The sequence below is a fragment of the Strongylocentrotus purpuratus genome, unplaced genomic scaffold, assembly GCF_000002235.5.
Source record: "Strongylocentrotus purpuratus isolate Spur 01 unplaced genomic scaffold, Spur_5.0 spur5_scaffold_15, whole genome shotgun sequence".
Classification (NCBI taxonomy): Eukaryota; Metazoa; Echinodermata; class Echinoidea; order Camarodonta; family Strongylocentrotidae; genus Strongylocentrotus; species Strongylocentrotus purpuratus.
In genome coordinates this window covers 6,463,485-6,594,236 of record NW_022145600.1, presented here as the reverse complement: position 1 = coordinate 6,594,236, position 130,752 = coordinate 6,463,485, and the positions used below count along the sequence as shown (strand labels likewise).

At 37.1% G+C, this 130,752-nt stretch overlaps 4 protein-coding genes and 7 non-coding genes across 11 annotated transcripts; 6 read left to right on the top strand and 5 right to left on the bottom strand.

The window, feature by feature from the left end:
- Nucleotides 1-9,938: 9,938 nt before the first annotated feature.
- On the bottom strand, nucleotides 9,939-46,420 carry LOC100888951. The gene is made up of 8 exons (XM_030985452.1): nucleotides 46,270-46,420; nucleotides 38,289-39,179; nucleotides 25,110-25,234; nucleotides 18,163-20,959; nucleotides 17,248-17,353; nucleotides 13,555-13,711; nucleotides 12,634-12,709; nucleotides 9,939-11,173 (listed from the first exon to the last, which is right to left on the bottom strand). Exons 2-8 carry the CDS (start codon nucleotides 38,712-38,714, stop codon nucleotides 11,009-11,011), a joined length of 3,852 nt encoding a protein of 1,283 aa, XP_030841312.1. The 5' UTR covers nucleotides 38,715-39,179; nucleotides 46,270-46,420; the 3' UTR covers nucleotides 9,939-11,008.
- A 1,683-nt stretch (nucleotides 46,421-48,103) lies between these two features.
- LOC100889284 (prominin-1-A) lies at nucleotides 48,104-74,514 on the bottom strand. Its single transcript, XM_030985451.1, has 24 exons — nucleotides 73,211-74,514; nucleotides 71,889-71,947; nucleotides 70,932-71,140; nucleotides 69,564-69,684; nucleotides 68,461-68,527; nucleotides 67,766-67,855; nucleotides 62,755-62,984; nucleotides 61,593-61,676; nucleotides 59,809-59,872; nucleotides 59,178-59,254; nucleotides 58,392-58,471; nucleotides 57,265-57,417; nucleotides 56,802-56,925; nucleotides 56,297-56,394; nucleotides 56,073-56,163; nucleotides 55,278-55,424; nucleotides 54,789-54,875; nucleotides 54,107-54,190; nucleotides 52,380-52,433; nucleotides 51,828-51,908; nucleotides 50,295-50,363; nucleotides 49,680-49,769; nucleotides 48,998-49,155; nucleotides 48,104-48,606 (listed from the first exon to the last, which is right to left on the bottom strand). Exons 1-24 carry the CDS (start codon nucleotides 73,560-73,562, stop codon nucleotides 48,480-48,482), a joined length of 2,796 nt encoding a protein of 931 aa, XP_030841311.1. The 5' UTR covers nucleotides 73,563-74,514; the 3' UTR covers nucleotides 48,104-48,479.
- TRNAK-CUU lies at nucleotides 53,584-53,656 on the top strand. The gene has a single exon. It is a non-coding gene; the product is annotated as a tRNA-Lys (tRNA).
- TRNAK-CUU lies at nucleotides 60,863-60,935 on the top strand. Its single transcript has one exon. It is a non-coding gene; the product is annotated as a tRNA-Lys (tRNA).
- TRNAH-GUG lies at nucleotides 64,233-64,304 on the top strand. The gene has a single exon. It is a non-coding gene; the product is annotated as a tRNA-His (tRNA).
- On the top strand, nucleotides 65,720-65,791 carry TRNAH-GUG. Its single transcript has one exon. It is a non-coding gene; the product is annotated as a tRNA-His (tRNA).
- TRNAH-GUG lies at nucleotides 66,343-66,414 on the top strand. Its single transcript has one exon. It is a non-coding gene; the product is annotated as a tRNA-His (tRNA).
- On the bottom strand, nucleotides 70,084-70,155 carry TRNAH-GUG. Its single transcript has one exon. It is a non-coding gene; the product is annotated as a tRNA-His (tRNA).
- A 2,030-nt stretch (nucleotides 74,515-76,544) lies between the features above and the next one.
- Nucleotides 76,545-106,150, top strand: LOC752867 (Fanconi anemia group I protein). Its single transcript, XM_030985450.1, has 33 exons — nucleotides 76,545-76,606; nucleotides 77,276-77,373; nucleotides 77,843-78,052; nucleotides 78,579-78,664; nucleotides 79,668-79,793; nucleotides 80,706-80,747; nucleotides 81,819-82,031; nucleotides 83,922-84,051; nucleotides 84,537-84,629; nucleotides 85,216-85,294; nucleotides 85,668-85,725; nucleotides 86,475-86,578; nucleotides 86,981-87,148; nucleotides 87,580-87,781; nucleotides 88,430-88,556; nucleotides 89,447-89,575; nucleotides 89,715-89,885; nucleotides 90,609-90,815; nucleotides 92,044-92,174; nucleotides 93,636-93,797; nucleotides 94,209-94,388; nucleotides 95,386-95,443; nucleotides 96,718-96,915; nucleotides 98,590-98,709; nucleotides 99,029-99,080; nucleotides 99,487-99,614; nucleotides 101,196-101,264; nucleotides 101,779-101,878; nucleotides 102,584-102,768; nucleotides 103,629-103,745; nucleotides 104,264-104,476; nucleotides 105,281-105,385; nucleotides 105,956-106,150. Exons 2-33 carry the CDS (start codon nucleotides 77,293-77,295, stop codon nucleotides 106,115-106,117), a joined length of 4,206 nt encoding a protein of 1,401 aa, XP_030841310.1. The 5' UTR covers nucleotides 76,545-76,606; nucleotides 77,276-77,292; the 3' UTR covers nucleotides 106,118-106,150.
- On the bottom strand, nucleotides 82,531-82,602 carry TRNAH-GUG. The gene has a single exon. It is a non-coding gene; the product is annotated as a tRNA-His (tRNA).
- Nucleotides 106,151-111,032: 4,882 nt separating the features above from the next.
- LOC100888995 (serine/arginine repetitive matrix protein 2) lies at nucleotides 111,033-130,013 on the bottom strand. The gene is made up of 9 exons (XM_030985449.1): nucleotides 128,399-130,013; nucleotides 118,917-119,128; nucleotides 118,201-118,344; nucleotides 116,960-117,137; nucleotides 115,400-116,420; nucleotides 114,845-115,050; nucleotides 113,097-113,356; nucleotides 112,443-112,526; nucleotides 111,033-111,656 (listed from the first exon to the last, which is right to left on the bottom strand). Exons 1-9 carry the CDS (start codon nucleotides 128,476-128,478, stop codon nucleotides 111,565-111,567), a joined length of 2,277 nt encoding a protein of 758 aa, XP_030841309.1. The 5' UTR covers nucleotides 128,479-130,013; the 3' UTR covers nucleotides 111,033-111,564.
- Between the last annotated feature and the right edge of the window lie 739 nt (nucleotides 130,014-130,752).

Below are 130,752 nucleotides of genomic sequence, written 5' to 3'. Positions count from 1 at the left end.
TTAATACTGATGAGGCTAAACAAGGGTAAACAAGACATATTATTATTATTATTATTATTATTATCATTATTATGATAGTCAATTGTCATTCAAGCATTGTTTATATCATCGATTCCTCTCGAATTGGCGTACATCTTCTAGTTGATCTGTTGTGAATCATTGGGTTATGAAATATAATTCATTATCGAAATGTTATCAACTCAATATCTATAAATAAATCGATATAAATAAAGTTAAAGAATTCTCAACCAACATGAAGGGGCTGCCCCCTTGCTTTTTTTGGGTAAATGCCTTCCATTAAATTACAAATCGTAGATTAATCTTTTTGTGGTACTAGTTTCTTTTGAATAATCCAGACCATTTTTTTCTTAATCCTAAAGTTTATGAACTGTTTGCAACCTTGAAAGTCTCGTTATTGTCTGTGGTTTGGGATATATTTATCAGACACCCTCTTGAATCCCTTGATACGTAAACAAAATACCGTCACCCTCTTCTAGACATGGACGTAGCGAGACCATTTAAGATGGAAGGGGGAGGATGGAAAAAAATCGCGAAAAGTCAGCCGAAAATGTAATAATTAGCAAACTCTCTACATGTATATGGGTTATTCATAAATGAATGAATGACAGAATCAAATGAACGAATGAATAAGCAAATCAAACAGTTTAAATACAAATGACAGTAAATTTGAATCAATCAATCAATAATAAGCTTGAACAGAATTTTTAAAGGAAAATTCTGGATGCCCCTTCCCCTACCTCCCTTTCCTCCCTATCTCTTTTTTCCACGAACACAACCTCTAGCGATTAAAAACAAAAACAATTATCAATGCTTCACAATGCAAATAATAATTGACTCGTAGGTAATCGTGGGATATTTATTAATTACTTTGTGTCCCAATATAAAACTAGACAACAGGGGAGGGGTGAGGGCTGTTTCATCAAGCCTTAAAATTGATTTAAATCGAAATAAATTTTAGTTGATGAAACACCCCATGCAGGAAAAGGATGTTGTCACAAATTATATATTTTGTTTATACATTAGAGTTCCTGTAGTTAGGATGTAGATCAGACATTACTTATTCACGACAATTACGTATTTATGGAAACCTTGAAATACCTAGTATTAATTAAATGACTGGAAGGCTCCTAAATTTATATTGAAGGTCAACATGATTTTTTTTGTAGGTCATTATATTAAACGAAATTTTGCTTTTGTCATGCGCTCACACAGATCACTGCAACAACCACATAAATACACCAGGCACTCTCTCTCTCTCTCTCTTTTTTATTTTATTGCTTTATAACCTAATAATACGACCCGAACCCCCTCCCCCCAAAAAAACAAAAAATATATATAATGACGATTAGATAAATAAATAAATTATTAATTGATAAATAGATGATAACATTGGAATTTTAACAAAACTATCGACTTTAACGAGAATTCCTTTTAAAACCATAATACACGATGTTCTAAACATGTAGTTCGTAATCAGAAAAGCATTATTTATGTCACCTCGAATACCAGAGCCACTCATGCAAGTATAATATAAATTTAGATTCTTTTATTATGTACAAAAAAGAGCAATGCAGAGAAAGAACAAACGGTATAACCTGCGTTCCCTTAATAACAAGCGGCGCAAGAGGGAGTACTTGAATTTCTTGAAGAAAATGTCTTGCTCGTTTTTCCAATCATCTGACCGCCGCGAATGTCTTTCCGACTTATCGCGTAACCCCCCCCCCCCCCTCCCACTGCCCCTCCCATATACCATCACCACCACGCCCTCAGAAAATCGGGGTTAGCCTATTTCCCCATAAATATACTTCATATTTCTTCCCGCTTTCTCTCTCTCTCTCTCTCCCACTTCGGCATTTCGTTTTCTTCGCCCGTTTTTCTCATTATTTTTATCTGCTCAAATAAGAAAACAAAAGAATCTAAAAATCATCTATAACTATAATAACAGCACATCTAAATTCAATGATAGCGTCATTATTTCATTAAATTAATTTAAGTATGGTTTAGATCACATTACACTCATTATCTTCTTTTCCAACTTCTCAATTAAACAATTATATTTGTATCTTAATTCAATGTGAACAAATTTCAGCATCCTACTCTTTACATAAAAATACAAGCATCTCTGATAAAAATGAATCATAATCGAATAAACACATCCACACCATTAGGTATTGTTCAACTAGTTTGTCTTAGTTTATTCACTTTTTAATCGGGTTGGAGAGAACACATTGTATTATATAGTATTCATTTAACACGCCTATTAGACAAAGTAATAGATAACATGTATTTTCTTTCATTTTACAAATTGTTTTGTCATTACACCTTTACATTGCCTAACTTAATTTGGAAACATTCGTTTACGCAATGTGTTAACTACGGCATATGAACACTAATTAAGCCTTGTTTGAATTTCAAGTTTAAACTAATGGCATACTTTATTTAAATTGATTGTCGAATAGCGGTTGATGAAGAAAAAAAAATTCGAGTTTGAAGTACTTTTAGTACTACACGTTTACTTGTTATCAGCTTTTCTTATAAAAAGATTCTATGACGTCATGAATGAACAGTGTACCGCTGAACATCTAAGTTCATGTAAATTGTCATACATGTGCTAACTAGGGCACTTGCAGTTAAAAAACAATCTTGATTTTTGTTTTCAATAGTTTTTAATCCCTACACGTGAGACAACGAATGACAAAAGTAACGGCAATTAGTGTTAACTGACTATTCGTGCACATCATCATTCATGCAATAATTCTGATTTGAAGCTAGCGCAACACTGCAAAAGTCAATATAAAAACAATCTATGCACCACTGCATACACAATTAAGCTGGGGCTCGGAAGGGCGTCACAACTCTTATATCAATGCCCATTGCACACGAGGCGTCGAATCGATTGCGTCAGTAGCTGCGCTAATCAAGCCTAGGAAGGCGATTGACGCATGCGCCAGACATTTTTAACGCATTGTGTTCACCGTCTATTTAGCAAATATACATTGAACGCCGTTGTAACACTCGCACGGCGCGTCAAAGACCGAACCGGTCATTGACGCATCCATGCGTCAGGCAACATGACGCACTGTGTACAACGGGCTTAAAGAATAAGGGTTAACGCCCTTCTGGCCCTCGCAAACGAGTTTCAACATTTTGCGTCTAGTGACATTGTTACTGTGTTAGTAATCGAGCCGCTAATTACGTGAAAACAATTTTTGTAACATTTTGAAACTAATTTTTGTCGAACAAGCATTTTAATATCATGAAGGTTATGACTAGTAAACTGTGAAAGACGAATACAAGAAATGCATTTTTTAATCTAAATGACCTCACCCAACATTCCGTTTCCTTAGTAAAACATTAATTATATTGAAAAATGACTCGATACATTCGTTAGCACCATTTCAATTCCCCCGTTAAGCCGATTGAATGTATTAAAAACATGCAATGTATGCATGCATAAAACACCCAACAATCTCACCACATACATGAGTATGATATGTAAAGTTAACAAGGAACCAACAATTACCCAATTATCAAAGTTTTATTTCATTTCGCGTATTTTAATCTCGAGAAGATTGTATTCTCTCTGATGTTTACGGGAAGCATGATATCTTATTGAAAACAACGTGTATTTCATACCAATGGATACAAAGTTGGTGGGCAACTTGTAAGGGGATATAATCTGTATATTTATTATGGTTCAAATGTGTAACAAGGAACCCCCTCCCCCCCCCCCCCCCACACCAATTGTTGAATATTGACAGTCATCAATAACGACAATTGTTCTGAAAAAGATTGTCATATTCACAACGTGTTATTCAGAAAGTATATCCCAAAGCAAACAAAGGTCGTTTCAATACCTGGGCCTTATTCTTCATCTAAAATGTTCCCTAGACCAGAGGGAGATTTGTCGACCAATACTCTCCAACCCTAGACGATAAAGACTTCACGATCCAACCGGCATTAATTCTACACAACAATGCCTTTCTAGATGGCTATAACCAGGCAATACATTACATATTCCCATAACGCCAGTATGAATTTGACCTTCTAATAACCAAAATATTTCCATATCAAATTACCAGTTCACAATACATGCAACAGAAATATATGCATTAAACAAAAATGGTTACGCATCCCTGGGTATGGATTAGCCGACAGATATTCCGCACAAACAATACAATCCAATGTCAGCGATTCAATCAATGACAGCTTACCATATTACCCATGTTAATCCAGTAATGGCTTAATGGTTGCCCCTTTGATAAAAGCGTCAGTATCATTTCAGGGATAAAAATTAAACATATGCCCACTGAGTGTACGCCGGTTTCCGATACTAGAGTTACGCGGCGGCTTCCGAGTCATAGTTATGAAGCTTTCGACTGGGTTAACCATTCCTGAATGATGTGTGACCAAAACATTCAGAAGAGGGAATAATTATTAGGATAATATTAACTATGAAATTCCTTGTGTTTGGTCTAATTTATTTATGTTTGTTGTTGTGGTTTTTTCATTGTTGTACAATAAGTGGTAGGAATACGCATTATTACATATTTATGGCAGCTCTGATTATCAATTAATTCATCTTACAATCCTTGCTTATTTATTTTATCAATACACTTCCTCAGTTTTGCACAGGCAGTTAATTATAATTATCTATATATTTAATATCACTACTATGTAGCTTATTAGATTGCAAGAGGCAAGGAGAAATTCTTATTGCAATTATAATTCATTCAAATTCATTAACTTGGTTTATCCCAAAAGTGCAAAGTACAGTTTTGGTATTGGCATCGTTCATACTTCAAACATGCTTCTTTTTAAAATGTCTTTATCAGCTGGTATATACCGACGATAATAATAAATGTCGGTGAGAAAGACTGTTTCATGACCCCTCAACTTCTTTTGTAACATTATAACACTTAGAAAATTAAAGTCTTACAAATCACTGAGATACAATTGATAAATATGTGAAATCTATCTAAAATTACTATCAACATTATAGCTAAACTATCTTTCAACAATCCTTTTTTGAATCACGACAATAATAACAGCAGTCTAGTCTACAAAGTCATATATAGCTTCTTTTCTTTTCTTTTGGAGAAATAGGCGCTAATCAAATATTAAGTGTTATACATGTACCTAAATAACTAGGAAGTTAGCACAGGTATAGTTCATGGAAATACAAATGGGTCAGATCATGACATTATAGGATAAGACACGAAACCTACCAAATAAAATTGATTAAATATGTGTCATTTTACAATGTAACTTGTATATAGGTAATATCTATAAACAACAAGTATTCAGGAAGAATTACACCTAATCAATTAAATGGATCATTTAGTATCTGGCAGTTCAATTTTTTTTTGAATGATCAATTTTCTTTTCTTTTCATTTTTTTTTCTCAATGGAATTAGTTTGCAGTATTTGGGCCTCGTTTTCAAATGTCTCTCTTAAAGGAAATTCATGTATCGTTGCCTCGACTTCACAGGAGACAACAAAACATGTGAAAAAGGTAAAAATGAGGTTGACCTTTGACCTTATATGTTATAAGTTGACCCAGATTATGAGAAGGGTCAATATTAACTGAACTTTTGACCGTACATGTCACATGGTGACCCACAATATGAGAAGGGTCTATATTAACTTAACCTTTGACCTTACATGTCACATGGTGACCCACAATATGAGAAGGGTCGATATTAACTTAACCTTTGACCTTACATGTCACATGGTGACCCACATTATGAGAAGGGTCAATATTAACTTAACCTTTGACTCGTTCACACAGATTAACTAATCTCGCATGCAATGAACAAACCTTTGGTAGGAACAAAACATAAACTGACTACAACTACAGTCTAACACAATATATGTTTGGATACTACTAACTAATATGAACACATCCTATCTACATTTCAGTACCATTGTGGCTTGTTAACATCAATATTGGAACGCTAATACACAAGTGTAGTGAACACCTACTGTAAGAATGATTAGTACATGCAGAACCTACACACAAAAATGAAAATGGTGAAAAATGAAACAACCAAAAAACATTTACATAATGGCATATAAACCCCTCAACTATCTTGAATGACATGTTTTTTCGTAATCATATACTCTGGACTATATACAGAGAAAATAAAACATAAGGTAGAACAAAAAAGAAAAAATGATATGTTATTATTGCATATTTCCGTTGAACACAAATATCAAATACAACAATGCAAAAAACAAATGAACTTATCTTCCACAAACAAAATCAACCAAAAACATATGAGTTGCACATTAACCAAACATATTGTCTAAAGAAAGATACATTTTCTCATAAAATTAAGAACATAACAAAAAAACTATAAAATTATTAACTTAAAACAATTTAGAAGAGATAACCATGAACACTATGCATACTGCGTAGTATAACAAAATATAACATTGCTAGGAAAAAGAACAGTCCTACATGTACTTGTATTTCACTTTTCATCGAACATTCGCAATCAACATAGCAACTACCTTTTTGCAGTTTACACACAAAATGTTTGGTAATATCAATATCTCACAAAATGGCAAATACATATATAATTATGGTTCTGATAGGACACTGTTTCTAGCACCAATTGGAGGGTAGGATAGTAAAGTTATTCATAAATAGTTGAAGGGTAGGAGGGAGATGGGATACAAAGAAGAGGGGTAAACACAATTTTAATTTTTGAAACTATTATTATGAAGCAAAAAAGGAGGTTGCTTTTCATTGGCATATATGTAAATCTGCAGGACCTTTTTTTTTTGGTAATCATCCTCCCCTCCCGTTTCAAAATACAGCATATTCAATTTTTGCAGATTTTTATCTTCACTTAATTAAATTTTCAACAGATTACTTAGTTTAGACTGATATAATCTAAGTACGAGGAAAGGGATATTGGAAAATAAAAGGGGGCTGGATGGCAAATAAATATGTCATTCCAAATTAAAGGGGAGGGGGATAACTACACTAATCCACATTGAATTTCCATACCAGTCAGCCCCCCCCCCCCTTTCTGGGTAAATGCAGACATGAAATCTACTATACCACAGAAGGTAACTTTTTTAACATATTTCCTTTACATTTAAGCATCAACAATTTTCAATATGTCAAGTTGTGAACTCAGAATCTCTCTCAGCCCCTTCAGATAATGAAATGGTCAAATGCTTCTATGATAACACTAGTCAAATCATGTATATAATCAATCAACATTGGAAAACAGTCATCAACTGAAAGAAAAAAAAGAGCTTAACATTTAACAAACTCTTGTCAGTAACTCAATAAAAGCTTATACATGTTACATTTCTCTTCGCGAGAGGTAAACAGAGAACATAAATAGCAAAATCTATCAATACACATGGATAAACCTCTTTTATAATTATACTAGACTTATAGACATTAAAATCATTAATATCATAGTTTTTCTCTTTTTTTTGTATTCCATTTTTTTTTCCAGCGATACCAACAGTATCACACTTCGTCATGCACGTTCACCTCATCAGATCTTTTGAATTTTGATACACGTTTTAGTTTCATTTTTTTTCCTTGTTTCCTTTACTTTGGCAAGAAGTTGATTCTTAACACGAAAAATCACTCACATGTTACAAATTGCAGTGAATTGTTAACATATCTACTATTTGGACTCAGGAATAAAAACAAATAATAATTCCTTCGAGTCCCTATGAAGCTGTCGTGGCTTTTACGATTAATATACAACATTTGTAACATTAAATACTTGTGATATGGCCATCAAAGCATAACATATGACCTATCATTTGCAAACTGCAAAGAATTGACACAAATCTCACCTTCCTATTAAATACATAAAACATTAATTTTCATTGTTTTCTTTTTTATAATTGATACCCACATCAGAACGAATCATCTGTGTGGAGCCAGAGGTGTATTAACTCTTTGTTACAAGTTAATGCCCTTATCACTCCAGACAAAATCTATTTCTCATCTTTCAATCTCATACACGGAATGTACATGTAGTCTACTTCTTTTACAGAGCATAAAATAGTAACTAAAATGTTTCATCACTCGTCACCACTATCAAATATTTTTTATATTGAATCGCACCTTTCCTAACATTCACAACTTTACTTACTAGGTTTCTCTTCATGAACCATTCTTGGGATCACACGGCAAGCCATAGGTCGTGACCTTCGTTCCACCATTTCTTTTGCATACTTATCAAATTGGCTACGTATGTTTCATGGGTCTGTACTCATTTCTCGCCCCTTCCATTAACATTTTTATTGGTATCAAATTTTGTTACATCACTCGATCTCAAATTGCTACAGGTATTCTTTTGTAGGGCAATAGATTTCCCATTCTCTGACAGATCTTCATCCACAATCGACGCTCCTTAACATCCTACCCCCTCCCCCTCCCCCCTCTCATTCTGCAATTGGCTACATGTATTTTAAGTTGTTTAGCAATCTTTCTCTCTCTCTCCCCTTCCAACAAAAATCACATCTATTCTTTGTACCATCCTTCAGAATGTTGCCTAATTATGAAATGTCAAACGGGCAGAATTGCTAACCTTGCATGGAAATTACATTTCTATCCGTGTCGCAACTATTTCATGTGTTCTTTAAACATTATCATATTTCAAAGACCTTCTCAAGAAATTCCATGACCTGTTTTTGTTATCAATTCCCAATTCCAAAAATACAAATAACATATCTCTTTTTTTAACCTCACATATTCCTACAATTGGTGTTAAACTATCAAGTATTTAGAACTAAATAACAATTTTTTTACAATGTACCATTTCTGAATCTATGTCACTTGCCTTGACAAGCGAGGGCAGTACATCAAATTATGTCAAATCAGAAAGACTGAAATATTTTCTACCGTTACATTCAAAGAGAAATTGCTCTTTTTTTCTGGTATAAAACGCTTTTTTTCTATAAAATTCCAATAATATACAAGAGTGTGAAATTATTGAATCTCACTATTCGTTTCATGTTTTCTTAAAATAAGAAAACAAAAATTATTTGAGCATCTACAGACAACATATTTTTCCGGGTTATCAACTCCAAAACTTAACATTTTTATGAGTACCGTATGTTGAACTCTTCTATAAGTTAAAACTACTACTTACTAGTACATGTAGCTGATACCTTTGTTCACAGAAATTGCATCAGAAAACTGCCAAATTATTTGGGTTACATGTCCCATAAACATTTCAAAGTGGAAAAAGGTCTACCAAAGCCTTCCATTGCAGGTTCTATACGTCAACTAAAAAAGGGAATCAATTCAAGATATGAGGAAGTATTCTTTAATTGATTTTCTCTGTGAGTGGTTAAGAATAATACTCCAGTGATCTGTAAAGTTTACTTGTGGAAAACAATTGTGTGGCTCTCAACGGATAATACGTACGTACCTCATCTTTGGTAAACACTATGAATCAATGGCATGTGAACGTACATGCAGCACAACTCCATATAAATGACATTCACATGAAAGAGAATCATGTGTACTTCTTTTATTTTTCCATCTTTGGTTAATATTTGACATATTCTGCACATTTTTTTCCCTTCATGAGTGCAAGAACAACATCCCTATCTACATTAATCCAATTTCTTGCAGAATATGAAAAGTTTCAATAAAGATATACAGGAACTTAATTATCCTTATAAAATTTATTATATTATAATTTTTTTCCAGATTCCACTAATTCCTTTTCCAATAAAGGAGGAAATATATGAGAAAAGATTTTCCCACTTCTCAATATTGTGCTACAATCATGCCTACAATTTGCAGCGAATTGCATTTAACCCGTTGACTACTGGATTATTTAATTCCCATAGGCTTTACACATGGACCACCAGGTTCCAGTAAGCAATGGGTTAACTTTTCTCCTCACAATTTATTCTTGCCGAAAAAACAAAATACTACCTATACTTCTGTCCATCTTCCAAAATTGCAGTGTTTAATACAGATCATCTCCGTAATCTCAAACTTTTGACACAATTTTGTATTCTAAAATTACAAAATCCTAAGGTTTGAAGGAAAACAAGTACCATAATGACCTTTTAACACCTAACATTTCTCTTATTGTATGAAGTCTTCCTCATCCCATATTGATTTTTAAAAAGACCATGACCATCGTTGTCCCTTGACATATATATATATATATATATATATATATATATATATGCATTAAAGTTTTTCATTTTCATAGTTGCTATAAAAGTGCAATAAATGACCAAGTGCAAAGCTATACGCACACCATAATCATTTCTTTCTTATTCACATTACTTTTACTGTACAGATAAAATACACACTGTATCTGATACAGTAATATTTTTTTAACAGCTTTCAACATTTCTTAGAAAAATATCTTTGTGTCACGACTATCCCCCATAGGTATGAGAAGAAAAAATGGGTTTATCATTGTTTTTCTCTCCCTTTTGTTCCTTCTTCAGCACTATTTTTTGAAGAATGTGCTGATGAGAGAAACAACGGAAAGATTGTATCTTTCCACAAGTTTCCCTTTCCTTCATTAACAATATTTAATAGGTAACAAAATAGTCTCTGGATTCTTCTCTAAATATGAGATTTTCAAAACAAATTGTCAAGGCTGTCTCATTTTGAAGTTACATAATTCTATATTAATCTTTGATGTGATTTTGTATGTTGCTGTTCACCTGAAGATTCGTTGTCCCCATAAGAAGAAAGAAAAACCAAGTTACATCTTTCGCTGACCGCTGCAAGATAAAACTAGATAAACGTACATCCATATAATCGCTGTGAACTCTCAAGCGTAGAGATTTCATATGTTTGTTTTCTTGAAATGTATATTTTGAACGTTTATAATCATAAAGATTTTTTTTTCTCGATACCTATACAGATAAAGTAATTGACATCATATAAATAAAACATATTACAATATATATATATAAATAGGCTATTATTTCTGTACTACCAGTCACGGTAGCGTAGTCTTCGTCATCTGTTTTTGGAGGAGATATTGATAGGTAACGAACGCATATGCTCTCCTCCATCCCCCTCTCCGAGTGATCTACCGGCATCGTGTCCACCGGTGGTGCCCTGGTATCCAGGCAACCGCATCAGGTCCGGGATGACGGGGAATGCCGCCCGCTGATGCTGGTCCTGTAATGGAAGAGACGATTACAGAGGATGGATGAAATAGAGAGATAGGAGGGATCATGAACTTGTCAAGGAAGATATGCATAGTCATAAGCCTTAAAGGGACTTGGTAACATTGTTCAGATGAGAGATAGTGGTGCTAAGGTAGTGACTTCAATGCTAGATGTACAATTAAAGATAATCTGAAAATTTGAGTGAAAACGGACCATTATTTTTTTCATGGTACAAATTGGGAAAAACTGATCTGATCGATTCCTTAATTCTCCCAACTGTATCATTACAATTTAATTACATTTGAGACGAATGGAAATCTCACAAAGCAATAACATGGCTCTACATTCCATTCCAGACATTTAAGTGGTGACAGATTTTTTATACCCTGTTTTATGTCTTTTTTTCATGGAAAAACGGTTGGGAAAATTCAAAAATGGTTGGGAGAATTTACTGTTAATCACTGTTAGAGGGTGTCCTACATCGACGCCTTCAAAGAAAATCATAGATATCTTTGTGGTTTGAGAATTTTTTCAGGATTTTTTGCATGTCAGAGGGATAGGACAGTAGAAGGAATATAGTAAGTAACATTTTATAAAAAAATTAACCAATTTTTTTCATCAACCTTCAACAATGTTACCAAGTCACTTTAATCATACTGCTGAACTGACTCTACACCAACTCAAATCAATCACTGTTTTGTAATTATTTGATCAGTTTGTTGTTGGTCTGGTGTAGGTCTTGTTGAACTGAGGGTAGGTATTAGTGGTAGTTACTTTACCCGACTGCTAAGAAAGCATAAATGCTTGTTAGTAAGCAACCAGAGGACTGACAGCTTTAGGTCCTCTCTGAGGGACCTGGTAATGAGGATTAATGCCTTACTAAAGGGCACTAGCGCATTGCTTTAGTTTTGAACCCGGGTCGCTAGATTACAAGACCATTGTTCTACCAACCGAGCTATCGCGCCTCCTCTGTAGAGGTTAATTATAGGTATTAAATGATCATGATATGTTTGTTTCTAAAAGAATATTTTGTGAGGGTATGCATCCAACTTAATATAAGCACTCTTCCACAAATACCTATAAAACCACAAGAGCTTGTATTCAGATAAAATAAAACTACCAGAAAGTTTAAAGGTTAGAACATTTGGAATTTAACATTTTCTCATTTGTTCTGAAATGAAAATTTATCTCTACTTGGCACCTCCCAATGCTCCTTTCCTCACAGTAAAGTCTGTAGGAATCATTGTACAAGAGCCATGCCATCTTTACACAGAGTTTGGCCAACTTGGTTTTACTGGGTCACAACATGGCATATATTCTTTTGTTTTGTGCTTGCAGTAGTCGCCATATTATGTCCAACTCAAACCGGGTTGGCCAAACTCTGTGTATAAGATGGCTTTGGATTGTACATGTAATGTTCTGCCCTTGTGTCAAACAACGCTGTAGGTTACAGTGGAAGTGGCTTCTTACCCATGATGTTTCTTCCGTCTCATCCGTACTCCCACTCCTGGAGCAAGCTCTGCTACTGTTCTCAGACGACATGTTGCTGTGAATACAGAGAAGCAAAGATGAGCTTGGAATATTACTATCGTTGGTTGCATGACATTCTTGAAAGGATAAGTTAGAGGATAAGGTAGATGTGTTGTGGTCTAGTGGATAAGTTGTCGGACTGTGGATCACAGAGTCAGCGGTATACGTGTGATGTGAATACCAAAGAACTTGAAGGGTTGTGTTTAGGAAATAGGGTCACACTGCATGTGCCTTTTCAAGGTACACACTGATTAGTTTCAAACTTGGAATTTGAGCAATTCTGGTGATGCAACATATGCTCTTCCATCTGCTCTGGGCTTTATCCGTCCACGACATCTAGGGTTAGGTGTGGCACGTGGGATTGAAGGTGAAGTTTCAACTTGGACAGTGCCAGAATTTACAGCAAAGAATTGTCAGAGGAGGAAGGTGTGTCACAGAATTCCTACTATTAAAGATGAAAGTGGAGGGATACCTCCAGCAAGTCAAACAAACTGAGGACAGACTGCTAATATGTGAAACCTGTGTCCACATTAGAGAAAGCATCCACACAATGTTTAAGTTTAGTAATAAATAATGTTCACAAACTAAAGGAACTGTCAGAACTGGGAATAAAACCCCCTAAAATATAAAAATGTGTTTATGTATCTATTCACTTCCCAAAAAATGGACATGGTGACAAGTGCTGAATTTTGTATTTACTTATATTTTATTTTTAATTATTCTTATTCTTATTAAAATTATAAATTTTATTATTATTATTATTATCATCATTTTTTAATATTTTTTTAATTATTATTATTATTATTATTGGGGGGGGGGGGGGGGGGGGTCTCACACTGTAGTGCATTTAATTGTCCATACCTGGTGTATCCGTGCATGAACTTGCAGAAGGTGCCCCTCTCGCATCTCCCTTCTAGCCACTGGCCGCAGGTCACGTGACTGGTGTCGTGGGAGTACCCGCACATGCTGTTGGTGCAGCAGCCTTCCAAGAACTCCTTGCAGACACTGTTGGCCCCACCTAGTCAAGAAAACAACAAGAATATAGTCATAATTTAACAATTTTACATAAGATGTAAAGTTAGAATTTGATATTCTTGAGCTAAAGATAAACTTGAGTTCTGGTAAAAAAAAGAAGATGAATTCTCAGAGAATCAAATGAAACTTACACTGAATGTTCAAGATTACAAATAAATGTCATTTGCCAAACAATTTTGATAGAAAATTTATTTTGGCTGAGTAATGAGCATAGAAAGATAAGGAAATCAAGGTTAGTAGACCCGACACCATTTGTGTAGTCCCATACACATCTTTCTGTGCATGTACGTGCTTGTTACTTTACCAAGACTAGGCCAAATTGATTATGATTTTGATGACTCCAGAACCTTGCAGTACACACCAATACTTACATGCTACTTTTTCTGATCCATTCCACACCTTTTCTTTCACAATGCAATTGCATGACCAGAACTGGTCTTAAACTTTAACAGGATAAGTTCTTTAAAAAAATAGTGTTTGAAAACACCTACATTAGCATTTTCTTGCCTATGTGATGAGCTTCACTTATTAAAAAGAATGGACAATGCACATGAACTCATTCAGGATTTGTTTTCCTAAAGGGATGAATCAGAATGGATATGTGTTTCCTCCTCAAACTGTAAAACAACAGCAGTTTCTTTTCACTGCTACGTGTATATATTTAAACATATTTGTGGCTTAGTTACACACAGTAAATAAGATCGATTGATCGATCTGTATTGAAAAACAAGTCAGAAAAAATGTTTAAAGAATTGAAATTTCTCCCAGGAAGCATTACATTTATACATGTATATTGTTCTCTCAAAACAAAGTGTTCTACATGAACTATAATTGGGTATCAAACATTATAACCCCCACCCCCTGAAAAGGCATGCATTTTGATGTACTGAACTATTGGAATAATGATTTGCATTTGTGTTGCTATCGACTCATTTTTCCTACTGTAGATCCAATATTCAAAAATTGAGGGATGATTTTAAAAGAAACCTTTTATAGGTAATGCACATTTAGTAATTTGGAGCATTCTATATATATATGTATCAAACTAAATCATGAAAACACAGGTTGAATGAAGTTAAGCCTCTTTGAAATAAAGGCAGTAATCTTGATGTATATTTTGTCAAGCATATAGTTTATCCTCTTCCACTGCCCCTGCCCCTTTGTCTCTCCTTTGAGTAAGTTTGCATTGTGTCGTATAAAATATGGATACTTGGAAGTCTCCAGTCTAGACTCAAGGATACCGTACTGTCTTTGAGATAGGGTTGAATAAATGAGGGAGTGGGAATCATTGTGCCATGCACAATGATTGTGCAGAGCATGGTTTTCAATATAATGCTATATTAGTACATGTTGAAGGCACTATGAAAACATGTTAATGAATATTCAAGTGTGTGTTCAAAACATGAAAATCAATCATTTGCGTTCAAACATACATTGTACCATTAACCTTCTTCCTCATTAGCACCTAAGATGCTATCCATGAGAAGAAGCCATATAAAAATTTAATCTCCTTTTTGATAACAAGGAAATGAGGCTCACATTCTTTCCACCTCAAGATCTAGTGTACCAATCACCTGAATAAATCTTTGGTGTACAGACAGAATGTACAAAACCAACCTCAAACTTTACCAACATTCGATAGACTAGTGGTGAAGAGATATAAAAGAGAGTACAGAAAATCATAAAAACCCTGCGCGGGCACATCTTTATGCGAGCGCATACGGGAACATTAGCTATCTACTCACAAATCCCTCTTCTTTTATACAATAGGTATTTAAACTTGCAACATCTCTTCATAAAAGTAATATTTGGAGCTCATTTCTTGAATATAAAAGTGATGTGGAACCCTTAACATACACTTTAATGTTACAATGATATTCCCTGTGCCAACAAAAAAGAGATAAGAGATAGATCCTTGAACAAATCGTCTATAGCTGCATTACAATGTCGTACAAGGAAGTATCACCTTAGAATGGCCCTCAACATTGGTATGTGAGCCATGAAAGAATGAGAACTCATTTCTGATCTAGGATCATGGTGCCCCTCCCATTCTTGGAACCCGTACAGCACATTGTACCTACATGAACATGTACAGGCAAGTGTATGTCAAATGCCGAGAGTGAGAGTGAGAAGGGCATTAACTCATACCCGTTCACTTTGTCATGATCATTCTATATTTTGTGGTTTGGCTTGATTATTTTTTTATTCAGAGCTCTTAATTTTTTTTCAGATGCATACCGGTAAGAAGAAAGGGCAACAAAATCTATGCACACACAGACACTGCATAAATGTTGGTTTCATGACTATATTGTGACAATGCCAGGAATTTAAAAAAATGAAATTAGGTTTTAAAATCCTTAAATTGGCAACACATCGAGAAATTCACGATAATTGATTTCAATCAAAATTTTGCAATTATTTTTAAAGTTATCATCAATATTAAAGCAATTGAAATACTCGGGAGATTAGAAATGGGTATCCACCCCCCCCCCCCTCCATTACCTAGAAATGGTAAAATGATCAAGATTTATTATTTTTCAAAGACAGAACTTGGGTGTATACTTCTATGATTATATCTTCTATGGAGCCAGAGACCCAATAGACTCTTGACTAGTCAATGCAACATTAGACTTTAGAGACTGTTGCTTCATATATAGTGTTTTAATTATACACAATCCTTATTGAGAGATGGAGATAGTTGTGACGACAAGCGCATACACACATACTGTATCACGAGCACAGTCATGGGTTACATCATGGAGCTACTATAGAGATTGCACAGGGTAGGGAACTATTCGGAACTCTACGAAATGATCAAAGGCGACTTCCGGTGACGCAACTATGTCTCTCTCTCAACGAGCTATGATTATACGTCAAGACCAGAGGGCCTCTTGGCTATCCAATGTCAGTCAGTATACATGTAGTTACATGTACCTCAATAGACCTTCTGATTTACAAGCCCTCTTTATGGAATGCCAACAATGAAAGATGCCAAGTGCAATCAGTGATAAAGATTGCCCTCTGGCTCCATGATATAAGCATGTCATGATCATCATCCTTGCATATGAAGGTACAAGCTTTTTTCTTCGTTAGGGCAGGGGGAGTAAAACAAATTGTGTATCAATGATTTTATAAAACTTGAAATAATATATTTAAAAGATTCAATGAAAATATTGTAAATTAGTAAACACCAAAGAAATGATGATTATTAAATTGGCCTTTTTAATCGTCATTTCTTTGATGTTTATGTACATGTAATAAATGGGGGGGGGGGGGGGGGGGGTCACACTTACTAAGAACACTTTTTGAAGATGATTGTTGGAGTATGTTGTCTTGGTTACCTTGAATTCCCAAACACTTTTTATGAATATTTCATCATAGCTCCAAAATATTTTCAATTGAAATGACTTAATCCATAAAATCATCTTTCCTTATAAATGCTTTACAAGATATGATTCCAGGTTAAGAAAGTGTTAATGAATCCTTGAGAGTTAACTATCTCCAGATGAGAGTACTTACTTCTTCTCTTGAATCTGCCTTGAGATCTTTGGGGAGGATGTGATTCCAACGGCTGGTCTACCAGGAGTCCCTCATGAAGAAAGGTATCGTCTTCATCTTGGTACAGCTGAAGAAATCGGGCAAAGAAAGGGATTACTTAAAGTATAAAATCTTAAAGGCTGGCAAAGCAATGAACATAACTGCTGCTTTATAATGGATGAGAATTTTACTACATCCCAGGAAAATATTTGAATCATTACTTTCATTGGACCATAAAATAGAGACAAATGAAGTTTTACAGGGGAAAAGCATAGCAAACGTCGCTGAACTTGGATGTATGCATTCATGCCATATTTAGGATGGGCTGTTATGGAGAGCAGTGTGATGCAACATACATTTTAAAATATTTTCTTGAATAAAATTAAAGATGGGTACTGCAAAGAAGATACTTTTGTGTGCATGAAACAATGGCAAATTTTACCCGATTTGTAAAAAACCTTCATGCCACAAAATGCAAAAATCAAAAGTTTACATAGAAATGAATGAAACAAAAAGCCAAGAGAACAATTCGCAAAGACTAAGGTTTCTGGTGTTACAGTTTATGAAAGTAACACCTAACCCCTCTTATCCAGTTAGTACATTTCACATAAGATATTGAGTATAAATAGCCTTAGGAAGGGTCTTTAGCTATAAAATAACAAAAAGGGCCGGATCATTTGTTAGTAGTACGTATCCTGCAACCTATCATTGTGTTGTAATCATCAATTTGGTACTACAGTCAAACCTGCCTATAGCGAATGCCCAAGTGAAACACAAAATGTAGACAGGTGGTCACTAAAGCAGGTTTGACTGTACTTGTCAAGTTGGTCCTATCAGATCAGAGATCTGCATCCTTTCATTATGATATGTGATGAAAATTAATAGCATGTAGCTTACCAATGGTGCATCGTGGTCAAGTTGCATTCCAAGCGGTCTGCCTCCATAGAATCCCCAGTTGTCTGCTATGAACCCTCCTCCTCCTCCTCCTCCTCCCCCATGGCCACCCCCTGGGTCTCGGATATCAGCTCCAGCTCCTCCAGGATAGGTACACCTCCAAAGGCCTCCAGGATCTCCAGGTTGGGCAGGGTACCCTGAAGCAAGGCCAGTCTTTGAGACTGATCCTGAAAATCCACCAGAATAGAGTCCACCTGGATGTATCTGCGATGCCTGGCTGGTGCTTCTGGCAGTGCTGTCCTCTGGTGGCTTGGAGGGTTGGGAAACTTGGTTCCCACCGGAGAGGTAACCCTGAGGAGCAGATCCTTGAATTGGCTTCCACAAGTTACTTACATTACCTCCAGAAAGATGGGAAGAAGTGCCATAGTTCTGACCACCTGGTTGTGACGTGCTTCGGGTGTATTTCCTAGGTTCGAAAGGCTTAAACTCCACATTCTCGTCGGAAGAAACTCCGGGCGGTTCTGTCTTGGATTCATGCTGAATTGGCTTGAAGTGAGAATCTTCTGAAATGAAAGGTCGTTCTGATAAGTTTGTCAACTCAGCACTGCCCTTTGATGAAACAGAAGGTAATTTGTCGGGACTGACAGAAGAGATTCCCTGATGCTTCTTCCATTCTGCAGACAGAAGGTGCTGACTGACAACAGTGCCTTTGCCTGATCCTAGAGAGCTTCCACAGAAGCCTTGCTGGCTGTTGGCAGAAGAACCCTGCTGACTGTTCACGCTTCCTTCATGGATCACTCCAGGGGACTTGTCCTTTGGAGTACGGTCATTGTCGCTTTGATCCCCTGTATCATCTTTATCTCCCCTCTTGCTTACATCAGGCACATCTCTTGGAACTTCCTCTACCCATTCATCTTCCGAAATCATCTCATCAGTTTCAGTTCCAGCAGAGTTGTCGCTGTTCTCAGCATCACTTCTCGCAAAGTCAAATCGGGATGAGCTTCGGGAGCAGAGATACTTTGGGCTGTCCACAAGACTGTCTTCAATGACACTCTGCTCATCCTGGACAGAGCAGCATGATGCCCCGCATGGCTGAGGACTCAACAGACATTCAAGGGAGCACACAGATGATGTTGTGTCCCTGTTGTGAGAGCCCTCCCAGAGTTCTCTTATACTGCTGTCATTACAAGGACTGGTGGAGCAGCTGTTGAACTGACTGTTGTTATGACTGCTGTATGGGCTGCCATAGACACCACCTTCAATGAACGTAGACATTTTAGCCATGGGTTGAAATCCTGAGAATATGCTTTCGTCCCACGTCACGATTTTTGGAGGGAGAACTTGCAGCTGTTTAGATTCGTACGTCGCCCAGAGAGCATTATTCATATCCAGGGAGTGAGCTTCACCCGAGAGGTTCATAATTGAACCATCTTTGTGAGATGAGCAAATGCTTTGTACTATGCTGTCATCATCTGCACTGAAGGACTGGTCACTTGGTAGGCCTGGTAAGCTAGGTGTTGACTGCAGAGGTCCTTGGGAGCCGTCGGTGGAAATTCCCCATCCTGAGGGAGTGCCTGGTCCTTGTGGATCATACGGATTGGAGTGTGCATGGGTGTGGTCACAAATACGCAGGAGACTGTCATTATTGCGTCCAGTGCCGATGGGAGCATTGCGCGGCGAGATGGGAGCACTGTCCATATGATGGTGGTTGATGTCAACTCTCAGTTCTCCTGTAAGCGATGTTGCATCAGAAGGTTCCTCAAGTGCAGAATCACCCTGCAGGCTACTTGGACTGGTTGGATCACTTCCAGCTTGGTTGACTTCAACTGCACCACTTGATACTGATGTACTTGGGGGGCTGCTAGCAGTAGGCAGGCAAGATCTTGCATTGTTTTCCCAGGGCTCCTGCTGGTCTTCACACAATGGACTCCCTGGCACAAGATTCTTCTCCCAGATGGATGATGAAAGTTTGCGTTGACCATCGACATCTACGGGAGCCATGCTGACCTCACGTTCGAAGTCACCCGTTCTTGTGGAACCTGCGTACCAATCCTTCAAGCTGTCCCCACTTCCAAACATATATATGTCCTGTTCATCAGTCAGTAGTCCATGGATAGTTAAGCTTTTGGAAAAAGGCTTGTCATCGTCACACTCCTCCATGATGCTGCGACACAGGGTCTCAGCCATCGTGTTGACTGCCTCTTCCAGACGCTCTTCTTCCTTGACAGCACTGTCACCGATCGCCTCAAGGAACACGTCCTGGCTAGCCTCTTCTCTTGCTCCAAAGTCCCTTGCATCCAGGAACAGATTCAAGTCAGCTTGACCTTCTCCGCTTTCACTGTACCACTCGGGAAACATGCCACCTTTCTTCCTGCCGGCCACATTCTTGTACTTGCCATCTACTCTTTCACCCCGACTGCCCCAATCCCAGTCTCGTTGGTAGCGCTTTGTGCCTTTGTCTTGGCTGTGGCCGTAGTTGCGATGGTGTCCCTTGCGTCCCTGGTACTTCGGAACAACGAACGTGGGACTCCTGTTCTGGTTGCGTGAGAGGCTGCTAGGAAGGCTTTGAGCTCGCTGGTACTGCTTGCTCTTGAAATCCACTGGAGAGTGACTGTTGCGAGAGACCGAGGCAGATACACTCTTATTCGGCAGCGACTCCAGTTCACGATCACTGGAAGGATTGGAGATAGAGCCTGTTGAGTTGTTGCGTTTGGCTTTAGATTTCCATGCACCTTTTGGTTTGGTGTCTGCTGCAACAGCTCCAGACTTGTCGCTCAAAGCTGGAAAGGCATCATAATACCTGCACATGGAGCAGAGACATGAAAAAAGAATAAATCAGAATTATATTTCCAAACATATGTCCACTTTCAATAACTGATAATAATTAAACACATTTCATTGGCAACTAATCAAATTTATGTGAAATGAGCTGAGTGTAAGTTGTTTATGTTATTAAAAGTGGCTTCACATTTTTGTTGGGGAAGGAGCAACAAATTATAGCTCCCATTTAATAACAACCCGATGTTGGAAATACAACAAATATGCACAACAATTATTTCGACAAAGGAGAAAAGGTGTCAACAGTTATAAGAAATATTACCTCTTCTAATGTCTACTCCACTGCAAATGTAACTTGTGTTATTATAAGAAATATTACCTTTTCTAATGTCTACTCCACTGCAAATGTAACTTGTGTTATTCCCCCAAAAATATCATTTTCAAGTGGTGCTCGAAAATAAGTGCATCTTCAACTTTTGGCATGAACTGTATGCCTTCAGCATGCTTGCAGCAGGTTCTTACATGTCATGAAAGTACTCAGACACTAATGGGGTAAAGTGAAAGTAGGATGGCACGTAATGAGTTGCACAATTTTCTGGTCGTGTGTCAGCAATAGCTCAGACCATTCATATTTCCTTCCAAGCAATAACCCAGACCTGAGTCACCTTGAAGGGGGGTTATGAAATCCTCATCATCATGCCCGCCAGGCCAGGCAGGCTCCCTCGCCTGCCTGCTTTACCTGCCTGCCATTCATGATAATTGGTTACAATGTGGACCTTGTGTTTGATGGGAATGTTGCTAAGTCATTATCGTCTTGAATGGATGAATTCTTGTTAATTTGACTGCTGTGTGCTTGTGTGTGTGTGTGTAGTAGTAGGCAGGCTGAGATATTAAAGGCAGTTAGTTCGTAACATGTGTCTACGTGAAAGATATAGAAAGAAAAACGAATGATTGATATGTACAGTGAGACAGAGAGATTCGAAAAAAGATTAACAACAATACAGTCTATATCACTGTACGAGAGAGAGAGAGAGAGAGAGAGAGAGAGAGAGAGAGAGACAGACGGAGAGACAGAGCCAGACATAAAGGCAGAGACACAGACAGCGAGAGAGAGAGAGAGAGAAAGAAAGTGAGCAAAAGAGAAATGAGCAAGAGACAGTGGGAGATAAAATGATGGACAGAGAGAGAGAGAGAGATAGGAGAAGAGAGGAGAGGGAAAAGGAGGAAAGAAATACAAATGACATACAAAGAGAAAGAAAACAACAGGCACACTGTACATTTTTGTGTTCATATGTTCACTAACATTTTGCGAGCAAAGTAGAATTCTCACACAAAATGACTAAGATGTCGGTAGTACATTTATGTACAGGCCTATAAAATGAAAACATTAATTTTGCTAGGCCCTCTACAATCTCATCAAAAAGATTGTTCACATTTTATTCCCAGGTCAGAATTGCCTATATACAATGTATATTTTTTATGGCTTGCCTGCATTATTCTTGTACTTCTATGCAATGTAAATTATTGATCTGACAGTGAATGGAAGATGGGAAAAAATGAAAAAATTCATTCCCCTTCCCTGATAAGTAAATAATTCCATGAGTGATTTGGATTTTGGGTACTTTGTAAATCCATACTAGGGCCCCCGTTGCACAAAAATTACCATTGATAGTAACTTTACCATAAATGGGAACTACCATGGTAACAGGGCTCAACAGCCAATCAAAATCAAGGTTTCCATGGTAGTTACCATTGATGGCAAAGTTACCATCAATCAATGGTAAGTTTTGTGCAACGGGGCCCAGAAAGGCAAAAACCATAGCCAAAGCAATATCATCAGAAGTGCATATCATTCTTAAAGGGATCCGGTAACTTTGTCTCAGATTCTGAAACAAAATTCTGGATTTAGCTCATGATGCAATGATAATTATAAACCTTTAGGTCAGTCAGGAACCCCATGACTTTTACAAGCCGATCGCCTGTCTGATTATCAAGATATTTATGATTGAAATTACAAATTTTGAAAACCGTTCGCCTGACGGTTTTCATAACATTACAGTCTATTGGGGAAAACGAGTATGGTAAAACCGGTCACTCAAAGATTTTTACTTTTTTGAGGCACTTCTTGATCATTTTGAAGCGCAATTTTTTTAGGGCTTCAATATTACACCATATCACAGACACTGATAACACGTAGGGCCGTGTTTAACATTGTTAAACGATCCCTTTAAGGTCTACTGAACCTACTCAAGTGAACATGCATGTACATGTTAAAGCAGCTGCATCCTGTCTCTATCGACTGTAACCGATTTCCATGGTTACCACAGAGCATTACTGACCAAATGCCTTGACCTCGTAAGTTAGGGGAATTTCAGCAATTAGTCATAAACTATGGATCAGTGGCAACCAGTACAGGATATACAGTGTGTATCCAAAAAAAAAAGTCTACCCAACTTTTTTAGCTTCTTATTAAAAATTTCTAACATATACGTGTGACCTTGAATTATATTTCATGGTAACTAATACCCTATCTAATGATTCCATTTGCATAATTGTGCTGCCACAGATGAAAGAGCAGCAGGCTTTTAAAAAAAATATTGTCAAAAATCCTCTTGTACCAAGTTTTGGCCGAAGCAAAGAATGTGGGTCAAAAGCCATTATGAGTGTTATCTCATTTTTAAAAAAAAGTTGCTCACTTATGTAATATGCACAGTACATGCACTATGAGCCTGAGGCAGTTGAAAAGAAAAGGTTTTAATATCAACTCAAACTCAGGAAAATGCTTCAATTACAGGCAAAGTTTATGAAATTCTCACGGTTATGATGACTAATATTTAGACTTCATTTACATCCCTTTCCTATTGGGTGACACAAAATGGTTAAAAGTTTATTTGGGGTATAATCTTTTTTGATGAAACTGAAAGTCTATTGTCAAGTTCTTTGATACTTATCATGTATTTCTTCTTTATTGCATTTGGGTGTAGTAACCTTTTTTTTCATTCACTATTCAAGATTAACACATCATGCTTCTTACACGGATGAAATGGCGCAGCAGACAAGTGAGCAGAGAGAACTTAGAAGTTAGATATCATGAGACATGAAGTTAATAGGCTGTTCAAAATAATTACAGACAGGTTATCCAATGGATTGCAAAAAGGTTCTGTAAAAGCCTAGACACAATGCATCATGGTAAACAATGAAGCATGAGGCGGAACTTAATTTTTAAAAGGATTTGAGACCAAAGGAGCATGTATGGCCTGACCCACATTCGTTCCGTTAGCCCAAACTTAGTACAAGGTGATTTTGACAAAACTTTTTTAAAACCCTGGTGCTCAGCCACCAGTGTCAGAAATATTATGAATGGGGTAAATCATTGGACAGAAAACAAGTTACTGTTCATCATGAAATAAGACTTCAAAGTAATATAGTTTATGACTTTAATATAAGGACCTTCATGTTGTAGCAAAGTTGGGTATACTTTTCATATATATATATACACTACTGACATGTATACATGTAGTAGCAGTGCTTGATACTACCAACTAGGCCTATGTGTAATCATCAATGATCTGGGATAAAAAGAGAATTACTTATACTAAAATGTACATCAAAGTCTGTATCAATTCCACAATCAGTGTACAAGAACAAGAAGACAAAGAAGAAGAAAAAAAAAGGGTTTTTGTTCAAAAAATTTACTATAGTTTATGTGAGGTTATCTTGCAACAGTTTTTGTAAACAGCTCTTTCATATCCCCCTTATTGTAACCACCATCTCCTAAGCTACAGTACCTGATAGAATTGCAAGCAGGAGATGTCTGTTTGAATGACTGACATGTAGTTATCATTGGCTTCTGAGACTTGGGTCTTATGTCTATTTGTTCAAACTACATACAGACTGAACCTTTAATCTGATGAACTTCGGTCAAAGAACCTTCAAAATAGTTGCCATTATGCCTCAGTCACACCTTTGCGTATTTGGCTTGCGTATTGTTGCGTATTTATGGCAAGCCGTTTTAAAATCAATTCTTGATATCAAGAATTATCGTTGCCATAAATATGCATAAATATGCATAAATATACAAGCCAAATATGCAAAGGTGTGACTGAGGCATTACTGTTAAAGGTTCAAGTTTTATAAAAAAAAGTTTTTAAAAAAATAAGCTTGACCGTTACCTCTCTGTGGACTTCTCTGAGTTGTTGTCCGGAGAATGTGGGGGTGTGGCGTTTTCCTCCCTCTCCTCCTGGACTTTCTTCAGCTTCAGACACAGCTCCTCGACAAGGCCCTCAATTCCACAGTCCTGCACAGGGGAAGAAGAGAACAACAGATTAGTTATGAGGGATATTTCTAAGCCATGTATTAAACAGTACAGATCAATCAAAGGGAAGTGTTTCACAAAGACTAAGATTGACTTTAAGTTGGACTTAACTATGGCAGGTCGTTCATGCCACTGTTTGCTCTTTAGTCTTACCATTTACTGGCATTGGTCTCTGAAGGGTCGTATAAATTATGGTCACAAATCCACAGAATTTACATTTGTTGATATCATTATTGAAGGAAAAAAAATATTATCTAAAGATCAAAATTGAGATACAAATAGTGAGGGCAACCAGTGGCATGAATGGCCTGCCATAGTTGAGTCCAACTAAAAGTTGATCTTAGTCTTTGTGAAACATCCCCTATGAATGGCACGACATCTTGGCTGACCGAGCTTCTACAGGACCAAATGTTCACAAGTCACAAGACAACAGTTTCTGTCTCACAGGCCTTCTCACAATGTATTCTGAGAATTCACAGGACCAAAGGCCCATTACATGTAGATCAAAGTTGTGGTCAAATGTGTCCAAATGCCAACATGACCCATGTTTCTGTCTCACAGGCCTTAGAAAACTGAACATGTATTTTGATGTTGCATAATACCAAACACTGAGAAGGCCTACACATGTACAATGCATGTACAAGACTTGGTTCAGAGGCATTCTGACAGTTATTTCGAAGCTTCACAAGACCACAGGACCATTTGATCAAAGTTTCTGTTTAATGGGAGCCAATATCCACAATATCAAAGTTTTAGCCTCGCAAGCTTTCTAACAACTATTGTACAAGGTGCACAAGATCAAAGGGTCTTTATTAAACCAAAAGCTTGGTCAAGTCACTCAAGTGGACATTCGGTCAACTTGGCTGTAACTATTATGCTCAGCAATTGTAAACATGCGTTGGAGCTGCTGGGACACATTAGGCCTTCTTTCATCAGCCCAAGTTTGCCAAATAACCCGCTATTTTAACTATCCTGATCGCAAATTAACAAGTTGATTTGCGTCTTCATCAGCCCGCAGTTGCAATTAGAGGGATATTTGGTCTAGAAAATATCCCAAGAAATCTTGGTCTTAATTCCCAAATATCCCGCTATTTCGAAAAAAGTGGGCTAACTTGCGCCTGTCCAAGCTACAATGTAGTTTGTGATGAGTCTATCGATCTGGTGAATTTTGAGCTTCGGATAATATCCAGAGTCTGAAAATAGCGGGTTACTTGGCAAACTTGAGCTGATGTACATGAGGACAGGCCTTTTGCTCTCAGCTCCATCCATCCACACAGTACATGAAGATTGCTTAGTTTTTGTGGGGTCAGACTCAGACGAATACAACAGGAAAGAAGGGAATTAGTGGCAACCCCCCCAAAAGGGAAGAAAAATATAGGAATGAGATGAAACCTGTACAGTAAACACTGGAGGGAAATTAGTTGCCACCAAAAAAAGAGAGAGAAAAAACAAAACGTAGATGAAACGTTGGCGGTAGTGAGGTTACAGGAAGGTGCGATTACCAGCGTTAACTATCTGACTATTTCACAACCTCCTGTGCACATGTACAAATGTATCTGACATCTGTTTTTCTGTCCTGTCCCTAATGATAGAAGGTGGAAAGGGAGGCGGGGGGGGGGGGGGGGGGTCAAGATATGTGTACATACAGCAGAGGCACATGTACAAGAATGGTTACAGTATTACAGTATACATGTATGTACAAGTACAATGGTATTACATGTACAGTGTACATAGAGGTAAGGGCCCCCCCCCAATTTTTTTTTTAGAGGAAACAAATAAAAAAAGACAAGAAATAAATGGAAGAGATAACAGTAAAAACATGTACACACACACACACACGTATAGTGTGCATGTATTTATATAAGTTACATATTATAACGCCACTTTTACGTGGGCAATTTTTTTAAAAACTATTGACCGGTAGGCGTAATTATTAATCCAAATGTTGACCAATCAGATGACTAGATTTATTCAACATACTAAACAGAGGTACAGGAAATATTACGTACCAATTTGGTCACTAGCAGTATGATGGCTTTTTATAAAGCACCTAAGGAAAACCACAAGTTATTGTTACAGGTCACAATGTGGCTTTACTAAAGTACCTGTATAGCCCCTTTTTTTTCAAAAGTAGCCCCCTTACAAAAAACAATTAATTACTAGCCTGCATGTACATGTAGGGACTAGGGATATAGATGTACATGTATTTCTGTACAAAATCAAGAGACTTAAGGCCATTTAAAAAAAAGCACGTTTTAAATTGTTTAGCGTCCCCGCCCGCTTCCTTTTTTGAAGCCGCCTGCTTTTTTCTTTTCTTTTCTTTACAAATTTATTTATTATTTATATTATTTTTCTATTGTTTTAAAGAAATTACATGAAAAACATACTTCTATAATGATTTTTTTTTCTGAATTAAAAAACCCCAAAACAACGTACATGTAAATGCTGGACGTCATCTTGAAAAATAGCCCAACTACCAGGGAAAATGTACCGATCAGCCATTTTGAAGGAAAAGAGAAAGAAAAAAAAAGGGCGTCCTCCTTCCTATTTTTCAAAAAGGAAGGATGCTAAACACTTTTTTGTTTGTTAATGGCCTGATGTAAATGACAATAAACTTTTCCATCTAAATGTACATACATGTAATAGTTGATAGATTTATGTACATTGATGTACGTGCTGGCTTCATGTGACACTACATGTGTTGGCCTCCATGTAGAGCTTATATGTACTATTAGTTTGGAAGTGGAAGGCTGCGAGTAGAAAAGGATGTTCCACGTGTAATTCTATGAGTCACTGGCCATGGACACAATGCATAGATAGCCTTCATCCCACACAACCGCTTCCAAACAAAACTTTTTTGTTTTGAAAGTACCCCATATTTATTCAGGGCTAAAACTGCCAAACAACTGCCAGCTTCTAAAGATATTCTCTACATGTTTATTCAGGGTTAGAAGGAAAAAAAAGTTGTCTCTGTGATTGAAGTCTATGGAAAGTAGAGAATTCAGTGGTCAACGGGGTAAAATTATAACCCCCCCCCCCCCTGCTCCATCAGTTGAGAGCTGTAGAGTCTACTATAAAACAAAACAAATGCAGTCAAATAAAAAAAGTAATCTAGTATTAAATGTTTTAAAAATTAGATGTAAAACAGAGGTACATGTACATGTACATGTACACATACAGGTATCTGTTCAACACAACACAAAAAATGAATGACAAATGAAATTCAATTTTTGAAATAAAGGTTCATGTACCTGTACATTGCCACACTACCAGAAAGTCTATAGATGCAATTATCCAAGGCCAAATAAAATAAAAAACTGTTTGAAAAATAGGGAGGCCCTTTTTTTTCTCAAAATTTTTATATTTTTCAAATCAGAAATAAATTATTATAGCAGTGTATTTCTCAAGTTTTTTTTCTTTAAACAAATTATTTTTAAAAAAATCAATGTACTGGTAATTTTTTTTTTTTTTTTTTTAGAAGGCGGCCCCCAAAAAGGAAGCGGGCGGGGACGCTAAAGCGGGTAAACATGAATATTTTTTTCCAACGGCCTAAATGAATATGCTTCCAAAGTGCCTAAAGTCCTTGCTGTAAGACTACCGGGTATACAGAATCATGCTACATCTACATGTACCGGTCGGTACATGTAAGGTCAAACATGAGTCGGCATTTTAGTTACTACAACATGGACCAAACACAAAGTCTACCTATCCTGTATGATGAACTAAAAATAGGCCCAAGGAAATATGTGGACATGTACATGTGCATGTACATACAGTATGTACATGTACATGTACATGTCTACATACTACCTGATGAATACATGCATGTGTCAAAGACCAAAATTATGATTAGTAAGAAAGAATGAAAAATAACACTTAATGGAAAATCATACAAAAATTACATATAAATATGTAAATAACAATAAAGAATAAAGCATTAACAGGGGAAAAAACGTTACACAATCGTTTGCCAATCAGTGTCAGGAGTTTTAGGATGTAGGTACACACTGAACATACATGTACATACATGTACATGTATGTACAGTAGGTACAGTACATTTCTTTTGTATTCAGAGTTATTTTTTATTTTGTAATTAAAGAATGAAAGCCTCATTATTTACCAAAGAGATACCAGCACTTTTTGTTATTACTAGAAACCAGATTATCGATTTGATCTTTAACAAATATAGATTATATAAATAGATTGTTAGACAGATAGATCAGATAGGTAGATAGATAAACATTAAATAAATAATAAATAAATAAAAACACATAACCAATACTGTGTCAGCTTGTTGTGTACACTGTACAAGTACATGTATGTTACACTGTAGCTAGAAGTTCTACAATCCTACAATATTTAAATATACAATAAATAAATAGACAGTTGATTTTGGCAGCTCATAATATTGACCATGAATGTCTATAGATGTGAACATCATCTAAAAAGTATCCATTGTTTGTTGATAACAAAGAGAAAGACCAAGGCCAGATTCTGTGAAAAACTGTTTTGTTCAACCTTTATTCCCTATTTCCCTATATCCTTTATGTCTGTTGCTGTCAATCTGTCACAATGAAATGTGTGCTCTGTCATTCGTGCATGCAGTATTTTTATTTAATTTTGTATGTATTATGTAGGAAGTGAAAAAGAAGCAAATAGTGACTCTATTTCCTATTTCCTTATATCCTTTGTGTCCAGCGCTCAAAATACACGGGGCGGTGGGCGATTCGCCCCCGTGAGCTCCATAATCGCCCCCGTCAGGTTGCTCACGGGGGGCGATTGCAAATTAAAAATCGCCCCCGTGGAATTAAAAAATTAAGATTTTCTTTTCTGATATAACTTTAACACAATATTGAGTATTAATTTTCAAACCTTAAACCAATGAAATGGAACTTAGATGGCGCTTTCTCTACCATCTCTACGAGTATTCCCGATACAAACAACGGAAGCTCGCGGTGCGGCCGTTAGCACAGTGGCTATACTGCGCTGGTAGTACCGGTGTGCACGCTGACGCCCAATATCTACTGGAGCTGGAGATCGACAATCGCGTAAGGACTGAAACATGGAGAAGTTTTTCGTTGTGAAAGTTTGAATCCTCTGAAATCTGGTGATTCTTAAAGACCAGCAAATAATGTAACCGGAAAAATACTGACTTAGATAAATGATAATGATAAAATACCAAGGAGTTTCACGGGTACCAATTCAATGGAAATTTGTATCAAAATAAGAGCCCCCGTCAGCACTAAAAGCGCCCCCGTGAGAAGGCTCACAGGGGCTCTTTTTGGGGGGAAGAGCCCCCGTGGGCAAAAAATTAATTTGAGCCCTGTTTGTGTCTGTATCAATGGATGCAGCTACTTTGAAGCTAACAATATTTTTTTTTTCAGCTTTGTTTACTCTGTCATTCGTGCATGCAGCATTTTTATTGTATCATTTAGAAAGTGAAAAAGAAGCAAATAGTGAGTAATGAACAGAAAACGTTTTTACAAATATTCACAGATCAGTGAAGAACTTCAAAGTTGAAATTGAACAAAATTCAAATATTCTCAGTTCTACCAGTAGATTTTATATTGTGTCACTGTCATTGGGATATAATGCAAAGTATAAAGTGAAAGTGAAACAAGGAATAGGGGGGGGGGGGGGGGGGGTTCACAACTGAAAATCTAACAATAATGTGTCTAAAAATAGAACATTTGAATTAAAGAAGCCATTTCAAAAATCAAATCATCAACATGCCTGAAGTTGAATGGCTTTAAGACAAAACAAAACAAAAACAATCAAACATGCAAATTAAAAAATTAAAAAACAATCAAATCAACCAAATTTGAGGGGGAATAAAAGGCTAAATTGCATTTGTACAGGAACTGAACAAGTACAGTACATGTTTCAGTAATCTCAAATTGTGATCATAACTGAAAGTTAATGTTACACATGACTCATTGCTACATGACCTTTTAACAGTATCAAATGTCTGCAGATTAGTCCATGAAATCAAGATACACATGTACTATGCACTCTCACAAAGAGTGCAAACAACATGTATGTTGAATGGTATTAAGTGATCAACAATTTTTTTCCTTAACATTATTTAGTATTATGCATTTTGATATCCTTATGCAATAACAAAAATGTATGTTACATCATTTGTAAAATATGCTTAATTGACACATGTATATATTACATTTTAGATATCTGAAGTATCTGAAAAATCATGGAAAATTCTGGACACTCAAAACTTCTTGTAATTAAACTGTTTAATTCAGTTCTTGTGTATGGCAGCATAAATGTACATGTACATGTAGGGATCTACCTAGAATTTGCTGTTGCAATGTTAAACAAACCTCAGGCAATCATTCAGGTCATAGTACAGTAGTGTAACAATTCTTGTTTGGATGTGTCAGTGTGTTTTTTGTCCTCTTAGATATGTTGATGTAGATTTTAAAGCGTACTGTTTTTTTATGTAAAGCCATAGAGAAGAGTTAATTATTAGGCGCTAAATAAATCAATAATTATTAATATCATAATTACAGTCACTTTCTGTAAGAATGAGTAATTTTTTTGATAATCAAATTAGTCTGCTGCTTTTAATGTTGCACTCTCGTTTGTTAACAATGACATAAAATATTAGGAAACAACATGAATGTTTACAAAAAGGTACAAGAACATTAGAGGCCTTCATGTACAGTACACCTACCATATCACAGAGCGTTGATATCAAACTCCCCCTAAAAAGAAATTCTTACATTCATACATGTAAAGCTGAGAAATCTTTGCAAGTCGTATGTTTACGTTCAAATCCAGGGAAACAATCATCTATAATGTGTGTATATCCAAGAATGATTAGGAGCTCAATCTATTCCTGCAAATGTTGAGAAGCAAAGCGAAGACGAGGAGGCGTGTAATTGTTATGATGCAGGTGCATCCCGGGCAGACGGTCTTGTGATGTAAATACAAGCAAGAGTTGTGCTCTAGGAACCTGATACGACCTGGAAATGCCAATGGAAGCGCCACGCGACGACAGAAAGCATCTGCTTCATGCACATGTAAACATCTTCGGCCGGCTCACTCTCACAGTCTCACTTCAACGTGCCCACCCCCAGCAGCCCCTCACCCTCACCCGGCATGCTTTCCACTGTGTCCTGGGGGGCGTTTCACAAAACTTGTCATCAGTGACAAATGACAGTTTTTGTTAATATAAGCTACTGAAATCCTTGCTTCTGATTGGTTATCAGCAGATTTGTCACTGGTTTTTGTCATTTGTCATTGAAAAAAGGCTCTGTGAAACGGGTCCCTGATCCTTCGCAACCCAAAACAATGTTACAGAGCCATTAACGTCTGGGCTGGCTGGCGTCATCACCATCATCGCTGCCATCATCATCATCACCAGGGTGACCAGGCCACACCCACCACCAAGCAACAAGACTTATCACCCCCTTCGCACTTGCCCCTTTCTACAACATTGATCTCCCCCTGGCAGAGCCTCATTTGTGCAAGCTTTGTCATGCTCTACAAAAACACGAGACCTGTACAGTGTAAGATGTATGCTACATGTACGTACATTGTAAGCCTCGAGCAAGCATCTACATGTACACTAATTGTTCTTCGTACTCACCTCGCTTTGAATTAAAACTGAATCACAAGACATATCGCAGGAGTGTCTACATTAATTGCCACACATACGCCTACATCTTGTAAACATAGCCCGGTATCTTATCTTCAGGCCTAAGTCTGAAGACATTCTGGAAATGATGTTTCCGAGAATATTCCTTTCAGACCGTTTTGGCTATGGATTCTAGAAGGTTGTATCGTTCAGTCCCACAAAATTGAAAGTATTAATGCCTCTCCCCTCTCTCCTATCAATCATCCGCATTCGATCATCAGTCCCTGTAGACTTTCTTTTGCATGGAATGGTCTATGAATCATTGCCTCAGTCAAGTACTGAATTCAGGGTTCATCTTATAATACTACCAATCAATATCGCTAAAAATAAAATTGATAAATCACTTCTGAAATCATATCTTGTGTAAATCTGAAAGGTACCTCAAATATATATATTTTTTTTTTTTAAACTACATACAGCCCAGCAGTGCTAAGGTGTACGATGCTGTGTCTCTTGCATTCCTGGAATACCTCCACGCTTGTCTGGCATTTACAACAGGCATGCTGGAAATGCCTAGTATAAGAAAACAGACCCTTTCAACACAACAGTACCGGCTTAAGGAAATGTCTGACCTGTACCATTGTCCAAGATTCATCATCGGCTAATTATTAATGGTCAATGGATATCTATAGTCCTATTCAAAATGAAAGAGAGCTTATTTTTTAGATGGCCAAAATGATGAAGCACATACTGTAAATATGTACACTGATCTCTTTATCGAATGGGGGGAGGGGGGGCATATGTTCGATGACAAATTGACAAGTAATTCTTTCACACTTGAACAAATGTGAGTTTGTAAGATGTTGTTCCCGAGAGTCGTGAGGTATAAACGTCTGACTTACAGAATACATCATGACACACTCATAAATTGTGTACTCAGACTCCCCCTTCTCGTGCAACGCACAATCTCTGCACACGCTGAAATACATAAGGGAGCTAAGCTTACATGATGCTGCCTATATTTGGTGTAATTAGGTTGACAGGCATAACATACAGCTAGGGGGAGGGGATGCAAACTTGAAAACATGATATGACCCAAGTTGAACATTTTGAAATTGGATAGATAGCACTGATATGCTCATCAAGGATATCGTTCCAATTTGCTGTTTTGTAAAATTATAAGCTACATGAACAGTGTTCAACTGTTACATAGTGCATGTGTACAAGTATCATGTAAGAACATGTATTGTGACTTCAGGATTAGCTCCAGCCAGACATATCATATTTGACCTTTCAGTAAAAAAGGGGATATTTTAATCAGTGTGCAAGATTTGACTGCACAGGAAAAGGGTATAGAGTAAATCATGTGACATGAATGATAGTTTACATGAGCATACATTCATGTCAGCTTTTGTTTTCAAGAATGATTCTTTATGACACCATTGTGACAACATAAAAATGGATGTGTGCCAATTACATGTACATGTACATGTAGGAAAAGAAATGTCTAACCCCATACTATAAAGCATGATATACATGTAAATGGATATTACACAATAATGATTGTTACTATTAAAGGTAAAAAAAAACATGTTTAGCATCCTGCCTTATTGAAAAATAGGGAGGAGGCCCTTTTTCCCATTTCCCCCCCCCCTTTTTTTTCTTCAAAATGGCCACTCGATACATTTTCCCTGACAGTCGGGCTTTTTTTTTTAAATAAAAAAATAAAAAATTAAACAACAAAAAAATTAAAAAAGGAAGACTTTAAAAACATGTACAGTATATTTTTTTAAAGGCCTAAGGTATTTTTGTTTTTATCAACATCATCATCGTCATTAAAAAAAAATTGTTTTTTTAATAATGAAAAAATAAATAAAAATAAAAATGACAATAAAAATAATTCAGAAATACTGTACATGAACAGTACTGTACATGTTGTACAATATGGTAATCTTTTCCTTACCTTCTTCATAATTTTAACTTTATGAAGAGTACATGTATTTCCCAGATCATAGGCCAACTACAATGTACACTGAACATGAAACAGACCCAGTAGTACAACTTTACCTCCAAATGACCAAATCTGTTCTTTTTGCCGATTTATACATGAAACAAATTAGCAAGCCAACAATAGGAAATCATCAGGTTTTTTTAAATTTGCAAACTGGTGAAGATATTTCTTCAAAACATAAGAAGTAATGCATTTATAATGCCTACACTGTACATGTACACTATACAAACACATGTACTGTATGTGTATTGTGTACATGTTTAGCCACAATCAGACATAATTAATAGCCAAACTGATCCCGAATCAATCCTAATCCTATTAAACTTGCTGCAAATAGCCAGGTCAATTCTAATTAGAGACATTCCACTTGTACATGTAGAAAACATTTCAAGACTCCAAAAGATACATTTAAATAGAAATGTTGTTTTATAATTTAATTGTTTATGTCAGAAAGAGAGATGGAGAGGGAGAGAGAAGATAGGGAGGGAGGGAAGGAGTGAGAGAGAGAGACAGGGAGGCAGAGACAGGGAGGCAGAGACAGGGAGGCAGAGCCAGAGACAGAGAGACAGAGCGAGAGACAGAGCGAGAGAGAGAGGGCGAGAGACAGGGAGGAAGAGAGAGAGAGATGAATAATGTAAAAGGCTGCATTAAAAAATCAAACCAGTCTTGAATGTGGAACTCCAAATATGAGTGGATGTATACATGTCCATGTAGTGTATAAATGCAGGTCTGCTGTGTACAGTATGACATTCTATCATCGACTGTAAAACATATTCTTGTTGGATTTTTTCCCTCTTTTTTTAATGTACGGAAATATAAAGTCTATGGTACATGTACAGTATGTGATTGTGACCGAGCGAGAAAACTCCATCCGGTCATAAAATAATAACATACACACACAGCCAAATGTAATGTAGATTGCTCTCATGAGGAGATATGATTTGGCTTTTCACTCCTTGTGTGTATGCTTTTTTTAGCCTGTCTTTCAGACTTTAAAGTGGATTTTCTCTGTCCTTAAAATCAAATCTATAAGGAGTACATGTTAGGCATGGAGTCATGCAATGCTAAGAATGCACAAAGCTGAGAGCAAGTTTGTCATACAGGCAGAGATGCCAACCTCTGACACTAAAAATACAGACCGAGTATCCTAAAAAATCAGATTTTGGAGAGAAATTTTTTTCTCGACCCTACCATCGTCGGCCGGGCCAGTAAAATTTCAGAAAAATGTTTGCTTTTTCATTAAAATTTAATGAGAAAATTGAAAAGCAAACTTTTTGTTGGGTTTGCGGTGTTTACTTGTACATGTTTCTATGCGATTCCGCTGTTTTTATGGTTTTAAAAAAATTATTAAAAAATATATTTTTTTTTTTTATTGAAAAATAATGCCTCCGGCTACTTCGTAACGGAGGCATAAAAAGATGAAAACCGTATTTTAAGACTTTAAGATCGTAATTCACTCTTATTATCGTACTTAATACGATTTAATCGTACTGGTTGGCATCTTTGTACAGGCCTCTAAATAATGCTGAATTTAGACACTGAATATCTTGTGGATATAATTATTTCAAAGTGATTTTTTATTTGTCATTGTCTAATCATACCAGGGGTCAACACTAGTACTAGGGGATCAGTGCACAATAAGGTCCTTAGTAAGATACATTGTACATGTTGTAAGAAAAGATACATGTATACATGGTTGTAACTATTTTACCTTTGCATGTTTTTAGAAAATGGCAAGTTGGAGATGGAAAGAAAATCAGAGGAGTGTGCAACTCACAAGTATACTCACTCATTGTTGTGTTCAAAATGTAAAAGATACAGTGCAAGAAAGTAAAGCCCACTTCGGTTTAATACATTTGTAAATTACGGACAGGTTTGGTTTTCTGTTTTTCAGATGGTTTACCATCATTTGGAAGCAAGGTGGTGTGTGCCTTGTGGAGCCCTGTGGTATGGGTTGGTAGACATGTACAATCCACGCTTCCATACCAGTACTTTACTACATTAACCAAACCTTCATAGAGAAAAGGACGATACTGCAAAACCAAGGAACAATTGGTGGCACTTTCGCAGGATGCACAAATTCTGTGCTGCATCTATTATGGTTAAATTATTCTGCGGCATGAACCTTTCATAAAAAAGCGAACCACTCACAGAATCCAAGAAGTTTCATGCTGCTAAGGCATGCATGAGTTTCCCCCTCTAACTGTAACCTTCGCAACTGAAACTAGTATTACACTATGAGCGATTGAAGTCATTCAACCACAACCTATTTCTCAGAAACCAAGTTATCAAGGGACGTGTCATTGTAGTTCTGGACTTCCAACTGCGAAGGTACATGTACATTACATTGCTTCAGAAACTGGGCCCCAACATTAACATTGGAGCTAGAATTTATTTTCTCTCATCTAACTCAGAGAATTAATTTAGCTTTCAAAGTAGTGAATTTCACTAAGTTGTAAATTTACAATCACTGTTGCAATTACAATTGCAAACATGACTGTACATGTTTGGGAAGGAAAGCAATCAGAGAAGTTCACTCTTTTGAAAGCAAAATGGACCTTAGAATCGGGAATCTGTTCCAATTCAATTTAGAATGAACTGTGGCATGAAATTCCCCTAGTGTAAAGACTAAAAATTTCAGCCATCGTTCCAACCTGCATGAGTTATAAGTACATGTATGAAAAAAGTCAATGCCAAATCTTGTTTTCACGCATGTAGAAATTTACAAGGGCATCGAAGGTTGACAGGTTTTGTAGTTATCTGACCTCAATTTACCACAAATCTTGTATTGAAATAGTAAAAAGCAAAATCTCAGCACACCTCTGCGTGTGCAAAGAATGTCCAATCAAGCATAGCGATCATACCAGCGCTCAAAATACACAAGGGCGTGGGGCGATTCGCCCCCGTGAGCTACATAAAATTAAAAATCGCCCCCGTAGAATTATAAATAAAGATTCTCTTTTCTGTTATAACTTTAACACAATATTTAGTTTCAATTTTCAAACCCTAAACCAATTAAATTGAACTTAGATTAGCTTAGCAAGATTTCTCACTCAAATTTGTCGGTGTCTAGTAAGTAAAAGGCCGCCATTATTGTAAAGAAATGTACGCTTATTCGCTGGAGGATGGCGCTATATCTCCCATCTCTACGAGTTTTACAAATACAAACAACGGAAACTGAGAAGGCTCACAGGGACTCTTTTTTTTTGGAGAGCCCCCATGTGCAAAAAATTAATTTGAGATTTTGAGCCCTGGATCATACACATCCTGATTGGCAGCTTGATGAGCTTTCTATGACAGAGAGGTGGAGAATGGCCTGTAATGCACCCTAATCTTTAGAAAGTATTGAATCCTCCTTGCCAAATTTCACACTTTTTTGTGTAGTTAGATCACTATTAAGCATGCAGTTATTATAAATTGTACATACCTTCTCTGCAACAGATTGGAGGCACTTCACCACGGCATCCTTCTTCAGATCTTCCGGAGTCTGCCATCGAAGGTGATGGTTCTTCCCCTTACACCGACCCCGCCCTTTCTCTTTCCTGCCCGGTAGCGCCTGGTGGTGGTGGTTGCCAGCATGGGTAATGCTGCTTCCGCCCCCTCCTCCACCCTCCGGGCCTGTCTTGGGGTGCAGGTTGTGGGGTGCCGGCGGGACCACAGACTGGGCTGCGGCGACCACGAGCTCCGGGTCCTGCTCCAGGTCGAAGCTGTCCTGCTGGAAGATACTCAGGATGTAGCGGGTGTAAACCACCGCGTCAACGCCCCTCGTTTCTAGCTCCTGGCCCAGCCAATTCTGGACGGACGTCGTTGAAGCCATCTTGACGGGAGTGGCCGCAGGGCTTTGAAGAATCATTGAAAGTTATTGGATTTCTTAATCCATAAACAAAATCATTTTACCATCTTTGTTTTCTCAGATGTCCTGACCTAAAAATATTATCGAAAAGCCTGTTTGTTTCTAGTGAATGCTTTTTTTTTTAAAAACAGGTACTGAGAAAGTATTATTTCTTTTCCTGAATATGCTCTTCCAAAAAAAATAAGCAACCACAAAAATATGAACTTCTTTGGATGTTCTTTTGCTCTCTACTTTGGCTCTTAATCCCTTCTCTCTTTCAGAATAATATGAGAGATTAGGGGTGATCTACAGACAGTACAGTGGACACATGATGCTAGACGGCATATGTGAGAATGCCCCTGCACACGTCTTGTTTAGTTCGGCCTACTCCATGATGGTTGGAGTGGTGGTCATGGTCAGGGCGTGCACAATGTCTGGAGAGGTCTCAGAGAGGAGAGGACACCAGATCGACAGGCATTCAAATTCCTGGATGGGATGAGAAAGATAAATACACAATCCGTAAGTATTAAAGGTATAGACTAGTTCTGGTCATGCGATTGCATTGTGAAGGAAACATTGTGGAATCGATCAGAAAAGGTTGATCATCTAGCATAAGTGTTGGTGTGTACTGCAAGGTTCTGGAGTTATCAAAATTATAATAAATTTGGCCCAGTCTTGGTAAAGAAACAAGCACTGTACACAGATGGAAATGGTGTCGGCCCTACTTACCTTGTTTTCCTCATCTTTTTATGCTCATTACTCAGCCAGTATACATTTTCTACCCAAATTGTTTGGCAAATGACATTTATTTGTCTTTAAGGATTGTCAGCACAAACGAGGATCATCTTCGTAAACGATGACAGACACGTCCACCAAAATCAGGATCATCTGCATTTTTGCTGACAATTCGGATTTCTGATCCGCGCGTTAGCGATGCGAAAAAAGGATTCCCCGATGATTTTCTTGATGCATTTCACATCTTTGTAGACCTAGAGAGGTCTACAGAGACTTTTACGTTATGAGCGATAAATCCTTTGGTAGGGTGTCTGAACAATTTTTCAATTTTCAATTTGGGATTGTTTTTCACCATTTTTATTTGATAATTGAATAAAAAATGTAATCAGAATTGTACATTTCAAATTTCAAGTCTCACCGATGTTTCTATCAAATGATACAGCCCCTCCAAAACGCTGTAATATATTCATATCGATTTGGTCAGAATCAACGAAAAAGACGTACACGCAGAGTAATGTTGTTTTGCTAAATTTAGCCAAACAGCTGTATTGCGCAATATGCAAGCATATGCATAGCGTACGCATGTTATGCGCAACTTGCAGCTTGAGCCACGTTGTCTGCACGATATGTGCCATTGACTATAACGTGTATTCACTTCCGGGTTTTATTGTGCGAATGGCTAGCCATACTTTTATTCACTATAATGTGGGTTTCGTTCGTACGCGGAGATGCGTTACGCGATGTAACCATGGTTTGGACTGAGCGGAGCACACACCTCCCTAATTAGCTGATCCAACAAATAACGGGAAGGGTATTTTTAAACTGTAATCCTTTGTGATCCCTGGGGGCTAGCGAAAAAATAAGCGCATAGATATATTCCTCAGGACTGGGACTACTTATTGATCGGGGCTGCATATCTCAAAAGTGTCAAACCTCAGAGTTAGCCAGGACACAATGTTTAAATTGCTGTTTTGACAAAGATATTTTAAGAACTACGAGATGCAGCCCCTTTGGAAACATGGGGATTCACCTGCTCTTTCATATGACACCTCATTTATTGAGTTTCACCTTCAGGATCACAAAGAATAAAGGTAGGGTGTCTGATCGCGCACTCAGCTTTGTGTGCTAAAATTCTCCCATAGAGATTGCACACATCCCTATGCCGTCCATGTGCATTGCGCGCTCATGCAAAATTGGTCAATGATTTTATGAACAAATTGAAATTCAAACCTTTGGGGCTCATGATCCCGAAGGTGAAACTCAATAATTGAGGTGTCATATGAAACAGCAGGTTTCGATCTAAACATTGCAGGCCTTAAATTTCGTCATTTTTAGGGCAAGGCCAGTTTGGCCTCGAGTACCTCAAATTTTTTAAGGGCACCAAGGCCAAAATATTTTTACAAAAAGGGCATCGAGGCCAAAATATTTTACAAAAAGGGCATCGAGTATGAGGCCAAAAAAATTGATTCTATTTTTGTTAGATGTCATGTGTATTTTATGAAACTTGTGCAGGATCAATTTCCCATGACTTTTAGCACCAGCTTCTTCACAGAATGTATAGAGGTCTACGGTACATACAAACAAGCAGGCGCGTAGCCACGGGGGGGGGGGGGGGGGATTGGGGGCACGGGGGGCACGTGCCCCCCTTAAATTTCCAGGATCTGTTGAAATTTTGTAGACCCCTTTTTTTTACCTCGATCGATTACATGTATGTGCCCCCCCCAAACACCAAACTCTGGCTACGCGCCTGCAAACAAGGCGGCGGCCCGCAAGCCTTAGATTTAGCAGCCAGGAGCAAGGGGCAATTTTTTTTTTAAGTTGCCCTTTGCCACGGGAATTTACCAGAGCAAGGGGCAATTTTCCAAAAACAGATAGGCCGCTTATCTAATCATAAGTTCAAAGAGAGTCTACAAATGTTAATTTCATAATGTGAATAGATCGAACAATCAATTTAAAAACTTTTTAATCTTAACAATATGAACAGGAAAGATTGATTAAGAACATCAAACTTGCACATTAAACAGTATTTTAAAGTAACTAAAAATATTGATGAGCAAATGAATAAATAAATTGTCAATTTCACAAACATCGAAAGTCAGAAGGACTTAATTGGCAAGTTTACCGGGCCGGGTATTCCAAATCAAAATCGCACCTCACACACAAACCTTCCGCCACTCTCTTGGTAGTAGGAGCAAATTTGAAGAAATTATCTTTTTAACTGTTGTATAGAAAGGTCTACATAGGCCTAACTAATGAAATAAGATGTAAAAATGTCCTTATAGACATTCGACAGCTGAAAGTGACACGCTCAGCTCAGTTGCGTAACGTGCATTCACGAAACCAAAATCGTTCCTCGAACACACACTCTCGCCACTTTTGGTGGGAAGCTGTCGGGCTGGAAGTTTGCCAGCGAAACCGATGCACCCTCAGAATTTTACCGGGACTCGAAACGTTCGTCTTGGGAAGCTGGCGGGGTAGCTTTTTGAAGCGAGGTCGGCTGGTGGCAAAATGAGAGTAACTACGATCGAGAACATCGTAGGTGTTCTTAACTTATTAATAAGATAATTCTAAATTCTATTTGAGATAAAATAATAAACTAGGCCTACAAACAAACCTCGACAGATCTCTAATGACTATTTGAATGCTTGTTTATTTCTCCATTTGACGATTTGTTTTCTTGATCCTGGCCTTCGATTTGTACGTACGTGCGTGCGTCAACAGCATGCACCATATGCATATCATGCGATCGCATAATATGAACGTACGTACGTACGTGCGCTAGCGCATTGCCTATAACAAAGGGCGCATTTTCACGGCACTTGCGCCTTATTAAAGCACTAAATACGAAGCTAGAAGAGAGCTCGTGGGCGGCAAACTGTTCGTGATTCGTGTATTTTTACTGTTCTAATAATTTATGGGCGCATTTTCACGGAAAACACTTGCGCCTTGCCGTCTAGTTTTAGATGATTATGGGCCCAATTGGTGGTTTTATGTGCGCAAATTTAAAATAAAAAGGGCACGTCCAGTTGGAAAAAAAGGCACGTCGGCCAGTTTGAAAAAAAGGGCACGGCCTTTTTGGCCGTGAATATATCTTTTTTTGGGAGGGCACCGCGGCCAGTCACAGGGGCATTGACGGCCTGGCCGTCGATGGCCGTCGATTAATTTAAGGCCTGCATTGTTTCCATGGTAACTCGGAGATTTACCAATTTCATGAAGTGCTCCCCCGAGGGATAAGTTGGGCCAGCTGTAAAGAATATATCCATGCACTTATTTTTTCTCTAGTCCCAAGGGATCACTAGCCCCAACAGTTTGAAAATACCCTTACTCCACGTTTTGCATATCATGCTGTGCATTAGCTGTGCAGCTTTCGAGCAAAAATTATAACTTTGCGCGTGAACCACTTTTTTGTCCATTCTGACCACAATGCTATGAATATTGCGCAGTTTTTGAGGGGCTGTATCTTTTGATAGAAACATTGGTGAGTCTTGAAATTTGAAAGGTATCATTCTGATTACATTTTTTATTCCAATATCCAACAAAAATGGTGAAAAACGATCCCAAATTGAAAATTGAAAAATCGTTCAGACACCCTAATAAAGGTTTGAATCTCGATTTGCAAAAAAAAAATTGACCAATTTTGCATGTAGACTGCATAGGGATGCCTCGAATCTCTATCCTATTGGAAGAATTTTAGCACACAACATCGGGTGCGCGATCAAACACCCTACCTTTGGAAGACGGGCAACCCATAAAAGTAGACGGAGAACTGAACTGGACTGGGGGTATTTCATTAAACGAATCTGTTTTTTTCATTGCCAGCACGCAAATCGGGAACACCGAAACACCCAGAGAACCATAGAAAGAGAAAAATCTGTGAACAAGCTTCACCTTTTCATTGAACACCGAAGTCGAAGCTACTATACTAAGGTAATCACACATTCCAGCAGGTGATGAAAATGGGATGATTGGCATTGCATTGCGGCGGTATAACTATAAGCCTGCCTAGGTATCAATATCATGCCATTGCAAACTTGAAACTACCGCTAGATTAGACCGAAAGCTTCAGTCTCTATAATCGTCGGTTGTTCCACTGAGACTACGTCTGGCTCCACTAGACCTCCGGTTATAGAGACTGAACGACTGCCTATGCCAGCCTGTGTTGAACTTATTCCGCTAGATTTTAGCCGCTAGGCCCCTCCCACAAACTTGCCACGGCCGTATTGTTATGCCCCCAAAATCCCCCAAAATGTCATTTTACCTCGTTCATTTCCAATTTTAAATTAGGCCTAGGCTATAATACATCGGTTCCACTTACTAACTTCATTGATATAATCCGTTTAATGGTCCCTTTTAAGGAAATTATCGGTCAAAATCGACATCCATGTTGAAAATCTTGCAAGCCGTGTTTAACTCTCGCTGCCGTCAATCTCATCCCTTCTAGTCTACGCCGAAGGCAAAATGATTATGAAGGAAAAACTGTGCGCCATCTACACGTTCGTAATGGCGTTATCACAGTTTTTCCTTCATAATCATTTTGCCTTCGGCGTAGACTAGAAGGGATGAGATTGACGGCAGCGAGAGTTTAACACGGCTTGCAAGATTTTCAACATGGATGTCGATTTTGACCGATAATTTCCTTAAAAGGGACCATTAAACGGATTATATCAATGAAGTTAGTAAGTGGAACCGATGTATTATAGCCTAGGCCTAATTTAAAATTGGAAATGAACGAGGTAAAATGACATTTTGGGGGATTTTGGGGGCATAACAATACGGCCGTGGCAAGTTTGTGGGAGGGGCCTAGCGGCTAAAATCTAGCGGAATAAGTTCAACATAGGCTGGCATAGGCGATCGTTCTGTCTCTATAACCGGAGGTCTAGTGGAGCCAGACGTAGTCTCAGTGGAACAACCGACGATTATAGTAGGCAGTTCAGTTTAGACCTTCGCGATGGGGACAACTTCTTATTCACGTACGCAAGTGCGCATTTCAGCTCCCTATACGAATCCACATACATCAGGGTGAGCGCGCTTTCGGCCACACTTTCGTGAGCTTTCGTGGTTCTGCCGAAAAAAAACACTCGGTTTATTTCGGATTTCCCCGCCTTCTGATTGGTTAAAACAATAAAATATGACGTCATTTCTCTTCGACAATTATCGATGCACATCGGAAGTGAGTTGTACGTTGAATAGCCATTGTAGTAGATGGTTTTGCTCAAATCTGCCGACAATGTGATGAAATTCAGATGGAAGGAGTTTTTCAATTAACTTACAACTCCGTAATTAACAAAATTAAACATCTTACCTTCTTTCCTGAAAGTTTCATATAATGATGATGAGTAGATCTTATGGTAGATATGATAATATGATTGCAGTTTTTGAAAATTGCACGAACTGATTTTGACGATGCGACGCGTGATGCGTGTACATAGTGTGTACGTGAATGAAACAGCTGTGCGAGTGACGTCGAGACCATTTCGTAGTCTTAGAATTCAGACCCGTTTGTGACTTGATTGACTTGTTTTTTCAATTTTTGTTCATTGTATGTCGTATTTTATTGATAATTGTAATATTTATTTTAATATGTGGAATAAATATTGTAATAGTCTAACATGAATTGGTTATATTTTGGGGTAAAGTAACAATATTTTTTCGAAAAAACTGTTCATTTACTGCAAGATTGCTGCAAGTATAGACTACATAGACGATTTGTCACCTCATCCTTTTGTGTGTGTGTGTGTGTGTGTGCGTGCGTGTGTGAGAGAGAGAGAGAGAGAGAGAGACTAGGAGAGAAAGACCGAGAGAGAAAGACCGAGAAAGAAAGAAAGAAATAGAGAGAGAAAGAGAGAAAAAAAGAAACAGAGAAAAAAAGAAACAGAGAGAGAGAGAGGGAGAAAGCGTGCGTGTGTGTGTGTGTGTGTGTGAGAGAGAGAGAGAGAGAGAGAGAGAAAGAAATAAATAAATAGACAAGATCATTTGGTAAAAGTTTAGATTCAAAGGGTTTTTATTTACCTTTTATAACAATATGATGACAAAAACATGGAAATTTGCATAAATTTGCATAAATTTGCATATTTTATTACGGTGCTGTTTAAAGATATTAAATTTCATATTTGCCAAACATCACTGAATATATCTGCCAAATTTCAGCGAGTTTGGTCATCGCATTGAAGAGATATGACTATTATGAGGCTTAACAGATCACAAACTTCTGAAAACAATGGTGCCACTGCTTAAACACAGGTTTAATTGACTTCAATACAATTATAATAGGTTAGACCTTTTGATCTTTTGTCCTCATCAATATGGTTCTGAAAATTATTTTAAAAATCCGTATCTCTGGAACCGTTGGTCCAAATTGAACAACTCAAAGTGCATTGTGTAAATAAAAATGTGATCTTTAAAATGATGTTGAAATCACCCCCTATCTCCTACAAAAAAAAAATCACCTGAACTGCCTAATTATAGAGACTGAAGCTTTCGGTCTACCGCTAGATCTACCTTCAAAATTCAAAGGCTTAGTTTGCAATTTGCATTTTCATCATGTGCAGGAGTGTGATTACGTTAACAATTGTCATTTTATGTGTTTTACTTTGCAATTTTGTCTTACATCCAACACAGAAAATCCTTTGGCTTCTGCAAATCATCGTTTTTATTTCTGTTTCACTCGCTCATTCATTGAATGGAGTGATTGACTTTGCACTGCCCGCCGGTATTTTTTTAATTTTATACAATTTTCAGAGTCAGACGTTTGTCTATCTTTCTCTCTCTCTCAGCTCTCTCAAGTCTCATTCTCTTTCGCCCTGTAGCCTGAACATTAATACAAAGGGCAGTTTATACGTACCATCATTTAACAGCAAAATCGACGATCAAATTCAGTCGAAATTAGGTGATAATGTGACGAACCGGTGATCACACATTGCCAGCCATTGGTGACCAAAGATAGGATTTCCGAGGTCATAGTTTAGATGACGTAACATTTTGGAAAGATTATTTCGTCGATGCAACGTATTACAACGAGGGCCGAAATGGCGGCCGGGTAGCAGCGAAATGTACTGACATGAAAGTGAGCATGCGCAGGGCTATTTTCAGGTCGCGCGCAAATATAAATTTTCCCCTTTTGTAGCTTGACAAAGAAATATAGTGGGAGGGGTCGAACCCTTGAGAGACATTTTTCCGAGAAGTCTCGATCAGGTTGTTTGCTTCAGGAAAACGCTCATCTGGCATAATATCATTTCATACAGTCTTTTAATTTTGTTTTCTTTTAGAAAGTGTAATGTTCAAAATAAGTCTAGAAGTATTCGGCAGCAATAGACCTAAAATTGCACTTAACGACAACGAGTAACCGCTACAGAAAAATGCATGTGCCCAAATCGGCCCAAATGTATATATCCGAACGTGACGTGTTACTCTCCTCTCCCCACTCTGGCGAGAGTTAAAAGAGTTAAAGTTTTGGTTGGTTTGTTTTATTCTTTGGTTTTGTTTTGTTTCAGGTTTTCTCTTTTTTAAGGTTTGTTTATTCTTTCTTTATTTCAATAAAGGAGGTTCCTAGTTATGGTTGTTTGTATTTCATTGTTTTTTTTTTTTTTTTTTTTTTAATTATTCGTTTGAATTCATTTTTTTCAACGTCATCATTATTATTGTTATTATTATTATTATCGTTATTTTTATTATCGGATATCATTATCATTATTTTGATTATCATAAGTAATATTGTCACTATTGGTATTATTTTACTTTTTTGAAGACAAGTACCCCTCTCCCGTCAAGTGCAAACCGTACTGAAAGGAAGAAGAATAATAAAACGCAGGAGGCAAAAGAAGGAGAAAGAAAAGATAAGAAAAAATTATTATATTTTTGTATAAAATAATTTTTAACAAGTTAAAGGTATAGACCAGTTTTGGAAACTCTTATTACCAATCATGTGAAAGAATATGTTTTGACTAACACGTGATGATAAAAAATAATTTTCCCGGGAAACCGCCTACTAATAATTTATGTATTTGGTAAATTATCATATCAATCCAGCCTCAACATTGAACATCATATATTTTCTGCTTATTTGCGAATTTAGGTTGAAGTATTGCATCTAAACCTCTGAAAGCATGTTTAAAGGATAAACGAATGGATGTTTTGCACCCAAAACTCTTGAACCGCAATTGTACCACTACCGGTCTATATCTTTAATAGATGTTCTGTTGGACAATAAATTTAGTACCGTACAGTCGACTCAGTGAGAAGTTTGAGAACACCCCCACTTATGTTTTTTTGTTATAGATATTACGTACATTGTTTCGAAATATAGGAAAACATCCCGAGAGTGATGAGAGATAAAAAGGATGGGAGAGAGAGAGAGAGAGAGAGAGAGAGAGAGAGACATGCAGAGGCAGAAAGAAAATATCGAATCGAAGGTTGTATCCTTTCGTCAGAGCCAGTTATTGAATAGATTTATATAATATTATACTCATATACCAATGCATTTCCTTTTCACTTTTTCAACAGCACACCCCCTTCGTGCCTTTCTCTCTCTCTCTCTCTCTCTCTCTCTCTCTCTCTCTTTTTCTCTTTCTCTTTCTCTCCACCTCCGTCGCCCCTCCCCTCTATAAAACAATTACATTATATTCAAATATAGTTTGAAGTAAGCGTCATGGGTTGTTAAGAAATGAATTCAATATTTAATCAGAGTCAGTAACAAAAATGGTTTTTAAAAGTATTATACATGTATATACAACAATTTATTATTCAAATAGTATATTCCTCACAAAATAAGTTGAACATTGCAATGACCACCATAAATGGAAAGTTTGTGACAAATTCAAATGTGATCATGCTTTACAACATAAATTGATATTCCCAGCGAAATAAGCATTGCATAAAATAATGTAGATATTTGGAGAAAGCTGTCATATTTTCAAGGGGGCGGGTCAAGGGCCATTATTCAAAAACATGACGTCGTATTATGGATCACACACATCGAAATAGATTTGCTATTATCACGTTTTGCTGGATTTCTTTATGTAGGTATTAATAATCATGACGCCATCATCGGTTGATTTATGGGCTCTCTGCTCCATTAAATTTGGTTGTTAAGTGACTAGGGAATTTTAAGTTGACCAGACTCTCACTCAGGCGCCGGCCCATACTCGCTGGCGATCCCCGTATCGAACTTAGGGAAGTCCCGCTGCCAAAAAAGGGGGTAAAAGGAGAACGTATTAAGTTAATATTTTAGACGCGAATCCAGGATTACGAAAGCAGTGAATAATTCTTTTATTCCCAAATTATAATTTTTCCTCAATCAATCTTTACAAAAGGTGTGATAAACTGAAGGGCCCTGCACATTTAAACAAAAATAATTTACAGACTTGACAAGTATAGATTGAACATAAACTAAAAGAAAAGGAAAAGATTTTTGAAAGTTAATTAAATGCAAAACTGTTAAATGTATCTGATTGAACCATAAATCGAAGCAATAAATTATATAAATTTATGATAGAAAGGGATTGAAAGATTTGCTATATAATTATGACCCCGATTTGGAAGATAATGTATTACAGTCTTTTGAAAATACGTACGTCGGTGTAGGGGGGTAGACTGCGAAGCCGTTGCAGACTACCGATTCTCGAGGCGCTGAATGAGTTGGACGTCGAAGGTACTTTGCCAGACGGACGTTGAACACGATGCCGGGAATGAGGGTGAATGAAATGGCGGATAGGGCGAACCAGAACACGTTCTAGAAAATAACGAATAAGGTCAAAACGATTCTTTAATGTGCGTCATGGAACATGTACTTATTGTGCATGTAGGGGGTAGGGTGATACAAATAATTTTACAGTGATATGGTTCCCCTCTTTAATTTGCTAAGAAATATATACAAGCAAAATGTTGGACGAAATGGTGCTGCTTTATTCATGGTTTCACTATAGCGCATTTTCAGACTGAGAAATAGGGGGGGGGTGTGTCATCAGACCACTGTGCCAACAAGCAGTAAATTGACTTTAAATTCCTAACAGAAGTTGAAAGTATACAAGTTTTACCAACAGCCTTTGAGCGAACCCCAAATTAATAACTTGTGCAAGAAATCGCACATTTGTAAATTTTAATCAGTGACGAAATCAATTAAAATCAAGTCCTAATTTCTTAACATGTTTCCAAATGAATTTATCGGCAGAACCTTAACATTTTTACAAAGTTATTGTAATAAATTAATACAGTCAATTAAAATTTTCAATGTATGTAACTAATGTATTTCCTTACCAAACCTGGCACGAAATAAAGACACAACGACCCGACGATAGCGTCATAGATGTTACGAACGATACCACATCGTCCCATGTCGTCTTGAATCTGGGTTGAGAAGGGAAAAAAAAAATTAAAATACGATAAAATATATGATTAAAAAAGCTACACGTCCAGAATTCTTTGATATTATTATACGTGTTAAAGAATACCTTTCAAACAAACAGAAATTTACGTTATGTGATTTATTTGAAGTAATAAACAAAAAGTATATAGTTAATGCTAAATATATTACTCATTACAATATATTTTATCACCTCACGGAGTGTTGCAGCGGTGCACGAAACATTGTGATCTTTTAATCCCTTGTTGACCATACGTTGCGAGACAAACGAATATCACTAGCGATATTATTTTCGATAAAAATTAGTTAATTTCTAATTGGCGCGACTTTGAACAACATAGCTGATACATAAAGTAATATGATAACATTAGTAAATGATTTTTCGATATTAGGCCCCTGAAAAAGTGACTTTGCAACTGCACGTAAAGATTTATAATAAGGGGCGTGCGTCAGATCAACCTCTTGATGGATACTCTATTCAATTTTTGATGAAACAAAAGTCTTCTTACCCGTCGCAGGACTTCATCAGTAAACTGATCTGCTATTGAGAGGATGCCATCAATGTAAGCTTCCAGAGCCTGTTACGTAACAACAATAATATAAAAAAAACAGAGTTAAACCATAGACGTAATAGAAACGTCTATGGTTAAACATACGACATGACTTTCTGTCTACTTTTTCATGGATTTCTATTTTCGGGTTCTTTCAATTATTTTATTGCACATAAATTATAATGAATTCTCATTTTGTCGAATCTAATTTGTGTGAATATATCCATGCATGATGGCATTAAAATACAACAAACTGCCTTCCAAGTTCATAAATATGTATCAATAAAGTAAATTAAAGGGCGGTTGTGTTATCTTTTTTATTTCAAATAAAATGAAATTCACCAGAATTTAAAGGGTTTGTGTTCATATAGAAGCAGACAAATTAATGAGGGAAACTCGTTAGTGAAAGTTTGAGCAAAAAACGATTAAAAATAGAAAGTTATGCTTTTTGGAAGGTGCGATCGATCGAACACAAATTGGCAACTCTGTGACGTATCTTGCGAGCTTCCATCTCATTTCCCCTGTACTTAAAACAAACAAAAGATCAATCATACTTTCACCCTAGATATTATTGTTGCATATATGATTTTATACAACCCCTGATATCAATAACTAAGAAAATAAAAGTTTATGAAATTTGCTGTACTGAGCAAATTGGAGAGGAGCTCGTAAGATACGTAACCGAGTAGCTAAATTATGTTTGATATATGGCAACTTCAGCAATCCATAACTTTCTTATTTTACATCAGATTTTGCTAAAACTGACACGATCCTTTAAAAGAAAAGTAAATTGTCAAGGTATCATATTTCGTTATGCGGAAGAAGGACTGCCATAGTAAGCAAACTTCTTTAAAATATGACAGCTCAAAACAAAATAATCTTATGAAATAGATGAACAAAATTAATGTATTAATAAAAAAGGACTTATTTATTATTAAAGGCATATAATGATAATGATGTTAATAATTAGGCGCTTAATACGGGTGTTTCTAAGCGCACCATTGTCTGACTTAAAATTACCAATTAAATATAATGAACACAAAATATATAAATTTGTTCTTTATTCAATAAATCATGTATATATATTAACAAAAATTAAAATGAGATCAAACATAAGGTCAAACATAAGATCAAACAAAAGATCAAACAAACAAAGAATAAGATGGTGTGCACCTCCTTTGACCGACTCACAACTGCAGAATAGCATTCATGAATTAAAAAGGTGCGTTTTCAGCAAGGACTTAAACTGGTAAGGAGAATGAGTATTATTAATATGCGCAGGCAGTTTATTCCAAAGGATAGGGGCATTTACTGAAAAAGCTCGATCGCCATATTTTGTAACAGATTACTGCAAGGTTGATAATAATTATAAACGTTCTCATTTTGATCATATATGGAAAGTGGCGGTTGCACTGTTTGCATGTTGATGATGAAACAAACAAATTATATTAAATTACTAGAAAACAAACAAACAAACAAACAAAAACAAACCTGTGTAACTATTGGCCCTGCATCGTCTTGAATAAAATCCGCCAAATTGGATACTGAACCAGAAACCTCATCAGCAACAATCTGTTCAGGAATAACATCAAATTGAAAAATTGAATCAATGCTAAGAAAACTTACCAACAATTAAAAAAAACTGGGTCACGTGTTCATGGCAAGTATTCATGGAGTAAATCAAAAAGATTACCACAAAGAAGAAAAAAAAACTGAGTCATTCGGAACTATTTTACATAGGTCATCAATGAAAATGTAATGTACTTTGCATTTATTTCGTTATCTTACAGTACATGTTTAAAACTTATTTTCTTTTGCACAACCATTGATCTTTGGTGGATCTTTGGTGGATGAAATTCTAGAGAATTTACCATCTTTTCATTTTCCTCTTACTATCTCACTTTCTTTCTCTCCTCACCCTCTCTCTTTCTCTCTCTCTCTCTCTCTTTTCATTTCGCGCCATCCGTTAGCTATGCCACTGGGACAACGCCCACATTCAGTGACCCCCTTCCTAAAGAAGAATGATACTCAGGTATAACTCACCTCAACCCCTACTAAAGATGTGTTTAATCTCGAGACTTCTTCAAAAAGCGCCATCTGCACAGAACATCAAGAAACGTCATAAACAAAATGATGAAATTGAAAAACAGGAGCTTCAATGGGGTCATGTATTTTTGTTGGCCTTCTTTTTTTAATAAAACTATCATAAGCCTACATTTAAAAAAATACATAGCAAAAGTCATACTGATAATGATTTAAAAAATATCACTGTAAAAATCATTAGAATGTAAAATGACAGAAATCGTGAAATAGCTATCATTAATTGACAGAAAAAATTATCATAATATACCAAATTACACTTCCTCGAATGCACATGAACATTATTCAAAATTTAAGTTACAGAACTCCGTAATATGAATAAAGATAATATTTCTCATTTAACATATTTAAAGTAAATATAAACTTGTGACGCAGTGTGCAAAAGATACAATATTTCATTATTAATTTGTATTCATTTCAAAGGTGCATAATGATTATCAAATCAAGGAATAAAAAAATATGCTAACACATTTTCATTATGTAAATCAATGTAAATTTAATCATCAATAGAATAAAAAAATTGAAATACACAAGCGGGGTAATATAGGCAAGGATGATAGCATATAATGAAATGATGACAGATGGTAGGGATGGTATCCCGGTGGGGTCACTCCCCTGCAAAGAGACACGTATGACCGTTACCACCAATGCATATAACCCCCTTTTGCGGTCAATTTCAAGGACATTTTGTGAAATTTAACCCCCTTTTTTTACATCAAAACAAGGACAAAATCGTACTTTGGAATACCCCTATTTTTAAGATTGTAAGGACACTTTCGCAAATTTACCCCTATTTTACCATATTTCAAGGACAAGACTCGGCTCCGAGAATTTTTCTTCCCGGTTTTCTCTTTTTCCTTCCCGGTTTTCTCTTTTCCCTTTTCCTGACCCCTATTTATCAATTTCGGGGACACCTGTGCACCCCTATTTTCTTTATTTCGAGGAATATTTTGTCCGCGGACATTGCTTGAAATTGACCCCTTTTTCCGCGATTTTGGTAACGGTCATGCGGTCCGGAAGTCACATTGAGTGACCCCACCGGGGATGGTATGCATTAATATATAAGTATCATCCTCATTATCATAAGATGTAAGATGGCGCCTTTCAAGTTTATCGACTAAGGAACGTAGCACGACTTGGCATGCAAGCCCGGTTAGCTCAGTCGGTAGAGCATGGGACTCTTAATCCCAGGGTCGTGGGTTCGAGCCCCACATTGGGCGTACATTTTTTTCTTTTTCTTTTGAAATCTTCCTCCAAATCATAAGTCAAAGATGTGTTCCTTATTTTTATCATGCTTATGGGTTTGCATGAATACACATCTTTCAAATCTTCGTTTGTACTTAGCTGAATCCTTTTATAAGCCTACTTGGTTTTGAAATAATTCATTTGTCACAGAGACCGAAAACGCATCCCTATTGAAAAAGAGTTTTTTTTTTTCATTTATAAATGCATCCCTCTTAATTAAGTATATTTTGATTTTTATAATATCTATCAAGAAAAGTTTAAGAAATATTTCCTTCAAAATTTAAGGATTTGTGCATACAGCCTAGTTAATTGTTTTTCGGAATATGGACATTTCAAGTGGTGACTAAGCTTGATGCGATATCAAGCAAAGAAAATTATTTCTTTTTAAATTGGGTTATCTTTGAGGCGTAAGAAGTTTGTCATACCGTAATATTGATGATGAGCTGTAGCTGTTGGTCATTGATGCTCAATAAATAACTAGCCAGATCACGTAAGTCTGTTGCCATTGCCTGTTCAAAATATGAAAAAACAATACGCGTTCAATTGATTAAATTTAATTAAATGGTGATGATGATGATACTACTACTAATATATATATTATTACAACTATACTACTAACCCTTCTTATAATATTAATAATGATAATAATGATGATGATATTGATAATAATTTATAAAAAATAATAGTAATAGTGATAAAATAATTATGATGATGGCAATAATAATAATAATGACAATAATACTAATGATAATGATAATGATAATATCATTAATAATGATAAAATAATGATTGTAATAACAATGATAATAATAACGATAATAATAATTTTAAAAAAAATAATGATAAAAATAATGATAATAATAATAATAATAACAATAATACAAATAAAAATTGAAATAGCCCTTGATATGATTTTTCGAAAAAAAGTTGCATACATTCTTTTTTTTCTAACATGGATTTCGACTTCAAATGAAATGTATTTTAAAAATGACTCTCCAAACATCAATTTTCACTCCTTTCTTAAAATTCCTTTAGTTTATTTATTACTAAAAAAAAGTTTTTAAACCATTGGACTCATCCGGGGTGTAATGAAGAAGAGAACTTTACCGGGAAGGCTCCATTGGCAGCATCAGCTCCATCGTTGAGGGCGTCACTCAGGTTTGTCAAGGGAATCTGACTGAGTTCACTTTGCATCTACATCAGGATAAATAATATTGATGATAATACTAATAATGATATTAATTTAATGATAATAATGAAAATGATAATAGTTATTAAATAAATAATTACAAACAAATAATGGTAACAATACTGATAATAATGATTATAATGGAAATAATGATAATGATGATAATAATGCTTTATAATATTTTGGGTTTTTATTGTGCTAAATGCATCGTCGATGTCTTCAAGCACTTTACATTATATTATTACCCCGGTCATTGTATTTTAAGCACATTCTCCACTCCCTGGGGAGCATTCCAGTCAGGAGCAATTTTGTCAGGCGCTCATAGGCAGGAGAGTGGCAGATGTGGATTAATATCTTTCCAAAGGGCGTTATACTCTTTCTACCCCCCCCCCCCCCCCACGTTATACCTGTTGGATGGCTTCCGTGATGTTGGAGGGTGATAGCTGATTGGTCAGTTGACTCAAGAGGGCGTTTGCTTCATCGCCAGGTAAGATGTCCAAAGCGGTCACGGTGTCGTTGACCATTTCATACACACTTGTCAAATCAGGCAGCATCTGTAATGCAGTCAATAACAATAAACCCTCGTTCAGACGGTAAAAAATAATGTTGTTACCTGTAAATCAATTGCAACTGCGCGCAGCAAAGGTTTTTACTTCTGTCATTATCTTTAGTGTAAGATACAGAAATATGAAGTGTACTTATTTTGTTTACCGCTGCATAATACTGAAAGAGGCTAAAAGGCTAACATTAGTACTAATTTCACTTTCCTTCTTGTTTTAGATGAGTTTTTTTTTAAATAATGCAGAGATATTTTTGGAAATACAGGTTGATTATGAATATATATCTTTTTCATATATTATGTCAAACTTAATTGCGTCCTAATTTAAAGCTTTGTTATTAAGAGGGTATCCTCCTCCCACGATAGGAAGTTGGCGTAAATTTTCGCCTTAAACTTTCGAACACAATAGTGATATATTTTGTGCTTAAAATGTTACATATACCGGTTTACTACTGAACTACGACCCACCATAAACGATATTAAAGTAAACTATACATTTTATAGTTTACTTTAATATCGTTTATGGGTGTCGTAGTTCAGTAGTAAACCGGTATATGTAACATTTTTAAAGAGAGTGACTGGAAGTAAAGATAAGTAATTGGAGTGTAGAATAAACAACTATTTATAAGAGAAAGTAAGTTACCTCTCTGATGTCCATATCCTGGATGACATCGAGAAGTCCAGACGATCCGAGATCGAGGGCATTAAATAGTGTTGCATCTTCTTGACAGTTTCTATGATAAAAAAAATAAAAAATTAAGAGGTAAAAAAAAAATCTGTGATAATAACAATGATGAATGTACAAATAAAGAACAGTTCTGTGGTAAAATCAATAATAAATTAGAGAGTTGAGGGAGCCATACTTACTCTAAGATTTCGTAGACAGTGATATTGAAAGTTGAATTGCCAAAAGAGAAGCGACTGGTAATTGGGGTACCACCCCATACATCCGGGTCATCAACCACCTGACGGTGAAAAGCAGAGATGAAGGGGGGGGGGGGGGAGGAAAAGAGAGGATTACACAATAATGAAGGAGATAAATAGTGAACTCTATAACAAATTAAGTAAAGTAATAGTATTCCTGCTAAATAAATGAACAAAATACGAAATACACACAAACACAAATGATAATAGTCATGATTATATTCATCAACAAACAGAGAAGTCGTTCAGCAAACAATGGTAATCGAAATAAAAGCGTTTTTTAAATATTTTTAGAATGAATGATTTTAGTATATAAGAAGAAATTTTTTCTTCCATAACTATAAAAACTGAAATGCATGCTTGGCTAAAAAACTTTGTTCCGCCCAATAGCGAGCGGATGAAATTACTCGTCAGTGCGCCCTAAATCATGCAGGATGTGGGCGTGTACCTCTTGGATGAGTGACAGGTCAAGCAGCGAATCACAAACGATGGTGAGGGTGGAGCCAATGATAAGGAAGATGGCCGCAAGTAAACAGACGAATAAAGAGATGGAGAAAGACCAACACACCGAGCTGCAAAAAGAGGACAAATTATTAATTGAAGAAAATAATTTTGCTTCCATTTTTTTCAAAGAGAAGTAATATCAAATCAATAGAAAATTGAATAACCAAATAATAATTTTAAATGAGTAAAGGAAATTAAGGGAGGATACAACATTAACGAAATTAAACATAATCGTGACAAACAAATGCATTATCATTATTATCTTCTTCAATCATGTTTATGTTACTTTGTAAAAAATTATAATCATTCAAATAACCGGTAAATTGCGAACAAAATTACTGGAAAAAAAAATATAACTTTAGGTATGAAATCAATTTTGTCCATACTCAATTAGTGTCTCGACCTACCCCATCAACATCTTGCCGCCGCAGTCGCATCCGAAGCCCCGTCTCCCCGGGCCGTCGTTCCATCTCAGTCCGATGACGGCGACGAGGAGCCCGAGACCGGTCAGGACGACCATGAAGGCGAGAACGACAGGTAGAAGTGAGGCAGCCAGATCACTATAAAGACGAGAGAGAGAGAGAGAGAAAGAGAGAGAAGGGGGGGGGGTGTGGGCGAGGCAGAGACAGAAAGAGAGAGAGAGAGGGGGGGGGGGGGGGAGAGAGAGAGAGAGAGAGAGACAGACAGACATAGAGAGAGAGAGAGGGGGGGGAGATGTTGTTGTTTTTATTTTTATTATTATCATGATCATGATCATTATCATAATCACAGTGGTGGTGGTGATGTACATAGGAGAGGGGAGCGGGGGGGGGGGGGGGGGCTAATCCCTGCGGCTCTGCACCCATCTAGTCAGTTACCCCCCCCCCCTCCGCAAGGACAACCACCCTCCGAGGGCGATTACCCCCCCCCCCCGGAAATTACGCCATTGGAGAATTACCCCCACCCCTGAGATTACCCCTCCCCCCTCTACCAACGAAAATTACCCACCTTTTCGTCAAGGGGAAGTCCACAATGATAATAAGTTGTTTTTATAAATGCAGAACTTTTTTCGGGGGCCGGGGGGGGGGGGGGGGGTTGTCCTCAGGAAGGGGGGGGGGGGGGTCGATTGTCCGATAGGGTTTTTTCAGGGGGGGGTAGGGAGTAATTTTCTTTGGGGGACGTTGTCCTCAGGAGTAATTTTCCGGGGGTAATTATCCTTGGGGTAATTGTTCCGCTGGCTATTGCCCGGGGGTGATTATTCAGTGTAATCCTAGAACCGCATGAAACCATTGCACTGGTGGCGGACTCATTATTATTCAACTGGAGCCTCTGAAGGAGTAATATTATTATTAGTACTATTTTTCCAATCTCTCTTTCCTAGATAATTAATATAACGTATATAAACAGTTTTTGTCCACGGAACATGCCACCTTCCCTAAACTAAGTCAAAATAACAGGGGGCGGGGGAGCCCTCTTCCGCGATCTGCTACCTCATGATTAGTAATTAAAGTTATCAAACCAATAAAAACAATGGCCTTATGAGGATGATACATACGTGACACTCTTTTCTACTGGGAGCTGAATTGTAGTGTCGATTGTCTCTTTCAAGGAATCAAAGTTGAGTGAGTCGAATGTCTGAATAATTGGAAGTAGAGAGAAGAAAGTTTAGGCAAAACAATCGTTATTGTCAGTATACTTATTGTTATTATTATATTTAGTATTCATATTAGTTTATTATTATCGTTATGACTATAATTTTTTGAAATTGTTATATCAAACACATTACAAAAAGATGTGACACACCAGTCCTATACTTTGATAAATATACTCCTACACTTATACTGTAAGACCTGCTACTCTCACTACTTCTACTTCTACTGCTTCTATACTACTACTGCTGCTACTACAACTTCTACCATACTACTACTACTACTACTACTCCTACTGCTACTACTACTACTACTACTACTACTACTACTACTACTATTACTACTACTACTACTACTAGGCCTACTCCTACCGTACTACTACTACTACTACTACTACTACTACTATAGGTCTACTCCTACTACTACTACTACTACTACTACTACTACTGCTACTACTACTACTACTACTACTACTGCTACTACTACTACTACTGCTACTACTGTACTACTACTAAAACTACTACTGCTGCTACTACTACTACTGCTACTGCTACTGCTACTGTACTACTACTGCTACTGCTACTACTATTACATTCTGCTACCTACTGCTATTACTACACCTTAGACATTTGAAGTCATATTGCATTGAGTATACATATTGTTATTATTCCTTCAGAGAGGCATATACTCACTTCGTTTAATGACTGCGAGGTTTGGTTGACAAGATCCCCTACTACTTGTTGTAACTGGGAGATTGCATCTCGAATTCCTATCCACGGGAAAGAGGTATGTGAGGATACATGCAGCGATGGGGAGATGGGGAGGGGATAAAGGGAGAGAGAGAGAGAGAGAGAGAGAGATAGACATCAACAACACTTATGTCATTCAGTGGTGCAGCATTACACTTTGGGGATGAGAGGAGGGGGCGCAGAGGCATTAATAAAGGGATATACCAATATATTATGATAAACACGTCATTTTCTTTCTAGATAATTATAGTCTTTGAGAGGTTACATTTTCACTGACAGGTGCCTGTTCCGTACAAAGTACACCATCATATTTTCCCCTAAGGGGCGGCGCGTGAAATTATTCCAGGAGGCAAGGGTCAGTCAAAAATACACTGAGCTATGGCAAATAAAGGTACAATTGCCCCCAGTCATCCCCTCAAAATGTATAAAGTTCCAATACTAAAAGGGAACAAAAGTAAACCATAATATGTCTCTAGTTTTTAGAAAAATGACTTTATTTTCATACCACATTTACAGACACTGGCAATAGAGTAGGCCTATTATAATTAGCAATAACAAATTAATTGATACCCACCATCAATCGACGACACACTTGTGTTGGTTATCAACTCTGGAATATCGTGCAGAGTTTCATTTCCCTGTTGACAAATATTTGAGAAAATAATAATAGTTTGCTTATGACTTGTATCTGACTGCAAAATCATTTTGTAGTCCCAATGTCCCAATCATGCTAAGCCCCCCCCCCCCCCCAACAAACAACTTACGAACTAAACAAAATGTTAAACAAATAAGGCAAAACAGAGCAAGACAAAACAAAAATAGAATAAAAACAAGCACCCCTAAAATATCCCCCCCCCCCTAAAGAAAAAGAAAAAAGTGCACATATAAATTATAAACGCAAAAGACTAAATAATAAAGAAAAATACATTTGTTGTCACTCTGTTTATCTTCATTCGGTCGAAAACGGACTGAGCCGGAAAACGAAAAAAATCTTTTCCCCGCACACATTTTTTAAAACTTTAAAAATTATTCAGTATATGTCCTAAATATCCAAACACATATCCTCAGCATCCAAAACGAGCATGCCTATTGGCCATTCACCTATCGACCGTGTCAATATTCTTTGTAATAGGTTTTTATAGTCGCGGGGCCTTCGCTAGAAGTACCGACGCTTTGATTGGTGGACCATATCGACAATCTCTGTGTGCACAATGTATCGCATACACACACGTACCGTAGATGCGGACACACACAAACGGTACGTGTATTGATTATGCTCTGTACATAGAGCTCTGTACTGTACTGTCCAAAGGGCGCGAAGCAGTCTCGTTTGGCGCGAAAATTGATCTCGCTGAGAACCACATGGGGTTGCTAGGCATGACAATATACATTTTGGATGTATTAATCATGAGCTAAAACATGTTAATTTATAATTAAAATGCCACTATGTGAAAGAAATATTCTGAGAAACATAATGTTAATCGCAAATTAAATCTGCTTTGCATATTAGAGGCCTGTTTTTTTGTAATTTTGCATGCAAATGAAGACATCTTAACTGGTAGCAGACGATATTATGTACAGTAAAAATGCAGCGATCTGGCCAAATCATTTATCTCCATGGTATGCAAGCCCGGTTAGCTCAGTCGGTAGAGCATGGGACTCTTAATCCCAGGGTCGTGGGTTCGAGCCCCACATTGGGCGTACATTTTTTTTCTATTTTAATATACACAATTAAAAAACAATAACAGAACAAAACATAGAATGTTAAGTTCAAGAAAGGCAGGTGGAAAATTAAATTAAACCAAATGCAAAAATTAGTTATGTGTGTTACATTATAGGCATAGGGCTATTTCAATGGTCAATTTATTTTTCTTATGTTTACTAAATCTATTAAAATCTCTGAAATTAGATTCTTCTAGTCGAGTGGAAGATTATTATTAGAAAAAAGAGAAATGAAAATATTTTCTTCGTTCTGTCACTGTTGTCAGTATTGAAAAACAGTATACGACGTTGGTAAATTGCAATTATGCTATACCAAACCAACTTCTGCTTTTGATAACAACAACACTTAGAATAATAATGATGATGATAATAATAATAATAATAATAATAATAATAATAATATATAAGATGATGACGATGATAATAATGATAATAATACTACTACTAATGATAGTGACAATAATGATAAAAATATTAATGATGATAATAATGATGATGATACTACTTATCGTAATAGTTGCATTTACAAAGCCCAGCTATACTGTACTAAATACTACTACCAATGAAGAACTGCCATCATTCAACAAACAGTGAACTTTTATTTTCCTAAAGTAAAAAAAATGACAAGATTCTTACCGTGTCAATCAGGTCACGAATGGTTGCTAGGGCGGATTGCATCTCGTTTCTAATGTCATCAAGATCAAGATCTCCGATGTTAATCTATTACACACAAAGATAAACAAAAACATCAATATCTTACCGATGACTTAAAGGTAAAGACCAGTTATGGTCATGCGATTGCATTGTGAAAGAAACGTTGTGGAATCGATCAGTAAAGGTTGATCATCTAGCATCTAGCATCTGCAAGGTTCTGGAATCATCAAAATGATAAGAAATTTTGGCCCATTCTTCGTAAAGTTACAAGCACTATACACAGAAAGATGTATATGGGACTACCCTATATCTCTCACAGACCATGAGAGAAACAAATTTACCAAATATATGATTTAGTAGGCGGTTTCCCGGCAAACTTGTTATCATCATGTATTAGTCAAAACATACTCTTTCACATGATTGGTAATGAGAGCTTCCATTTCATTTTTTTAAATTGGGGCGTTTCCAATACTGGTCTTTACCTTTAACGTATTACGTCTTGACTAATAGTACTCAAAATAATGTCCACTATTCTGTATTAATATTTCTTGATTTTTAATGTAGGGCCTAACATGTATGAAATTAATATTTGTAATGCTTTTTAAATTTGTGAAATGTTTTTAACACGGATAGTGGACCCCTATGAAGGTAAGTTTTGGCGCTTAGGATGTTCCACCCAGTCATGAGTGACAAGAGCAACAAACAAAAAGAAGAGAGCGAGAGAGAGAGAGAGAGAGAGAGACGGAGATATAGAACTAGAGGGTATACGGACAGAGGTCCATGGTACGGGGAATCGATGGAGGTCGCTATACAATAATTGGCAAGTGTTATCAATAGGGATGGGACGCAAAGGGGTAAAAATCAGGAAAAAACGGGAATAGTGACAAGCTTTAGACATATTAAAATGATGACCCCCGCCCGCCCATTCCCCTCCTCCTTTTTTTTGGGCGTCAGAGTTTTGAGAAAAATGGAACTCCTCTTTTACAAAAACCCTGGAGCCTCCCCTAAGTGATGACTTATGATAAAACTCCATTTCAAGACATTGGCAAATATTAGCTTGAACTATAGACCTACTACGAACGGTGATAAGAAAATAAAGAATGATGGACGAGCGGGAGGGGGGGGGGGGGAGGGGATATCTTACCGTGCTAAAGTCCACGCTACTGGTATCAAGAAGCGACGGATCAGGGATGTTGTCGCATGCCCCAGACCCAGCCCGAGGAGGGTCAGCGAGACAGTCGTCCCTTATTGTAGTCAAGTCATCCTTGGCTGTATCCAGAGCATCAACAAGCGACTGTCCAGCAGAGACTAGGTTTACAGTTGTTTGAAGTAACAGGTCTAACGCCGAGCCGTTGCTCGTGAAAGATGTGAGTTCTGAAGAAGAAAACAACCAGTATTGGTTCAAAAAAGAAATGTATATATATACTTTTTTGAGGGGTGCCTTTTGGGGAAGAACTATGGAGTTGGTGGGGTCTTGGATGTTCTTGCATGCATTTTCTTCATGCATGTGGCTAGCGAGAACTTGGGGGGGGGGGGACTCAAGAAATTAGAGGGGCTTGAGCCCCCCACATTCCCCCTTTACCGCCACACCATAAGGGGGTTGTACAAAATTAATGAGCAGACTTTCATTATCAGCTTATTTTTTTTTAAGGCAGTGATAGGCCTACTACGAAACATTTTTGAAATGAAATGTCTTTTTTTTTTTTTTATATATATGAGGCCTAGAATATTTTAGATGAAAATATTTAATTTCAATGTTTTTAATCAAATATTCTTTTTATGCACCATTCTGACTTCCCAAAATATGAAATTGTAAGGCCCTATATAGCTGGCCATAGAGCCTTAGATCCTGTTTTTACATAAATTTCACAATATTTCTATTTCTGAACCAAAGCATGTTCTGAAGAAAAAAAGTAGCTACCGTAGTTGGCTTTCTTCTTTTTACACGAAGGTTTTTTTGTTTCTACTTCAAAATTAGTTCGTGAAACAATCAAGGCTTTTAGACCTGTGTTGGTATAGCGTCCTATTGGATTATTTCTGAGATTACAGGAGGCACACGCGCAGGCACAGCAAGTTATATTGTACAAAACAATATGTACAGCGACTTATATTACAACTGTGTAAAGGGTGAGGGGTAAAGCCCTGTGAGTCCTATTTAGAACAAACACACAAACAAACATAACAAAACCAAGACAATAGTAACCAACAATCTAGCTATGGCAATATGAGAGGTTTAGTTTGTTTGTTTGTTAGCTGGTAAGTTTCTCCAGGAAAACACCTCCCTGGTTTCTCTGTACATCATTTTTTCTTTTACCCTTCAACAAGAAAATGTATAAATTACATACATTCAGAAAAACAACACATTTCTTGTCAATAAACGCAACAATGAACCATAATCCTATCATTAGAGAGAAATAAAATGTATGAGTCAGTATAGTAAGCTTTCGCGAGCACGAGGAAATGACTTATCAATGGGGGAACTCCCCATTCAAGAGCCAGACCGCGCCAGTTTTACACATGCGACAGATACACACAAGATTCTATGCAGAACAAAGAACACGCCCGGCTGACGAACGTAGCCCGTATTGTGCACCCAGGGATGGCGAGCCTAGCGTGTGGCAAGCCGTGATCGTCTAGTGGTTAGGACATTGCGTTGTGGCCGCAATAACCCAGGTTCGAATCCTGGTCACGGCATTTTTTGTCTTTTGAATTTATGAAGATTTCGATTTCACCTGTTACTATTAGTAATATTTCATACACAAACATACTTGTCAAGCTTTAATTTTTTTTTTATTCCTATTTTTTCGGACTATTTCTGGCATACGTCATGACACACAAAAGTTATTGGATTTGGGAGACATTTTTGCTTGTTGTTGCTATCCCCCCCCAAAAAAAAAAATGAAGTATAGACATCTCTAAGCCACATCTTTAAATCAAATTCGAGGGGACACAAGCATGCACACTAATTTGTCTTAAAGCAAACCGCTACCCAAAGTTTAAGTATACGTATTCTGATAAATGAGATGTATTCCTGCCCTTTGATGTACAATATTCCTTGCGAAAAGAGGTAATATCAATGCAATATTCTTGGCATGATGTGATGCCTATTTACTATGACATGGGCGCAGTCATTTTCTTGAAAATGTGACGTATGGTTACTTGCTTTATGCACTTTGGTGGGGAATCTTGTAGATTAATGAGCAAGAATATTATAAATCTCACAAAATAAGTAAAGTTATTTCTTGGGGTGAGGTTTCCTTTAATCATTGGGAAATGTCCCAAAGATAGGCTAAATTACTCGGGTTTTTTCTCCTCGATATCATTATTTCCGTCAATATAATTAGGCCCAAAGTTCAGGATGAATGTTGATGAGCCTATTATCATGAAACATTATATTTCCGGTCCAGGTTTGTTTAGTTTGACGTACTATCTTGTTGGATGCCATGTCAGATTTTTGTGTTTTTACGTCCTCTTTGTATAAAATCAGGGTTTCGGGGGTGAAAATAACTTTTTTCTTTTAGAGAGCCAGTGCCTATTTTGGGTTCTAATAGATAATATTATTGTGCGAGCATATTTTCTATTTATACTCGACGCAGTATTATACTTAACTCATAATTCATATTTCATTTTATTTCTTATTTCACAAACATAGGATTTCCAAAAAAGTAACATGGACAACAGCTTATCAATATAACAAACATAATTTGAAGTGCAATATTAATATTCAACATACAACTCTTGTTATTAATTAAAGAACTTGATTCTACAAAAATTTATTTGAATGTAAGATCATGTTCTGTACATAAAAGAAAGAGGAGACATTATAGAAGCTGGGCTTGCTAGAGCAAGGTCCCGAAACAGATAATAAAAGCCGAATGCTTTATTACAAAAAAGACAAAAACATTGACATTATTATGCGAGATTAGGTTTGCCTGTCGAGCCATCTCATAAATCAAACATGGCTGTTGAGGTAGTTTTCATTTGTCAAATATCTCAGAGATAGAGTCTAGACTTAGATTATTTGAAAATGAAGATCGCAATGTTGATCCACCGTTTAGCCGCGACGCTCGGTATCTATATACAAATCAAACATCTTGATGACTAAGCGAGCCGTGATCGTCTAGTGGTTAGGACATTGCGTTGTGGCCGCAATAACCCAGGTTCGAATCCTGGTCACGGCATTTTTTGTTTCAATTTCACTTCTTCTTTTTTGTATTCACAATAAAATAGCTTTTAGATGTGAATATATACATGTAGCTTATATCATCCCTTTTGGACTCAGAAGATCTAATTCACTCATTTATTCCCCCCCCCCCAAGGATTATTCCTCTTTTTTCTCTCTTTTTTTTTGGGGGGGGGGTATTAAAATATTAAAATTAAACTATATATTAATTGGGTTATCACAGATCATTTACACTGATGCACAAACTTAGAAACCTTATGGACTCTGAATCATACATTTCATTTTCCCTTTTCTTCAAAAAATGTTTTCCTTTTTTGTACTATTAACAATCAAATTGCATTAAGGGAATACATTTTTTTTTTTTAAATTGAGATTAACTTTGGCTGTCGAGCCATCGCATAAATCAAACACAATTCTGTTGGGGTATAGTTTTAATTTGTCAAATAACTCTTAGACTATACTTGAAAATGAAGATCGCATTGTTATTCAACCGTTTAGGTGCGAGGCTCGGTATCTATATACAAATCAAACAACTTATTGACACAGGAAGCCGTGATCGTCTAGTGGTTAGGACATTGCGTTGTGGCCGCAATAACCCAGGTTCGAATCCTGGTCACGGCATTTTTTTTCAATTTCACCTTTTTTTTTGTGTGTGTGTATTCACAATAAAATAGCTTTTAGATGTGAATAGCTATTTGATTTGATTTCCTTGTACATTCATATAGGTACACAGTTTTTCGATAACAATAGTAATAAAAAATACAATAAGAACTTTTTCTGACAGTGAATCGTAAATAAATATAATATATAACAATTGACACTTTCAAAAACGAAATGATAAACTGTCATCAATACTAAATTTCATCAAACATTATACAATTATTTGCGGAAGAAGGACTGTCATTGTAAGCAGATTGCTTGGAAATATAACGCCCCGGACAAAAGTCATGAAATAGATTAACACAATTATTAAGCAGAATGGATAAATATATAATTGGAAATACAAATTATAAGGATGATGTTATTGACAATGTAGGTGAGGATGATGCTGAGGAAATCTGAGTCACCTATTTCACCCCCCCCCCCCCCCTTTTCAAGGATTCTTTTTTTGTTGTAATACAATTGAATTGAATTGAATTGAACTTTATTTCATTCATCATAAAAACATCATAACAAACATAAAATACAAAACATAGCGTACAAGTTAAAGAGAAACATTTACAATACAATACAACAACAAAAATATATATGAATGTGGAGACAGCTAGGAAAGCCAAAGGCTTTAATGGTGCTGCCACCAAAACAGTATAAAGTATAACACAGTATTAAATTGTTGTTTGAGAGGGTGATTAAAAAAAAGAAAAGAAGAAAGAAGAAGCCTACTAGAGGGGGGGGGGGGGGGGGCAAAAACAAACCAAAAACCAAAAACCAGACCGTGTACATAATCAATCTTTATTTAGACATCTACTTATTACACAATCAAACTTATTACACATTATTTTTTTACATTGATACACAAACTTGGAAACCTCTCCGAGGTCTATTACATATCTCTTTCTTGCCATTCTTTCTGACTCTCTCTCTCTCTCTCATTCATTCTCCCTATATATTTCTGTCTCTCTCTCTTTCTGTCTCTCTCTTTCTCTCTCTCTCTCTCTCTCTCTCTCTCTAACTATCTATCTAACTTTTACGTACGAGCGAAGCAAGCGAATAAAAATCCTGATAAATTGTTAAAGTGCAAACAAATTAAATTTCATCATAATTCTCAATGAGAAATGAAAAGCAATATATTGTATACAAAATAATAGAACACCTCTTTGTTCAAACATGTCAAATAATGTTATATTATTGGTAATCATTAAGAGTTTGAGGGAGGGGAAATTCCTTCCTCACGCCTCGTATTTCTATAATTTACAAGGTGGAACAGTTGGAACTTAATTATATTCACATAAACTGTATGTAACGCACTTACCTTCTGCCAAACTCTCTACAGAATCTGACAAAGCAGTCAAAAATGGCGCCGTATCCCTTAGCAACGGTGACGCCACTTCCTGGCCAACAGCTGCGCGAAAAAAAAAGGATAATACAATGTAAAAATAAAATTATTCATGCTTGGAATTCATGAAGACTGATTGGAATTTCACTTAACAGAAGAGATGTACAGATAAAGAGAAAGGAAGAGAGAGAGAGAGAGAGAGAGAGAAAGGGGGAGGGGGAGAAAGAGAGAGAGAGAGAGAGAGAGGGGGGGAGGGGGAGGGGGGGGGGGAGGGAGAAAGAAAGAGAGACAGAGAAAGGGGAGATAGAGAAAATGAGACTGGCAAATCAAACGAAAATATAATAGTAATGATGCATTCACTGAAATAGGTGAATATTGGACTATACGGACACATTTTTAATACATTATTGTCTCATATTATGATATTCTGCGTCTGCATGGGTACCTCCCCCCCCCCCCCCCCCCTCTCTCTCTCTCCTTTTCATCTTTTATAATCTTCTCTAACAATGCTCCATCACTTTCAATAAAATCCACTCTATAATATTATCCTACTTTTACCAACAATAATCTTTCCTCCATGCACCCGTAGTTCGAGTACAAACGAATCTGGAGAGGGGGGGGGGGGGGATTTATAACCATAAGAAAACCGAACGTTCGAAACAATATCCTACCGTCTAACTTTGAATGTACAGCTCCTGTTACAAAGCCAAGGTCGTCGACTCCAACTTGTTGCAAATCCTGGTAGGTGAATAAAGAATGTATGTATGAAATTAGCTTTAGATTATGTAGATTGGGGAACAAAGTGAGCATCAACAAAGCAAAATGTGTTATTATCTGAGGATAATTTAAATGATTCTTAAATTAATGATAGTCGAGCACATACGTGGGAAACTATTTTTTTTCCTTTTAGCAAATTATTGATATTACGAATTCTCTAGAACAAAATGTATGGAAAATAGATTTGCAAACGAAACCATACAGATCGAGTGACTGGAAAACAAAAAGTTCGTAAATGACACTGTATACTTTAAACTTGTGAAAACATCAACTTTTATAGAACGTTTTTTTTTTCTTTTTTACCTTTTGAATTTCAACTTCAATTTTATTTCCGTTTTCAACAAAACATTACAAATCAATTAATCATTTACACAAATTAAAGCTTATCTCCACTACTTTGGCAATGAGGGATTAGACCACACAGCGAGGTCACTGACAGGTGGCTATCTCATTAACTCAGCTCTCAAATAACATAAGAAATAGAGGATCCTGGGGACCAACATGTACCGATTAGGAAAGTTTTCTATATAGAGGGAGCAAGTAGCTACAAGTAGGACAGTGGGGCTTTAAGGAATACGTGTCGGAAACAGAAGAGTGAACTATAAAGCAATGCTTGTACAATATTAGTGTGGACCCCTCAAATAATAGTTAGGAATAATGAGCAATTACAAGTCATTTTAAAATTCGTAACTACAAAAAGGAACTATAGAAATAAGAAGAAAGGGGAAGCCAACAGAGACGAAAACGGGACAAGAGAGTTCTTTACAAGACAAAGATCGCGGTCACAATACAAAAAGTAGACAATGCCATAAAAGAAGTGAGATATCGGGGGTACAGAAAATAATACAAAAGGATAAGCTGCATGTGGGGTTGAGAAGAAGATGAGGTCACGTTAAGATCGATTTGATGTGAGCAGGGCGAGTGAGGATGAGAAGGGGAGAAAAGGACAACAAAGTAACGGAGACAGGAAAATCGAGAAGGAATTCTTCCCCCTTACCTGTATGAAATCATCTTTAAAAGTCTGGATATCTTCCAAAATGTTATTCGCCACTGAGCTGGTGTGATCGACGGTGTCGACCATACGGTTGATCGAGGGGGCCGTCAAGTAACTCAACGTCCTGTTCGTAGATGGACGTCGATGAAATTCATTGAGAGAAGAGAAAAAACGGACGAATATTGGAGGAAAAGAGAAGGAAGTTTTAAAAGATAGTCATGATTATGCGAGTCTTCCTTATTTTTAATAAGGCCATTTTGTTAATAACGCACTTAAAAATGGTTATTTTTAAATTCAGGTCATATTTTACGACCAAAAGGTTATAACATTATCAACTTTCATTAATAAAAAAAATACAAATAATATTTTCACCTTTCAAAGGACACACCGTTCAATGTAAATAAATTCAAAATCAGGAAAAGATCAGGAAGTTTTAAAACATAGTTATTCTAACCATATTAAAGCCATTATGTTAATAACATAAAATGATTATTAGTTGAACACAAATTCAAAAGACAAAAAATGCCGTGACCAGGATTCGAACCTGGGTTATTGCGGCCACAACGCAATGTCCTAACCACTAGACGATCACGGCTTGCCACACGATAGGCTCGCCCTCGCACTGTACACAATGCGGGCTAGATTAGTCAGGCCGCATGTTTATTTGTTCTGCAAAATCTTGTGTGCATTTCTCTTTTAATTCCTGATTTTGATTTGTTTTCTTTCTTTTAATACGATCTTCACTGAATTCTATTCTTTATTTCTTTTATGTATAATTGTATATTTTCATTTTGTTTTGAAAGTAAGTGAACCTCGTTTAAAAACAGCACTCATGCTGATCAGGGTGTTCCATTCCACATTTAGTGGTAAAAAAAAGAGAAAAAAGTAAGTGAATAAAATCTTTGAATTGCTTTAGACAAAAAAAGACGACATGATATGTATCGATTTCTACAGGTTGCTTCGACCTTCTCAATATATTAACAGTTATTATTAGTACTGATTGATATACTTTGATCAGGGATAAACATAATATATTCTCGTATATCTAGACCTCCCCCTTCATTTTCGGATCCCAGCAGAATTTATAATTACCACTTAATTGTATATTTTTATACATTATTTATTGCAAATTGCAAGTTTTTTTCCTGTATTTTTTAGTAATATATTTTTGTTCCCATTTTTATTATTATTATTATTATTTTTTTTAATTCATTTATTTATTTATTTATTTATTTATTTTTTTTTTATTTTTTTTTTTTTTGGGGGGGGGGGGGGGTGTAAATGGACTAAACATGGACAAAAACTGATCACTTTGTGTTAAAGAATTCATATTCACTTTTTAAAAACAAATCATATTATCAACATACGCACCCGATGAATGCACAGACGATAATCAGCAGAACGCAGACGACAACACCCCACGTCGTTATGATGGAATCGAGGTCCTCTTCCTTTCGAGTCCCGCCACACTTTCCCGCGCATCGGCAGCAGCAGAAGATAAGGCCGACGATGGGGAGGATGATGGCCATAGCGATGAGCATGAACGACGTTATGATCACGGGCATCTCGATAATTAAGGCCTACATGATGATTTTTGTATAAGTATAATTAATATGCATTGCTTTAATTCTGTATTGTGTTAAGCTGCATGACTATACAGTAAGTTTCAGGTATGAACTTCTGAAGCGATTTAAGACCATCGTTATTAGAAATATTTAAACTCTTTTTATTACTAGTATGATGATAATGATTATATCATTATTATCATAATTATCATGATTATCATCATTGTTATCATTCTTATTATCATTACAATAATTATTTAATCATTATTGTTGTTATTATTGTTATCATTATTATTATTATCATTTTTTCAAGTTAATTTGTTATTCCCTTAATTCAATGTGAACATACAAATAATTTTTACCTATCAAAATGAAATATGAATTAACTGACCATAGGTAAGGCATATATCCTCTTCTTGCAGCTTGATTTTTTCCACTTTCATTATTATAATTCATTATAATAATGAATTGTTGTATCTCATCATTTTATTATTGTTACCGTTTCTGTAAAGTCACATGGATTGGAAAAGAACACCTTCGGGTTGCAGTTATTTAGTCAATCTGTTTCTTTTCCCGGCTTCCACGTGACTCTTTTCCAAATGTACTCTTGTTTTCTATTCAATCATTTTCCTTGATATTGCCGAATAAATAATGATAATAATAACACAAATAATTTGTATGGGGCACGGGCCCCTGTAACTCAGTATCTACGCTACAGGATCGAGTAAAGTAAAATATATATATAATCGAATTTTGTGCATACCTCCTTTACCGTCGAGGGGATATCGAATTCGTCAGCCATTAGATGTTTCTTCAGGAGAGCTGTTAAAGAGGGATTTAATTTCTTATCAATAATTCTACTGGTAGGCCTTATGGTAGCAGTGTGTTGATACTTGAACACGATTTCGCCTTGACAACTACACCGATAGTAATTATTATGATGCGAATGGATTACATATTTTGTGTACATAACTTTTCCCTCCACAGCGATTTTATTAATTTTCATTTACAACAAATTAACAAACATTATTCAAGGTGATTTATATTTATAATATGAATAACATTGACTACTCAAGATACACATATTTGTTGAACTGTCGACTAAGCAGAAGACATACATAATAATAATGTATTTCTGATATTCATGAACAACAACAACAAAAAAAGAAAAAAATAATACAAAAGACATATATTATCGTTTGATTATTGGGCTATATAAAATTGCTGACCACTGCGTATGATTTTAAAAAAAAATTTAAAAAATGAATAAACAAATTCCTGAATTGAATCCATAACATAATAAAATAACGGACAACATAATGCCAACATTCACATTCATACTGTCCGAACCTCGCGAATCTTCTCATTCTATATCTTATCCCAAGTTGGCCACTCAATATTCAAATTTGCATTTTTTTTAAATTTTTTTAATTTTTTTTTTAAAATCTTTATAATTTTATATTAAATTGAAATCCAACTACCACATAAGTCTTTGAATATTGATGTGCATCCCCTTTTTCTTTTTTTCCTCTTCTTTTTTCTGTCTTTTTCCCCTTTACCAATATTTTGTTCCTCCATATTTGTATTATTATGTATCCTTTGAGGGTAGTCATACTATCAAGCTTTGCTTATTTTGTCAACCCCCCCCCCCCCTGTTTGATGTTTTCAATTAGTTACAACCAGCCTTACTTTATTCTACATATATTCTTTTGTCATGTGTAAATTTGCAATATTTGTTTGTTATGTATTTGTAAAAATGCAAAAGAAAAAGAAAATCAAACAGAAATACATAAATCAAATCAAATCAAATCAATTGAAATTATCGATATTGTCGAATATCAATAAACACGCCGGAGTTAAATAGGGCTATATAGTTGCCTATTTTTGATACTTTTTATAATTGTTCACAGCTATAGGGTGATAAATAAGAATCGGTGTACGTAATCGGATAGAATTTAACTTAATCGACAATTTTGTTATGATAATTATTGACCATTAGAAATATTGATCTTAATGGTTATGTAGAATATAGCTTCATAATGGCTTCGACAATATTACTGATAGAACAACAAAATAGACCTTTACCTATTACTTCGCTGGGTGGGACCGCTCTCACTACTCCATCCCACACCCACCCCGCCGCTCGGTTACCAAGCCCTTCCCACTCGTACTCCACATCGTCGAGGAGATAAACATCGACATCGTCGTTCATAGCAGCATCGAACACGAGAGTACCGTTGTCGTACAGAGTGTTTCCCTGGTCACTGAACACCACGGCAGCGCGCTCGTGGCGAATTGGCGCGTCGTCTGCTAATGCTACCGCGGAATCCGATGCGATCAAGATCGAAAACGTGATCATAAAAAGAAAGAGTCTGTATTGGATATTTTGTCCTGGTAATCTTGTTGTTCCTTGGACGATACCGCACATATTGAACATGTTTTCCGTCCCTGAGTTATAAGTCACTGAAGGGTCAGTTCATGGCCCTACTAGGCCAAGAAAGATCGGTGTTTACTCTTTAATAATTCCAAATCCAAGGTTGAATTTTCATGATCGAACGGGATATCACTGTTGACCTTCGTGAGTTTGAATGCATTTCCAAGTTTAAGATTCGTCTGGCAAGGTTGCCGTTCCTTTTTAAATTCGTTCACTTTCACCCGTGTACTATTTTATGTTTTCCTTTAATTTCGTAGTTGAAAATCTGCTGGCACTTTTGAGACTAGTATTTTTGTACAGGAGAATGAAGAAGATGGGCTTGTATGTTATGGAGTTTCATTTCGTTCAGTGGTACTGCAGCATGATGCGTTCGTGTCGATGTCACGTGTATTAATTTTTGTGTTGTTGTCGATATTAATAACTGCGCGGTGATAATATTACTATGCGCATTGTTAAGTCACAAGGATGCGCTCAGCAATGTTTATTATTTTCCCGGGCCCAAGTGAGAGTTATGATACACAAAATGATTCCCGACTAATGGAGATCTGTTACATATAAGAACTATAAAAATATGTCCTTAATTCAATATATCTGGTATGGAACACCAGCATAATATAATAATCGACAAAGTTGGTATCAAAAATTTTCATTTATGACAAAATAATTATGTCGACTGCAAAAGCGAGAAACACTATCCATTGGCATTGTCCATAATAATGGCGTCATAGTATGCAACAGTCACGCAGATAATCCAAGGTGTATCACATTGATGTTTGTTCCGTACCATCAAAGAGTTCGAACTCCTTAATTACATGTAGTTTGTTTCCTGATAAAGTGCAAATCCGTTTTGAATATTCCCGAAATGATTTGCGCAATGAATTTGTATGATGTTGATAGTTCACGGTCCGCCTACCGTAGTTATAAAACTAAGTCGTCTATAGCTGTCCAATCATTTAATGATTTAAACATAACGGCTCGCAACCTCAGAAGTATTCCTCAACTGTATACAAACGTTTTAAAAAGAAAAGAATTGTGCTTTATTGATTTGCATTGCTTATAGACCAACATGGTTGGTTCACGCATTTAATGATTTAAACATAACGGTTCCAAGCCTCAGAAGTATTCAACTGTATAGGCCCCTTCAGACATTTAAAAAGACAGAATGGTGCGTTATTGATTTGCATTGCTCATCCGGTATAAGGCCTATTTTTCTTTGTTAGGTGGACGGGTGTGCAAGGTCTTCTTTGAAACATATGTTCTTAAGGTTGTATTGTCTCTGGAGGTGTTTTTGGTCTATTGCTCTTCGTGACTCAGTGGAAGTTGATCAATGAAGTAAGGTCACGTGGTATTAGGTATGATCCGTAGGCCCTGTTTCAAAACTTGTTATCAATAACAAGTTACAATAATATTATTGTAATAAGCTACTGAAATAGTGGCATTAGGTTGGCAGACGGCAAATTTGACATAGACATTTTGCATTTGTTATTGATAATGAGTTTTATGGAACAGGACCCTGCATTAATGGGGACGTGGTGAAACGGCGGTCAATCGACGTGTAAGGACACCGGTTCGAATTTTTTTTTTAAACTTAACGGCCAGACATTATTACTTCATTCAATTCAATTCAATTCAATTTTATTTCTGTTTCGAACAAAACATTAAAAAGAAATTATAATCTTTTACAACAATTTCATTTTGGGTTCACTTAAAAGCAATGCTTGTACAATAATATTGTGGACCCCTCGAAATAATGATAGTCAGGAATCATGAGCAATTAAGTTAACAAATTCGTAACTACACAAAAGAAATAGAAATAGAAAAAAAGGGGTGCCAACAGGGACGAGAACGGGACAAGAGAGTACTTTACAACATGACAAAGATAGGAGGACACGGTCACAATACAAAAAGGAGACAATGCCAAAAAAGAAGTAAGAGATCGGGGGTACAGAAAATGATATAAAAGGACTCACTGCATGCATGTGGGGTTAGATGAGAAAGAAGGGAACAATATATCACAACATTGTTGCCTTCTCAATAATAAATTCTCTTTCGTTAATTGAAACTTAATTACCAAAACATGACTATTTTCACTTATGGATATGCATGGCAATTACCAAGGTAGATAATCATAACAAATATTAATCCAATCATTTAATGATGTATCCGGTCCTCAACGGTTTACGAAATACGTCATCATTATTTACTTTCCCTTTACGTGAGCGTTCTTGATATACAAACACAGTAAACTAGTTAGGGCAATGTGATAATTTATTTTGATAATTGCTCTATTAAAAATCTGAATGAAACAACAAAATAAAAGTGATTGATGGGCTTTAATATTGTGCATTCCATGCATAAAGTTAATTAATACTTTTCAATCCAGCCTTTATTATATGGATATGTGATTAATTATTCTCAATGGGGTATGGGAATTGGATGAGAGAATGTAATGTTATGCATAATTTAGTTTATATCTCCTTTTTGGCCAATGCACTGATACCAATATTATTATTATATAGTTTTGTTTGCTCCCGAAAATTTGAAAATCGTGCGGGGGGGGGGGGGGGGGCCCAACCCCCCCCCAAAGTTAAAAATCACGTGTTTTTACATGATTTTTTTTTTCTCAAGGGGGGGGGGGGGGGGGCGGGGGCCCCAGCCCCCCCCCCCCTGGATCCGCCACTGCCAATTTTAACCTTAAAAATACCAATTGGATCCAAGGAGTATAAATATTCGAAAACTATTATGGCTTTATATGCCTATAATAGTAATACTGATTATTTTTGGGGAGATGGCATTGAAGAAAAAAAAAGGAAACTTAACAAGAAGGCCTATTTTTTTTCTTCAAGAAAGGTAATTCAGTGTTTGCTGTTGTCTTGATTCCCGCCTTGATCCTCTTTTATCTCGCACTTTAAAAGCCTATATAATAATAGTGCAGAGCAATGCAGTTGTGATGCAATATTTATTTCAACTTCCAAAACGCTATCCATCGCGCACGCGCGCCACTGTGAAAAGGCGCCCTGTCTGAATTTTCATATGCACGGATCCAGGTAAAAACTAATCAATATTTTGTATTTTGTGCGTTGTCTCGTTACTGATTCGGTACGAAATTGCCAATTTTGATGAAGAGTCGTTTATGGTATGATTTTTAAAGTTAAAAATGAATGGTTTTGTCGGGTTTTCGCCCAAAATAGTGTTATTTTTTTATGCCCAGTCCCACAAGCACTATCTGGTGTCATGTAAACTCATGTTAGGCCCTCGCCTTCTGTGGAGACTCTTCCAGTAAAAAAATATGGAGCTGTAGTGTTAGCACATAGGTCTATATCATACGTATGAATTTTGCAATGTGCTAAACATTGTAAAGCGTCTTTTTGTTGGTCATTTGATTTTGAATTGTTTTTGCTCCACTTCTTCATTATGACATCTTTAATTTTGTTTTGTTTGGAGAAAAAAGTCAATCTCTTTCTTGAGTGTACATGTACGTTTGTAATAGGTCTATGTTTATAACTTTAAGCAGAACGTACTGGAATGTGCAGACTGCAGCAGTGTAAATTTGTGTCTAAAGTCACTACTGAGTGAGTGAGTGAGTGAGTATTAGTATTAGTAATTAAACAAGTCAATTAATTCATTGTTTAGATTATTTTCTATTTTTTGCATCATTTTATTTTTAATGTTTTTTGTTTGTTTGTTTTTCTTGGTTTTGTCTTGATTGCCTGCAGATGAGATATTTCTGATCATGTCCAAGATATTACAGTTGTCCAGACAAGGCAACGTGGCCAACGTGGAGAAATACCTGAAAGGACTTCAGCCAGATGCAGTAAGGATCTCTCAAATCTCATACATGCAAAATAATTAAACCCACAATGACCACTCAGGGGAGACAAGAAAAGTATTTGCAGTAAAAGCTTTCTATTTAGAGGCAACTCAACTGATTTTATTGTTAGGAATTTTCCACAACATAAACTAATATCTTGAAGGGAAAACAGTTCAAGTAGCAATATTAATACATCACTCCTACAGTGATGGAGGTGCTACATGAATAGCCTTGGTTCCCCCTTTTCAAAGAATACTTCCACCTGTGTATCATGGAGTGTACTGCTTGTGCATAAATGAATTATGATTACATAACTTTCATGAGCAGTATCCAGTATTTATCACTGTGTATTTCACAATTTGGTCTGCAATGTCCTTTATCTGCTCATGCTCAGACTGCAACCATGAACTGGCTTACCGTATTAGCAATCGTTCACCTCTTAAAAAATCCTTTTGTCTCCCATCTGTCCTAGCTGTCACTTGAATTCAGACAGACGGTGCTCTCTGGTAAGAGTGGGGATGCAGCGTCTTTCCTCCAGGCCGTGTTTCAGGGCTCACCGGTCGAATCGGATAAAGGAGATTCATGCCGAGTCCTGCTCTGCAAGAGCGCCCTCAAGGTCCTGGGTGGCCAAGAAGTGAGCAGCAAGATGGCGTCAGAGATCATCGGCTATCTACTGATAGAGGTCAGTACTTAAAGACATCTTTTAACAATGTAAAATCTGAGATGCACTGCCCTACGTGCTATTTGTGTTTGTGATATGGTGTAATATTGAAGCCCTAAAAAAATTTCTCTTCAAAATGATCATGAAATTCCTCAAAAAAGTAAAAATCTTTGAGTGACCGGTTTTACATACTCATTTTCCCCAATAGACTGTAGTGTTATGAAAACCTTTAGGAATATGCAAAATTTGATTTCGATTTCTAATCATAAATATCTTGATAATAAGACAGGCGATCGGCTTGTAAAAGTCATAGGGTTCCTGACTGACCTAAAGGTTTATAATTTTCATTGCAGCATGAACTAAATCAAGGATTTTTTTAAGGATCTGAAACAAAGTTACCGGAACCCTTTAAGATGTTGCTTTAAGTCGTCTTCTTCTTCTTCTTCTTCATCTTCTTCTTCTCTCTCTCTCTCTCTTTCCTTTTACTTGTAAAAGATGTATTAAACATCAATTTATTCTCTTGTGTAATCTCTATTATGCTCTTCAGATTGGCAACTTTCCAGTGTCATGCTTGGTTGAGATAGCAGACATGTTCATGGATGCCGTTAAATCAAAGGATATCAGAAATGGCAGGTAATTATGATTTTAAATAATCCACGTTATATTCCACATACAAAGAATCTTGCGCTACGATTGGTCAAAGGTAAATCACGTGAAAAAGTGATGATAGTTCGCCCATCATTGATGTGAGGAGAAAAGTTTGTTGTACTTTTATTGAAGATAAAAGTACTATCTGCACTGTGCAACACACTTTCTTATATCGTTGCCTACTGCATGCACTGTACGTATCGTACAACTTTGCTTGCTGTTAATTGATGATTTGTTGCTCTAAAATGACGGAAGAAGTGAAATGTTTCTGATGTGGAATATAAAGCAATAAATCACCTTTTGGTTTCAGTAGATGGCAAACTATCACTTCCTCGGCGATGTGAATGTATACGCTATCTTTGTTCAGCTTCGCTTCTGAAAGATAGCTACATCCAGATCGCCTCAGAAGAGATAGTTTGTCCCATCACCTGCACCAACGGTAATTATTTGCTTAATATACAGTTTACTAATTATCACCCTATTTTCTAATCTTTAGCATTAATATTTCAATTGCTGTTTATACTGTGTTGATTATATTTTATTTAAAACAATTTAATTTCTAATTGTTATATTCTGAATATCTCTCGGACATCCATCACCCCAGTGCTGTTCTACAATTCTAAACTTTCGTCACCACTTCAGTGATATCACTCTCACAGCACTATAGTATCTACATTATTCATGCCCGAACCAGGTGTAGTTAGTGGATACTTGGTAGAATTAATTCCTTGAGTTGCACTGTGCACTTATAAGGTTGCTGGAGCTAAAGCCATGGTCTTTGGTAGCGCATAGGGATATCATATAATAAGAATAATAGTGTATTGTGCACTCTACAAGAAAGGAATATTTTTAATTGAGAGAACACTAAGATAAGCTGATTTAAATGGCAAAAATGAGATTGACAGAAAATCAGGGGAACGGAGAAAAGCCAGCTTACAGTTGACACATCCTTTTTCTAAATGTGTGTCATTTGTTTCTTTTCAATCAGAGCATTTGAACTGCTCCCCAAAGTGATCTCCACACTGGCTGCCATGGAAACAGTTACCAAGGACTCCAACAGGATGTCGGGTCAAGAGTTCAAAGATCATCTCCTGAACAACTTCTGCTCATGCAGGTTAGTTAAAGAATTATCTAATCCTGTTATCACATAGGGTGGTATTCTCGAAAGCGGACTAACTTTAGTCCATGGTTTAATCCACTAACTAAGTATGGAATGCCAAGAGTCTATATTGATATGTTTTTGAATAAGTTAATATGTCACTAAATTAATAAATTAAAATAAAATGTAATAACATAATTAATAAACAACAATATAACCATGATATAATTATGTTACATGGTCATTTAGGGACATTATTCAAAAATATATTTATATGGACACTTGGCATTCCATACTTAGTCGGTGGATAAAACCATGGACTAAAGTGAGTCTGCTTTTGAGAATACCACCCATAATCTGTCTGTATGTTTGTTCATAAGAGGCACAGACTTCAATTTGATACAAATATTCACCCACTTGTGCATTGATCACAAAATACACAAAAATAAAGTAATAATCAGTGGTGCATTCCCTGATACACGGAGGGAAGTATTCTTTTCAAATGGGGGAAACAAACTTTATCGTGAGGCACCTCCATTACTTAGGGAGGAACTATTCTAAAATGCACAAAGAGGAACCCTCCATGTTAAAATGATTTTGTTGATATCTTGAGTAATTTACACTCTGTAAACTACAAGATGGGTCAAAGGTCAGAAAGTTTAAAGGTGTCAAAGCGAAAAGAAAATTCTATGTTGTTTGCTTAGTCTTTTGTCGATAAAAATTGGGATTTAATCAGAAGTGTCACTACTTCACGAGGTAACTTATGAATAATTTGACATGTATATATATATAAATATATATATATATATTTGTAGAGGTGTGTTGAAGACAAAATCATTTTATGTATTTTTCATATTTAACGTAACTTCAATATTTTATATATTTTCATGGGGCATTGACATATTTCTTTTTCATTCCTGTTTCCAGGTGGGAATCTCAGTGTGCTATTCACCTTGCATCAGTTTTCAGGTAAGACGTAGACTGAATGGATCATCTTGTTTTGTTTGTCTGAAGGTTGATGAAAGAAATGTTTAATTTTTGTATAAAATGTTACTTATTATATTCCTTCTACTGTACTTACCCTCTAACAGGCAAAAAATCCTGAGAAAATTCTTAAACCACAAAAATATTTATGGTTTTCTATGAAGGTGTCACTGTGCAACACTTTCTAACAGTAATTAACAGTAAATTCTCCCAACCATTTTTGAATTTTCCCAACCGTTTTTCCTTGAAAATAAGTCATAAAACGGGCTATAAAAAATCTGTCAACACTTACATGTCTGGAATGGTAAAAAGAGCCAATTCATTGCTCTGTTACGAGTTACCTTCACCTAATATGTAATAAAATTGTATTAATATAGTTAGGAGAATTAAGGAATCGATCAGATCAATTTTCCCCAATTTTTATCGTTAATGATCCGTTTTCACTCAAACTTTCAGATTATCTTCAATTGTACATCTAGCACTGAAGTCACTACCTTAGCACCATTTTTTCTCATCTGAACAATGTTACTAAGTCTCTTTAATAACCCTGACATTTTTGTGTAAATGATATACCACACATACTAAAAGACTTACAATACCTTGTGGATGTGACCGTTGCATATTTTTAAATTTTGTATTTCCTAAGACATATTTACGTTTTAAAATTTCAATGCTAAAAAGTATTCTGTTTATCCAATGCAAGAATCAATCTTGACGCTTTAGTTAGTCATGTCTTTGAGTTGTATGAATCTATGTGTGCGGCACAAAATATGATCTTGATCAGTGGATCTATGCAGGGGAAAAAATATTTAAAACATTTCGGGGGGCTACTTTTCAAGCTTGATGGCTTGAACATAACACTATTTAATTTGTTTTGCATTGAACTCTATGCAAATTTAGGGGGCCCTTTTATGACTGTCAGGGACTCTTTTTGGCATTTTGGGGGTGAATTTGCCCCGAGCCCCCGAGTATTTTTTTCTCTGAATCTATGCAAAAGTAGGGAAAAAAATGGCCCAGATTCAAGCACAGGATTTCTGACTATGTTCCATCCTGCAGAGAGATACCCCTAAGCAGTGACCAGCTCCAATTCGTCATCAACAAGCTGCTGAGGGTTCTGAAGCATGTGGACCTGCAGGAGCTCCCGCCCTTGGTGTACCAGCTACTTCTGCTGTCCTCCAAAGGCCACAAGAAGATCGTCCTGGAGGGACTCACCGGATTCTTTGCAGAACAGGACAGACGGCTGCAGGAGAGACAGGGCAAGGAGAATGGGTGAGTGAAAGACACTTACCTTTTTTGTGGGGGCAGGTGGAGGGGGAGGGGGAGGGGGGGGCAGTTACCACCTGTGGTGTATCAGCTCCTTCTGCTGTCCTCCAAAGGCCACAAGAAGGATCTTGCTGTGGAGAGACTCACTGGTTTCAGATGATTTTATGAAAGACAGGACGACGATGATGAATGGGATGGGGGAAGGGGGGATGGGGGTACCATCCTTGGTGTATTAGCTACTTCTTTCAGTGATCGTCCTTATTCACTGGTTTCTTTTTAGAACTGGATAGATGGCTGCCGGAGAGGCAGGGCAAAGAAAATGGCGAATAAAAAGGGGTTGGGGGGGGGGGGGGGGGGGGGGGGGGGGTGTGTGATCATGCCCCCAATATTTTAGGTATCTTTAGCATTTAGGACAATTATTAAACAGGAAAATGAAGCGTTTGAGCATATTACAGGCAATTTACATCTTTTACACCTCTTGAAAAAGACATGAAAAAATGGCCCCTGCAGTGACCAGGATTCGAACCTGGGCCTTTACATTCACAATGTAATGTCTTAACCACTAGACTATCACGGCTTCACCACAAATCAACTTCACTTTTATGCTTATATGTTCACCTGTTTGTTATATCTTAGTTCATTGCCGATTGTTGAAATGGGTATGTTGAAATCCCACTTCTTTGGGAATACCACTTCTCGGGGAATACCAGGTACCGGTGACTCATGCTATTTATAGAATCCTGTTGTGAGAGACAGTTGTAATTGGCTTTGCACATGGAGTGCCACGCACGTAGATGAACTAGGTGGGGAACTTTCAGAACAGCTCCAATTTTTTTTTTTTTTTAAAGATATCTACTCTTTCTAATTTCTCAAGGGACTAGGATTTGGAGGTAATACGTGTACGTAAACTAAATTCTTCTTCCTTTGTTGATATTCAGCTGAAATATTAGTTTTAAATGATAAAACAAACATGTTGGGAAGTTCCAAGCAAAGCACTTCTATGTTTCTATTGAAAGTAACTTATTTTTGGAGTGGACTTGCCCTTTATTAGTGATTGCTTGTCCTATAAATCATATTTCTTGACCACATTGAGTTTGTGTGATGCTAGCATAATGCTTGTCTGACACTGCAATGTCTAATGTATAATGTATGGACAGAATTCATCTGTAGAGATGCAGCTGTCTTGCACAGTAGGTAAACTATTCCATTGATCAAGGGTTCTTGGGGGAAACAAAAACAAAACAGACAATCTCGCAAACAAAAACAAATGAATAGACAAAAAGAAAAACCTGTATATGAAAGTACATTACTGTACTTGTCTATTTTGTGAAGCTTAAAGTAGTCACCCAAAGAATCAAAAGTGTTATGAATTGATGCAAAATTCATATCATTGCGAAGGGGGAAGCCTTACTGATCAAATATTACAACTTCTCTCTTCAAAATATGATTGGGGCCCGAAGTAATCATCTTTCAAAAATGTTATTTTTGAGATCCAGATTTTCTGCCTTCAGCGGTCCTCCATAGAGCATCAAGATTCCACGCCTTTCAATGATATTTATATGATTTTTCAGCAAATTATATGTGTTTTTCAAGAGAAAATGTTTTCGTCCATATATATAATTTGTCCATAATCATCAGCTGTCGTGAATTTTCTTTGGGTGACTACTTAAAGTTCTTAGGCTTTTGTGATTCCATTCTTGCAGTCAAGATTAGGTGTCCTCCAGTTTCTCCCACAAGCTCCTATGTCACACCAAGGGAACCAACAGCATCATCATCATCCATAAATTATATCTTCCACCAAACCGGATTAGTGGCTTGGCAAACAAACCTTTTCCCCCTTTCATAACTTGTGAATCATTCTGAAAGTTCTTTGGCCTCTTCATTCTATTCTTGCAGGGAAGAGTTGGTGTCTTCCAGCTTCTCGAAAGAACTCCTCCGTCACACCGAGGGGACGATTATCATCCACATCACATTTTCCATCAAACAGGACCAGGAGCTAGGCAGAGAGTTCATCAAGTTTCTCAAGGTAACACTGACATGGTATTCTTGCTTGATGAACACTTATTTTCCATCATTGCTCTCGTCACTGGAATGATAATAAAAAAACTAGGTATATCGCCAACCAATTAGAATTTCAAAAGTTTTTCTTGATTACTGAATAAATGACTGAATATTTTTGTTTCTTTGATTTTGTTTATTTACAATTGTCACTTATTGTTATATCATTTTACTTTTCGTTCAATTGTTAACATACTTTTCTTTTCCACCTCTCTCTCTCGCTCTCTATCTATTTATTTGTCTCTCCCTTTCAATCTCTCTCTCTCTCTCTCTTTGTCTCTCTCTCTCTCTTTATATCTATCTCTTTGTCTCTCCTTTCAATCTCTCTCTCTTTCTTTCTCTTCCTTTCAATATCTCTCTTTCTCTCTCACTCTATCTCTTTCTGTTACCTCTTTTCTTTCTCCATCTCCCTTCCTTTACACTTCACCATTGACTCCATCTTCTCATCGACAGAGTGGACAGCAGAGAGACTGCAGCACCGTGTTGGCCCCGTTCAATGTAGCTCTAGCTCTGTCTGTAGCTCAGATCCACAGATTTGAAGAACAGGTAAGTTTTGAAAATCATATCGCTAGTGATATTCATTTGTCTCGCAATGTATGGTCAACAAGGGATCTAAAGATCACGACGTTTCGTGTGGCGCTGCAACACTTCATTTATTTGTGCATGCCAAGCTTTTTGTGCCCCTTAATCTAAATTATCTGTACCCTCCGCCTCGTCTCTCTTTCTTTTTGTCCTCATCTATCATCTCATTATTGTTACGCCTGAAATTCAAAACAATCACCAGGTCAGGTGACATGACTGTATTAAGGGCGTTCAAAAAATTGGATTTTGGGTTGAGTAAATGTATGAATCTTTATTTCTTGTGCATGCAGTAACTGCTTATGAAACAATTGCTAAACTTTGAAAATATTTCCAAAATGTCTTAACAATTTTATTAGCATTATTTGAAGCTCTCTCTTTTGATCTGGTACTTATAAAATGATCAATTTTATCTTTTAAAACTTGGTTACATTCGATATTGTGGATTGAGAGTAATGTTAAATGCAAAGAGAAATATAATAGTTATGAAACTTATGATTGCGGTTATGGTGATTGTGATATAATTATTTAAACTTCTTCAATGTTTATCCAGATCTTTGACTTTCTAAAGTCTACCATCTTGAAGAGTCTCAAAGATGCCAAAAGACAGAAAGATTCCCCATGGATTGCAGGTAGGTATTTATCTTTCAGCCATGGGCTTTTGCATGAAACCATAGTAATGCCTTAGATACACTGCCAACCCAACACTAGACCGACAGATTCTTTGCCATAGGAACTAATTTAATTGTTTGGTCAGTCTTGTGTCGGTCCCATCGGTATGACTTGTGTATATAGTCTTAAGTATGTGGACATACCATCAAATATGCTAGCGTCTTTCCACAGGCCCTTGGTCTCAACAACATAGAACAGTGTTATAGATTGGAAGAGGATTTAACATGGTGATTATTAAGCAGTAGTAATGTTAATCAAGTGATGAATCATATTTGGCAGCTTTAAGGTCATCAAGAATAACCTTCATAACCATCATGATTCTCATGTTGACAGATATCGTACCAGCTGGAAGCAATGTCCTCAAGCTTCTCTTGGAAACAGTTGAAAACAGGTATTTCAATTCAATTTCAATTTTCAATTTATTTATGTTTCCAACAAAACATTACAAATCAATTATAAACATTTACAACAATTCAGGAATACATATTGGAAAAAGAGAGTTCCACTAAAAAGCAATGCTTATACAAATGTGGATATCTCATAAGATACTTAGGAATAATGAGTAATTAAATTAACAAGTCCATAACTACAAAAAGAACTACAAAGTAGGGGGGGGGGGGGGGAGATGGGATGCCAACTGAGACGAGAAAGAGACAAGACAATACTTTACACGACAAAGATAGAAGAACACGGTCATAATACAAAGAGTAGACAATGCTAAAAAAGAAGTGAGAGATCAGGGGAACAGAAAATATTATACAAAGTGATTGTCAGATCCTTTGTCAAGTTAGAAATGATTAAGTTTTGGGACTGTTCAATAATTATTCCCAAGATGTACGCCAAATTATTTTACTAAAAGCCATGAATACACCCTTTCTCGGTTACAAGAGTGCACATGTGCCGGCATGGGTGCCATTTTAAATTGAGAGTAAATAATGCGAGTAACTTTTATTTTATGCAGCATGCAAAGTGCATTGTACGCCTTTCCATGATATCTATATGATTTGTTCAGCAAATTATTTGTGTTTTTTAAGACAAAATCTTTCGGTCCATATATAATTTGTCCATAATTAGCAGTTGTCGTGAAATTTCTTTAAATAATTAAATAAATTAAAAGAATTCCGTTTATGTATTGCACAGTATGTATGGGTGGGATCATGTGATCCATGGACTGGTCATGCTGGGTTTCACGCTCATGGACTCGTTTGGACCAAAACCAGGACCGTTCGGTGGTAAGGCACTAGGTAAGTTACTGAAAGATTCATATCTCAAATATATTTTCATTGTCCATAACTTCAACTTAATTTAGACACTTATTCCAGGGCATTGTTAAAAATTGCTTCGATTTCATTTGATTGATTTATTTCTTTTTTTTAGTTTTACAAATATATAATAAAGAAATCATTGCAATTTTTATATATCACAAAAGAGTATAAATGTAGAATAAAATAAGGTTGGCTGTAACTAATTGAAAACATCTGTGCAACATATTTCAGTCTGTACATGGCCCACATTGTTAAACACTACTATTATTTCTAAGCAATCAAAACTATACAAAATTGAGAAATTTGACCAAAATTCTAATCTGTACCCTGCTCCACATAGCTTTTGTCAACTGACCATACCTCTGCCATTTTTCTTTAAAGAGGGGGGACCTGGTACTCCATCCACCCCCAACCAGCAGGCCAGTCAGCTAGGGAGAGACATCCTTCTCAATCTCTTCAAGTCACAAGATGGGATCCGATCCAGTATCCTGGAGCAGATCCTCAACCGGGTGGTCACCAGGACGGCAGGCTCCGTCTCTCAGTACATCAGTAGGTCTACATGTACGGTTGACCTTTGAACCATAGGAGAGAGTTTCCATTGGGAAAAAAAGGCATTTATACAACATTTCTAGCCTACCGACTAGTTACTACACAAAAATAATATTGGATGGTACACTGATATCCATAGAACTTTTTGATGGGAAGAAGGTACTCATGGTATGGTTTAGTTAGATGTAAATTCTGTGTTTAAATGTCAATGTACTTTAATGAACTTTGACCTAATCTACTTGCTCCCTGCTGAGCTTTTGTTGTCCAGAATGGTTACTAGCTGTGTCTCCGACAGCAGGATGGTTTTATTTAGTTTATTCTTTGAAATTTCATATGATTTAAATGTATTTATGAAATACTTTGAGATTGATGTATAGTGAATGTCTGTGCACTCCCACATTGACCTTTGACCTGATCTATCGACCTTTCAGAGCTACTTTCCAGCATGGTGACCTCTGCGCCCCAGACTGTCCTAGACTGCATGGGTAAGGTGCGAGAGGCCTTTGACTACCTGACCTACCTGCCTGCATCCACTGCAGAGGGTCTCCTGAAGGCCTTCCAGCCCCTGATGAGACTCAACGTGACACTCAAGGATTCTCTAATGCTGGTCCTCCGTAAGGCCATGTTTTCCAGGTGACTGATCTTGTAGTTGTTGTTTTTTGGCTACAGATAATAATAAAAATATATCTCACATTTATAATGCGCCTAATACTTTGTTTCTAGATGCAGTACATATTATCACCCCAGTCATCGGATTCAGGCTTACCCGCACACAATGTATGCACATTCTCCACTCCCTGGGAAGCATTCCAACCAGGCATCAATTTTACAAGCGCCACTTGCTCATCTAACCACATTAACTTTCACATCCTACCGGGTACCCATTTAACACCTGGGTGGAGAGTGGCAAGTGTAGATTAACGTCTTGCCAAAGGTCATTAGTGCCACGGCGGGACTTGAACCCTGTACCTTGCGATCTGCAGTCGGGTGAATTATCCACTAGACCACAACACCTCTACAGATGCATGTCTTACTTTATTGAGGGGTGCTGATACAGACTATTTGTTCCCTTTGCCCTTTTCTTTTGAAGTTTCTTTGGGTAGAGTTTAGGTCTATAAGGATGAAAAAATCAAACTGAAATTGAAAATTATCCTAGCAATAACTATATTGCATCAAATATTTGGGAATTATTATTCCTGTGCAAACTTAGGGCACCATTTTTTCTGTAGAATGACTTGAAATAGGAAAATTTCATTTTGTTTAACTTTCTTAATTCTGCAGGCAAGGAGAAGCCAGGAAGATTGCTGTTCTTGGGTACCTCCAGATCTTGAAGCATTTCCGAGTGTTTGGTAGTCTTCCCATGAGTCAAACCAGTCAGGGCTACAGCATGGCATCTACATCTAGTCAGGTGTGTGTTTACATGGATAGATAGATATAAAGATAGATAGATAGATAGACAGCCAGACAGACAGACAAATACGTTTAGATAGATAGATAGACAGACAGACGGACCGACAGGCGGACAGACAGACAGATAGATAGAAAGAAATGTAGATAGATAGATAGATAGACAGACAGACAAACATACAGAGAGATAGATAGATAGATGGATGGATAGATAGACATACAGATAGATAGAAATGTAGATAGATAGATAGACAGCCAGACAGACAGACAAATACGTGTAGATAGATAGATATATAGGATTGTAGATAGATAGATAGATAGACAGCAGGCCTGATAAAAACCCGATTTAAATCGGTTTCCTGATTTTTTTTGATTTTTCCCGATTTTTTTTCTTCCCGATTTATAAAAAAAAAAAAAAAAAAAAAAAAATCAGATTTTTTTTTTTACCAATTTTTTTCTTCTTCCATATTTTATCCTGATTTTCCCCGATTTCCCTCTTATTTTCTCTATTCTTTCCTATTTTTTCCCAAATTTTCTTACTCGAAAGGGGGGAATGTTGTTAGATGCCATTTTTTCCCCGCGAATCCTCTTTTTTTTTTACTCAAGGGGGGGGGGGGGCGTGGTTTAGGGGAAAACAAAAAACCTATTTTTTTTTTAGTGCTCACTATCACCCCTGAGACAGATGGACGGATGGACAGACAGACAGACAGACAGATAGATAGATAGAAATGTAGATGGATAAATAAAAATGTAGATGGATAGATAGAAATGTAGATAGATAGATAGAAAAGTAGATAGATAGTAGTTATATATATATATATATATATATATATATATATATATAGATAGATAGTCAGGGATGAACATTTTGGTTGGTTCTTATCTTTTCAGATCCAAGTGGACATCCATGGAGGTAGCAACCAAGCTAGTAACTATGAAGCTATTGTATGCATGGAGATTCTTGGGAATCTGAGGAGGTGCCTCACTCAACAGGCTGATATAAGACTTGTTCTCTATGAGGTAAGGGCTTTAGTATACAAATGATGTACAGTTCATTATACGATCTATTCGCACTCGAGTTGAGGCTGTGTGCATCTATCGCACAAAGCCGCAATGTCAATTCAATGATTACCATGGCATTTTTGTTTTTGCTCAACAGGGCCTCTATGAAGTGTTATGTCGTAACACCAAACTTCAGGGAGCGATCACAGACATGCTCCAACGTCAGTTCAAGGCTTTTTACGAGGCTGACGAAGACGTCCAACCCCCACTCAAACTTCAGCCCTGTATCACAGCGCAGGGTACCAATGTCTTCCTGGCCGAGCCTTTGGTGAGTAGTAATAATAATAATGATAATAGCTTCTTATATAGTGCACAGGTGGTGACGCTCCTGGCGCTGTCCGACTATTACCCTGGCTTTAGCAAGGCGGCCATTACAGTGCTCTAGCATTTCAAAGAATTAATTCCTGCCAGGTACCTATTTACATCACCTGGGTTGAGTGTGGCAAATGTAGATCAATGTTTTACCAAAGGACATTAGTGCCGCGATGGGATTCGAACCACAGACCTTGTGATCGACAGTCCGGTGACGTATCCACTTGACCACAACACCTCTACAGGGAGTAGGGAGGAGAGAGGAAAGAATAAATGGTCAGGGAATGAGGGTGCAACTGTGCCAGTTCAAGACCGATTAAAAGGATGATGAAAGAAATCATAAACTCATTTAGCTACTAGCAGATAATGTGGTTTGTTGGAAGGAATGGGATGGGGTGCAATTTAGTGGAACAATACATACATTTGCTTCCGTTGTTTGTTTGAGTTTTGTGGATTTTATAATAGACAGAAATTGCAGTAGCCTGCAGATAACTTGCTTTAAAAAAACATTTATTACAGGAATTGTTTTACTTGTTTAGATTACTTTCCTTTGATTGGTTGATTGATTGATTGATTGATTTATTATTATTATTTTTTTTTTGAGGGAGGGGGGGGGGGGGGGTTCAGTTGTGGAAAAGGTTTAGATAGTCATTGTTACTTTCTGTCTAATTTCCATTAGGCACATTTGCTCCAGAGCCTCGTCCAGTGCCTAACAAGATGCAAGACGCTGGCATCATCCAAGCGACGAGACGGGGAGGACTGGGACGAGGAACCTTGCGACGAGGATGATGATGTCGACAAGGAGGAGGTTCTTCAGAGACTGGAGAGCATGATGGAGTCCCTGACGGATAGAATGGTGGCCTGTGAGCTGGAGGACTTTCATGTGGTAGGTAACAGGCCTTTGGTATGATCTTGGAATGATGATGAGGAGGAGAATGGAGGAGAATGGAGGATGATGGTGATGGTGATGGCGGTGGCGGTGGCGGTGGCGGTGGGGTATAAAGGTCACAAAGTATGGTGATCGGTTTTCCGGAGGACTTTCATTTGGTAGCAAACAATATGCCTCATGGTAGGACTTTATTAAACCTTTTGACAAAGTTAAGATAAATGTGACCTTGCAGCACCCCAGGGGGTGATCTAAAGGGACCAAAGCAACTTTGCACTTTAGGCCTGTATGCATCAGACTGAAGTTGCAAAATAACCCGCCATTTTAACTAGCCTGATCTCAAATTAGCCAACAAATGTGTCTTCATCAGCCCGCAGTTGCATTTAGCTGGCTATTTGATCGAGAAAATATCCCAAGAAATGTTGTTCTTGTTTCCAAAATAGACCGCTATTTGGGAAATAACAGGCTAATTGGCGCCCGTCCGAGCTGGTTTGTGATGAGCGTATCAGTCTGGTGAAGATGCAATTTTGGGAAAATATCCCAAGTCTGAAAATAGCGGGTTATTAATTTGCAACTTCAGTCTGATAAGGACAGGCCTATTGAAAGCATGCATTGGCAGATTTATATTATAATGCTTGTCAGCCATAGCATTGCCTTTGTTTTACTTTTCTTCTGAAGTCCTCTGTGCCATGTATAAGGATCAAGGGTGTTATGCGCTGTCAAGATCCCTGGATAACAGGCCTGAGACATGGTCACAGAGTGTATCATGTGAATGAATATCAGTGCAGTACATAAGTTAATCTGTAACATTGTGAAACAAACTCCTGGATTTAGCTATTGCAGCAATCATAATTACAAACCTTTAGGTCAGTCAGGAATCCCATGACTTCTACAAGCCGATCGCCCGTCTAATTATCAAGATATTTATGATTGGAAATCGAAATGTCATTTTTCGTTTTCCTAACAGTTTTTATAACACTACAGTCTATTGGGGGGAAATAAGTATGGTAAAACCAGTCACTCAATGGTTTTTACGTTTTTGAGGCACTTCATGATCATTTTGAAGCGCAATTTTTGTAGGGCTTCAATATTACACCAAATCACAGACACTGATAACACGTAGGGCCATGCATCGTAGATTTAACATTGTTAAACAATGCCTTTAATATCAGATGGGGCATATTGTGATTGTGGTTCATGTAATTAATTTGACCCTCTTGTTTTAAAGGACAAGTCAGCAGACTTCTCGACCACCAGCGGAGTGGGTGTGAGGAACAACCTGTTTGCGATCCTCCTACTGGGCATCCATGAGGTCCTGATGGAGTATGTCTTCACAACGTCCAAAGCATCACAATTCAAGTAGGTCTAAGGCATGGGATGAAATTATTCAAAAAGAAGACTATACAGACTATCCCAGAAAAACGAAACTGAGAATTATCAATGTTTTATCATTAAAAAACAAAATCACAAAAACGACTTTTTGGTACCCTTTCCTCAATTTTTTTTTAATCACTCATGCATGAAATATGCATCATATGAGTTGCATCAAGTGAAAGAGAAGGATCTAAGCATTACAAATATGTGTCATTATTTAATTATAATTGTGATTAAGTTATGATAAAAGATCAATATTTCTTGGTTTTGTTTTTTCTGGGATGCACTGTGTAAGGTTCATAAGGTTCATATTTATATCCATTTCACAATTTAAATTTGTGGTATTTACATGGTATAAGGATACGGTACACATAAAAACATAATTATACATTCATACACAAAGACAAGTTCAATGAAATAATTTTGAGTAGACAGAAAACAAAAACGAACATAAAACAATCGAACATAGATAAAGTCATGAACCAAAAATAATATACTTTTATATCAAGTGAGGTGGAAAGACGAAGTTTTTACAGGTATCAATAATGTAGTGTATTATTATAATTGTTATTAGAGTCATTATTATTATCATTATAATTTTTATTAGAGGGAGTTTTAAAGAGACACTGAGGGACTTTAGAAAATCAAGCAGATAACTTTGGCATACATAATTAATTAAATCTTCAATTCTATGAGCTAAAATTATAATTCACGTTAATTGAATTCTGTTCACCAAAAGGATTGATGTAGAGAAACATACAAGTAATTCCAATTGCAATTAAGTCATCGCCAGCTACTCACAATTTGCTTTTATGTGTTAACTAAGAGTGTATTTAAAGTTGCAAATCTCTTGATAGAAGCAATATTTCAAGCTTATATGTTGAATGTAGTATTTTGGCATGGACCACTATCGTACAGAACAAGATATATGTTTGGCGAACGGTACACTTTGATAATAACCTTTCATTTTTTTTCCAGTGTTTTAGGGTATAGTTATTGCATTCAACCACTTTAGTTTGTTGGTATGAAATGCTTTATATGAATTGTTAGTAGTAGCCGGCACAATGGGTTCACATTCCTGTAGCATGGACATTGTCGTGATAACCGTGCTCCGTGAATTTGAATTTGGCGGGCTTCCCTTGCGGGAGTTTTGCAGGCTCTTATTGGTAGCAGTACCTGGCTCCGTGGTAGGTTTAGGTTTCACGCTTTTAGGGTGTTTGCGAGTCCCCAGGTTCCAAGTTTGGGATCACCTTCGGGTCCAGACATTGTTGTGTAGAATCTCTGAATCTTGAATATCTAGACAGTAAAATCAGAATTCCAGTTGCAAATATCCAAAGTCCCAAATTCTAAAGAAAATTTTGTGGCTTTCGTGACGAGCAAGAAAATTTGACCTTATCCAAAGAGCGCCATCTACCTATATTACCTTCAATTTTTTATCCCATGCAGGATTGACGACATGAACAAGCTGTTACCCCTTTATAAGAAGTATCATCAGATTGCAGATATCTTGAGAGAGAAGAGTAGCAAGGGGAAAGGGGGAGGCACTAAATCACCCAAGAGTTTGCTCTCCATGGCGGGTCTGGCTAATATATGTGCTGCCCTCTACAGGTTGGTTTGGAACATGTCTTATGATTAATTTCCATACTCGTAAATCATTTGAATTTGAGGGTTGATGAGTTTTCCCAGTAATGAAAATATGAAGAATCTGATTTGCACTGTGATACAAAAATGCAACCCGTTGGATACAATTCAATATTGATAAATCATGTGCTCTCTTAAGACTTACTTCTGAGTAATGCTGGTTTAGTATTAAACAGGGTAGTAAAATTGAAATTCAAATAGGATCCGAACTTGAAACACCTCATATTGCTTAAACAAGAATATTTCTTTAATATTTGGACAACTATTTTGGGTAGTGGAGAGGGCAGAATTACAGATTACTTTTTATTAAATGTTTTCTTAATTGTATGTATATATTTGCAATTAATAAACTCATAATCGCCTCTTTTGTTGCCATAGTGATGAGATGCCCTCCCATCAGGAGGGTCTAGATCTCCTCAGAGAGAATACAAACTTCTGTCGCTACGTGGTCAGCACCGCCGTGCAGAAACTAGAGCAGATGAAGGAGAAGGGACAGTGTGACGGACCCCAGGGCACACACCCTGACAAACTCTACCAACACTGCTGTACCATTGCAAGGTAGGGATTGAAAGATGATCGTAGGATGTGATTTCTGTCGAAGGGATGGTGATGTTGGGCTGCCAGGGAAGCACCTTGAAATATATCACTTGTTGCTGACACGTTGCTTTTGCCAGGCACTCATGCTTGCTGTAATGATGCGTAATGATAACAAAACAGTGCTTTTAAAACGCTTTCCACCAAAGTTTCTAAGCGCTAAAACAAACAAAATACAATGACAAACAATTACAAATAAACCTACAAATTACAATACATATGAAATATACTTCAATGTGAACAGAGTAAGTTAATCATCAAGAGCAATTTTTAATAAATGTGTCTTAAGACATAAGACAAGTTTGTATTGGTTTTAATTACAGTTTGGCAGTTTTGTTTCCAAAGTTCAGCAGAAGCTTTGCAAAAATAGCAATAACCATAAGAAAGAGTTGACACCGAAGTAAACACAAGGTTTAATTGTGAAGATGACAGTAGATTGCGTGAGGGTTTGCATTCCTTGATTAGTTCTTGCAGATAAATTGGTGCCAATTCATGAATACATCTACAAGTTAAAACCAAGATTTTGTACATAATGCGATACATCACCGGCGACCAATGCAATTTGCGAAGTATTGGAGTGATGTGTTCACAAGAACGTATAGGTGTTACAAGCTTGGCAGCAGAGGTTTGGATTCTCTGGAGTTTTGTAATGTGTGAGTCCGGAAGGCCTTTAAGAAGGCTAATGCATGAGATTACACTCTTAGTCTTGGTCTTAGTTACTATGCAAGAATTGATTTGAAATGGTTTAATAAATATGTTATGCACAAAGTACTGATAATCGGTATGTTGTGAAAATTCAATGATCCTGAAAGTCTTGAATTAAACTTTAAGTCTGTTAGATATATATCTGTGTATCTCTATAAAGATATTTATACCAAGTCAAGTAATGGTTTGATTTCAATAAAATGATCATCATTTGATATTGAAACAAGCTGAGAATTGTTTTTTCTTCTCATTCCAGGGTGTTTTTCCAGAAATTCTCATCAGGTCTCGTAACAGCAGAAGACAGATCAAAGAAGGTTAGAACATTTTACTTGAATACACATGAAACTACATCGCGATTCTCTACTTGTCAAAAAGGGATTCCCTGGAGATGTGCTTCCAAGAGAATCTTTTGTTTTTCTCATAGTGCACTCACAGTAGAATATCAATTGGATTGATACAGCACTTGAGCTATTCATTGATAGAATAGTCATACCGTAATAATAATAATATTCAGTTCTTGTATAGCACAATTTTAAACCAGGTCTCTATGCACTTCCAAAAAGCTTTGGAAATTATTACCCTAGCTTTAGCTCCGGCAGCCGTTATCAGCGCACAGTGCATTTCAAGGAATAATCCAACCGGGTACCTATTTACATCACTTAGGTCGAGTGTGGCAAATGTAGATTAATGTCTTGCCAAAGGACATTAGTGCCGCAGCGGACTCGAATCGCGGACCTTGTGATCAGGTGACATATCCACTCGACCAGTAGGTCCACAGGTAGGCTTTCTCAGTGGATACCTTGATTGTAAGTTTGCAACTCTGGTAATGTAAAGTCAATCAAAACTATTAAAGGAATATCAAAAGGCGGTGTCATCACAGAAAAATCCCTTAAAGGTAATACAAAGTTTTGGTATGGGGTCGTGAATTTGGTTCAAATGAACATATTGGAAGCATATGCGATCCTACAATATTCACTGATATTTGTCGCGGTCGAAATCGACTCTAAAGTTATGAAATTATAAATAATAAACACTTTAAGCTGTATAGCTCCCTCTCAAGGTCAAGATAATAATTAAGCTATAAAACAATGTTTCTTGACTAAAATCGACCGATTAGCATATCCCGTTCAGAAATTATATACCACAACTACATATACTGAGATTTTCATGGTCGCAGCTACCATTTAACGGCCGTAGGAGCTATTTGAAATTTATCAAAATTTACCGGGAGCACCGATAAATCTTTATATTCAATTTTTCTCGAAAGCAGAAGTGTTTTAGGGGCTAAAGATTCTAGTGTTTTTAATACATCCACAGGGGCATCCAAATATATCAAAATTGTAAAGAATCACTATCCACCCATTTTTCAAAAATTCCCAAAACTTTGTAATACCTTGAAAAATCCCTTGAAAAATCCTTTCAAGGGAGATTTTAGTTATCCTCTTAATTGCTGTCTGTCATCAATTATCCCATTAAAAATCCTCTGACGAAGCAAGAAAATTCTCCTTTCAAAGGATTTTTCAAGGGATTTTTCTGTGTGACACCGCCTCATATTTTCTATTTATTCTGGGATAATTTCTTCTGTTAGAACAAATCGGTGATGCCCCTATGCCTGCAAGGCCTCTCTACAGCATTGAGCGTGGTGACCACTTTCTACCCCGACAAGCTGGTAGACTTCCTACACTGTGTGGATCCCTTGACGGACGGAGATGGGGGCGATGAACCAGTCTGTGTGGATGAGCAGGACGTACAGGAGAGAGTGCATCTCCACATGAAGAAATACCAGGTTTGTGTTCACCTTTGACCTTTGACCTTTGACCTAAGATGTGCTTGGGTCGAAGAAGGGTGGATTTGCCATATGTTTGTGTGTGGCTAACTTGGCATGAAGAATAAAATAAATAAATATGAAGATTAGGAAGGAAGGGAAAGATAAAGTGAAGGGAAAATTAAAGGAAAAAAATAGTTTTCAAATTACTAGTTTTTGATTTAATCAAAATACATACTCCTGCACTGCAAGATATACCATGAGAAAAGTAACGTTTAAACCCCCATTCACTTGCCCATATTCTCTCTGAGTCTTTAACACTATGTGTTTCTTGTAAACAAAAATAATATAAAATTGCATGTTTCTAAACCAATCAAACATGCATCTTCTTCTTAATCTTTCTCCTAGACCTCTTACATTGAGTGAACATATCTTAACATGAATTGTATAGTCAGCCATAACCTGTTGATGCATAAATAATGCTACAGTCGTATGAAATTGTTTTAAAGTTATAGAAGCCAATTAATATTATATAGTACACAAAAAATAAAAGCAACAAAACAGAGTACATACAAATTTAAAACAACAAAACAAAACAAAACAGAGACAGAGAAAACAGGGTCCTTGACCATTTAAAATAAAAACCTAAAAGGTGGATGTTGCTCCTTTGCAATCATCTTGTCCGCCTTAGAAAATAGTCATAGGGCAAAACGAATGAGGAGCATCTTAAATGTTCAGAATGTAGGCTTTGTTAATCAACCTACAGTAAATTCAAAATGTTTATGGTTCAATAATATTGTCAGAGTCAATCCTATAAGCTATCCGTGTAGGAAACAGTTTAACTAGTAACTGTTATCGTCAGTTATGTCTGATAATCTGAGGGTTTTTAATTCAAAAGCCGTTTAAAGTTTTATTTTGCATTTCAGTATAGCACAGGGTTTCGCTCATATCCTACTGCGAATATAAACATACAGTGGCAGATCAGGATGTGGGAGGGGGGGGGGGCAAAAAGGATTACCTGACCATCCTGGACCAGGAGCATCTTTTGGACCGGTTCTGTACTTGATCACTCTTGGCACCGAGTAAGGAATGAACGTGAATTTGTTGTCATGTCGCATCTTCTTCACCGTCACCATTAGCCGCTTGTGTTCTTCCCTGGTGTGTTTATGTACATCGTCGCTGATTCCCCAAAAGCTGGGAAAAAATAGATGGCAAGGGGGTTGTTGAATTGTGAGAGATGTAGAAGTGGAAGATGGAGGAAAGTAGGGGAAGAGAAAAGGATGTGATAGATAAATAAGAAAAGGATTTACATTGAAGGAATAAAGGAAGTATGCTTCCATAATGAAGAGTCATCCCCTCTAAGAAAACCAGACAAAACAAATAAAAAGGAACTGAAATAATGCCTCTGGCTTTTCGCTGGTAGATGCATTAAAACAAATTGAATGGTTCTTCTATCTTTGTCGTGTAGTTACGGATTAGTTAATTTAATTACTCATTATTCTTAAGTATCATTTGAGGTGTTCACACTTGTACAAGCATTGCTTTTTAGTGGACCCCTCTGTTTCCAACATGTATTTCTTACATTTGTTTTTAATGCTTACAGGTATAATTGATTTGTAATGTTTTGTTGGAAACATGAATTTGAAATTTAAATAAATATGTCCTAAACATTCTGAACATTTTGTTCCGTCTCAGAGGATGGTGATAGATGTACTGACTGGAGGAGAGGATTCTTCTTCTACCACCAAGGATGCCATCCATCTCTGTCACATCATGGAGATGCTCATTAAGCATCTAAATCCTCAAGGAACACAGGTAAGACACTGTTAGGGTATACTGTGGTATCTGGATGATAGTGATAGATGTACTGACTGGAGGAGAGGATTCTTCCTCTACCACTAAGGATGCCATCCATCTCTGTCACATCATGGATATGCTCATCAAGCGTCTAAATCCTCAAGGAACACAGGTATGATACTATTATGGTATACCATGGTATGCAGTGCTTTAATGTGGTGTGCTATGGTAAAATGTGATATACTGTACCATACTGTGGTATACTGTAAATTTGTTGTAATTTTTTTGAAATATTGATTAGTTGTGATTTTCAAGGTGATCCATCTTTACTTTTCAGTTCACCCAAGTCCAATCATGGATCTCTAAAGTTTCCACAGAGAACAGTATAGGTGAGTAGGTTTAATGATTATTGTCTTATCCCTACGGGAATGAGAGGGTTAGCTTTAATTTCTTTGTCATGTAATTTATAGAATAGGTACTTCTGAAGTTTGTCCACAAAGGGATAACAACATGTAAAAGTGACATGTTTGAAAATCAGCTACAGGTTTGAATTTTAATTGTACGTAATCATGCTCAACAATATTTCATTCTCAACCAAAATTATTTTAAGTTTATTTATGAAATATTTGTCATAAATGTGTTTGTGGACCACCCTGTATTTCAAAATACCACCACAGTTTAAGTTGGTGTCGCCATTGTATCATTTAACAGTTTAGAAGAGCATCCATTGGATAGTAATCTATGTATCTTTCTTGTCCTCTCATCTCAATCTTTCTTGTGGTTGCCGGGATGTAGAGGATACTGGTCTATGCAGGGTTGTCATGACGATGCTCTTCACCCTGACCTCCAAGATGACCTGTCCAGTCAGTCTCCTGAGGGATGTCGCAGAGGACATCCACTCCCAGGTCGGAGACATTGATCCGGTCAGTATCAAGAAACACCATGGTCCTAAGTCGAACTTAACTCTAAGTTGGACTTAAAAATTATGGAGATCCATTTGTAGCCTTAAAATATAATAAATTCAAAAGCGAAAATTCAAGTTTTTTAGACTTTTTATAAATTCCACATCAAGAACATGAAATCTCCTTGATAATAGAAAATATGAATGATTTGAATCAATATTGATGCCTTTTGAAATAACTTTTACGTAATATTTTCATAGATGCTAATGGCTTTCCATAATTTTTAAGTCCAACTTAGAGATAAGTTCAACTTAGGATCTTTGTAAAACACCCCCATATCAACTGCACTGTAGGCCTGTCTTCGTCAGCTCGAGTTCGCCAAATAACCCGCTATTTTCAGACTCGGGATATTATCCCAAAGCTCGAAATTGCGTCTTCACCTGACCGATACGCTCATCACAAACTAGCTATAGCGGGCGCAGATTAGCCCACTATTTCCCAAATAGCATGATATTTAGAAAACAAGACCAAGATTTCTCAGGATATTTTCTCTACCAAATATCCCGCTAATTGCAACTGCGGGCTGAAGAGACGCAAATTAGCTGGATAATTTGCAATCGGGATAGTTATTTGGCAAACTTGTTCTGATGAGGACAGGCCTTGTGTGAAATTTACTGCTGTATCATCCCTGTTTATTTGTTCATTGGGTTACTAGAGTATCACCCCAGTCGCACCAATGACTAAGCTGCCAACTATTCCTATTTTGGAGGAACTATTCCTACTTTTTGGCCCTTGAACTAATGTTATGGACCCTAGATTCCTCTCTTTTGTCAAAAAAAAAAAAGTATACAAAATAACTGTATTCCTTATTTCACCCTGGAGGGATTCCTAATTTTGCTTTGAAAGGTTAGCAGGTATGCAATGACACCAACTCCAGATCAACAATAGGCTGAGTAATAATTACATTACTCAGAGTGGCTAAGAATCAGTCGTTTAGAGTCTTTTTTCAGTTGGTTCGTAGTTGGGTAGGTGTGCCGGGGATCAAATTAGTTAGAGAAGGCTGTTTGAAAACCGGTCTACCAAGTTGTCATCAACCTCTGTTAAACCTACTAAAATTTGTCGAGCCTGATGGATCTTTGAACTTCATACGACTTAGTACGAGTGTGTCTCCATTCCAAAGCGTCAAAAATAACTTCACACTTGGAACTCGCCCTGTCAAGTCTCAATATGCGTGTGTGTGTGTGTGTGTATTGGGTTTTTACAGACGTGTATCAATCAGATATGATTATTTACGTCTGGGGACCGAATTTTAAACGTCACCATTCGAAAGACGTGACTCAGTTTCGAACCTGCGTCCTCAGCTGAATCAGTTTGTAACTTCCACTGTTAGCTGGATTACAGGCGCACGCCACAATGCCCAGTTATCAGATTAACACAAGGAAGATCACAGCCAGGTGGTTTGTTGTTATTATCCCTATAATTTGATATTGGTAGAAAAGATGAAAAATGGAAAAACTAATTAAAAAGAATGTGTTAAACTTGCTAGGCATTGATAAGGCCTGCCATTTCATGTATCCATATTTGTATCTTTCCCTTTAATAGGAAGTTGAGGTAGAGGACCGGACCCACAATGCAGCTGTCAACTCTAAAACGGCCACGCCCACAGTGCTGGTAAGACTGGTGATCTATATATCTATTCATTCCTCCATCCACAATGTCTATATATCAATCGTACATCGGTCTGTCACCTTTTTTCCCACCGTCGGCTGAAAAAAGAGCCAGTCCACAGTGCTGATAAGACAAGAGGACTATCAAACAATCTATTTATCTTTCTGTCTGTCTCTCTATCTGTTTGTCTGTCTATCTATCTTTTTGTCTGTTAAACTCTCCATCTGTTCGTCTGTCTATCTCTTTGTCTGTTTATTTCTCCATCAGTTTGTCTATCTATCTCTTTTTTTGTCCGTCTCTCCATCTGTTTGTCTATCTGTCTCCATGTATCTATTTGTCTGTCTCTCTCTCTATCTGTTTGTCTGTCTATCTATATTCATGTATCTGTTTCTCTGTCTGTTTGTCTGTTCATTTTCTGTCCATCAGTTTATCTGATCAGTCTGTCTGTATGTATTCAAAATTTAAATCCTTTTATCAGGGAGATTTAAATGAATTTCCATTTTTACTTCTCATACAGTTGCTATGGATGCAGCAGGCAGATCATGTTTTAGATGATACAGAGTGGCTGGTAGTGAGACTAAGGGCTGAAAGCCAAGCAGCACAAATTGATGTAATAGGTAAGATTCTTGACTCATTTTGGTGGTGGTGTTATTGTTATGGCATTGGTTGTGGTGCTGCATTGTCATGTTTATTTCATCTCTGTTATGGTTTAAAGAAATAAAGTAAGCAAATCAATGTATTATATCTGTTTTATTTGTCTGTTGTTGGGTTGTTGATATGACTACCACACACATTAATGAAATAATGTATTTGATTGTCATCAATCACTCAAAACTATGTAAGCTACTTAATTTTCATGAAACAATGACTTTTTTTTGTAAATACAAAAATGCATGTCCATTTTTGGGTACTGGGTCATGTGTTCAAATGAACATAAAATTAAATCTCCCCCCCCTTGAAATTCTTTTTAGTTTGGTCATACACAGTTTTTTGATTGATGATAATACTGTGGCCATCAATAATAGCACTCATGGATACATACTCTATTTTGTAAGTTCAACTTTGATCAGACGCTCTCCTCTCACTCTCTGTCTACATCAGGGATGAGATTCCTCCGCCAATTGGCATATTTCCGCTGATTTCGAGATTTCAAGATGTTAATTGTACATCTAGCATTGACCTCACTACCTTAGCAGCATTTCCTCACATCTGAACAATGTTATAGAGACCCTTTAAGCAAGATGGGGTAACAGATATCCTCGGACCCCATTTAATCTTCCTCCTTTTTTGGAAAATTTCTCTGTCTCACCCTCTGTCTACAGATGCAGCACAGCCGCTAGCCACACAGCGTGAAGACACGGAGAAGGCCATATGTAACCAGCTTGGTATGTTGGTTACCGGCTTCCATGAGCTGGTTCAGACCTCCCTCCCTGCAGGTCCTTGCATTGACGCCCTCCTCAAGTCACTCAATCGAGTCTACGGGGTGCTCACTCTCCTCTGTAAATTTGTAAGTTGACATTTCCCAGTAGTTACAGTGAAACCTGTCTATAAAGACCACCCAAGGGAGACAAGAAAAGTGGTCTTTATAGGCAGGTTGTCTTTATGTACATTATGTAGATAAAGACCAGTTATGGTCATGCGATTGCATTGTGAGTATTGGTGTGTACTGCAAGGTTCTGGAATCATCAAAATTATAAAAAATTTGGCCCAGTCTTCGTAAAGTTACAAGCACTGTACACAGAAAGATGTATATGGGACTACGCACACGTGCGCGGCACGTGTGTTTATCTCTCAGATACCAATAGATAAACTAATTTACCAAATATATCAATTAGTAGGCGGTTTCCTGGCAAAATTTGTATCATCATGTATTAGTCAAAACATATTCTTTCACATGATTGGTAATAAGAGCTTCCATTTCATTTCTTGAAATTGGGGCGTTTCCAATACTGGTCTTTTCCTTTGAATTGTATTTATATGAACTCCTCAAAAAAAAAATTCTGCATTTCAAGTTTAAGAGTTGGTATCTCTCTTGCTATATTATCATACCTACTTGATATGGGTATCATTGAAAAGCCTGTTCATTTCTCTTTACAGTGGTGCCCCATTTGTAATGATTATGTAATCATGGAACGTGCAGTACACATGAATATGGGGCCAAGTCAAAAGTGAAATGTTGCAAAATACATTGTTATTCCATCAAAAAAAAAATACATCCTCCAAACAAATCAAGAATTCATTATTGTATACACACTACCATATATAATAGCAATACAGAGGGTTAAATGGTAACAAAAGAAGAATATATATCTTTTAAGAGACATGATCAAAGGACACAATTTAATCTTTTATTCTTTTGCCTTGCAGTATCTTGCCATGTACACCCAGAAGTCTGGTCAGATGTCTGGTCGCTTTGAGAAGCTTGTCAAACTCACTGGAACTCATCTTACGCACCCAGTCTATGGCCTAATAACATATGTACAGGTAAGCTGACCCTTTTCCATTGTTTTTAACTAAATTTGCGTTGAAGCGTCCCTTTGTTTTGAAGTGAAGCTTTTTCCTATTACAGTGAAACCTGTTTATAAAGACCACCCAAGGGAGACAAGAAAAGTGGTCTTTATAGGCAGGTGGTCTTTATGTACAGGTTCCTATAGTACATCTTTCAATGAAAAACCATTTTCAAGGGAAACAAAAATGTGGTCTTTGTAGACAGGTGGTCACTAAAGCAGGTTTGACTGTATTTTGAAATGATATATTTTTGTTTGAGTATCCTTTGTGTAGTATGGTATCCAATCATTTAATATTCTTTCAATTTTTACAGGTGATCTAATTTTCCTCTGTAAAGGTGTAGGATCAATTTTCCCCTAGGATGACAGCCAGATTTACTTTTCAATTTCAAGTTCAATTCAATTTCAGTATATTTGGCATCATAAAAAACGATTCCTTTAAAGAAAGAAGTCAAGCATTGAAATATAGAAAGATTCTTCTTCTGTTTCTTGCAGCAAACTCAAACAGAGAAGTTGAGCAACCTGTTAACCGGGGGCAAGGCTAGTAAGGGGAAGGACAAGAAGAAGGGTGACAAGGGGCTGGTAGCCGCAGCAGTGACGGCAGGCAAGGCTAGGGTCGTGATGAGAGAGACCAGACCCATTCCGAATCTCATCTTTGCTATCGAGCAGTATGAGAGCTTCCTCATCAAACTCTCAAAGAAAACCAAGGTGAGGAGATGGTGATAAGAAGATGATGTTAGTGGTGGTGGTGATGATGAAGAAGATGAGACGAAGGTGGTGGTGGTGGTGGTGGTGGTGGTGGTGGTGGTGGTGGTGGTAATGATGATGGTGATGATGATGGTGGTGATGGTGGTGGTAATTATTATGATGATGATGATGATGATGATGGTAGTGGTGGTGCTGATGATGATGCTGATGAGGGTGATTATGATGGTGATTATGATGATGATGATGGTGGTGGTGATGGTGTTGGTGATGATGATGATGATGGTGATGGTGATAGTGATGATGATGATGGTGATGGTGATAGTGATGGTGATAGTGATGATGATGATGGTGATGGTGATAGTGATGGTGATGGTGGTGATGGTGGTGGTGGTGGTGGTGGTGTTGATGATGATGGTGATGGTGGTGAGGATGGTGGTGAGGATGGTGGTGATGGTGATGGTGGTGGTGGTAGTGGTGTTGGTGATGATGGTGATGGTAGTGATGATGATGATGATGGTGATGATGATGATGATGATGATGATGATGATGATGATGATGATGATGATGATGATGATGGTGGTGATGATGATGATGATGATGATGATGATGATGATGATGATGATGATATTAGTGATGGAGATGATGATGCTAATGCAGATGGTGTTACTAGAGGTGGTGTGGATATTGATGACTGGGTGTGGTAATCATCTGTAGTCATTTTTAGGATAGTTTTTTCAACTGTATTGGAAAGGAAAACAAGATATTTATTTCCTGGAATGATGATTTTTTGTTTTTGTTTTGTAGGTGAACTTGCTTGCTGACTTCAAGCTGAGCACATCTCGTGATTTCCGCATCAACACAGCCCTGGTCCAGGCTAACCTAGCAGAGCAGGCATCGGGATCAGAAGAGGTAAAGAGAGTAATGAAAGGGTTGGAGGAATGGGATGGGTGGGGTGGGGTAAAAGAGAGGGCGGGAGTATGGGGGAGGGACAACAAGAAAGCAAGAAATGTGTAATGATATTCCTGGTCCAGACAAATCTTGCTGAGCAGGCCTCCAGATCAGAAAGGTAGGGGGGGGGGAGAGAGAGTGGGAGATGGACATAGAGAGTTGAGGAAGAGAGAGGGAGAGATAGAGAGAGAGAGGGGGTGGAGAGAGAGAGAGAGAAAGGGAGGGTGGGTGAGAGGAAGAGGGGAGGTAGAGGAAAGGGAGGTTAAATATAGAAGAAAACTCCCATTAGAGTGATTGTCATATTATGACATCCTCAATATTGCAAATACTGAGGACCTAGTACATATCAGATTCAAACATCCCTTTTGACTTAACTAGCCATTTTCCCTAACTCTATTCTGAATGGTTATGATAGGAGTAGAGATAGTACTCACATTGCTTGTATGTACGAATCTTATCCCTTTGGTAATGATATCAAGTACACTATACAAAGACACATTTCAATTAGCTTTTATTTCCTTTTTATTTCAGGAGATGTCAGACTCTGATGTGATGGGGCATGATGATGATGATGATGGCGGAGAAGAAGAAGTGATGGAGGTGGGAGATGGAGAGGGGGAAGAAGAGGGAGACAAGGAGAACCAAAGCGAACCAGCTGCAAAGAGAAGGAAGAGCACCCTCTCAAGGAGATAGAGAGAAGGAAAGAAATGACGTTGGAACCCCCCCCCCCCCCCCCCCACACACACCTTTTTTTAGTAGACATCTACATGTACATCATTGCAATACAATATTATGCTCAGCTCAAGCCTTAACCCCCCCCCCCCCCCTCACTCTCATTCATAAACACTTTTTGCAACTCCTTACTTGCATGTACATTTACAAGGATTACACAAATACATGTCAAAATCCAAGGTTAATGCTCAGAGAAGCACTTGATTTTCCCTGATTTCAGGCAACAAAAACAATTTAATAATACAGACTCAGTATACTAAAATTCCTTCTCTGGACACTTTTGAAAATACTGATACATTTTAATGATTGAAAAATGTTGCACACTTACTTTTACATCGTCATAATACTTGTGTTAGAGAGAGAGCGAGAGAGAGCGAGAGAGAGCGAGAGAGAAATCGGTCATCCAACTTTTCATGTGTCTTTGATTGACAGGTTGTTTATTACACCGGAAATTCTTGTGGGCAATTTACTACACTGGCATCTGCGAAACTTACACTAGCAGGGATGCAACAATAGCAAGCTTGTAAATTACAGGATAAAGGAAATTTACAAGAAATAACTAGGGGTGGTCTCTTGGCTGAATCTGTAAACAAGGAGGAATGTAATGTACAATAACTCCAAGCGCTTTTGCAGAAGTTGTGAAGGTTAATTTCAGCCTTGATTGATTTCATTTTTCTGCTCCCTCTGCTTCTTCTTTTTCTTTCTGTTCTTCCTCTTCTATCTTTTCTTCTTCAATCTTTTCCTCTTATTTTTTTTTATTCTTTCTTCTTTTTTCTTTGTCTTTTCTTCCTCTTTTTCTTCCTCTTCATCTTCTTCTTCCCTTTTTTTTTCTTGTTTTCTCCTTCTCTTTCATCTCCTTATTTTTTTCTTCCTCGTCCTTTTCTTCTTTCTCTTTCTATTTTGTCAAATTTCCACGTGAGATTTTGGAGAAATAATGAACCACATCATTATACATATTACACTGTATATTCTGAATTGCTATGCCTTCACTGGATATTGATAAGCCACATTTTCATGATACATGGAAGAGATTTGATGTGGTAATTAAAAAAAAACAAGTATCACTTTGCAAAATTAAAATATTGCTACATCAAATGAAGTCCATTCAAAGGTATAGCAGTTTGTTGATCATGCAAGCTTTATGATAATCATAAATGATTCGTTTTAGACCATTTCTATTGCCAAAGCTATTTTCATGCATTATTCATTATGTATTGTATTGTTAAATGTAAACCATGATTATTAAAATGTGTATAAACAAATGTTGATGTATGTTATATTCCAAGTTGAACTCATCTAGTTTTCCTCATATAATCCCACCCCCTCCCCCCTCCCCCATATTTATATTTTTACTATGTGTATTACAGTAGATATCAGATAATTATCTTAGCCACACACATTTGTATACAAACAGATCAGTTTCATTTTAGCTGTACTACATAGTAGAGGTGTTGTGGTCTAGTGCGTAAGTCACCCGACTGCAGGTACAGGGTTCAAATCCAAACCTGGCACTAACGTCCTTTGGCAAGACGTTGATCTATATTTGCCACTCTCCACCCAGGTGTTAATTGGGTACCCGATAGGATGTGAAAGTTAATGTGGTTTGCTCAGCATTGTGAGCATCTGTAAAATGATACCTGGCTTGAAAGCTCCCCAAGGAGTGGAGAATGTGCATACATTGTGTGCGAGAAAGTCTGATGACCGGAATACTGATATATCTGTAAAGCACTCGGAGACATCGTCATTGTATTATTAAAGCGCTATATAAAAATGGAAAATTTTTATTGTTACATAGAGGAAATTTTGCACATGCATTTCACCTACTTTATCAACTCTTTTATAGAAGTCTTCCTCAACTTTGCCATGGGGCAATGTTACATTTGTAAATGTATAGCTTGTATATAAAATCACTCATTATATAGTCACTTTTCTTCAAAACATCATCAGTGTTTGATCTCTTTATTTTAGAGTGTAATTAAACTCTCCTTCTGCTCATTCACTCTGAAGAAAAGAGGAGTACAAAAATGGAAGTAGAAGTCTAGAGAGAATCGTTTAAGATGATTGTAAGAAAATGGAATGAAATGAAAGAGGAAAGAAAATCATGTATATAAAGAACTTGAGAAGATGTGAGTGAATTGACAGAGGAGAGAAAGGGAAATGAGAGCAAGAGGATGTTGAAGATAAGAAAAGAAAGACATAAGTCTAGATTGATCAAGAAGAGGAAATATAAAAGAGGTGGGAAAGATTGAGAATGAATAGTTTTAGTAGGAAAAGGGAAGAGCGAATTGGTTAAAAGTAAGAAAATATATATAAGACAGAAGTCTATAGAATGAATCTAGGAGAGAAGACGAACAAGAGTGAATGCTAGAAAAAGAATGAGCGACGGTTAGATGGGCCAACGAAGATAGTGGATTTGGTAGGCTGATGGAGGAGAGAGGAAGAGAGAGAGAGAGGAAGAAGGGAAGTACAGAGGATGAAAGATGAGGCGAATTAAGATTTCAAAGAACGACAGTAGAATGAATTACAAGAAGATAGAGAACTCAGAAACAGATATATCAAGAAAAAGACAAAGAATAGTGATGAATGAATAGAAACTGAGAGAAAAGTATGAAATAAAGCTTTTGGAAAACAGTATATGTGAAAGAAGATGACAACGGGTGACAGATAGATGGAAGAATTTCCATTAAACTTTAACAAATAAATGTTGATGCTATTAAACAGAAAAGGAGCTTACATGAGAGATAATATCTTAGAGAGATAAAAACAAAAGCCAGATTTGATTTCATTGTTTTGCAAAATTTATTTTCATTTTTCACAAAAATATGAACATTATATCTACAAAAGAATTTTCAAATTTCTAGTCCGAATAAATAATACGACACACATATATAAACACATGTTTAAAACATAACGTACATAGAGTACCGAGTGTGACGTCATACTGGTCAAAGTAGCTGGTTCCAAACAATTTTGTGCTAAAAATAATGGCGTGGTGATCACACCAGCGCCAAACACTGAATTTGCCCGTTGCTTGAGTGATTTCGCGGTGAACCTTATAAACAGAACCTAGACTACGAGCTAACGTGACGTTAGCACTTCGGTACTCCATAGAATAGCATCGAATACGCCCCCTTTTCACACAGGGGTAAAATTCTTTAAAGCTGATTAGCTGACTCACTTCTCGTAAATGCGCAATGGCCCTACTGAGCGTTTAAAGAGCAGTGCCCGGTCTAGTTAAGGATGTATATCCGTTCACACACAAAATGTCTCGCTCTCTAGATACGGGCTTCGTATCTACAGCCTACTTTGACCGGCGTATGAATCGCGACTTCGTATTTGTCCGGAACATCGTATATAAACGACGTTCACACAGGGAAAATGTTCTCTTTAAGCTGTTTAGTTAAACAGCTTTAAGCTAATCAGCTTTAGATACGATGGATTATACCCCCGAGTGAAAAGGCTGTATATAGCCTACAAAGGCTACATAATTATATGAATATACAAAACAAGAGAATGACTGTATATCAATACGGGTTGTTGCATAATTCATCTAGACATAATATCTAACGTAATTTTCTGACTATAAAGTAAATTGACAGCAAATTCTTTATATTGGTAACTGTTCAGATAAAATGGACTCCTAGTAGTTTTTCTTAGTATGACGGTAAAAGTGAAGCTATAATTCATCTTATGACAACTATCTTGGAGACAAAATATTTGGCTTAAAACTCTTTTAATATGACACTACATTTTGACATTTGGTGCACAAGTTACCCTTTTTTCTTTCATACACATTATTCATGTTTTCATCAACTTCTGGAAACTTTGCTTCCTAAAATATATTTTGAAGATGGCACAAATATTCGGAAATTGCCAGAAAGAGAATTAACTCCATAATGTAGGTTGAATCAAATAATAACATGAACATTCAGAACATATAATTTACGTTGAAAAGGTGACAACAAAATCTGAATTAAAATAATAATATTAATAAAGATAATAACTATAGGAAGAAGAAAAAGGATTAGAAGACCAAAACAGAAACTGAAGTAAAACTTACACCAAATTGACCTTTAAAAAAAGGAATTTAAAAGAAAGAATAACAATTATTACGACGGTCAGAATCAATTGTAAATTAAATGGCAAGATATACTACACTAGTAAATCATATCAATACTTCAATATTTCACAGTTGGTCTTTATATTCACAAGACCCATTCACCAATTCCTTTATTATTTAATTTATTTCAGTGTCAAAGTTGGACGGAATAATCATAGATTAAACTTTACTAGACAAGAAATGATGAAGAAAAAAATCAAACATGTTACTCAGGAATACTCAATGACAATAAACAGTTTACTATTATCTTGATTGTCAAAATAATGCAGCATATGCAATAGAAAAATACCAGTATGTGAACAGCGCATTAGTTCTTATTCAAATTGTTGACAAATTGGGGGGGGGGGGGGGGGAGGGACCTCACGTAAACGTGGGTGACCCGTTTTCCATTTAATTAGGCTTAAGATCGGTCTAAGTACAGTCGAGTAATAATAACGCTTCAAATAAACACATAAGACTTTGACTTAAGCCTAATATCATACAGATGAGGGCATTTATCTTAGCTTAATAGAGGAGAGATATAAGATCCATACTCAGCCAACATTGTTTTTAAGATACGCAGTTTAATTTGCCAAGAACATCTTTCTTAGCCAAAAGATAAGAAGAGTTCTCAATTATGCTGAAATAATTATTTCATTATTTCAAAAGAACATGATGGAAAATGATAAGTCGAGATTTATAAACCGAAGAAGTGAAATAACAAAAAGAAGTGAGTATTTCAATGAATAGACCTAGAAATTGATTGTTCAATGAACAACCACCCATCTTCTCGAACACCTTCAAGTCAATCGCTATCGTTCACGATCGACCGTTAATTTTTTTGAAATATATACATGTGCATGCATTTTCCAGACAATTGGAAGAAGTCAAATATAACCTGAGTTGAACAATTTGATGATAAGAATTATATAATGCTAGAAAGAACTTTCCATGTCGGTTTATGTAAAATTCCATTGCATAATTGGTATTGACAACATCACGCTCACCAACTCATAAAATGAAGGTATCATCATAAGATAATTGTGAGAGTCGAGTAATGAGAAATTTCTTTTGATGTTGGAATGACCATACGATTACTTGTAGTTGTATTCTGCTCTCATATTTACTTAGATTACGAGTTGACTAAGAATTTCATCAAATCCCGAACTGAGTAAAAACGAGTTAGAATGAAAAAAGTACCGATGATGTTAAGTTTAAGATCTTCGATCATTGCTCAGAAGAAGACGAAGAACGCTGATTCATGATCAACCACTGTTGCAAATATAAAGTGGCAGCACGATTTTATGTTCTACTCGTCATCACTAAGGTCTAAAGATGATACGTCACTGTAGCCATCGTCGTCATCAAAAGCATCCTCATTAGAAACCTCGCTGATTGCGTCTGAGGAAATAATAAAGAAACATACATGTATCAAATGTCGATAGGCCAATCGGTTTTGCGACACAAAAAATGCAGTTGCCGCAGAAATATATCTGTACAGTTCTAGGATGACATTAATTAGTTTAACTATTTGTTATCTTTCCCTATCTAGTTGTATTCAACATTAACAAATTGTAACTGGTTATAAACTTATAGCATACATTTAAGTGTTGTAAGAGGAAATGTAAAAAGCTTGTGCGTTTCTAAGACAAAATAATTTTAAGGGCAGTATAAGGGGTGTACTGTGGTAAAACAAGCGAGAAGATGAAAATAAAGCAATATAAAATATTTTGTCTTATTCTCAAACTTAAATGTACTCTGTAAACTTATTTTATTACGTACATACTTATCAGTATTGTGTTACTTGTATAATTCATTTGTTCTATAACTATATATTGTAATACTGATATGGTTTATATATGTCATTTTAATTTGTGGATATTTGAGTGGAAAATAAATCAAATCAAATCAAATCAAAATAAAGAAGCTTTGGAAAACAGAAGAAAAATTCTAATCATACATTATTAGGTGAAAATAATTATACATCGACCCCAGCGTACACTGAAATTTCAGAAAATAAAGGGAAGTCAGGAAATAGTATACACACAAAAGAGGAGGAGATTGCGAAGAACAAAACAGTGGAGAGAGGAGGGGTCGAAAGAGAGGATGAGGGGGTGAAGGGGAGGAGGAGAAAAGGGAGAGGAGGAGCAGGAACAGGAGGGGGAGGAGGGGGGGGGGGTAACTTACCCATATCCTGAGTAGCTTGAAGAAGACGTTTTGCTGATCCGATCACGTTTCTAACCTTCACTATTTTCTTCGTCTTTTTCGGACCTGATAGAAAGATAATCCCACATAACAAATAATGCCAGTAAATATTTTTGAAATAATAATGACAAGTAAAAATAGTATTTAGGTATTCATGGCAACATTTAATTGCAGCTATTTTTTTCGGAGTGATGGTTGGATGGTAGGTTGAGAAGATGACTAAATACCAATCGCTGTCACATTGACTTCCTCCAAACACCTGATTGTAATTTAAAGCAAGTATTCATTATTTCCAAAGATATTCTATTATTATATGGAGGCGCGATGGCTCAGTAGTAGAGCATAACTAAATCAATGCGCTCGTGCCCTTTGAAAAATGCATTAATCCTCGTAACAAAGTCCTTCCGGAGAGAACTTAGAACCGTCGGTCCCCTGGTTGCTCACTTACAAGCATACACATGCTTTCCAAAATAGTCAAACCATCAAACACCATCTATCTATCTCTGTCCCTCTCTCTCTTTATATATAATTATAAGCAAACTGGTCAAACTATCGAAATTCAATAATGTCCTTTCAACAGAGACGGAGAAGTTAGCCAGCTGCCAGGTACCAGTGATATTATTCCAACAATCTTACCTTCTCCTCCTTTCGCTGCGGCGGCATCGTCATTCGACTGGTGAAGCTCCACGATGTCCCTCCCTTCTACCAGAGCTCCATGGGTCGAGCGAAGCATCGAGTCCTCGAGTCCTGCCCCGATGTTTGGCTTCAGAATCCGTTCAAATCGCCTGATGTTCTTCACCCAGCGGACGTAGCGGGAAAACTTCTTGTCTGATTTCGGATTTGATTTGGGTTTGGGCTTCTTCACTTTGGGAATCTCTTTCAACGTCTTGTCATATCTGTGTAAGAAAAAAAAAGAGAAATGGAAAATGGTCTTTGTTAAAAAAACCCACTAAAACAAACAGTTACGCTTCTTTTATATATTATATTGTGACCATAAATCACCAACGTCCATTTTGAAGGGCTGAAAATCTATGACATAATGAAACCCACTTAAAGCGTGAAAATGAAAACTTACTTTGGTGCATCGAATATCTTGCCAGATTGTGTTAGCACTTTACCAATTATGTATGGTAGGCAGGACATTTAAAAATCCATCTTGTGGATTCGTTTAAAGTAGCTGACTGAATAAAGAAATATTTTATCTACCGCCTTTAAAAAATAACGATATATTAAAGACAAATGAGAAAAACGAGATTTTTATTTGAAAAACAAGAAAGAAAAGGGAGATGAGAGGAAGGAAAAAAGGAAAGAAAGAAAAAAAGGAAAGAAAGAAAAAGAAGAAAAATAGAAGAAGAAGAAGGAATCAGACAATTTTTAGCCAGATAAATTTACTTAAAGGTGAAATTCAAAGAAAATCACAAATATGTCAACTAATGTATCACTAGAAACTGGTAAGCTAACAGATGGCCATCGTAGTTTGAGGTCAGCTACATATCGGGTGATTTATAAAAATGAAAATACAACCACCTCCATAGCAGCTGGGATATACGAGAGATTCACCAGAAAAATAACGATGTTTTAATGACGTCACAACAGGGACCAATACTGCTCAAGCAGACGACATCCCATAAAGAATGAACATAATTGCAAAGCTATTATTTGTCAAATTATAATGAGTTTAGTGTATATAAATGTACTGGCACGTTAAACCGATCAAAAGGGGACATGACCCGATTCTGATAACTAAATTCTTTTGCTTGTAAATACACAGGATAGGGGTTAATTAACAATCAAAGAAACCAGACTTTCAAATTGAAAAGCCCCCGGATTGATATTAAGGACGGCATTTGTTCCCTCTTAAAACGCCGAACATACCGCGGTGTCTGCAGCTGAATATACAATGGCGTCTTATTTTGTTTACAAGCGACAGATTCCTTTATTTTTGTATCGCTGCATTTGTCATCAAAATAAAACCATGCGCGGGGTTTAGAGTGAGGCAATAGATTATACATTTAGTCTGACGGTAGTGAAGTAAGAGAAAGAACTCAAGAGAAGATGAAAACACAGGCACTGAAAATGTGTGAGATGTCATGGGACATCGTCTGCTTGTGCAAATGATGTCCCTGCTGTGATCTCACACATCTCAGCAGCGTTCGGAGAGCTATTCAGGTGCTATGCCGGGGGTGTATTTAAGCGTTTTGTAATTTATAATAATCATACTTCGAATGTTTCCAAGCATTGAATTTTGATAACCTTTTCGAATCAAAGCTTCAAATTTGCAATAATGAAAATACAGCTAGATTTAAAATCAATGAATATCTACTTTAAAACAAAAGTAATCGCGAAATGGAAAGGAAAAATACCAACGAAATTTCAGTTCATACCTGTCTTCGTAGATATTGTCTGGCAGGCCATACATCGAACTCTGTCTATTCAGACGATCCTCTTCAACGCTTCGCCAGGAGACATATTGGCGGGAAAACCTCTTCACTTGTTCCTCGTCAAATTTATCTCGTATGTGCTTCAACGTCTGGTACTGCCGCACGACACTCTCGTGCTTCCTTTCCTGTGCATTCGCGATTTCTCGGGTCTGTATGGAAGCAAAAGAGCAGTGCAGATATCACATTTCTTAGCCGTTGGTGATAAAGTAAAGTTTTTGAGTAATAGAATTCAATCTCTAGTAACAAAAAAAAGATACACAAATATTAGATTTTGTGTAATTATCATTGTTGATCGCCAGTCATTAATGTCAAATGGAATTTCATGTACGGTATAATGACCATCGAAGAATCTAAAAAGTAATGTACTTGCTCAATATTATGGGGAAATCTTTTATCGATACGTCAAAACAATATTCCAAAACAATATTAAGTAGAGGCACCCCATTCCTTCCCATGGGCAATGCCCCTAGTCAAATTTTTCGCAAAATATAGACCTACCTTTTCGTCATCAATCTTCAACTGAGCTTTTTCGACCTTCTTCAGAAATGCCGTCTGCCGTTGAATCTTGTAATGCTGGTTATTGTACACCGAGTTGTAGAACTTCTGCCTTGCTAACGTCTTCTTCGTAATGATAGTTGGTCGTTGTCTTAAAGGTTTCTTCGATGTCTCGCTGCTGGTTGTGGATTTCCACGACGATTTTGTTGACGTCGTCGAGCCACTTACGTTGCTTCTCCGCGTCGTCGTCGTCGCTTCCGTTCGTTTGGTGCGCGATGTCTCCGCGCTGACTTCGCTCTGTTTCCCGTCTTCGTCGTTGGTCACGAACTCGCCACTGGATGTGAAGAACCCGGTCTTCGTGCGACGTCGCTGCATGGGTGGTTTTGAACGTCCCAGCTCCGACTTCGATCGGGGATTCACTCTGCTACTGAAGCCGGTACCTATCCTGCTATTTGTCGGCCTCGACGGCGGAGCCTTTGTCGGACTCTCGTTAAGTCTTTGCTTCCAGAGAGTAGACTTAGTATGCGATTGTGCATGCGTTCTATTTGCGAGCGCTTCGCGGCTTTCCAACGTTCTTGTTTTATTATCCTGATAAGATTTAGACGCGGTTTTATCCTTGCGGGATTCCGATACAGGTTTATGGCTAACATTTTCATGTTTCTTTTCGGACGTAGTTCTCTCCGCGGTCCTCTTTGGAAGTTTATTCGAAACCTTTGCGCTTTGGTCAGTAATATTCACATCACTATCACCCTTAGTCGTATTCGTCCTTTGATATTCTTCACTTGGTTCCTTGCTCGTAGAATTGCTTTTAGCCTTTTCATGTTTCTCCTCTTTCTTTCGCTCAGTTAAAGTTGTTGTGTTCGAATCTTTTAATCTTACACTTGGTCCATCTTTATGCACTGTTCCAACATTGTTTTCCTTTTCAATGCGAGGTAAACCTTCGGAGGGAAGCTTTTTTGATTGTGTCAACTCTTTGCTGGTTTTCGTCACGACATGGTTGTTTTCTTCCGCGTGGATTTTTGACCTGTAATAATAAAAAAAAAAAAAGAGGTATAGGCATTCGTAATAATGTTTTCAGAAATATTAAACATGGTTTGGTGTTCCAGTATTTTGAACGTCCGTAAAACACAAAAATAATCTGATCTACCAGCTTGTGATGTTTTCATCTTTACACAATCTGACAAAATTTGGCCGAGACCTTTGTCAGACATATTCTCACGATGTTCAATTTAAAAACTTTTGTGCATTTTCCTATTTCTTTCATAGCGATTTTCATCAGATTATCAATTAAAAGAAAGATGATAATAGTTAAACGATGACTTACGATTAATAACTGATCCTAATATTAAGCGTAGCATAGTTCTATTCAAATATCACCTACGAAATTCAATTGAGAAAGATCGATTACTTTTCATTTCAAGATATTGTTAATCAAAATTCTCATGCAATTTTTTAGCCACCCTGTATAGGCCAACCAGCCCTAGCAGAGAGAAAATAAAATAGACTTATTCTACAAAATATGCTGTCGAAATAAAAACAGAGTAGATTATTTTGAAAGTTTACCTGTCCCCTTTAGCTTGTGTTGCCTCCTCATGAGCCTTTGGTTCCTTTGGGGAGAGGGGCAAGGGGGTTTTCTTGGTCGGGGAGGGAGAGGTAGTTTTCTTGCCCGCATCTTTCGGCTTGCTGTGCTTTGGCTTTTGCGATGATGCTGGCGAGTCGACGGATGAGTTTGATTCGGGAGCTGTAGAGAATAAGAACCCATAGATCATAAAACCTGCAATTATACTGGGTTAATGTTGGTTAATGAAGACCGTAATGAAGAAGAAAACGAATAAGGTAGCAGATGATGAGAAATTGATCAATGATTACACGTGCCTATTTTCACAGGTCTACCAAACTAATTAACATGATTATATCATTTTAGCAATTTTGGCTGCACTTTTGAAATCTAAATCATTAAAGTTATTGCTGATTAAGACTGTTATCATAATGCAACTTTTTTTTTTTTTTGGGGGGGGGGGGGGGGTGGATGGTGTTGAATCACTGCATGCATACTTTACAACTTTACAAAGCAAAAGTTTGTATCATTTTAAAATAGTACGTATTGGTAGACAAAGAAGTTCCATTCGTTTTATGAAAGAGCTCGCTGTCGAATAGGTTTAGAGTGTCTTTATGACTTAGAAAAGGGTACTTGTTAAAGGTCCAAAGAAACTATTTTCGGAAATAAAAAGAGAATTTTGTGATAGTTCGAGGGGGGGGGGGGGGGTGCACTCCTCTCTAACGTGGACTAGTGTGGGGGACAGGTAAATACTAAGTTAAATTTTAAAAGGTAGGAAATATTGAGTTGGCATTTTGTAAGAGATGAAGGAACAACATAAGAAAGAATGTGAAATACTAAAAAAAGACTAAAATGTAAATAAATGTTAAAAGAAAATAAGACAGGAGAATAATGTTGAAGAGCAGGAGTGGAAAAGAGAACAGAGAAAAAAGAAGAGAGGTTCGAACAGAGAAAGAGGAAGAGAGGTTGAGAGAAAAAAACGTAAAAGGGAAAAGAAAGAACATAAAAATTAAAACAAGAGCGTGAACAAAGAGAAATAAAAGGATGGCAAAAAAGTAGAAAAAACTGAGGAGAAATTCACACGATGTTTTGAGAAATTGTCAACGACGATGGCAAGAAGAAATAAATTTAAAAAAAACGCATGGTTACCATATCATATTAATATATTTAGCTCTTTGGGTAAACCCCCCCCCCCCCAGATATTTCAAGAAAAATCATTCCATGCAAAAATGATATAGTTTATTACCTCCTGCGACAAGCGTGTTAATTTTAGGAAGTCGGGGTGCGGTGGCGGTTTTCTTCGACGATGACGTTGGCTCCGAGTTGTGTCTTTCGTGGTTACTAGGGCGTGGCTTGGAAGAGGGGGCAGAGTTGGAAACCCGTTCGGGACCTGAGTCGTAATAAAGCATATAAGCTCTGCAATATTAGTTTATAGTTATTAATGAGCAGCAAGGAATATTACCGGTTGCCACTTGCCAGTAAAACACTTTTGTTAGATGCTCACAACAATTTGTATGTGTCTTTCTTGGAAGTGATAAATGCAAGCTTTAGAATTGTAAATAGATGTTTCAAAGATATATTGAAAAACAAATAATTGTTAGTTCAGAAAAAAATAAATCAAATAACAATAATAATGCAAAATTGAGGAGCATGCCACAATCACCTGTTTACGGACTTATTTTTAAGGATGAATTTCATACGATTTGCTTGTTTTTGTTTGTTTGTTATTTTTAGTGATTTGAAATTGTCAGCTAGCGCATTTCATATACGCACTATGTGAACTCGTTGGTGTAGTTAAAAAAATATATTAGAATCTTGGTAATAAATACTTGGTTTTACTTTCTTTTACTAAAAATATGTATTTTGTTAAAAATAATTTATTGGTGGGGACGATGGCTATTTCATCCCCTGAAGTTTACGGCCATGTGAATTTACCAATTACCATTTATATTTGTTACTCACTTTCTGTCTTGTCTCGCCTGGAAATGGTCGGCACACTTCGCGAAGACCTCCTCGCTTCGGCGGCTAATGCAGCGGCAGCTTGCGTTCTCCGACGGTTGACGCGAGAGGGCTCCTTCCATGTTTCGTAGACAGCCGGAAGTTGGATGGATGACGAGTGATTGGGACGTTTCTTTTCGGATGGCTTCCATTTGACTTGTCCGCCGCCTTGCAATCTGTGAGGAGGTAGGGTAAACAAAAGATTTTTTGTTTGTTTTTAATATAGTTTGTTTAAGAGTGCACGGAATAAAAAAGGAACCAAGAGACAATTGGAGGGAGAGTGATTACATAAAACAATTGTGAAAGACAGTAATATAATATAAATAATTATGAGGAACGAACTATGTAATTTTGATGGCGATGCCCCCTCTTTGGAGTGCCTTCCCTCGCCTCGTGCATGAGATACGCGGTAAAATAAATATGTTCAACTTTACGGACGTTTCTTCCCTAAAGCATTGGTTATGAACTATTTAATTAACCTGTTATATCATGGCACGTTTATATAATCCATTTTTATTTTGTGTTTAGTCAAAGGCAGCTTTTGTTTCATGAATGCGTACAATCTTACACCAGAAGATTGATGTGCCTTACTATGATTGTTTTTTCTTCTAACAACACCCCCTCACCCCCCCCCCCGGTCCCCACGCTCTCTAATTGTTCCGCTACCTCCTCCGCCAGAAATATTTTTTTCTGTTAGATGAGCAAACATTACTTTGGGTTCGCCAAAGGATATGCTCCAACAGGCATGTAGCAGACAACAATTAAAAGCAAACATTCGTCCTGAATCCCTTCAACAGTTTTGTTTAATCACGTGTGTATACATACTCAGTTACTATGGAGCTTAGAAGCTCTTTTTTGCTTCACGAAGAGACAAAACATGGGCCGAGACGGTTCCATGACACATGCTCCGCCGACGATTGCTCCGCCGACATTTACTCCGCAAAACGCGACAATTGCTCCGCGACATTTGCTCCGCGACATTTGCTCCGACGTCAAATGCTCCGCCGACAGGTGCTCCGCCGACAGTTGCTCCGCCGACAGTTGCTCCGCCGACAATTGCTCCGCCGACAGATGCTCCGCCGACAATTGCTCCGCCGACAATTGCTCCGCCGACAATTGCTCCGCCGACAATTGCTCCGCAAAACGCGACAATTGCTCCGCCGACATTTGCTCCGCCGACATTTGCTCCGCCTGAAGCGACACTTGCTCCGCCGACATTTGCTCCGCCGACAATTGCTCCGCCGACAATTGCTCCGCCTGAAGCGACAATTGCTCCGACGACATTTGCTCCGCCGACAATTGCTCCGCCGACAATTGCTCCGCCGACAATTGCTCCGCCTGAAGCGACAATTGCTCCGGTGACATTTGCTCCGCCGACAATTGCTCCGACGACATTTGCTCCGCATGAAGCGACACTTGCTCCAGTGACATTTGCTCCGACGACATTTGCTCCGCCCAAAAAGTGTCCCATTAAATACAAATGCTACTAGTACTACGACAAATGCTTCGCCGACAATATATTTTTTTCACGGGTTGTTTTTGTTTCTTTTTTTTTTCTTCATTTTCTGAATGCATTTCATGAAATTATGTAAATGAAATGAAATGAATGAATGTTGATGATGTGGGAGGAAAAAGCAGTTGCCTAAAAGTCATTTCGAATATACTGAAATAACTTTCCATCTATCACTGTACGTCCCACATAATGTACACTAAACACTCATTACATGTCATGGGAAGTTGTTTGTTTTTTTAAAGTAGAGCAGCAAGCCACATTCCCCAATACGCGCATACATCCTAGTTAATTTCAAACAGCTCATCAATATGTAAGACCTGAAATTACCTCAATGAAAGAAGACTAATAACATGAGAGGAAAGAAAAGAGCAAAGAAGACAACCGTGTTTTGCTATTCCCCATAATGTTTGATTTAAAAAAATAAAAAATAAAATTATAGCTCCTTACGCAAGTTCTCCGGCGAAAGATAATTACTCCGCTCAAAATCTGTTTCATGTATTACTCATTAGCTGATCCAAAGCTCAAGGCTATCTCTCTCTCTCTCTCTCTCTTTCTCTCTCTCCCATGCTCCTCCTTTTCCTGTTTAAACCGTTTTCTTGTCTTCTTTGCTCTTTTCTTTCCTCTCATGCTATTAGTCTTCTTTCATTTTCATCACTTCTTCTCTGCTCCCCCTCTCGAGTTATATTTCTCTCGTGAAATTGAAACGTAAAGTAATACAATCATGTAGTACATTCTTGTTTAGAATAATATTTTCAATAATATCCAGTCCATTTTCTAAAGGTTTCTTTCCTTTAGTTAAGTGTATGTAGCGTTAATATATATATGTTAGTGTGTAAAACACTCCGTTTCATTCGAGTACTTTGTTTTCACTGAATAATTTAAGGGACTCACGAAGCCACCGGAAGAAGAGCAATTGGCTTATCATGAAGAACTAACATCAAACTGCAACAAAATGATTTGTATAAATGTGAATAAGCAGAAAGGCTGCCATCTCATTTTCCCGTCTGAATGGGTTCTCTTCCTTTATGTATATAAGTGCCCTTATTTTCTAAACTTCCATGATGACCTAGTACATTGTCTAATGCTTTACCTAGTAAGATGCATTGATCGAGGTAATTTCAGGTATTACATATTGATGAGCTACTTGAAATTAACTAGGAGGTATGCGCGTATTGGGGAATGTGGCTTGCTGCTCTATTTTTTTTAAAAACTTCCCACGACATGTAATGAGTGTTTAGTATACATTATATGGGACGTACAGTGATAGATGGAAAGTTATTACAGTATATTCGAAATGACTTTTAGGTAACTCCTTTTTTCCTCCCACTTCATCAACATTCATTCATTTCATTTCATCTACATTATTTCAAGAAATGCATTTAGAAAATGAAGAAGAAAAAAGGAAAAGAAAAAAATAGGTGTAAAGAAACTATTGTCGGCGAAGCATTTGTCGTAGTACTAGTAGCATTTGTAGTTTATGGGACACTTTTTGGGCGGAGCAAATGTCGTCGGAGCAAATGTCGGCGGAGCAATTGTCACTTCAGGCGGAGCAATTGTCGGCGGAGCAATTGTCGGCGGAGCAAATGTCGGTGGAGCAAAAGTCGGCGGAGCAAATGTCGGCGCGCAATTGTCGCTTCAGGCGGAGCAATTGTCGGCGGAGCAAATGTCGGCGGAGCAATTGTCGGCGGAGCAAATGTCGGCGGAGCAAGTGTCGCTTCAGGCGGAGCAAATGTCGGCGGAGCAAATGTCGGCGGAGCAATTGTCGCGTTTTGCGGAGCAATTGACGGCGGAGCAATTGTCGGCGGAGCAATTGTCGGCGGAGCAATTGTCGGCGGAGCATCTGTCGGCGGAGCAATTGTCGGCGGAGCAATTGTCGGCGGAGCAACTGTCGGCGGAGCAACTGTCGGCGGAGCATTTGACGTCGGAGCAAATGTCGCGGAGCAAATGTCGCGGAGCAATTGTCGAGTTTTGCGGAGTAAATGTCGGCGGAGCAATCGTCGGCGGAGCATGTGTCGGGTTACCGCCGAGACCCGTCAAAATAACCATAGACCTAGGTCTATGAAATAACCGACTTGTAGAGTTTATTATATTTATCGACGAGTGTGATAAGCAAAAACGTTCACCCTGCCACTTCCCGGTCCCTTCTATCTCTCTCCCTCTCCCCTCCCCTCTCTCTCTCTCTCTCTCTCTCTCTATCTCTCTCTCTCTCTCCCTCTCTCCCCCTCTCTCTCTCCCTCCCTCCCACACTCACTCACGTTCTTTCTCTCTTGATTCCCCTTACTTTCTCTATATTTTAACATCTCACATCTCACTCTTCTCTCTCTCTCTCCCCCCCTCTCTCTCTCTCTCTCTCTCTCTCTCTCTCTCTCTCATTCTCCCTATCCATCACACTCTCTTCCTTATCACATCGTCTCTCGTTCATAATGCATTATTTGTTGTTATTTCATATTACATTCATAAAAGTGTATACAGGTATATCCTCCATAATTTTCATTTAATCGGGGGCGTTTCTACATTATTAGGACCAAATATGAACCGAATCTGCCAACAACTGAACGAAATTGGGCCAACAAGCATACCTAAATGAGTTACAAAATGGACCTCAATCTTTTTATTTTTCGACAAGGCTCGTAGAATAAAATTTTGCCTACAGAAACTTCGAAGCCGATGCTTATGATGTAAGTCACCCGCGATAGTACATTGTGATTCATTTCTTTTCATCATAAAACTTGCAAAGTGAGTTACATGTATTTTATGGCCATGGTTTCCCAGAGCAACCGACTAAATCCAATAAATAATACTCACATCAACACAGTCAAGATGAATACATAAATCAATGAATAAAGAATAAATTAATGAATAAAGAAAGAGAAATGAGACTAGTCATATTAAACGGGCGTTATACAGTCTTCATATTGCAGTCATCGTGTTGCTTTTCGTACATTATAAGATTGCTTTCTGTAATGATAAAATAAGCGTCATATTTGATTTATTGAAGGCTTCTTTTGTATTACCTGACCTCGGAGCAAATTTCAGGTGTAGGGTGGTAGATAATCAATTATGAGGACCCACTACTTTAATTATTTCCTATCCGAGGGACAGTCATTTAAAAATGGCAGCGCATCGACTTGGTTTTCAAACCCGGGACTCCCGGGGGACTCCCCTGTTACGAGGCCACTGCTCACCCATTGTTGAAATCATCACCGTGATAGCAATAAAATTCCTTCTCAATACAGTTTAGACCCCCGGGAGTTTCGATTCCGCTTCAAAAGTAATAAAAGCGATATGATAAATGAAATGTCAAATCACTATACTGAAATTTCATTGTAATTCTTTTCCTGATCTTAGAGAGAAATACAAAATGATGCTGTGCTTGCTACTGTATTTGTTTCGTTTTATGTTAATGATGATCAAAGGACATACTGGATTTAAGATCAATGTCGTCTGTCTCATATGAAAATTTGATTCGAGAAAATAAATTTGCCTTTGAGTTTATTACTCGAAAGTCTTTTAGATTCTGTTTGATTATGCTCTTGACTTCAATGCAAAAGAATTTTTTAATTATTCAAATTACATTTGAATATAGTATGGTGAGGCATCAGTATAAAGAAAGGCCCTGTGTTAATGTGATAACGTTTCACTTCTTTGCATTCAAGAGCCGATGCTTCGTATCCTCTGTATTCCGTCGGTAAATAGAAAGTTTTTCTCTACCCTAATGGAGTTCAAACATTCCTTTTACTTTCTCTGTTCTCCTTCACTAAGTTTACTCCCAATTAATAACCTGCCATTGCTACAATGGCTGTTTGTCAAGAAAAGAGAAAGGGTCAGGCCAATTCACAGAACCATTGAACAGGTCCAACGTATACATACATGTACGCACGCTTCACTTAATATCGCCACGCCACAATTTCCTCGTTTAATTGCTGAAAAGGCTTTCGATCGAGTTAGAAGTAGAAGAACGGCGTATACATATGCAACTCGCATTCATCTATGAAGAAAGGATACTGGATTAGTTGGGAAGACAGTTTATACGCTCCTTTCAAATTTTGACAAAGACTTCAAGCTGTTTAAACTAAGTAGGTGGGAAGGACATTCAAACTAAACTATGGAATGAAATCGAAGCCCAAATATACATGCAGGTGTTTTCTTCTGCATCCGCTTGGTGTATGTGTATGGTATATGTACAACAACTATGACCAAGCAACCAACACCTACAAAATACATTTGTTTATTTCATCATGATTTAAGTAATTAAGGCGACCAGTCTTTCTCGGTTGGTTTCCAAGATTTATACCAGCCAAAAACTTGGGAGAAGATTGTTTTGACATCATTCGGAAAGGATGCGTTTACTCAACGAAACTTTAACGAAACATATTTTGTTGTCTGTACTATTGCTAATTGTATTTCTCTATCTCTCTGTCTCTCTCTCTCTCTCTCTCTCTCTCTCCCATTCAATCCATTTCTCTTTATTTTATATATTCTTAATTCCATTCTTCCACCTTCTCTTTCTAGCTATTCTTAAATTATTCCATATTTTTGTCGGTTTAGTGGGCTGTTAAGAGTATCGTTTGCTCTCGACCTCATGAACCATTTTAAATGTCGGTCCCATGGATTGTAGATTTGCTGGGATTACACCAGGGAGATCTCCCTGATTACCGTCGAATAGGCCATTTTCGTAATGTAACAAAAATGTAATGCATACGTCTTTGCAAAGTGTCCCGATACAAATGATTTCATTCACCTGCTATTAATTGTTGTTAGAGAGGACAATGTCATAATATTTACTAACAACTAATGCATGCATGCAATTTGCATTGTGACTATTTAAATACATTTATTCATAACAGAGGAATGAAATCATTCATATCGAGGCGCTTCACAAAGACAGATATGCATCAAATGTGCTTACATTATGAAAATAGCCTATTGCAAGGGAACTCACAATTTCACAATACCACCCACGTTTTCCAATGAATGGGTCGCACAAAATCGGATATAATACCATACTCGACCCCTCATTCACTGTATTTGATCTTGGAATGATTGAAGGAGTGCCAGGACATGGTTTAATTCACAATCCTAAAAATACTCTGGGACTATTTGTTGTAACCCAGTGGCATGGTTACGCCATGTCAGCCTAAACGAAAAGAAAAGGAAAACGAGAGAAGAAAAAAAAATGTGCGGGAGATTTTTGGTAAGCACAGTGGCAATGCGCGGCTTCAATTGGCCATTTTCGTAATGTAACCAGATTTATTCCATACGTCTTTGTGAAGTGCATTGATACGAACTATTTCATTCACCTGCTACAAGTAATTGTATTTCAATACTCAGTATGAAAATTGCATTATTACATGTTGTTAGGTAGGACAAGCCATAATGTTGCCCTACCTAGCAACAATTGATGTATGTAATTCGCATTCTGACCATCGTGATTATGTCTTCAGGAAAAAAAAGAAAAAGAAAACAGACCTGTGGAAATTACTAAAATACAATACACGTGGAAGTTTTTGAGGCGTTGTAAGACAAGAAAACAAGCAAATAAACGAAAAAATAAATTAGGGATCTTTCTTTCAAATCATCGCTTGTCAAATCACGAGAGTATGACATTCATTCAGTTAAACCATGAATAAAAAGAAATAAATGGATAAGAAACTACTACCGATCCTGAGGACATTAGGACACCTCTCTCTCCCCAATTACTAATTATTAGAATTGTATCTTGCCTCGATTCGTTTTGTTTGTTTTTCTTAGTATTCTCTAGCTTTTGTATTCTCCAGCTCATTACAAGAGAAATGGGAGTCGAAGAAGACAATTCATCACAAGGTTGTTTCTAAATATAACCGTTCTCCTTCTGGCATTTAGCGGAACAAAATGTTAAGTCCTTTTTAATGTATGCATCTGGAGGATTCGTACTATTTACTCTCGATCTGTTTTTAGCATTCCTAAGGCTTCTTGGCCGATGTAGGAGTGGAAACCGTGAAGCGCCAGGACCAACAATTCTTTGTCTATTTCTATGTTTAGCTCGATATTCTAAAGGGCTTACAACTACTCTTAGTCTGAATTTTAAAAAGGGCTGAGATCTACTAAGGGCACTTCAGAGAATTCTGCCTTTTGGCACATTTGTCGCTTCAAGTGTTGGGTTTTATCATCCAGATTCGTTGTGGTTTCTGTTATTCCAGTATTTTTGTGTGGAATTTGTATTTCTCATAATTGTTATTGTTTAAATGTGCATTATGATTAGAAATTGTACATTCTTGAGGTTTATTCAGCTTTCTTGTCTAAATTGTCATTCTCTCTTTTACTTTAGTTTTTCACTAACGGTCAATAATGACGGGTCGAAATAGACTCTTGGGGCATGTTGATTTAATAATTGTGTTGTGGTCTAGTAGATAAGTTTCCGGACTGTGATCCACAAGGTATACCGGGTTCGAATCCCTTTCGCATGCACTAATGTCCTTTGGAAAGACATTGAACTTTATATTTGCCACACTCCACCCAGGTGATGTAAATAGGAACCTGACATGAATTAGTTTCTTGAAATTGAAATGCTCGAACACTGTAATGGCAGCCATGCTAATAAAATCCAGTGTAATGATAAGCAAGCGCCAGGAGTGGCAATATGCTAGACATGAGCGCTAAGTGTATACAAGTTTCCATTATTATTATCATTATCATTATCTTTATCATTATTATTATCAAAAATCTGATTCCTCTTCTACTTCTTCTTCTTCTTATTATCATTATCATTATTAATTTCAAATATTCACTGAATGGTGACATTTGAAGCTAAAAAAGCTATAAGTATCATTATTCTCCCATTTTCGTTCTAAAATTTTAAAATCTACGTGTTGTATTGCTATTTATTGTGAGAGCCGATTCCAACTGGTTACCATATTTCACAGCAAGCAAGTATTTTCATCGATCATAATGTTCATCTTATTGATTTTTTGCGATAGTTATGCCAAATTGCATTTAATGACCACCTAGACAGTGCAATAATTATAGTTTATATATGTTTTTATCGACTTATCGAGCTTTTATTTTCACTCCGATTTCTTTCTTTACTTATCGTCCTTTTTATCTCTCTCTCTTTCTCCCTTTAATGTGTCAATATAATTAGCTTATTGAGCTGTTTATAGATATGCCTCCACTGACAGAAATTGAACAACCGACATCGCAAATGAATATACAATGTATCTATTGACTTTCATTTCGAGAGGCGACGAAGAAAACACAAAGTTTTACCCGACATTGGACCATTAGAAGAAAGAAAAAACTCCTGAAGTACGTCATTAATTTTTTTTTTCTATGTTTCTGCAATAGGTTACGAAAATTGTTTTAGCCCATTTTTCGAAATAGTGATCAATCTATTGAGACATGTTTTAAACTCTCTTTCTGTTGAATAATATCTTCATTTATAGAATCTATTGTAAAACTTTTAAAAGAAACATTTCTATAAAGAATCGGTCATTCAGAGTTTACTCGCGATTACATTTTTCTTTTCATTTCGATAGGCAATAAGCATTTTGTTAAATGTACACTAAAATTATTGCAATCTTTGAATTTGAAATAAATTGATTATTCGCGATTTAAAGATATGTTGAGAAACATACATTCTTGGGGAGGGGTGTACATGTAGTTGAAGTAGTACTATTAGTAGTAGTTGCAGCAATAGAGTAGTAGTAGTAGTAGTAGTAGTAGTAGTAGTGGTAGTAGATGAGTAGTAGCAGTAGTAGAGTAGTAGTATAGTAGTAGTAGTGGTAGAAGTAGTAGCAGTAGTAGTAGTAGTAGTAGTAGTGGTAGTAGATGAGTAGTAGCAGTAGTAGAGTAGTAGTAGTAGTAGTAGTAGTAGTAGTAGTAGTAGTAGTACTAATAGTGCATATAGTAGCAATAGGCTGTATAGTAACAGTAATAGTCTTGTTTAGTATATTACCTTGGAAGATGCATTATTTGTATTCTCGGCGAGATGGGGATGCCTTCCTCCCTTCCCGAGTCTTTGTCGTCTGCTACCATTCGGGAAATAGTTTTCACTAACCCATTCAAATTATTCCTCACGTGAACAACTCCAAATCAAAACCAAGGCAAAGTCTTCGGATGGTGCAATATCATTCACCAATAATATCACTTATGTTTCGAAGAGAATTGATACTTTAACACAATCTTAGTTTGGTCCAAGCAGCCATTGTCCAACAACAAACAGTAGTGATATTCTTTTATTGGTTATCCATAAGCTAAAAGGAAATGCACCTTCCCCTCGTTAATATTTTAGCATGATCAAGCCGAAGTGTGCGTGTGCGTGCGGTCTTTCGTTCCTTCTGCCACTCAAATGCCCTGTATACCTAGCAACGGAGGTTTATTACAGCGTCGCGGGAGAATTAAAGCTGACACGAAGAACGTCGCGAAATATATTATATTCCAAAGTTTCTTTTAATAATTAATATGATAACTAACACGAATATCTCCAATGAAACTGCAGCTTACAGCATCCCATCGCCCACCGTTGACGGGAACAAAAAAGTATGTTATTGAGAAGCGTTGTCAAACATCCTGCTTATAATCTCCGCATAAAGGAAAGGGGGATCGAAAACTGCCCTAGGGGAACGTTGAAGTACCCCTTGGGTCCTCAATGAACATCAATACCCCTATTCAAGCGTGATTTTCAAGTTCGTTGCATCCATCTATAACATGAACAAAAATAATCAATTTATAGTCGCTCGCTGTAAGACTTAAGTAATGGGATCGTAATAGGAGACAATGGCGATGAAGAATTGATAATCATTAACAAAGAAGATTATTCTCTGCAAAGAATATCCAAAGTATTTGAATGCTTTCCAGGAAGACGAAGGTCACATATAGATTTCCTTATTCCACAGGTGCAAAGGAATAAAATCTTTAACATTATGTAGAACCATCCTGTCAATGTATTTTTGTTTCTATATTAAAAGTTAGAACCCAAAATAGGAATGATAGTACTATGAGGCATCAGCACGTCTTTTTTGCTCAGGTATAATGTTGAAGCAAGATCCGTCCAAACTGCAACTGCTGACCAAGAATGGGCCAAAGAAATGTCAAATTAAAGATTGAAAGAAATCCATGACAAGTGAGATTACGCTGTCAGCACTTTGCTGTATCAAAATAAGTTCTTAATAAGCGTTGATAATGCAGCAATGAACTACTATTCCAATACTGACGGCAAAGTGGCGGCAAAGTCACAAATCATTTCCGGTGGCTATAGATTTCACATGCGCCCCTCGAAGAAATATCATCACTTTTGAAAGAACGGTCTTTGAAGATATACTTTGTATCACTACTCCTTGCACCTCAAATTTCAGGGAACATGCTTGTCAACTTCTACTTTCTTTCAAACCAGAAGCAGAAAACACCGTTCAAACTTTAGACAGCTTTGAATACAATTCCACAGACATCGATCGGTGATCTATCGCATTACAAGTGTACATATATTTGTAAACCACAAGTATTCCCGATCAATACGCAAGTGTAATAGCACACAATGTACCCATGCAGTCAGATCGACTTCGCATTTTTGCAAAGTGGGTAAACTTTGAAGAAAAGGACTCCGCGCGTGTGCTCGAGCATCACTGTTTATAGTCTATGGCAACGAAAACCATTGTGTTCACGTCGACTCCGAATTTTTTGTCTAGTGTTGGTTCTCGAGTATTATTAATTGTTCACCCGCTTAACTGTCCTTTTTGTGGCCATTTTCTTTCTTTCTATCTTTCTTTGTACCCCCTTTATTTCTTTCTCACTCTGTTTTGGGTATACTCTTGGTTTTCCCCCTTTTAATTTACACGGAACACCAATATTTAAAATCTACAATTTTAAAGGTTTTTAAGACTTTAGGTTCTACTATTTTTGTTGGTTTTCCCCTTTTAATTTACACGGAACACCAATACTTAAAATCTACAATTTTAAAGGTTTTTAAGACTTTAGGTTCTACTATTTTTGTTATATTTTGATTGATTCATTATTATTTCATAAAGTCCGACTCCTTTTCACACATAAGTTAAAGGGGAAGTCCACCCTGAAATTAAGTTAGTTTTAATAGGAGTAGAAAAATGAGAGAAAAAAGTCAGTGAAAGTTTGAGCAAATTCCGATTAAAAATAAGGAAGTTAGGATTTTTGAAGTTGTGATCAATCAAACACAAATTGGCAACTCTATGACGTATCATGCGAGCTCAACTTCCATTTGCTCAGTACTAAAAAAATCTAAAATTTTCATTTTCCCTCAAGAAAAATTTCAACCATACATGCACCCTAAATATAATA

What these genes read in the sequence shown, in the direction of transcription:
- LOC100889284 (XM_030985451.1), bottom strand. Translation starts at nt 73,562, where the DNA reads ATGTTCAATATGTGCGGTATCGTCCAAGGAACAACAAGATTACCAGGA. An exon ending in CCCACCCAGCGAAGTAATAG is followed by an intron (nt 71,948 to 73,210) that starts GTAAAGGTCTAT and finishes CCTCTTTAACAG; the next exon opens with CTCTCCTGAAGAAACATCTA. An exon ending in ACTGTCTACGAAATCTTAGA is followed by an intron (nt 56,164 to 56,296) that starts GTAAGTATGGCT and finishes TTTTTATCATAG; the next exon opens with AAACTGTCAAGAAGATGCAA.
- LOC752867 (XM_030985450.1), top strand. Translation starts at nt 77,293, where the DNA reads ATGTCCAAGATATTACAGTTGTCCAGACAAGGCAACGTGGCCAACGTG. An exon ending in CACCTTGCATCAGTTTTCAG is followed by an intron (nt 80,748 to 81,818) that starts GTAAGACGTAGA and finishes TCCATCCTGCAG; the next exon opens with AGAGATACCCCTAAGCAGTG. An exon ending in CACTGCTGTACCATTGCAAG is followed by an intron (nt 94,389 to 95,385) that starts GTAGGGATTGAA and finishes TTCTCATTCCAG; the next exon opens with GGTGTTTTTCCAGAAATTCT.
- LOC100888995 (XM_030985449.1), bottom strand. Translation starts at nt 128,478, where the DNA reads ATGGTAGCAGACGACAAAGACTCGGGAAGGGAGGAAGGCATCCCCATC. An exon ending in TGAAGATTGATGACGAAAAG is followed by an intron (nt 115,051 to 115,399) that starts GTAGGTCTATAT and finishes GCTTCCATACAG; the next exon opens with ACCCGAGAAATCGCGAATGC. An exon ending in CGCAGCGAAAGGAGGAGAAG is followed by an intron (nt 112,527 to 113,096) that starts GTAAGATTGTTG and finishes TCTTTCTATCAG; the next exon opens with GTCCGAAAAAGACGAAGAAA.
- LOC100888951 (XM_030985452.1), bottom strand. Translation starts at nt 38,714, where the DNA reads ATGATTCTTCAAAGCCCTGCGGCCACTCCCGTCAAGATGGCTTCAACG. An exon ending in TCCAATCTGTTGCAGAGAAG is followed by an intron (nt 25,235 to 38,288) that starts GTATGTACAATT and finishes TCCCCTGTGCAG; the next exon opens with GACTGTGGAATTGAGGGCCT. An exon ending in AGACGGAAGAAACATCATGG is followed by an intron (nt 11,174 to 12,633) that starts GTAAGAAGCCAC and finishes CTTCCATTACAG; the next exon opens with GACCAGCATCAGCGGGCGGC.